This window comes from Catharus ustulatus, chromosome 3 (genome assembly GCF_009819885.2).
Source record: "Catharus ustulatus isolate bCatUst1 chromosome 3, bCatUst1.pri.v2, whole genome shotgun sequence".
Lineage (NCBI taxonomy): Eukaryota > Metazoa > Chordata > Aves > Passeriformes > Turdidae > Catharus > Catharus ustulatus.
Genome location: NC_046223.1, coordinates 44,358,121 through 44,474,877, shown reverse-complemented (window position 1 = coordinate 44,474,877; position 116,757 = coordinate 44,358,121). Strand labels below are relative to the sequence as shown.

The window sequence follows — 116,757 nt, the reverse complement described above, 5'->3', positions numbered from 1 at the left end:
TGCAGAATGTCCAGTTAGGCGTGAAAAACATGTTCAACTCCACAAGCTCTTCAATGCAGGATGCAGAAAGGGCAGATCTCAGTGGTTTTATAAGGAAGGAGACGGCAGCTGGGATCCTATTTCTAGCAGTTCCTCCCTATTATCTGGTGGGGTTTGTTTCTTATTTTAATTGTGCTTTTTCAGAGGTTGCTTAGTGATAAGAGAATAATAACGGCTCATGAGTAAAACCAAAGCAAAGGAATTCACAAAGAATCTATTGAATTACCAATTCTTAGATGATTTTGCCAAGACAGTGGCACTTGTTCACTGTTTCTTTCATCTACATTCCCTGCTTAACCAGCTCATCCTCCAGGAAATCATCAGATGGCTTATGGAAGACCTCAGCCTTAACAGCTGAGGTGACTCCTTGTGTCATTCTTCCTCCTCCCAGCACATAAGAAAAGGCATTTCCACAGACGTATCATGGGTAAGATCCTGCTCCCACCATTTGACAGGAGTCACTTTCTGCAGGAGAGAGCAGGCCTGTGAGATTAGTATCTGTGAAGGTGAGCACCACTGAGTGCTGTGTCTTTTTTTAAAACCACCTCCAGCTTAGCTGGTCATCTCTGTCTCACTGTGTGACAATGAACTCCATCCTGGAGCATGGTGACCTTTATTCATTCAGCCCTGAGCTCAGGCTGCAGCCTAGGCTTTCTCATGAGCTCTGTCAGAGGGCTACACAAAGATGTACAAGGCAAACACTAAGCCTGCCTTTGATGGGCTGTGGGCTAGTTTTGATCCCTGTTGGTGATGAATATGAAAAGGAGGGATTGATTTTGGAAGGAAGGGGAACCTGGTCATAAAAGCATAGCTTTGTGCCAAATGAAAGTCTACAAATGAGAAAGAGAGTGGGATGCATAAATCCTGTTGATTTCAGAGGAGACATATGTCTAGCTCTTTCCATTTTTAAACTGAATTTTCTCCTTTGGAGGATATGAATTGTATTTGGCATTCCCCTCTGAGCAGCAGAAAATTCAGGCTACATATGAAGTACACAGAGGATAAACTCCTTAACTTTTCCTTCTAGACAAGAGTTTTGTCTCACTATGGGCAGCAGTATCTTTACCCCATGTGGCCCTTTCTACCTGACCCATGGTCAGCAGCTCTGCTGTGGGAAGCTTTGCAAGCATCACTGCACAGGCTCATAGTAGCAGCCTCTCACTGTGCTTCAGACAGATGCTTCAGAAGGAAGTGTGACCACGAAATCCCAGCTCACATCCCACACAAGTCTATGTGCTGCCTAACAATAGCTTTGAGAGTCAAAACCAGTCTCTGTTCATACAGAGTCACTAAAAATGATAGTTTTGCAGCTATCAGCTCCATGGTGCTGTAGACAGCAGCAGACCCATACACAGTCTAAAAGTTCTGGAGAAAACCATTGGTCCTATTAGCTTAGATTCCTTCCCTGAGTTTCTAAGCACAGAAGATCAACATGGATCAACAGGGATGTTTGCTTCCTCCTGTTTATTCTCGACGCAGCACAGGATGCCAAATCCCAAAGTTTCTTAGGTTTTACCCCGAGTCACCAAAGCAAACAGCAGCAAAGGTGAACACAAGATGCATAGCATTTGCACTGGACAAGAGTGTGAGGTCATCCTGGGAGATGTCCTTGTGAGTATCACAGGATATGGAGCTTCACACAGCTGCCTTGGGGCTGAAACCGATAAACAGGGTGTGATCACTCAGCTCAAGTACTGATTTGCAATAGTCAGGATTCCCATGCTTCTCATCCTTCCATCCTCCTACTCTACAGCATAATAGACTCCATTACCACCACCCCACAGATGGACCCCAGATGAGCAAGCACAACAGTGTGATTGTGAGGGGGAGCGATGACATTTCAGCGTGCCTATTGCATCCATGCTGACGAGCATGGGTTGGAAGGGAAAAGTTAAATTAGCCATGTGGGGTGGGGGAGGAAAGTCACATCAGAGAAGCAAGGTCTTACCACAGAAAGAAATTATTTGCCCAAGAAAAGAGTGGAGGCTCCACTGCTTGAGCTTTCTGAGAGGAAATTGGACAGGACGTGTAGACAAATACATCTGAAGGGCTCCTGCCTGACGGCAAAGCAGCAAGAGTAGATGGGTCTTTTTGTTCAGAGGTTGTTTTTAAGACTTTTCACTGCTACTGTAGTTAAGCAGGTGAACATCTGTTGTCCACCTGACCCACTAGAAAACTGCAATTGTCAGGAGCAGGAGGCACTGTGCTGTGATCAAGGGACAAAGTTTGCTTGTTGTGAAGCCTGTAGACTTTCATTTGCATCTCTCCAGCTCGTTAACAAGTAGCTGAGCATCTGTGAAGAGCAGACTCACCCCAACCAAACAGCATGTGGGTGCCCGCCAGAAGAACTGGCGTTGATTCTTGCACATATATGGGATAAATTATACTTTTTGTTATTATTAAGTAGCTGCACTGAGTTCTCACTTAGGGGTGTGGTTATGACACAGCTTTTGGTAGGTTTGCATGGAGTCCCAATGACAAGGGAAGTATGAAGAATTGGACTCTTCTTTGCCGTCTAACTGGGCAAGGCACGTTTCTTCACTGCACTTAAACTTTTTCACCCCTTAAATGGCAAAAACAATGCTCCCCTTCCTTTGTAAAGAGCTCTGAGCACCGTGGGGGAAAAGCAACCCATTATTATAACTAAAGAACACTAATACAGAGTGGTGCTGCATATTTTGGCTCTCCTGTTCTTGAGTTAATGATTAGGCATCAGTTGGGAGCTTCTCTGCAGGATACAGGATTGCTCTTGAAGGTGTAAACAATTTAGAAACCAATACATGATGCTGGTTATGACAGCATGAGCCAGAGGAACCATTCAAGGCTGACTCCCCTTTAACAGGAAGTAAGAGGTGATAGTAAAAGGGGTACTGTGATCCTGTCTGCTGATACTCATGATGAAGCATGGCTCCAACACAGTGCAATTAGCATTCAGTATGCGTTGCAATTGTGCCAAAAAGTGTTGACCTAGGCAGGGCCTGCTGGACATTGCACAAATGTGCAGCAAATGGCTATTGTTTCCCCAAAGAGCATCCTGTAGCAATGAGGTGATGCACTGGTGAAAGGAAAAAAAATGAAAAAAAAAAAAAAAAAAAGCAAAAAAAAAAAAAAAGAATGGGGGAAGGGGATACAAGGAGAAGGGTGTTGCAGTTCCTAGTTTACCCTGAAAAGAAACATGGCATGGAAGACAGAGCATCCTGGACTGTTCAAAGGAAGGCCAGGGATGTCATGTCACCATTGGATAAAGGTTAGTGGCAACTTCTGAGCTGTAACAACTTAGTGCTGAGTGCTGGATCACTGAGGACTGAAGCACACAATGGAAAATAAAATTCCCTTACTGCTTCCAATTAACTAGCAGCTTCAGTCAATTTCCTGAAAACAGTCTTCCCTAGTTAAAAGCATAAATCCATGCACATGAAGCAATCTTGGCTCTGGTAGCATACAGCCTAGCAAGGGCTCTTTCTCCCACTCACCAGGGCTTGCTAGGAGTGCTGGTGGGCAGCATCTGCCCCATGTCCATGAGTGCTGGGTGAGGTTTGTTCACTGGCTCCTGAGACTGTACTCCCCAGGGAGGGTTTCCTGGCTGAGCCCCACGCAGAACCTTCCCTCTTTCCATGTGGTTTTCAGGCAGATGCCAAAAGCTGAGGCAAAAGCTCATAACATGCCAATTACCCTGGCCTCAAAACCACAAATGATTGTATACAGCTGTTGGCAGACGAAACCTTGTTCCAAACACTTAGTACCTAATTGAATAAACTTGCAGAGCCGTGCTCTAGGTTTGCCTGTTCTGCTGCCCTTGTGTCATCGTTCCAGCCCACTGCCAGACCCTGTGCTACAGCGAGAGGGGCGAGAGGCTTGCCTCGTGGCTTTCTGTCATTCATAAAAAAGGGAGAAGATTCCACCACAGCAGAAATTTCAGACCTATCAGTTTTCTGTCAGAGCACTAAGAGGGTTAATTAGAAAGCCCATTTGTCCTGTCTTCACTGCATCAGTTTTCAGTTAATGGAGAAATAAACCTTCACAGTGGCTTTTGGTTCTCCAGTAAAGATGCAACAAGCGCTTCATTTAGATGTGGTGAATGGTAATTATGCTTGATGGGAAAAGTGGGCAATTTTCCCTTTCTTTGTCAAATGCCTTGGATGAATTGTTTCTGTGACGTTATCTAGAACACAAAGGTCTAGTCAGCGCTTAAAATTATAAGGTAATTTATGAAATACACTCCTGGATCAGACAAAATGACCAAACATGACCTTGCCAACAAAAACTTACACTGCAGAGAAAGGTCGAAAAAGGTTAGCATTGTCTTTTTTAGAATAACAATGTCCTAAATTAAAGGTACCGTGTTTAATTTTTAAAAAATCAAGAAATGATATGGTTTACTTCTAAAGAAACAGTATCATTCTGAAACATATGTAATGTTTCAAAGATTATGAGAAACAGATGCCACTACCCCATCGTTTTTGAATGACATCTGAAGTTATATGCAATTTTCTCCAAATTGCCTTTTAGCATCTGATTGCCTCAAACCCAACTAACTGAGTTGCAGTGTGCAATATACAAATGAGAAGCCTATAGCCTCAATCAACACCTCACAGAGAGGGATATATTCCTGAACCAGCAAATAATTTTTGATTTTGACCCATCAGTAATGAACTGTGCTGCAAGGAGGGATTGTCCTCATCTTCAAAATCTCTGCAAAGTCTGCTCTAGGTTCCTAGTGTTACTAAAATAACTTTAAAGGATTTTTCTAGCTTTGGGGAGAAAAAGGAGTTGTGTTAAGTGTCCCAAAGGAAATTTATATTTTTAGTGCTGGTCTGATCTTTCTAGTCCACAAAGTCAGTACTCTCACAGAAAGTAATTCAGATTATAATCCAAATAACAGATCCCAGGAGACCCTTTCACTCTTTAGTGAAGACATCAAGAGAAAAAAGAAGTACTGCTTTTTATCACCATCCAGACTCGCTTTCTCCTTCTCCAGTGGAATTGTTGCTTAACAGACAACTCTGTTAACACTCTATATATAAACTCCATTGCAAAGGCATTAAAGACTTTGCACTCAATGTAAAAATCTACAATTCAAATAGTGATGTTGATTCTTGGACTAATTGAAAGGAATTCATTATCCACACCCAGGAAAAAAAAAAAAAAAAAAAAAAAAAAAAAAAAAAAAAGAAAAGTGTCTTCTTATTCCTTCAATACCTTCCCAGACAGAATGCTGCAATGTTCAGGCGGTTGCCTGGGAGTAGCAAGAAGCAGGATTTTGGTAGGCTTCTGCTCTAATTCTAAAGTAATGTGAGAAATTCATCCAAAGACCTGCTCAGTGAGGCTTGGTGTGCAGCACATCAACCTCCCAAACCCAAATCCCTCAGCAGACTGTAACTCGTTTGTTCCCTTTTCCCCCTGCGTGGGTGCCCCAGGACACAGCGGAGTGGGTTCACTTGGTCACACTGCCCGGTCGTGGCTCCTAACCTCGGGTGTGTGGCACCTTGAAGGGGGCTATTGTCAATGCACTCAGGCACTGGGCTGCACAAAATCCCTTTACTCAATCAGCTCGGGGTGGAGACCAGCCAGGAGCCCCAAATGCCCTCAGCCCACCAGCCCTGGGGCAGCCAGCACTGCCAACCCCATGTGCTGGGCAGGGGCATGAGACAAAGCCAGGCTGCCCCTCTGCAGCTCAGGGGAGTGTGAAGGAGGCAGGTCAGACTGGATATGAGGTGTGTCTGCCAGAGTAGGTGTGAGAGGAGCCTGGGTTTGTGTGCAGGTGAGGACACGGGCCTCAACACAACAGCAGCATTAGGGACAAAGTCAGTTTGGGAATGAAAAGGAATTAATGCTTGAGCTTCTGTTCTGGGCAGGCAAAACCCCCTGTGGTTCTTAACACCCCAGTTATTCCATTGATTTTAGCACATGTTAAAGAAATGCACATCTTTAAGTACTTAGTCTGAATTAAAAGTTTAACTTAGTGCTGTTGAGAAGGAAAGGAACAGTATGGAGCTCTACTGTTTAGGCAACTACATAGAGCAGGATGAGAAGAGGCTGTACCTTGGAAGGGAATCAAGAATGGTCTGGGAAGGGCTCTTCATCCTGAAAAGCCCTAAAGATCTCCTAGGGAGTAATATGGGGGATGTGGGCAAAATCAGAAGGTAGGATGCAAGGAAGGGAAGGAGAGGAAACAAAAAAAGAGCACAACTGTGGAAGTGGGGAGTGGAAAGATGATAGAAAGTTTGAAAGGGAAAGCTAAAGAAACACTTTGCAGTCCTCCCCTCTGGGGGTTATTCTCAGTGATGTGGGCTTTTTATAAGCCTATGTTAGGATAACTCTTTCTTCTTCTTGTTTATTCCCCCTTTTAAGATCTATACCATGTTTGCATTTCTCCCCCTCCTCTCCCTTGCCATGGCTGTTCAAATCTAATTACCAGAGGTTCACTATATTCATTAGCTTCATTCCCTCAAAACCCTGGGCTGCATGTCATCTGGATCTGATTATGTATGGTGCATTTCATTTTCCCAGCTATTCCCCTACCTGCTTTTAATCAGCATGAGATTTTTCATTTAAATGTCATTAGACTTTTGAATAAATACGTAAAGAACATTACAAATAAATATAAAAGCTTCATGCAAGTCAGGCCCAAGGAAAGCCATGCCCAAGACCACCCACTGCAGTGTTTTTCTCCAGGAGGGGTATACCAGATATGCCCAGAGGTGCTAACACAGCCTTCCCCACTCTGTTAGAAGAGCACTTTGTTCAGGTGCAGACTTTTACTAGTGTCTTGAACACTCCTGTGAGGTTGGATATGAGGTTTGTCTGAAGCACAGCACTTGGCCATGTGCTGGTACCTTTTATTTCTGAGGGGCTTCAGTGACATAGTCACAAGTGATTTGCACCAGGGCCTGCAAGGCAGCTACCCAGGCACACTCACCTGACGATGTCTGTCAGCTCCTGCCCTTCAGTGCCTCCAGTGCAAGCAAGGATTGATTATGCACGGAGGGGGGGTCTAATTAACAGAAATAATTGCTCTGTACTCATTGTAGGGAAGTTAAGCATTGTTACATGCCTAATTCTCCATCCTTGACTTGCTCAGCTCTGCTCATCTCAGTAAGGTTAAGTATTTGCCAAATCCTCCATGGAGTGAAGGTCTCACCAAGGAGTCTCATGGGCCAGAAGTACAAGTAAAAAGCACATAGTCTTTGGGATGGGTTAAAAAGAGGATTCAACATATTTGAAAGAGCATACTCAGGCACAGGTTTGACAAAGTCTCTGCACTTGTGCTTCCTGGCCCTTTAAAGAAGCAGCTTGGTGCTTCATTCACATTTTATTCTCCTGAAATTTCCTTCTTCACTGTTTCTTCTAGGTACCTTGGTTTTCACAGTATCTGTAAAGCCTGATCTTATTTTCCTTAACTCTTTTTTGTCTCTACAGGGTACCTGATATCTCCAGTTGCTTCTCTGAACAAATTTAGCACACAGTTACTTTGCCATTAAAGCCCAGTTTGAGGTTAGTATCTCTTAGCTCAATTTGCACTTCTGTTTCACCCCAAAGTGTCTCTCTTTTCCCCATGCAGGTTTTTTAACCTTTCATTCCTGAAGTCCTCACAGAGCAACCCCTGCTTGGATTTGGCTACTCCTTCTCTTTGTACTGTAGTAGAAGGCACATGTTTGAGTGAACAGTTAAGCAAGTTTGACTGCTGATTGTATTGACACACACTACACTACATGGCTTGGCAATCCCCTAGAAAGATGCTGCCTACCAGGCAGAGCTTGTAGCTTTCTCCTTCCCCATGAGGCACTGAGGCTGTGCCTGTGTTTAGAGGTCGATTTAACTTTGGAATTCATTTGTGTTGCTTGACTGTAAACATACTACAGTTAACCTAATTACTAGCAGGAGAAAAAAAAAGATCCAAAAAGTGCATTTTAGAAAATCCTTTAGGAAGCACATTTTTTAAAAAAAGGTTGCTTATCTGTTAAAATGGGTTCAGACACCACTTCTCTGGTATTACACATATTACACTCACTGGATCAGGGAACAGCAATGCACAGTCTGAGTTGCACATTTCTTTGAGTGTCATTTCATTTCAGTGGCTTATTTTGAATATGGGTTTGGTTTAGCTGCTCAAATTACTTAGCAAGCCATCTCAGGTAGCAAATTCATTTAAAAAAAATTGCAATCTATTTGAGGACAGCTTGTTATGTAAAACGAATGATCTTGAAGGTCTCTTCCAACCTAGTCATTCTGTGAATTCTGTGAATAGAGCATAAACACAAAAAATGCTTTTCTTGCTTGGCCTGTTGACTCTCATCCATATGCACTTTCATCCTCCAACCCCTTTGTTATATTGTACACTCACAAAACTGTCCTATGGACCCAGTTCAAGAAAGCTGTGGTCAACGTTACAGACCCACCTATCTTCCTAAAATATTTAGGGTTTTTTCCTCCCTCTGATCTGATCTAGAATAATTTCACTCTTTTATTATTATTATTATTATTTATTATGCAATAGAATAGTCCTATCTGGAATAAAAGAATGATTTTGGTTTAGGATTGAGGAACATCATACCCAGCAGATGTATGGGTAATTAAAGTCCCCAGGAGCTCCTGAGCTCCTGTATAAATGGTTCAGTAATGTTTTCCTCCTTTTTTTTCTGAGATAGGTAACAGATGCCCTAGCAGTGATCCTTTCGTCTTTCATGTCATGGCTCCTTACCCAAAGCATCTGTCTGCTGGCTTCCTGACAGTCCAATTCTGTTAGCAGCTGTTTTTCAGAGGTAGGCAGCTTCACTCAGAAATTCAGAGCCATTATCCACCAGCTTCTACATAAGAACTGATTCCTCAGGAAGAGGATGTGGGAAATCAGATCAATGGCACAACAGCATTAATTCTTGGCTTGCAAGTAGGTTAGGTAACCCTCAGGGTCTCTTTCTCTCTCTATTTTTTTTTCTTTTTTGGGGGGTGGGGATGAGGTGGGGATTGAAACATGAGCAAAATGGGGTTTTATTTGTGAAAAATCAATCTAGTTTATGCTTAAATGCTTGCTGAATCAGGAACAGGGGCAGACAGTTTGAAAGACCCATTGTAAGGCTTATAAGCAAAGAGAGCAGACTCCTCAAGTGTCTGTGTTTGCTGTTGCTTTGTAAAGGAGAAACAAATTTTGTAAGGATTAATCAATTGTGAGTGTTCAGTCAATGAAATATTTCCCAGCCAGGTGTTCAACAATCTTACACCAACCCAAAGTCTTTGTGTTAAATATAAAATCCCTTCGGATGAATGCCACCTTCTCTACTTCTTGATTTGTGCTCAGTTCCTCCATATTTCACAACTTCCTCCTTGCAATTGATTTGTTATGACAGAACCCCATCTAGGTCTGAATCCTGACTTTCTGAGAGAAAATTCAGACTCAGATCCAAACCCAGACCCAAACTGTGGTAAATCATGTGTATCCTCAGTGCTTCACATCAAAGCAGAAAGATAAGGACTGTCCTGACCTTCCCATGACACAGTGCAGGACCATCAGTGTCAATGATCACTGGCCATCCAGGACTGCTTTTAATCTCTATTACACTGACATAGATTGGGAACCAGCCCACAGAGTCAGTGTCCACGTGGTTTAGTGAAATATCTTTGATTTTACTACAAGAAGATGACTGACGAGAAAATCCAACCCACTATATCCGAAGGAAGGAAGCTACAAGAAAGAAAGCACTCATCTCCACAGAAAATCATGCAGTGATGGAGAAGCCAAAACATGTACCCCATGAAGTGGAAATGGAGAGGAAGGAGTTACTGATTTTGAGAATTATACCCTGGATAGAGGAGTGTAGTAGGGAATTTAACGTGTCAGACCCAGAGGTGAGGAGTTCAGACTCAGGTTCCTTGTGCTGTCTCCTCTGGTTGTAAAGATGCAGGATGAATTAGCAAGGGGCATCCTTTGTGGAGGAAAGGCAGCAAAACACTTTGCAAGGAAAGCTGAAACTGAAGCTGACACCTTTTCCTTGTAATGAGAAGCAATAATTCAAAGCAAGGTTTCCAAGGCACAGATATGTGTGTGCACTGAGGAAGACTCGCTGCAGTAAAGAGGAAAATGGGAGCACAAAAAATGATTTTCCTTGCCTTAAAGAGGCTAATGGCCCTTTACTCTCCATGGAGCGCTGAAGGATGCCACCATTAACTTTTTATTTGCAATTTGTATGCACCTTGCTGTATTTGTTTTTTTTTTTAAAATAGCAATCTCAGTGCAATATCTAGGATAAAAGGAAAAGCAGCATGGAGAGTTCCTGTGGTGGGTAGTGATGAACTGCCTGGCCTATCTGCCATGCCACAGAAGTCATGTGCCATGGTCAGGCAGCCAGGCACATGATGAGTGTCAGCAGTGCACACTCTGGATGGAAATACATGAGGTGAGCCCTCAGTTCCTGCTAGAAATGCCCTCAAAACCAAAGGGTGGGCAGTGTATTATGGCAGTAGTGCAAGGAGCACGCCTTTTGCTCGAGCTGCTTCTTTTAGAGAAGCTGTAGCAGATGACACTGGGAGGAAGAAAAAGAAAATGTAGGGAAAAAAGGAGGCAGCACATCCTGTTCCTGCAAGGAAGGGAAACTATAAAAGCAGCATAAATATATGACATTTCAGCATGTGCAAAAAACATATGGCTCTGGCTAATATAACTGAGACTTTGCAGTGAGTGGCAAGAATTAATTACTATAGAGCTACCCTGTATGCACGGAAATATATATATATATATATATATATATATATAAAGTGTGTGGGAAAGAGTGTCAAACAAAAGTCTGTCTCTTTGGGCACTGGTGGGTTTTCTTTGGTGGTAGATCTCAACACAACAACCATGCTTCTGACAGATCCACTTTTGGAAGTCAGTCACAGCTGCAGGATAGTTTAATTGGGGACTGAGGGTCATGCAGTGCTCCCTGTTGCTTTTGAAAGAAAGAAAAGCTCTTTGGTGTTGTGGTGTGAGAAGGATACATTCAGCCCAGACACAGCTGGGGAACTCCAGCCGATATTAAACTCTGCCATAAGGGGAATTGCTGTTTGCCTGGTTGTCTCTTGTTAACAGGGTTGTTGATGATGGTAATAGCTGGAAAACCAGTTACAGCCATTATAGAAGCAGGGAAGCACAGAGACTCTGCTCCAGATGCAGAGCAGCCCTCGTGCTCAAGACAGCTGGGCAGGAGGGATGAGACCACTAGTGACACTCAGAGGTGGGGTGTGGAAGACCTGAATCCTCATCCCAGATGTAACACAGTTTCCAGTGGGAGATTCTCTGCCAGCAGCCACAGATTTCCCTTTCTGTGACCCTGGGCAGATCACACTTGCCAGCTGCCAAGGGGAATCCACTAGGCTCTGAAGGACAGCCTGGGATGCTTAATTCAAATGCAATAACAAAGTCTGGATCCAGACAATGGCTGATTTTTTTCCAGCAGCTAAAGGGAAAATCAGAAAACAGAGAAGATCCTACTGATTCCAGAAAAACAATTTTTTTTCTTGGTAGATAAAAAAAAGGTGGGAAAAGAAATCATATTTTGCAAACAAAATATATAATGTTGTGTCTCTGGGCACAAAGAAACAAGAAAACAAATGGTACCCCATGCTCTCTGTTGAGCTGACCTTCTGACAGGGTGAGGACTCACTCTGCATGGCTTGGACACAGACATGTGGAAGTGTGATAGAGATGGGAACAGAATGAAATTTTCCTGGGTCTTCAGTCTGTCTGCCAAAAGGCTTGCCAGACATCATCTCCTGATTTTCCTCTGGTGTTTCCTTGAAGCGTCTTGCGTATCTCCTGTTTGAGCTTGAGCTATTTATAGCACAGCAGCAGGCAGGGAACAGAGTGTAGATAAGGCTACAGACCCACCGGCATTTGTCCCTAAACCAATGTCCCGTGGCTCTTGTAGGAACAGTGTGGTCATACACTCACAAAAAAAAGGATTTCATACAATATATCTTGACTCCTTCCTCCCTGAAACAGCCTCATCAATTTTAATGCTAAATGAATAAATAATAACAAGATACTTAAGGTGTTAATGGAGCATTAATTATTGCTGAGGTTTCCGTGGAAGGGCATGTCACATCCACATTAATACCGAATTACTTTCTTTATGACTAACGTAATTACAGAGAATATTAAATGAAGTAAAAAGTGATGGGGCTCTTAGCAGTAATTGTCACAATTGTTCATACAGAACCCGATTTCCGATACTGTATTTACCTAAATTGGCTAGGAAAGGCACAGGAGGCATGTAAAGCTCAATGAATCACTCCAGTTTACATCTCTAGCTTGAGAAACTGCTTCCTCATTGCCCACAGGAGAATAACAAGCATGGCCATCCGGGTCTGGTTTAAACCTGAGACTGTGGCAAAACATGTCAGAAAAACAGAGTGCTGCTTTCCCTTTATGTTTGGAAAGTTGATTTTTCTTTTCTTATCAGAAGTGATAGCAAACATGATTCTATGAATAAAAGCGAGGAGGGGAACTTAAGTTCACCTGACCATTCACACATGGCTGTGAAGTCAGAGTTTTACAGCCAGGGAGGGCTCTGGGGAAGTTTTGGATCTTTGCTTATATTTTTGTGGAAAGCGAGGGCTTGAGAATTTAAAAGGCCATGGTTCTTGAAGCACTTGGAATATATTTGGAATTAAGAGCTTTTGTCTGAGAAAAGTGTCTGGTCCTGAAGACAACTCCAGTATCCACCAGAGCTGGCAGAAAGAGTATCCTAGTGTTTACCTTTGAAGCTGGAAAGGGTTTTAATTCCTAGGAAAACACATAAAGCTCAGTCCTGAGTGAGAGAGCTGTAGAGCTGGAGCTCCCCTCTGCCACCTCCTTGACAAAGGATGGCTGAAAGCCTTGGAGGCAAAGGGGTCCCAGGTTAGTAAAACCCAGACTGCAGAAATGCCCAAAGTAGGGTTGCAGCTCTAGGGTTTTGAATTTAATGCAGATGGGAAGCTGGGAGAGACACAAGCTCTGGCAGCCATGCAGAGCTCCTGGGGTATTTTCCGGGGTGTCCCCTATTGTACAGTCCCTCAGCCTCACAATGGGTTTAATTATCCAAGGCAAAAAAATTGACCTAGGAGCATGAAGGCAGAGTAAAGAGGCTTACTGCTACCTGTGAGAAAATATCCCCACTCGTGAACTTTGAATTTACTTGAAACTGAAACTTGAGCCTGGATTTCAGCATCAGGATTGACTGCTGAGCGTTCTGAGTATCCTTTGATGAGCTGCTGTGCAGAGCTCACTGGCTTTTCTGCATGGCTGATCTCCTAAATCCCACGGCATTACTTCAAGTGCATGACTGACTGCTTCAGAAACTGCCCCCCTCTGCCCAAAGTGACTTGAGCTAACTTGCCAACATGGTTTGACTTTTGGATTAAACAAGTTCTAGATGTGCCTGAAATGTTCCCACGCATAGAAATCCCTTTGTGAAAGGGCATGTGAAAGGTGCGTGGGGTCTGGGAGAACTTAGTACTTAATTCATTCTTTCTTCTCTAATCAGAAATGTGAGTTGGTTGCTGTGTGCCTTTGCTCGACTTCTTCAGGCTCTTTGGAAGTCCTATTGTATTTGTGTGCCTGTTAATTCCCCAACAGACTAATTCAACTTGCTCTGCTGACATGTAGCTAATTATGTTTCAGTTAACTCACTTTCCTGGATGATGCTCAACTGCTGTCTGTAAATGAAATGGCTGCCTGGCTAATCAAAAGTTTCTGAAGTTTCTCTCCACCCTGAGTGTACGCCCATGCTGGGCTGGCACTCTGCTCCAGATCCTGGCTCCAGCTTGGGAAGAAGGACATTTGTGACAGAAATATAAGGAGGAAGAAAATAAATGGATCCTGAGCATTCTGAAACTCCAAACTGTCTCTGCAAATAAATTAAGTGTCTGTGCCTCAGAAGATTTGATCAGAAATGGTTACCCTGTGGCAGCTGGATGAGCTCTTAGAAGAGGCAGAGGCATTAGCAGGAGATGTTCTCAGGTCGTGATCTTCCTTCAGCTTCCTGTTTGGGTAAAAGGTAAGTGTCTGCATCTCGCAGAAATGTCCAATTTTTGAGCTTGTTCAGTGTGTTGGGCCTGTTTTCACACTGGTTATATACAAGGTAGGATTTTAGTGTCACAGCTGCCTCTTCTCCATCAGCCCACAGCACTGAGTTCTTCCCAAAGGAGACTGCAGCAGGACACATTACCACTTAATTAACTGTGAATTCACATGGAAAGAGAGCTTAGAATTAATCAAACTGTAAGAAATTATTTTTAACTGACCATGTTCATGGAAATACGGGAGCAGAATTTGATTGATAGTTATGGAGTTGTATCCAAGATAAATTTACTTTGGATGTTACAGTGGGCACGCAATTCCTTTTGGGATGACATGACTGGACTGCAGGCCACTGCTGGGCAGTGGCAGGATGCCTCAGGTGAAATTTCAGAACCCTTTGTCCCATCTCCAAAAACATGACAATTCCCCATGGAAAATAATTCTGCTGTCATGAAGTGGATTTCATGAATAAATCAGAAGCCAGCACTGTGAGCCATGCCTGCCAGGAATGTCTGAGGTGAGGTGCCTGAGAGGCGACAGCTTACATGAAGAATAGCTAATAAAAATAAACTCACTCTTATACAGAACACCAGAGTTATTTCACAATATCCCACATGCTTCTCTTTATTTGCTTGTCTGGGACACATATAAAGGAAATTTATTTTGGGAAGCTTGGGTCTTTATTTTAATGGGGGAACTTAATTAGATGCCTCACTTCTCATAGAACTCATTGGCACCTGGGCATTTAGCCCTGATTCCTTCAGGTTAATTTTTGGCAACCAATCTATACTTCAGCTTACAGAAGGCCATAGTTATGGACCCTTTTCTTTGTTCTTCCTGCTCTGAAATGCTTACTCTTCCTAGTAAAATCTAGCATGAAAATCAGTTCCATCTAAAGGCAATCATAAGAGACCAAGTATCTAGACTGAAATGGAAAAAGTACATTTTCTATGCATAAAAGAAAGTAATGTTTTTTTTCTATATCTTAAAGAAGGGAGGAAAGAATGTCATCAGAGCTGGATTTCTTCAGCACCACTTCACTCTAGACCCTATCTGAGTGAATGGTGGTTTGGGTTGTCAGAGATGTCTAGAAATCTCTGTCAGACATCTCACATCCTGACTGATTTGCAGTGCACAATATCCAGCAAAGTCTTGCTGTACTGGTCCTACACAAGAAACAGTTATTGACAGAAATAGTTGATAGAAAGTACATAAAGGCAGAGGATAATTTTTTTTGATTGTTTGTTTTTTTCTACTCTCCAATACTACCAAGAGTGATTTACAAGTTGCTCAGATATTTTCTAGCTGGAATCTTGTGTCAGGAGAACACTTTCCCCATGGACATTACTGAGAATGCAGACGTGGCCTCTGTCTACATCTGTCACATCATAATCTTGTCTTTATCAGAACTGGACCTTCCTCTAAAGTTATGTCAAGATCCAATCTATAAGCACTGATATTTCAGCAGTGCTGGTTTTGGCTTTCTAGTCAGTCTGTGGAGTTCACCACCACCCATGTAGTACTTGCTGGGCTTGCTGTACTTTTGCCCAAAGACCTCATAGTGTTTTAAAGCTTCTTTCTTTTGTCTCTGAAATTTGTGTAGTGGTTCTGTTACCTTTGTGTGAGTTTTTGCCATTGCTTTCAGCATTCTAGCTCAGAGTTCCTTCACTGATCCCCAGGAAGCTCTTCAGATCTCAGCACTTATCCTTGGAGCATGGTTGCAAGGGAAGGTATTTTACTACTCTTACTACTAGCAGGAGTAATGAGCAGATCTGGATGAAATACTGGCATCATTGAAATCTCTGTGAAATATTCCACTGGTTTCAGTGGCGATGAGTCAATTTTACTTTCAAGACTTCAATATGTCACCAACATTACCATTTCAAACACAGATTGTTGGGGAAAAAAATAGAGTAGTGAGGAAAAGAGATATAAATAAAACTAAAGTACAAGATAAACTATGCATAAAGCACTCTGTACTTAACAATGAAATATAGCAAGATGGATTTTTCAGTAAATGAATGTGTTAGCTCATGTTTGACAGCATCTGTGCAAGCAAAGTCCTGCTGTATGCAAATTGGATGCCTAACAACTTGTGTGGCTAGGCAAATAAGCCATATGTATGCTTACTATGTGAATTGATAATTAATTCATGCTCCTGGGTAAAACTGAGTCCTTCATGAAATCCCACACCTGTATGAGTCTCCTCTCCATCCTGAAAAGTCTTAAACATAGAATCAGAGGTCTGAAATTCTAAATGTAATTAATATTAAATGTAATCTAACATAGAATTTTATTCAAAATCAGGTAACAATTTGCACTCATTGATTGGCATTTAAAGATTGGAGGGAGACAAATGTAGCGGTAATAACTTGAAAAAGGGATGAAGAGTGTGGAGGAATCTAGGGAATGACAACTCTTATATTTGTGCCAGGCAGATTAGCCCAGACTGTGGTACAAGATAATTTTAGTGGACACATGGACAAAACCAGGCAAGTGATAAAGGTTCAACCTGGCTTCTTAGAGATAAGTTCTGCCTAACAAGCCTCTCAGGGCATTTTGGTGAGATCAGTTAGTATGTGATGCTAGTGACATTGCCTCTTTGGTTTTTCTACAGTCTTCTCATAAAGATTTTTTGAAAACTAAATAACCAGGATACTGGAGGTAGGACCCTCATTAACACAAATAGTTGGCTAAGTTATAGAAAATGACAAATGAAAGTAAATGGTCATTTTCCACTGTGGAGTGAAGTTATCAAAGGAGCTGTACAGGTCTTTTACCTGTGGTAATAATCTGTGCCAAGTTTGGGTTCTTTGATGTGTTCATAAATTACCTGGAGAGGGAAGGGAGCCTTGAGTTAGCATTTGTTGGCAGTACCAAGTTGTTCAGGGTATTAAAATGGAAGCAGACTGTTAGGAATTGCAAGAGGATCTAATGAAAGTGACTGGCAATAAAAAGGCAAATCAAATTCTTGCAGATAAATTGTCTAGATTGTGAGTCAAACTGCTGATGTCACTGTGCAAGGGGGGCATATGGAGGGGAGGACAAGCCCCAGTTTGCGGTGATGTGTCGTGTGGTGATGGGCTCTGAGCAGACAGGTCCATGGAAAGAACACCTCTATCCACAGAGACAACCAAAGGCCAAATAAATACCGAGACTTACTGGGAAATGAAGAGAGTATGAAACAAGAAGCCCAGTGCTGCTGCCAGAGATGGGGATCCCAGCTCTCCTCTGTGCAGCTCTGGGTCCCTGCCTGCAAACAGCACAGCCCAAGGTATTCTTACAAGGAATGACTGGGTAGGTGACAACTGCTAAGCCTCAAAAAGGTAGCATTTAAGAGGATGTAAGAAAGATTTAGAAAGTTGTCAATGTCATGGGTGAGATGGCTGGGAATCAACAGCTCTCTGTCTAGGCTGCAAGCCCTAGGCCATGCAACCACTGTTGAGTGGAGCCAGCATGACAAAGGCAAGAGTGATCACTTTGTCTACTGCTCACTCACATGCAAATATATTGACTGTCCAGACTCAGTTGGTCAAGAGGACTCTTGACAGTGTTGCCTATCCGAGTTAAAATATATCTGTATGGTCAAGCTTTGGGCTTGCCTGTAGCAGCAGGGCAGAGTTCCAGGGCTGCCCCAGTTCCATCCTGTCCAGAGAGGGAAAACAGGAGTGCCTTTTATTAACAGCCTGTTGAAATGTCTGCCCAGTGGCAAATAAAGGACCAGACTCAAAAGTGAGCTGCTCAGACACCATTAGCTCCTGTCAGAGTGGTGCCAAAAGAAAAAAACTGGGAAGAGGGAATGTGTTTTTCCCTGCCAATTGAGCAATCTCCAACAACCATTAAAGTGTTTTAATAATGTAATTATTGCAATCTTTTTACCACAGACCAGATTTAAGTGTGGTTTTCAAGGCAAAACTTCATTTTTTCTTTTCACAAGTATGAATCTCACAATAACTCCAGGTCTTCTTAGTGTGGAATGCTAAACAGCTGATTTTACTGTAGCCATTTTACTCTTACAGAAGAAGTATGCCATACACTTTGAGTTTTCCCATTTTTGAGGGAAGAGGGCCATAAAGATTTTGGCACCTTCCTGTTTAAACTAGTTAAGCAAAAATGAGGGAGTTATATCTCAGATGTCGGACCTGCAGGCTCATTTATTATGATGACTGTTGAGCTCGCACATGGTCCTACAATGACAACCTTCCTGTTTAGAGCAGGAATATTACCCGGAGAGCTACATCTTCAGGACCCTCGTGCATCATCCACGATGAGCAGAAACTGAGCTCTGCAAGGGGCAGAGGATCAGCTGAGCTGTGCACACAGCCTGGCTCACACGGCCGAGGGTGGATGGCAGCTTGGGCTGGCGGTGCAGCAGCTGAGCAGCCAGCAGCAGCATCCTCCCACCAAGGCTGCCGGCGCATTTCAGTGCTCATCCCTGTGAGCATCCCCTCCCTGCTGACTTTGGAGGTGGGGGAAGCAGCTCGGAGCCTCTCTCCTGGCTGCCATAGCCCTGCTGACTGCTCTCCTGCAAAGGATGCTCATGCCAGTGCTGCCACTCTCCTAGGGTGTTCGACAGATTTGCTTTTTGTTCTCTTCCCCACTCCATGCATAAATATTGTCGGCTTCAACCTAATTGCATCTTTTTCTGACAGACTGTCTCAGGAGCAATGCAAATGAGCTTTGAAATGTGGAGATCTGGTTTATATTTGTCAGTTAATTGCCTGAGTGGCACAGACATCTAGAGCTGGCACCTGCCTCCTTGTGTTAAGATCCATCTTTGATTTCAGACCCGATGCTGCATGTAGAAGCTGGGCTCCTGGCAGAGGAGGATGTACTCTTTGGACAGTGTCTTGCTGTAGGTGAGAGTGATCTGAAGTCTTAGGGCTGGGTCGGCTTTACTCTGATCACAGAGGCTGTGGGCCAATGCAAGGCAGCACAGATCTGTTCGCTCCTAGGTGAGCTGACCCAGGCTTTACCCAGTGAAGTCCCAGCCTTCTTGCCTGTCTGCCTGGCCCTGTTGTGTGACCATATGCACCTGTAGTGCATGTGCATGGACTCACTTCTCCCTGAGATTTGACTCTGGGGTGCTTATGGGCATAAACAGGGCAGTGGGAAAGGCAGCAACTTCTTTAGTATATTGTCTGACTGCACACAGATGCTGGGAAAAATAGGACATTTTGTTCTTTTTTGACATCTTTATTTAAAAAAAAAATCCCTCACACTTACATATTAGGTCTTGAAACTCAGCCTTTATGTCTTTTGCACTTCATTTCATCCCCTTGTCCAAATTTCTTTATTCAAATCCATGTCAGCTTTGCCCAAACTCCCAGCAGCACACAGATGAAGTTAGTCAAGTACAGAGCTAGCTCTCATACCAAATGTCTGATATCAACCCTGTTTTCTTTCCCACACACTTCTGTCCTTTTTTTGCACTCTCTCCAAGATGACAATCAGCTAAACAACAACACATTTTCTGAGAAACCCGCCTATTGGGCTGTGTAATATCTGACTTCCCTTCAGATAAGCCTTACTGCTCCTGCTGCCTCTCTACAGCAACACATCAAATTAACTGAGTGCAAAATGCCCCACTGCAAGCAACACATACTTGAAACTACACCATGGCCCTAGTCCTAGCTCTGACATTTGCTAGCTCATCCCAATGCAGAACACAACAGAGACACACTGGAAAGGTTTGATGTCTCCCACTGACTCAAATGTCATGGTATCTCCATGCTGACTGACAGGTGCATTAGAAATTCATAGACCAATTTATCTGCACTACAGCAGGAATTTGGGGTGGATGACTTCAAGGCTGGAAGCATCTGCCAGCCTAGGTCTGCAAAGCATAAGCTTCAATGGCCCTCTGGCTAAATTATCCAACCATTGGAGAAACCAATTCAAAGCAGCTCTGAGGCTTCATCCCTGGTGGTTCATCATCTTTCCCAAGGAAGCAACAGACATGGGTTGTTAGGACTGTGCAGAAACAGCAGGCAGTCAAATGCATGTACATGTGTGGGATCAGAGCTTAAATCTCCATGAAACCTGCAGGAGGGATAAAACTGGTATCTTGCATCTGTTGCTAGGGAGCTGGGACCATAAGGCAGGAACCATAGCAGTCTGTGTATGGAGAAAGCACTAGAAGAGATGAGCTTTCACATAGGATTTGCTTTCCTTTAAAATCTGTCAAAGACTATGAGGTGCAAAGACAAGTATTGTTTGGAGAAATTAAACCACAAATACACATAGAGGAGGGAAAAGTGTATTCAGGGGAATATCACCACACTTCTCAAAATCCTGGTTGGCCACTTAAGTCCCTATTCCTGTTTTGCACGTGGGGAAATGTGGTCAGATATTGTTAAGGCTGGAAACCACCCTACAGCTGAATATGAAGCTGTGTGGCTCAGCCAGCTGTTGGGAATGGTTTGCACTTTCACATGGAAGAAGCAGACCATTACCAACTCCTGTGCTGTGCGCTGGTATCTGCTCTTCTCCCAGGAGCAGTACGTTGATTTTGCTCTTGACAGGCAGCTCTGTCTATCCCTATTGAGACAAACTTATCCCAGCTATAGTCCACCAGAATGAGCTGAATAACACCAGGGACAAATGTGGGTCTTGCAGATTTTCACGCTGTTGCCTTTGGCAGCACTGCAATATGCAAACACAGCTGATGTTCAGTATTGGTAGTTCTTCATGCTTTATTTCTTGCAGAGGGTAAATGCATGTTGTGGGGGTCTTTATTTTGCCTTTATTCAAAACTCATCTTTTCCTGCGTCATGTAGTTAACAAAATGCTCCAATTAATTGGAATGTGGAATTTTTAAAATCAGCCTTCTGATTCTGCACTTCCACTGCTTACTAACAAACCAATACATGCTGCCCCAGGGTATTTACCACAGAATAACAACCAGATGGGTTATTTTGCTTCAAGCTGTTAACCTGAGCTGATTACTAAAACCCTGGAAAAGGCTTATATACTTTATCCCTTTATTGATGTCAGAAAGTTCTACAGAATATATTTCTCATACTCCCCCTGATAACTTTTCCAGAAGTACAAGGTTGATCAGCATCTCTTGATAAGGAAACAATTTCTAAACATTTATTCATATATATTTAAAGTGTTTGCTAATCTGTGCTTTCTATTTTCAGTGCCTAAATAGAGACTTTTGGGGGCTCATTTCCATTAAAGCTGATCATTTGCAGTGCTCAGTATTGAGTTGTGGCATCCCACTTTGCATCCTGTTTCTGTCCATGCTAAGAACCTAATTTGAGTCTGGAGATTATGCCCTGGGAAGAGGCAGTGAAACTTCAGCATTGTGGAGCTGGGGATGGTGACATCTAAGGTTCTTTTTGGATCAGTTCCCAGGAAACTACCCACATAAATTTGTGTTGGTCTGCCTTGTAACATGAAACAACTACTCCCTTTGCAGTTCCTGCTACATTGCTCTCTGTTGTGTAAGTTACCCCAAGCACATTAAAAAAAACCCAAGTCTGCCTTTGACTCTAATAATCCTCATGTCAATTTTATTTGTTCCAACAGAGGAGCGGCTACAATAAACATAAAACAAAGAAATGAGGAAATCTTCATCACAGAGTGCTTTTACTAGTATCTTGTACTAATAAACACAGTTGTCTATTTGGAAAGATGCCTCCAATCTGTTGATTTATTTTATATTAGCAGTGCTGTGAGTGCTGGCTTCGCTGCTTTTATAAGACAAGTAGCAGAAAGAGGGCTGCCTCACAGGGGAGTTATGGAAAATCAGCTTGGCCTTTTCTGTAAACACTGTTTTATGCCCATCAGCTGGAAGATAATTTCTGAGCAATTGAGAGGGCTCATTGTCTCAGCCTTTCTGTTTGCTTCTGTCAGGCCAAGTTCTGTTCCTGCTTGAATCGGTTGCATTATTCTTGCTGACTTCAGTAACACAAGAGCGTGGCCAAAAGCCTTCAGCTGAAGAGTTGTGATGGGTCACTGACAGCCTCATGGTCACCATGGTCAACCTGTGTCCATGAATGCAGGCTTCAGTGCCCAGAGAGCTCCGGGGAAGGTCCACAGCCTGCTGCTGTCCTGGTGGAAGGGGAAAAGCCAGCTGCAGTTGTACTCTCCATCCAGCAACACTCAAACCCAAGGGTTTGCTCGCCTGCACAGGGAAAATCTGAATGTTTTCAATTTTACTGATTGTTTTTTAAATCTAATCAGATTTCACTCTTGAAATGAGATAATGAGGCAGCTCTGGAAGCCACTGGGTGTGAGGCACAGGGCAGAGCTGCTTGCCAAGCGCTGCTATTCACCACTGAGTGCCAGTCCCCTTTATCAGGCAGTTCCAAGACTCCCTTCCTCTGAGAAGGTGGAGACCTTGCTTGAGCTACAGCACTGTTCAAAGCTTTCTCTTCCTCACAGTTCTTGGCCATCTTCCTTGGTCAGCTTTTGAAGTATTTTTGTACCTTGTTGCTTTAGAGCATGTGCATGCTGGTGCTGTGGGATGTAAGCAGCAGCATCCCAGCAAAGGCAATGCCCCATGAGGAGAGAGAGTGCTCGAGATGATGCTCTCAAGCTGCAGTAGCTCATATCAAGGACCATGCACTTTTGCTGTCTCCTACAGCAATGAGGAAAAGTGCTGGTTTTCCATAAGACCCAGCCCTAGATGTTAGGTCATCAGTTTATCATGTTTATCATGGTTCACAGCTGCAGAGAAAAACAAAGATACAGTGTCTCTTGAACTTCAGACACCAGTTGGTAAGGAAGAGATCCAACAAATATGGTCACAGAACAAATAAAAGGACAAGTGTTTGTTTGGGAGATCCTGTCTTCCCAGGCTGACGACTGTCTTGGTGTACACTTGAGCACAGAGGGCATGGGGAGGAAGGGCTTGTGCTGCAGCTGCAGCAGAGTTTATGCAGCCACTGTGTGGTGATGCCTCTAATTGGGCTGCTCAGAAGGTGCCATCACAGCTTCTCTCAGAGACTCTTAGTGAGCTCTGAGATGGTGTTAGTGAGAACTGAGACTGTTTTAGTGAGCCCTGAGACTGCCTTGGTGAGTTGGTGAGTGCTCACACTGTGGGCAGGGAGCCCAGCTGGATGCAGAGTGCCCCATCTCCTGTATTCCCCCATCAAGTCTCCCTTACAAAGCAGGAATAAGAAGCATTATTTCCAGTCCCTGTAAGTTCTTCTGTTACTTGGATCTGACAAATATTATTTTTACCTGGAACTAGAGATTTGGCTTAGAGGATTGGCCAGGTCTGTTTAAGCCATTAGCCACTGTGTGCTACATACATGGAACAGCAGACCATGGCATGGGACTCACGGTTATAGCCCCGCTAAAACCCTTATTCATTATCCTGAATTTTTGTTCAAAAAACCTCCAAAGATGTAGGGAGCACAGATTTCCCTGCACAGTACACCTGATCTGTTTTTCCAGCTGAAGCTTGTGTAAGGATTCCTCTGGTGCCACCAACACTGCAGATCCACTCTTGCACCCCAGCCCTCAGCCACAAGGTTCCACAATCCATAATGCCCAGTGGCAGATAAAAAATCACAACTTTTTTACACTTTGATATTACTCAATTTTTTATATAATCTATTTGTTCTACTGTGAGAAATTTGCAGAAGTTTACAAGGCCAGCCTTAAGTGTTTGCAACACTTTTTTCCAAATTTATTTTGCAAGCATGAATGCAGCACTTAGGCCCAGAGAGGGACTGAAAATCCTGAGGATCCAATGGAGCATCCATGCCACAGCAGTGCCAGACTGCAAAGATGCCTCTTGTTGTGTGCACAATGCAAAGACCTTGGGAAGGACACCAATCAGCCTGGAAGATCTCGTGGTTTAGGCTGGGTAGCTACAGTGTAGGGGGTAGAAATGGGAGCAAGGAGGGAAAGTAACACACTGTTCTCATGTGCTCACTGGGAACACCAGGGATAGACCTACATGGTCCTGCTGTCCTTGTAGTGTCACTGCCCAGGAGAGCTCAGCACCCCAAATTTGTCATGATATCTGCTTCCCTATCAAAGCTCCCCAGTTTTCTGCCTGGGCTTCCTGGGGAAACAAGATGCAATTAGAGCAAAAAGAGATCCCTTGCCCCTCTCCAAGGGGGGTTCAGTAGCAACAGCTGCACCCCACCCTCCCCAAATGGGTGATGCAGCAATATGGGGATATTGGGGCTTTAGAAACAGGATTTCCTCACTTTGCAGGAGCAAGGGAGACAGTGTGAAATTCAGGTGCCAGCATGCAGCCTGGTGGCTGCTCTGGAGCCGATTCCTTTGAACCCTGGCCTCTGCTGCCATTCCCCACAGCTGTGATGTTAGTTGTGTGCTGACTCCTGGTTTTGTGACACAAAAATTGCTCCACCTTAGGCCTTGCTTCTGCTAATCTCACAATTAATTTCAGCAAGTTAACCCCGGTTTTAACTTTATTGCAATCTGAAGGACTTCTGAGATAGGAAACACAGGGCAGTGGGTGGGGTTGTTAAAGTATGTTTAAATATAATTTTTCATACCTGGGCAATCCCAGAAAGACATCAGCAGGTGATAACCTCTGGTGCCAAACATTCTGCTCCACTGATGAAAGCACCCGGTACATCTGAGCGCCACACACACTCCTCTCCTCCCATGACAACTGAGAAATACAGAGAAAAAAGGGAAGGAATGAGCACAGTCATATCCTCAGCCATTTATTTAAGCTGTGGTTATTGACTACAATGCCCTTACATTTCTATGCATTACACAGCAGGTGATGTTTCTGTTTTGGATAGTATCACTGAGGGAAGGGCTAGGACATTTTATAGAGATCTAGCAACAAGACAAAGTGCTGTGTAAGAATTTAATACTATTATTTAATAAGGAATTCAGCATAGTGTATTTAAGCTCACACCCTTATACAGCTTTTTTTACTATCAGTTACAAGCAGGACTGTAAAGTACATTTCCCTTGGGATGGTTGTCTGTACATCACTAATGATTGCTGTTGTAAAGAGTGACCATATTAAATGTTGAAGTTAGAAAAAGATTTTACAAAGCTGGGCTATGAGGTATGAGGAGTTATTTCAGATAAACAGCCCAAGTACATCTGTTTCCCTCTAAATGTTATCTTAAACTTTAGTGTTGGGTTTTCTGGCAGAGAAATCAAACTTCAGGCAGACTTTGAACACCCAGATATTATTTTCTTTTTGTTTGCTGATCATGACCTTTTCTTATGGCGGCCTCAAGGAGTCGGAGGAGCTGGATTTTCCTCTGTTACACCGAAGTAACTCTTTTGAATTGCCGCAAGGTGAATGCTGACTTCTCTGTTACCTTACCTGCTCTCACAGAGGCAGTGAGCTGCCCAAGAGGTCTGTCTGCCACTTCCAGTAACATGGCCACGAACACAGTGTTCCTGGCCTTGCAATTCACCATCGTGCAAACAGCTGGAACAAATTGAAACCAAGCAGGAGACAGTATTGTTACCATATGTATTCCTTATCTTGATTTATTTTCATTGAGTAAGTTTTTAAAGAGTTTTTAAGAACTCAAGTGCTATCAAGGATTCTAGATACTTCCAGAAAAAACAAAGACTACAGGTAGGAAGTTATATTTTAAAACAACATGTTTCAAATGCTGTTTGTTTTCCCCACAGGCATTTGAACATGATATATTTTTTCCTGTATTTTTATCCCCACTTTGAAAGCCAGGATAAAGTGCTACAGGCAGAACTGAAAAGGGATAGAAAGTATTCAAAGTTATCTAAAGGCTTTTCTATTTTGCAGACTGCTTCTTTTAGGACTGAGAGATAATGAAGGCTTGTGGGGAAAAAAATGTTTAGTGATATACTGTCTGATATGCCCTGTGTCCAAAAATTAACATAACTGGAGTGAAAATGCCAATATATCGAGTGCAAATGCAAATTTACAGATACTCAGTGGAGGTGAGTTGAATACCATTAAGATCTCTTACATAGGCTTATATCTATGGGTTCTTTACCAAGAAAATGTCCTCGAAGAAGAAGAGTACGGGGTTACACGAATGACACTTCTACCTAAGAGGGAGGTAGCACTCAACTCCAGAGCCCATATCCAACTGGAAAAGTGGGAAAATCTGCATGTTCTTCTGCTGAACAAACAACATGACTGTACTGACCTGAAAGACAAGTACCAATTTTGAATTCATGGGGTTTGACTTTATTGACCCATTCGACAACTTCAGAGGCATCAAGCCTGACTCACCCTGGTTTTGGTGAGAGCAGGGCTAGTGAAAAACCTTCATGAGGTGGTAATTTGGGCACAAGCTTCCTCTGGTTGTGCCTTTCTGTGCCTTCAGGTGCTTGTTCATGAAGCCTCCTTTAACTCCCACTGCCAATGTGCATCAGCAGGGGCAACTCCTGGGGCTGGACATGGGGACAGTGACACATACAAACGTTGTCTGCAGTGCCTAGGGAAGAGTCTAGACACTTCAAGTCCTGTTTCCTTTGAGATAACCCTGAGTTTTGAAGCTCAGTCATCCTTGTGGGTCCCTTCCAACTCAGCTTATCCTGTGATTCTGTGATTCTGTGATTCTGTGATTCTGTGATTCTGTGAATATGAAAAGCCGCTTTTCTTCCTCAAACAGGATGCTTCAACTCTGTTTCCAGGTCTTACCGTAGCACTTTCCAGGGAAATACTTTTGGCCCAATGAGTAAGGCAATGGTTCAGATGGGAATATTCACTCTGCCAGGCTGCAGGCAGCACTGCTTGCTCAGACCCCTCCGCCCAGGTTTGATGGGGGAACTCAGCCCTGTGTCAGAGCCTCCAAGGGAAGGCAGCTGCGCTTCCAGAGGTTTCTGTCTGCAGCTCCCACAGTAAGGTGATTTATCATCCCAGGCTGTTCTGAATAGGTACACAGATCAAAGCAGGACACCACCCATTTTCATTGTCTTCCTGCAAATCTGATCTCAGTGGCAAACTATTACTGGCTTCAACATAAATATCATTGGGTCCACTATAAATAGAAGTGATGCCTGTTTTAGAAACAGTCAGAAATGCTTCCTTCCAACCCCTGCCAACCTTTGTCTCCTATTTTTAAGCTCTTTTTCCATTCCAGTCACTTTTTTATCTTTCCTTTAATGTCTTTGTACAAAAGCCATTAATCTACTGTATGGAAAACTGTCAAATGCTTCTGGAAAATCAAAATATTCTGCTACCCACTAAATTGCCCTTATCTGTCATGGCAGTGGTATCTTCAAAGGATTCCTGAAGAGTAGTTAAGCATGACACGATCCTCCTGTGCCTCAGTCTTTGCTGGCTTCCTCTAATCTAGCTGGGGTTTGGTAACCCTTCTCTTACTATACCCCTTGAAACGACTCCCAAGCACTTTCCCCAGAACAAATGTCCAACTCACTGGCCATATTGCTTCCCAGATTGTCTTATTAATCTATTTTATTTTATTTTCTCAAACAAGAGTCGTGTTTGCCAATTCCCAGCTCTCACATAACATTTCCTCTACTTGGACCTTTTACAAATGCGACTGCTTGCTTCCCTGATTGCTGTGCACACTCCCTCAGATACCAAGGGGTCTGCAGTGTGGATCATAGTGGATTTCTGCCACTTGGTAAGTCCTGCATGCACTTCTGGACAGAGCTTTCTCTTTTGCAGCTGGAAATCTGATCTCACACTAGAGCAGGCTCCTTTCTCCAGCAGAGTTTATAGTTTGCATTTTCCTGAATAGAAACATCCATTACCTATTCTGTTAATAATTTAGTGCAGCAGCTAATGATTGTGTAAAAAGAGAGTATGTCTTTGGAAACTAAAGCCAACTTAAACCAGCTGACTTGAACATAGTTTCAATACTTCTAACCAGGGGATGGTCTCAGGGACAGGGAGCGGGAATTGTTGCTCCATCCCCAGGTAATGGGCTGCAGCAGGGAGGTAGAGACATAAACAATTCTGCATCAGCCAGAGACACTTCTTTAGATGGCTTTGTCTTGCTGCAAGAGTCCTTGCAGGTGCCTGGGTGCCCCAGGTCAGACTTAACACAGTCAGAAAATCTGTCAGAAAGTCCATTTGGGCATACTGAGAGGGGATAGGCATCAGCACAGAACACTAACTCTGTCTGTCCTCCTTAAAAGTGTTTTTTTTCTAGATTATTAGCTCCAGGCTCCAAATACTGTTCAGTACTGACCAGACTCAGGTGCGATCTTCTCCTCCCACACACACATATTGCTAACATCTGTTAATATTCTTCTGGTTCAGTTTCTCAGCCCAGGAAGTGCTAACCTTGACACACATATTTAATTTCAAGTGCAGAAGACTGTTGATGGTAAAGCACTTACTGAGCCTGCTTGGATGAATACATAAGTTAATAGCTTTCTGTTGGACTCATGTATATGCATGATGCTAATGACAGCTTTTACATGAATTCCTGCAGGGAAACAGTGCACACTCTGTATTAATATCCCATCTCCATTTGACTCTGCAATTTCACATATTAATTGATTAACAGCAGCCAGAAGGAATGAACAAGAACGCCAGGCCAATTTTCTAAGGCCTGGCCAGCACATAAAGGGCTTAATGGATCTCTGTCTGCCATGGACCCAGGCTTGACCTTACTGAAAGTAATGGTAGTGTTGTGCTCATTTCAGCTGCAATTAATAGAGATTCAATAGTTATACCTTAGGAGAGGGGATCCAAAGAATGTGAATACCATGATGTCTGTGCTTCATAACTAAAAGTACCAATTTCTACACCCAGAATTGGTTGGCCAAAGGCAATTCAGGAACTACCAAATGATAGTCAGAAATGAAAAAAAAAAAAAAAAAAGGAAAAGAAAAAGAAAAGAGCTAAAAGCAAGATAGGAACTTCCTTATTTTTGAGACTAGCGTGTACTCTCTCCATCCTCTAAGCATACTGTTTTGAACTCAAAAATCATTTCTTGGCATTTAGACAGATCTGTAAGCAGTTTAAATCATTTTAGTTTATACACATGTAGATGTGTACAAGTATGCATTTCTGCAGAAGTTCCCATATAGGGTCATTTTTACAGTAATGAGAAATCTCCCCTCTTCAGTGCTCGTTTCTCTAAGAAGATTTGGGCAGTGAATTTTGCTGGTTAAAATGAGTCATCTAGACTTTGCAGGTATGTTCAGGGAGGCCCCAGGCTGGCCTGGACTAGGTATCTCAGGGAGCAAGAAAACCACAAAGATCACTCCCTCATTGCCTATTTTCCTAATGCTGCATCGTGCTGGAACTCCCAGGTCTCCTCAGTAGTCCTGAGGGTTGTCTTACATAGAAGGAGTCTCCTTCTGGCTTGTTAGGATAAATTATAAGCACTTTCTCCTCCAAAATGTAAGGACAAGGTCTTGGATGTCAGAGAATAAGGTGCAGAGCTTCCATGGGGCTGCAGGCCACTCACCCTGGCATTGGTGAGGGCACCTTCCTCCACTTGAGCAAGTCAGAGCATCTTTCCTCTCCACTGGCTCCTTGAGGGCCATCAACAGTAGGAACAGGAGTGTCTTCTCCTGCCTTTGTTCAGTGTGTCTTCAGTGAACTTTTGCCAGGGAACTAAAAGATGTTGAAAGGTTTTTAACTGAGTCAACCTCTCACTTCCCTGCAGATAACACTGCTTCACAACTGAGATGCTTCTACTAGCACTGCACAAACGATTGTTTTCTAGAAGAAAGGTTGTACATATAAGGATTGTGTTATAAATCATCTTTTTCATTAGAACTTTAAAGTGGTCTGTAGACTATTACCAAGGCTTGGGATACAGGTTTTAAATGAGATGCACTCTTTGTTTCATGTCTTCATTCCCAGACAAAAGTCATATCAGAAGACTGAAGTATTTTTTTTTCTGAGGTTGGTGTGTTGCTAACAAACACATAAGCCAGCTCTTAAATACATAAACCCATCTAAGTGATCTGGACATTTCTCCAGCTTTTTCAGTTATTTAATTTACTTTTTGCTCACAGAATTTGCATTTAGTGCCATGTAGGTTTCATTTGGTACAGCTCTTCTCACACATGGTTTTCAGTGAACTGCAAGCTGAGGTTAAACACTGCGCTATCAGTGGGCAGGGAGTAAGGTTGTTCTGCTACACCTTTCCTCTTTAACCTGGTCAAATCAGGGTGAAACAGCCTGTCTATGCTTGCAATGTCATGTGTACTGAGACAGGATGAGGATTTAACATGCAGTAATATTCCTGAAGAACCTCACAGTGACTGTCCTGGTGGCAGAGGAAGAGCCTGTGTCTGGCACAAGCTACAGACATGGCTGGAAGACTTCTGGTTGCTGAAAAACAAGGACCCACATGAAGTAAATCAGGAACACATCTAAGTTCCTCTGCTTCTTCAGTCCCCTTGGCCAATAAATACAATAATAATGAGCCCTTAGCCCTTTTTCTCCCATTCTTTTTTTGTCTTGTCCATATACTCTGCAAATTCTTCTGGGGCAGAGACTGGCCTTGGAACTCTAGAGGCATGTTGCTCCCTAGGGCCAGAGGAGCAGTGTGCAACTTCGAGCTACTGCTTTGTTTTGATACTTAAATGTTTTGAAGGAAATACTACATGGTATGTATTGCTAGCTGCTCTGTGATCCCAGTGACAAGGCAGAAGTGCTCATCACAGTGCATGGGACTTCCAGATCTGCCTGTACCCAACTCTGGTGCAGGTCACACTCTGCCAAACCATTCATGCACATATCCAGATTCTGAAAGGCCCAGCTAAAAGATTTCTTCCATCAGTCCATTTTCTGATACTAGTTCTCTTGATTCACCTTCTCTGCTGAGCCAGCACAGCTGGCCACAAAGCCTCTCTGCTTTTGCAGTGGCTGAGAGCTAATTAGCAGCTAGCCAGTCCACAAGCATTGGCTGAGTTAGCATCTCAGTAGCTGCCCAGATATTTTCAGGATTTTTAGGTTACACATGCAGTATACATGTGCAATTTCCCTGGCACCAAGGCAGGGGATGTGAGCACTGCCTGCACTGGGGTTTTACAGGGATAGGAAAGATTCTGCCTGGGACCCATCAGGGCTGGCTCATTTCACACCATCTCTGAATCCTCCAGTTTGTTTAAGCAGAGCAAAAGAGGAAATGGAAGCTCTTTTTGCCAAAGTCACTAAAGACAGAGGGAAACAAGGAAAGGAAACCCAAAATGCTGATTTAAAAGCCTGTTTCCAGGCTCTGGTGTAAGATGATATTAAGTGACGGGGAACACACACACACATCTCACCACTTCCTCTATCTTGGAAGATGACAGGAAGGACGAGGCCATTCTGCTTTGAGGATGAGCTAAGTTAAGCCCTTAAAATGAAACAAAGACAATTTGTAGACCCCTGATAAAAACCCTGCGTGTGGCATAGAAAGTTTCCACTGCCTTCCAACAGCTTTGTTATAATCTTATCGCCTGCTGCTGACTTATCCAAACAGCTGCCTCCTACCTACTTATCTCTGTAGAGGAGTGAGGGAAATCACAGTATATAACAAAGAGCTGTGGACCACACATGCACACATTCAGAAAGTCCCATGCACACAGGACTCTGAATTTTGAGAAGCAGAAACTCTTCCATTACTAAATACAAGATTTACCTTCATCTTGTTCTTGTTCCTGCTGCTATCAGTTATAGCACAAATGGGTGTTTACTCTCCACCACCATTTCACCCAGGTGAAAGAACAGCTCTTACAGCTTTTCATGGCACAGCTCTCAGTCTTACAGCTCCCTGGGAGCAATTTTCTGCATATTAAACTTTTCCCAGTGGAAGCATGTTTGAAATGGTGCTTTCTATCCTCTGATGAAGTGGAGCACATCTGAATGTCAAAGACACAGCTCTGGCTCCTTCATGCATAGAAGGAAATTAAATAATTGTCTCCACCTGGAAAACTTCAAGTCTAGGAAATGGTGAATTAGGGTAGCAGCTCCTAGCCATGCTGCTGCTCTGAAACACAGATACTTTGGGATGAAAGTTGTATCCAGTGAGTCATCTGCGTTGGCCTTGCTTGAAGTACATGCTGATCTCTTACATGCAGAACTTGTCCAAGAATAAGGTGTGCACAGTGAGCATGAAAGGTGGGAGGCCTATTTTACATCACTGATGTACATGTTGCCCAGGGAGATAGCGAAATCTCCATACTTGGAAATATTCCAAAGCCCTTTGGACACGGCCCTGGGCAACCTGCTGTAGAGCAGAGCCCTGCTTGAACAGAAGCATTAGACAATATGACTTGCTAAGGTCTCTTCTAGCTTTAACCCTTCTGTGATCAATTCTGTGACACCACTGGCATTATCAGCAGCCCTTGCAAAACTTCCTCGCTGACAGAACGGCTTCATCTGTACTCCAGCAAATCTCCAACGCTTCAAGGACTTGCAGATTTTTTGATACCGTGTATGGTCCCCTTGAGTTGGCATTGCAGCTGCAGGTCCTAGGGGAGCGCTGAATGCAGTTATGGTGAGCTGTGGCCCACAGTGAGCTGGGTCAGTGCCAACAGCAGTGATAATGTGCCAACAGCAGTGATAATGTGCCAGCAGAGCTCTCTGTTAGCTGCCATCCTGAGTCCCCTCCAACTCCAAGACACTCATAATTGTTTGGCTTGATAAGAGAAGTTCTCCTTATATCTAGCTGAAATATTCTCCATCTGATGATTTTTCTCCAGCTTTTCTTGGTCCCTCATCTCCTGACATTAAGAATTCACATTCCCTGTCCTTTTTGAGGAGCTACACTGTCTTTCTGCCATGTATTATCTACCAAGCCTGGTCCCCTTTCTCTGCCTTCTCTGACTTCTCTCCCGTTCTTACTCCTGGGGTCCCCTCTGTCATGGAAGGATTTGAATCCACTGCTCTGACAAACAGAATAAAGTATTTCTCATATATGAAACCTCATGTTTTAAAGCCACAAATAGTTTCCCAACTCAGCTGTAAGTCTGTAAGCCCAGTGTGATTTACCTTAGACCCTCAGGACTTACATGCACTAGGCAGAGGTCAGGGAGGGAGCCCATAGGACTCTCTCGTGGAAAGGAAGATTTTCAAGAATACAGATATGGTCAAGCAAGGTCCAGAGCACCTCAAGATGCTGTTCTTGATTCTGGGGGTCCAGCCCCCTAGAAGCCTTCACAAGGCTGTATCCATCTCCATGGAAGCAGAAGATAGCCCAGAGCATTGTTTTTGCTGGGACTGCTGTACATAGCTCCAAGGTTTTCACTTCATTTTTCCCTTTAACTTCCAAACTGAATTTTGCCCAGGCCAAATAAAAATCACTGCTCAGAATTGGAGAGTCACAATATTCCTTCCTGAGAAAGGCACTTCACTGTCCTCCCTTTTTTAGCCCTTTCCTCAGAATCATCACAATCAAGTTGTCAATAAGGAGAACACTGGACATTTTTGGTCCTTTTTCACATGGGCCAGTTGTTTGCACCAGCACAATTTGCTTCATGAGAGACAGATCTCCACAAAGTGCTGGTTAAGCTTCAGTATTTATTGTGTATCCTCTGGTGTTTAAACTGACTGAAATCCCATGCTTTTATTTTGTTTTTGTTAATTTGGGATCTCCTCCAGGGTAAATTTAATCCAAAAGCAAGAGTCATCTTAAACAGTGAAAACACTGGACTGTATAGCCATAGCAGTTTCTTAGTATGCAATATGTTTATTTGAGATACAGATTGTAAAGTATAACAAGGCTGCTACTAATTTGTACTGTGAAGGGGTGAAAAACAAAGCTCAGTGGAGTCACAGCCTCACTTGGTCATCTGAGGCACAGATGCCAATTTTTGATTTTTTTTCTGAAAGACTGACTCATGGTGTTTCTACTGTTCTCCTGAGAAATTGGCTGTATAGCCATGTGAGTACTTAAGGATCTCAGCTTTCTCACCCCTGCACATTGGGAAGGAAAAGGTTGTAAATATGAAACTTGAAGGTTCAAATAGAAGAGGGCAAATTAATTGGACCTGAAATCTTATTATCTCAATATCTCCTGATTATTGACCCTGGCCCACTTGCAATAAGCAACACTGCAAAGGCTTATTCAAAATCTGAACTCAAACTAATCCGCTGAAGATCTTGGGAGATGCAGCAGGAGAACCTGACCCTCCTCAGCCAGAAAAGCAATAGTGAACCTGACAAAGAAGCCCTTTCTGGCTTCATTTCTGCATTCAGATTTAAGGGAAGAATACAGATGTTTTTTAGCTGTCTAAAAATGATGATGGTCTTTGAAACCTTTTGCTAGCATTGCATCAAGATGTTTTTGAGAAAATTCCATGGCTATGAAATGAGATTTTTGTTTGTTTTTAAAGCAGGAGTTTCCAAACAGATTGCCACCATTTAATAGGTTTAAGAGTAAGAGATTTGAAACCTCTCAGAAAATCTGCAAAATATGCTGTAAGGGATCTTCCCAGCAGGTGGTTTAGCCATGCTGGACAATTCTGCGAAATAAAGATAAGCCCTGGCTGTACAAAGGCAGTTTTCAAAAAAAATCATTTTTCAATAACTATTAGTAGGACTATTTCTTAAAGTCAGTCTCACTCTATTTAAAGGCTCTCATGCTAACACCTTTTTTCTTAACCAAACCCAGCATTTTCCTGACCACCACCTTTCCAGTGAAGCTCTACAAAAGGGGTGCAATGAAACGCAAATCCTTCTGAAGCCTGCCCGGTTTCAGATTTCATTATAAGCCTGAAACTCGACCCACATTCGTCCAAAAGTTCAGTAAGGGTTCGTGAACTTTTCTAGCCCAACTGGATTGATTTATGATTTTGTGTCACAGTACACAAATCACGTGGCTGCAGAATAAGGCAAATCTCGGCGAGCCTGAGCACTAAGCCAAGCAAATCAGACCCATGGCCTCTCCCCTTCCACCCTCTCCTTTTCCCAAAAAGGGTGGATGCTGACTGAATCCCCAGTGAATTTCTGGGCCATCATCAAGTAAAAGAACCAATCTTTAGAAAGCTTTAAGGCATCTCGTTGTGCTGACCTGTTAGGAAAATGGTCCAATCTCAGAGGGACTCGGCCAAAATAAAAAAAAAAAAAAAGAACAAAGCAAGAAAACAGATGCTCAGAGTTAAGTATCTTAATTTTTATATTGTTGACCAAATAGCTGGGCTGATATCCACACATGGCTAAGTGTACAACAGCTCCTGGTTTTAATCAGAGCCATTGTTTAGATGACCAAGTACAAAGAGGAAGAAACCTCATACTAGTGCTCCATGGAAAAGTCTGTCCTTCCGCTGCAGGCAGTGCTGCTGGCTGCCTTCCCATGGAGGAGACTTCTTCAGGCTGTAAGCAGCCAAAACCCCTCAGTGACACATGGGGACACACAGTGACAGATGAAGAACTCGAAGGTATAAAGGTGCAAGGGTGGTACCTTCCCCACCTGCCACCTTCCTGCCTCCCAGCCCTGGTACCAGAGAATCTGTTCCAGCCAAGACATGCCAAAGACTGTGTCTGCATGTTCCCAGCTGATGTGGTTCTCCAGCCCTCATGACACCCCGCAACTTGCTCAGTGTCTCAAGAGTACCTCCTCTGAGTCTGATGGCACTGTGGTGACTGAATGCCATCACTCCCATGCTCTGATCTTGCACATGGATTTGGATTTCCTGATCTGGAAGTTGGGCCTGGAAACCTTGTTCCACTCCAGCTGCATGGGATTGGGTAAGCACACGCGCTGTTAGGATGTGGTGACAGTGCATCGTCCTGTCAGGGAGCACGGAGCTGCAGGAGGCAGTGGCACAAAGCCACAGCTCCAGCCGCGCCCAGGCTCAGCCACTCTGCTGCTGATTGCACAGCTTTGCAGCTAGAAGCAGCACTGGGTGATCCCTGCAGCAATGTAAACACAAACAGGCCTGCCTTTCTCTTCGTGGCTAGCCTGTGCCTCTCTCCCAGAGCATCTACTGCTGTCCTTGCAGTGGGGGCTCCAGGCCAGACACAGTTGCAAATGCCTGGTGGGTACACGGTGCCCCCCTGAGTGTCTGCTCTGTTCTTGTCAGGACAAAGTCACCCTGCCACCCTCACCCACTGGAGCAGAGGTGGGTGCTGGCCAATGGATGGTGGGGAGGCTGCACCAAAGTGCTGAGCTGGAGGAGTCAGTTTGCCATGTTGGGAGTTGAGAGAAGAAAGCTCAGTGAAGGCTGGTGCTGCAATAACAGATGTTTCATAGATAATAACCTGGGGAAAACCAGCAGTAAAAATGCTATCAGCTTCAGGGTCTCAGATTCAGCCTGGGCATAAACAAATTAGAAGGAACAGAACTTTTATGCTCCTCCAGAAATGTACAAACCTGCATGTAAAGAGTCTGCTGGTCTCTCTGCAGCACCTTGGCACTCCCAAAAAAACCACGGTGAACTTCTGCAGCATCTGCCAAGACACTGCTACCTGGTCACACATAAGGACACAGCAGCTCCTTGCTCACTGGTGCCTCTGAGCAGGAGAGGAGCTCTCTGTGAGGGCTTCAGCTCCCTAGACCTGGGCCAGGACTTTCCCTTCCACTGAGAGCTTTGAATCATCTCTCCCCAGTCAGATTAATGAGTAGAAAGGAATTTTTAAAGTATGTTCCTAGGTCACTTCTGGTTTATCCTCTGGGTTTCCTCTCCTCTGATGGTACCACAATGCGGCATCTGCCACGTTGCCAAATGTGGAGAAGAGTAGGCTCCAGCGTGCACAAACAGAGCATGGTGTCTTTGGCAGCTGGTGGAGCAACTATCTCAGGTTTCCTTTCATTTTAATGGTTCACATACCTCTCTCCACGTCTGTGTCTGATTTTCAGGCCACGACCTTGATTTTACATCAAACATTCCCTATGTCTCTCCTCATCCCACTGCTGTCTGTCTGGATTACCAACGTTAGAGCTGATCTTTCTATTAAAATGCTCGGATTTTATTATTTTTCTAACCTAAAGCCATCTAAAATGCAAAGCCTTGTTCATCCTTTCCTCAAGGGCTCCTGCACTTTGATTTCCCCTCCTGTCCTCTGCTGACAGAAAGCTATGAAGTGAGGTGCATCTGCAGGGGCTGAAGCTGGAGGCAGCCATCATCCTCTGTATCCTAACCCATAGCACAGACAGCTGCTCTGATCCTACTCTAGTTCATAAATCAGCTCATAAACACCCCACATCTGGAGTCGTTGCTGTGTCATTGTCAGCTGTCACAAAATTAATACTGCTGTTAAAGTAGTCCTGCCGGCAGCTCAGGTACATCCCTGTTCTTCAGCACCTGAGTGTGCTGCTTATGAACAGGACTGAGGAATTTCCTGGCCAGTGTGTTTTTTGTAATTGAACATTTGGTGCTTGGTAAAGATGAGGTTTGGATAATTAGACATAGATAGTAAATGTGGATAATTTTGTTTCTGATGTAGTTTTCAACCTGATCCCCACTTTAGAGGGCTAGGTCTTTTCATACTATGCCTAGCACCCCAGCATCCTTCAGGAGTCAGTAGGGATGTGTTACTTTTCCCCTTTTCAGCTTGGTAAATGACTGGGGATAGCCCATAGTAATGTTGGAAAGCAATGCTGCAAGAGTGCTCGGTCTCAGCCCCCAAACCAGGGTGACCTTATCTCTCTTTAGTTCTCACTTGGGGCATTACCAGGTAAGCCTATCTCTGCCCCTGTGTGGCTGTTACCAAGCTCTGTAACAGCAGGAGGAGTTGTGCCCAGCTGCCCACTGCCACCACACACCCTTCTCCTGTGCAGTGCCCTGGGCTGCCCTTTGCCTCTCCACAGCAGAGGTGTACAGGTGTGAGCTGTGAAAAGCCCCAAGACACTCTCAGGTGAAAGGCCCTGGGTGCTGTCCCTGTGGGAAACTTTCCCCTGGTTAGTTTACCCAGTGAGTAATGCAGCATGGAGGCTGTAAGTAATGAACAGAAGTCACGGTTCAAGCCCTTGCACACGAGCAACACTCAGAGTAAGTTTGGACTGTCCTTGCATTGTAATGACAGCTGATCCAAAGATCCCAGATTTGGAGAAAAATTGTACTTATAGTCAAGTATCAGGGCTATTGCCCAAATAATACTGGGCTGCAAGACAGAGTCCTGAACCCATAGCCTGCAGGGATTCTAAACCTGGTCTTGAGCTTTCCTGGAAGAGGTGAGATATACTACAAAGGATAAAACCTTCCCAGGTTATAGAAAGCATGGCTAAAGAGAAGTCTATCTGAAAAATCTCGTGAGAGGATATGTTTACAAAACAGCAGCCAGCAAAGACAGAAACATTAAAATGTTAGGAGTAGAAATGTCCCTCCATCTCCATTTCCCAGCTGCACATGAAGGCGCGCAGGTAGAGCAGAAGTGGGTGTGACAGCCTATGGCATGAGTGAGCCCTGCTCAAAGAAGGCTCTGCCACCAAAACCCCACCATGAACTCCCTGTGCTCTAGCCCACAGGGTGACCTGAGTGAAGTTCAGCCTGGTGCAGGCAAGATGTTCTGGGAAGATTCCCCACCCTGCCCCTCAGGGCTCTCGCCTGCTGTCACAGGCCCTTACTAATTGGATACATCTGACCTACCGGTGTCTTTGAAAGTCCTCCAAGGATCTGTTTCAAGAAACACATTTGGTTTCACACTGAATTTACAGAGTGAAAGTTTTACCAGCTGGAGCAGCCTGAACCAAAGCTGGTCTTTCCACAAAGAACAAATCACATATTGTATACAGATCCCTCCTGGTTTCAGCTTTCCTCTCCAGCTACTCTGCTCACTCTCAGGGAGAAGAGACTGGAAATTGTGAACGCGTAAACCCCACTCTCTGGGGGCAGAGTTTATTAAAAGATCAACAAGTATTGATTGTGTTTTCTTGCCCCAAAGTTCTAGCTTTCATTGGACAACTTTTCCAGAAATCTCAAGCTGAAAGTAAATCACTATTAAATTAAATGTTCCAAATGTGAATGGCCAGGTAAATGGCAACCAAAGAAGAACAAAACAAGTGCTAATCCTGTCCATTCAGTATTTTCTCAAGGCCCCTGATGGCAGAAGGCTTCTTTTAGGGAAGATATGCTTCTCTACAGACTCTGAGCACTTCCTAGAGGAGGTGAAGCAGCACCGAGTCACAGTTAATGGGCAGGAGAGCTGGGACATGGCTGGTGAATGACTTGCACGAGGACACTTCACAACAGAGCCAGAAACTTGTGTCTCCTGAACCTGAGGATAATCCCTTATCTCACTGATGAGGCTGCACCCCTTTCTGTAGCAGCATTGCTATGTGGGGATGGATATTTTATATTTCAATTAACTTGGACTTAATAAAAGCAAAAAGAGCAGCATCTCTTGTGCCTTAGCCCTCATCTAGGTAAGCTGAATGACCCAGGCAAGAAAACTCTTTCCTTTGTGTGGCTGAGCAACACCCTGAATAATTTATGTTTTGCAAATTATATATCTGAATGATGTCTCTAAAAGACAATGTTGATTACACATATTCAAAAGTCAGGAAGCATTCAGCCAATTGTCATGCAGATACATAAATTCAACAATTCCCATAAAGATATCCATTAAGAAATGAAAAATGAGTTGTTACAACAATATTAGCTCATTTCTAGATGGAGCTGGTGAAACAGCTAATGACAGTTCAGGATAGTTTGATTAATATTTTTGTTCTGCACTTGAAAAAAATTAGATGATATGTTGAGATGACATAAGGATGATAAAGCGCTCTCCAGTGCATCACTGAGAAGAATGACAGACAACAGCTGTTCGGGATAAACAATTTTAAATTGCAAAGCGCAGATTACTTATACCCCTAAGTCCTTAAAGAACTGTTTTGGAGATGTTTAGCTGGTTGGCATTAATTTTTAATAACTCCAGGAGTGCCAGCAAATTTCCAGTGGACTGGGAAAGGTCCAAGTGTATGCCACGGTTTTGAAAAAGACAAGGTGGAAATAACTGACATGAACCCCAGATCAAACAACAGAGAAGATGACACGGGATTCAAGTACAACAAAAATAAAGGAGATAGAGCATCAGTGCCAGTTAACAGTGTTTCATGGAAAAGAGGTCCAGTTTAATTTCTGTTGGCTTTATAGAAAGTGACTGACACTTTTAGCTGCCTGGAGGCAATCCCTGGGTGAGGCACCACTAGACCCCACACAGCACTTTTGGGGGAGAATGAACATACTGCAACAGCTCCAGACAAGGTATAAAGCAGTTTGAGGGGCTGGATGGCTGACAGGCACTAATGGAGGTTGCACACACAGGAGCACTTCTGGTGGGGCTCCCTGGGGACTTCTTCTAGATCTGACAATTTTCAGCATCTTCCTCCAGTGACCTGGAAAGAACAACTATTGCTACTGACAGAATTTGCAGGTGACTGTGGGACAGGCAGGGAGCTGAGGGGGGTTTGATAATCCCAGACAACGAAAACAATTAGGAAGTTAAAGTCATTCAGACAAAATGCTCTTCAATGAAATTAAAAAAAACATGTTGTGGAAGAAGCAAGGAAGACAGTTGTGCCTACTGTGTGTGGACCTGTAGCCTGAACTCTCATAGCCTGAATTTTTCCTTCCTCTTGGAAAAGCAGGACAGTGTGAACCCATGAGGTGATACCAGAAAAGGGCTAATGGGCTCTTGGTGAGAATGCTGAAGGGGCAGATGTGGTTGTGTCAGGACAACCAAAAAGCTGATAAATCCCTGCAGCAAACTGCTGGAGGAAAATGGCACTCTCCACACTGGAAAGTGACCCCCTGAAAGCTTCATCAGTGCTAAGGTGAAAAGGAAGGAGCCTTTCTTCTTCCGACAGCATTTTTCAAGGAGAAGTGGTAAATGGTAAAGTCACTCAATGCCACTGTAGCCTGCAAGGTGTGTACCACAGCCACAGACCCGGTCACTGCCTCACTTTGATATGATCGCTCCAAGAACCCATGTGTGAACTTTGCCTGGGTTCTCTACCCTCAGCTGCAAAAGAGCTGCTGTGGTCTGTCTTCATTTATAACATTCAGGACCATTCTTTTGTCTTGAAGGGAAGTGAACAAGGGGAGCCAGAAGGAGCAGTTGTTCTTCTTACCAGAAATTTGGGTTCAGGCTCAAATATTCTTATATTCTGCTGTATCCATCCTATGGCACAGCTGGAGGCTCCTCCTGGGCACAAGTTTGGACCAAATTGTAAGAAAGGGATGGAGAGGACACACCACTGGCAACGGTCACTACAATTAAACAAACCTCATACAAATTTTGTCCAGTTGTACGTAACTGGATTCTCCTTGTGTTTTTTTTCCCCATGAAGTCAGTCAAAACAAGAAATAAGTACATCACATTAATACCACACGAAGGTCCTCAAAGTGCAAGTCTTGCAGGTGGGGAAGTGGAGAACATAACAGCCCCTTTTCTGCAAAATGCACCAGGGAGATTCCACATGGCTCCTGGGATGCAGCAGGCAGTGCCTTTAGGGACAAACAGACTGTGCCTCACCTTGCACCCACTGACACAGAGCACTTTGTAGTGCTTTGTACTTGCACCACAAACTGCAGCCTGGTTGCCTGGTTGCTCCCTGAGGTGGGATGATTTTTCCTTCCTTGCAATCCCTTGCAAAGACCACATTGCTGACCCACTGGGGCTGTTTTTGCATAGTGTGTGGTGTGCAGTTAAGCTCCTCCATTCCAGTAATCCCTGCACAAAGAGATGTTGTTGTTAGCCATGGGCTGCATCATCCATGGGCTGAAGTTAACATTTGTTTTCATTTAAAAGGAAACGAAAAAGCCACTGGCTTGGGAAGCTGGAGTGGTGAGGACACCAGATCCAACCTGCCAGATGGCAGCTCTGCACGGCAGGGCCCCGAGCCAGGTTTTCACCAGGGTTTGCACTCCATGCGCTCACAGCCAAGCTGTTCATCATCCCGCTCTAATGGCACGCACAAAATCATGCAGTTCTGGCAAAGCTCGGAGCACTGGCATCTGGAGGAGCTTGGATGGAGGCATCCCTGCCTGGTCCAAGTCCTGCTTGCAGATGATGAAGTATCCTGGAGGAAACCAGACAGAATTCACAGCATCAGGCAGTAGGTGATTAATAGGCCATTACCAAAAAGTTGTGATGTCACAGACTCCAGCTGGAAGGGCAGGAGGGAGCTTGCCTGGTGCGGGTCAAACAGACTGATTTTGGGAAATAAACATTCATGTATGGTTACTTTTGAATATCCCCCTGTGCAGTGTTGGCAACACAGGTGTACCACCACACAGGGGGCCTAGAGGAACAAAAGAGCCACAGCCAAAAGGCTCCTGGTCCATAAGGGAGAAAAGGCTGAGATAAAATGAACTGCTCAGTTTTGCCTTAGTAAAGGCCCTGTAAATCACTAGCCCATTCCTCCTCACAAACAAGCAGTCCTTTCACTGACAGCACAGGCTAATGTCAGCTTCCTTGTCCCTTACACTGATCTAATTTTGCTACATCAGAGAGAAGCTAATGAACCCACCTGCAGCTAGAGTGTGCCAATGTGAATAACCTAGTGAACTGTTTTTCTATTTAGCTGAGATAATAGAAAGCCCTTTTTTTGAATTTCAGAATAGAACTCCCTTTCATTCCATCTATGAGCATATCATCTTAGTGTTCCTGGGAGCAATGGGAGGATTCTGTCTGGTGCATTACTGAAATGCTGTCATGTTTATTAATATTTTCCAAATTGGCCCAAGTCCCACGCACATCATTACACAGGAAAAACAATAAACAATCATGCATTTAGTAAATCTGACATCCACCACGAAGGACTGGTTTTTGTATTGTAGGATTAGCTACACATGCTGCCTCTCCCTGTGTCCACAGCTCAGCATTACCAACCCCCTACAGAAGCCTTGGAGACTCCCAGGGTGCTGCTCTATTACCCTGCTGTATTACCCTGCCTGGCAGATAAATGAGTGCAGGGGAGATCAGTATAAAGCATTTAAAGCATTGTGTGAACATTAAAGGAGAGGGGGGGAAATGAACTGCTTGTCATGCCGCAAAATAGGAAGGATCCAAGTAATCAGTGCATGGCATCTGCCCCTGACATCCCAAGGTGCTCATTGAGATTCAGAGGGAAGTGCAGCAGGGTGATGCTGGCCAAGGGCACCCTGGCTTGGAGATGGGCAGCTCTGAGCCAGCACCTGCTTCTCTCAGAATTGGATCCAGCCAGCACTCATCACTGCCACCATGAAGACAGAAAAGTCCCTTCATGACACCAGAGGATGTCATCTGTGGGATAAGAAGGGAACATTCAAGCACAGGGCTCTACGTCAGTAACAGACCTGATTTTTATTTAAAAATCTACCCAAAGCAAAGCCTGGTATTGTAGTGTGCCATTCCCACTTATTTTCATGCCTGAGCTGCAGACATGGATGAAGAGAAAGGGAGGAATTGCTGCCCACACTTTTCAGGATGAGATTCTTGAGAGCAGAACAAGTAAAGGCCAAAAACAAATGCCCCTTCTGCTCTGGGGTCTTGCCTCTCCTTGCATATTGCAATATAATGGAGTACTCCTGATCCCTGGCTGCACGAGTTGACAAGTGGATCAACGCCACTGCCACAATTTCCTGTGCCACAGCCCTAACACTGATCCTGAGGAGAGAAGCCATCTTGCTACCCCATTAATAACTTCTTGCCATCCCCACACTGCCCAGTAAGCCACAGTGTGGTGAGCCATTCTGGAGAGCAGTTTGTTCCTTACCACTCTGCTGGCACAGGCATGGAAGGGCTGTTAGATCCAGGACTGGTGCAATTCATCTTCACTGCTGTTCCTGTTCCTGTGACTGTTACATGTCAATTATGCACATTGTAAAAACTATACCAATGGGAAAATGTGTTTGAAATCAAGCAGGTGACATGGGCTCTTGGGAACACCTCTTTGGAGTGGCTTTCTGCTTATTATCATTTAACCTCTTTGGTAAACCCCAGCAATTTCATTCAGCTTTTTGCTGTCTGCACCACCCTTCATGTTTCCCAGTGAGGTGTGCAGAAACCAATTTGAGAGTCCTGAAAAGCATTTGTCAAGCAACTAAAGCAGGAGTTTGTTACAAATTTTCGCCAATATAACAGGTATGCACCCTGATTTGGGTGCTTTTGGAGGGAAGCCAATACTTTGCAGGCTATGGAGGAGAGAGAGTTAAGGCACACCTGGAGTCAGACACAGGGGGGATGAGTGGATTTGGCACAACTCAGATACCAAACCTCGCTTCCAAATGCTGGAGTTCTGGAGCCATGAAGATGTACCATCCTGACATCCCAAACTAAGCAAATAATCCCAGTGAATTTTTCAGGAAATTCCCTTAGACCAGCTTTGAGGGACATTTGAGAGGATGACATGACATTGGTGAACTGTTTCAAACCTTCCTGCTGCTTCCCTGGAAGATCTCTAGCAAGTATAGCAATTTCACTGGTATAAGCCACACCCTTTTGACTAAAATTTTGGTCCCAACCTGGAAATGTGGCTTACACTCAGGAGTGGCCAATACATGGATGAAGTTATTAATTTTGCCAACCTGGAAGTGCGAGCCTGCAGCAGCCCCGAGCCAATCCGAGCCCACCTGGCCCCGGCAGCAGGGCAGCGGCACTGAGCTGAGCCCGCGTGGCCCCGAGCTGAACCAGTAAACCCCACGATCCCGCGATTCTGTTACTAATTGGCAACTTTGTGAAAGTTGTGCGAGCATCCTCGCTGCGAACGAAAGTGCGTCTTATAATCCGGTGCGGCTTGTAATCGTGAAATTACTGTAATTTGCTACTCTCCTTGCTCCTCTCGTGCACTGTGTGGCTGAGAGCATTTGGTGCTCCTCTCTGGAGGCTGTGATTCTTCATTCGATAGAGGCTGTAATCTTCAGTTTCCCTTTCTTCGGGCAATTACCACTTACCAGCACGGGGAAAGTGTGGGAAGGACCAGTCCTGATTAGCAAAATGCTGTGCTAATGTTTCAGAGGTGCTCTGAGATAGCCTAGGGTATGCAAATGACCATTAGTCGGCAAAATTTTGCGTGACAATAAGACTGTTGTTCTTGCCTTGCTGGTTCATTTCATGTCTAGTTTTTAGGAGAAGGATGCTTAGCTGGTCCATCAGTGCACTTTGTTGAACAGGGAGGGCTCTTTACAATTTTTTTCCTCCTCTGCCTTTGTCTAAACAAGGGTATTGATGAGGAACAGTGCCAATTAACACAAAGATCTGAGTTAGCACGAGTAGTGCGATTTAGATGCTCTTTTCTGGTCCCCTCCCTAGCAAACCCTGGAGGCCAATTCCTGGAGACCAGGCAGTTGTTAAGGAAACCGAAGGTCAGGGGTGACAAAATCAGTCCATAACTCTATCCCTAGTGGTTGGCATTCACATCACTGGCTGGGGAGAGAGCCAAGCATGTAAAGTATTTCAAGGAACCTCAATATTAATATGTCTGGACCTGACAGTGCATTAATAGTGCATTAACTCACCTAAACACATCTAAGTTGCCAACTTTACTTTGGTTACTCATCACTCAGCTCTTTCTCCACACCCATCACTGTAGCGCTTGAGGACGGCCACAGCTGTGATCCAAAAGGTGTCATTCTCATACAGATACTTGATTTGCAGAATATCCAGACTCTTGGAAATTGTAAACACTGGACAGCCAAGCAAAAAGCCCTGTCCTGGGATGAAGAGCCTACAACAAAGCTGGAGAGGAAATTTTTTTGTAAGGGCACATAGGGATAGGACAAGGGGAAATGGTTTTAAGCTTAAAGAGGAAAGATTTAGATTAGATACTAGGAAGAAATTCTTTATTCAGAGGATGGTGAGGTACTGGAACAGGTTGCCCAGAGAAGTGATGCTTGACCCATCCCTGGAAGCATTCAAGAACAGGTTGGATGGGACCCTGAGCAACCTGGTCTAGTGGGAAGAGTCCCTGCCCATGGGAGTAGGGGGTGGTTCTAGATGATCTGTGAGGTCCCTTCCAAACCAAATCGTACTATTCTGTGATTCTGTGATTTCTTGACCAAGAGTTTTGAACAGCTTTGAATAAAGACCCAAGCTAATATCTTGGCCCCACTGCATCAGCCTTGGTGTACAGAGAAATTTACCCCCAAACTCTTTGCACAGCCTCCTGGAAGTCACCTATCCCTGATGCAAAATCTTGAACCCTTTGCTGAATATATGCTTTGACAAATCCACTAGTGCAGCTGAGAATGTGCTAGCACCTGATGCATTCCAGAAGCTCAGCTCTTAGCTAAATGGAAGGTTAGACACTTCCTCAGTTTGTCTAGTTTTAGCACAGAGAATGAGCAGCACAGCCCCTGAGCTTAAACAGGATGGGGTTTGTTCAAACTAGCCATTGTGTGTATGAAAATAAATGAGTAGCGTGACAACTTAATCCATTTGTGGTATTTTGTCTTGCCAGTGCTGGACACAAAATTTCCTTGAGGATCCACAGACACGTTGCTGCAGCAGAGAGTCTTTTGCGCAGTGAGAAAGCCTCTGGCACCCCTGCCTCCTATCATGTTAGCATTCTCCCTTGGCCCCACACCTCTGTGCTGAGTCCTACAGCACGTGCACCATCAGCTCCACAGCATGGCCAGGAGGCTCAGCCTGTCCTGGGCATCTCCCAGGTATCAGGTGAGACTGGGTTTCAGGGCTTTGTTAACACCATCTTGTTACAATGTTAGTGTGTTACCTGCCTTCAGATTCATAGCTGCTCATTCCTTGTCCCTTTTTGCTTCAAGCTCCTCTTCTTTCCCATTTCTACTGCAGTAAACCCAAATCTTGGGTGCTTGTGGCTGCTAAAATCCAGTCCCACACATGAATGACCCTTGCACTTCATTTTTGAGGGGGAAAGGCACCCATATTTTAAGACACATGCCATGCAAAGTCTTCCAAATGCATTTTGGAGAACATGAGCAGCTTTCTGCTGGTTATGTGTCACAGCACAAGCCCTGTGCACCCTCCCTCAACCACAGTAGCTTTCTCCAGGGCAAGGTTTCCCCCATGCAAACACACATAGGACTGTTTCTGACATCAGACCCTAAAGAACTTCAAAATTTTTTTTCATCTTTGCAGATGAGGGCCACAGTCCCATACAAGATCAGCAACTGTGCCAGGAGCTGATCTGACATCTTTGAAAGCTTTAGTCTGGTCATTTTTTTCCTCTACAGCTGCCTTCTTCACCTGCTTCCCATCCATCCTCGCCCTGCCTTTGGACTTTGAAGAGCAACAATCTCATCCAGATTTTGTTGAGGAGCTAGATACTAAATACTAGAGGACTTTGTTTCCTTTGCTTTACTAGGTTCTGTTGTTATTACAACAACAGAAAGCAAGACCAGTCTCTTTTTTATTTTTTTTTCCAATTTTGTTTGTTTTTTTAAAAGCGTGCCAGATTTTGTATACCAAGTTCCAGTGACAAGCAAACATTTACAGGAGTTGTAAAGACAGCTTGTTTCCAAAACAGCTTTTGCCATGGGTGCATTCCTACAGCTGCACTGAAAGCAGTTTGGATGCCACTGCCTTCCCCACTTGTCCAGCAATGTGCCAATTCTCTTCCTGGCTGAGCAACCCATTTCACCTCGCTGCTGGGTTTTACATCAACTTAAAATCACTGCAATAGAATCACTCTTGAGTGGCCACCCTTTTTTTGGTTTTTTTTTCCTTAAGAAAGTAAATTGAATTGAAAACTGCCCATGAGAAATTCAGTTCCAAGGGTAAGGAAGGTGAGGTAATAAAGATTTCTGTAAAAGCTCAAATCCATCATACTCCAAAAGTTGTGGTGTGTATGGTAGCTGTGCCCTTTGCTCTGGCAGAGTTAAGGCAGAGCACTCATTCATCACTCTCTGAGAGCAATTTCATGCTGGGAAATAGCCAGGGGAGTGGTGAATCAGCCAGAACACAAGAGTGTCACTCAGGCAACAAAGAGATAGAAAAAAAATAAAAAGGCAGGTTTGAAAAATGAGGTAGGTTTTGCGTGTCACAAATTTATGGTCATGAAAGTCTTCCAGGAAAGACCAGGAATAAAATTTATTCATGCACATTTTCAAATTGGCAATGTCAATTTTTGTCTAAGTTATGTCTGAACTTGAGCTTGAGAGTCCCTTCAGAGCCAAGAGAAGAAGAGGACTCCAGTGAAGGGCAATTCACTTGCCTAACATTAAAGGTGTGCTCCAGTTTGGGTTAATCCATGCACAGAAATGCCTGTTTCTCTCCCTTGACGCTAGCTCATCTGTTGAATACCTGCATCATATGTATCTAAAGAGCAGTGATTAAATTGCACCAGGTGTTTCTAAAGAAGAACGCCAGCAACCAAGGCAGGTGAGCTCGGTGCAGGTGTTACTTGGTGGCATCCTGTTGCCCTTGGTAAAAGTACGGTTATCATCCCCTTCCTTTGAAACATGGGATAACAGTGTATGTTTATTTGAATGCGTAACAACTAATTTTGGTGATTGCATCACATGCCCCTCATGAACCAATAAACCACTGCTTTCTATTGATTCAAGCCTGCACACAGGAAGAGGTGCTGGTATGTTTGTCTCAGCTGCGTACAAACATTCACTGATTCAAGCTTCTTGTGTAACGAGGAGGCAGAAATACATCCCCCTGGCTTGTGCCAGCAGTCACAAGCAAATAACGCAACTTACCACTTAATAAGGAGACAACAGACACCTTGCCTGCATGTTTGCCTTTGTGTCCTCCCCAGCAGCACCCCTGCACCATGGTCCCCACCCACCTCCCACCAAAGGCAGATTTTCTCCCTGTGCAGAGTGGGATTGAGCTCAGGCCCTGAGCAACCTGTGTTACTGCAAATGCTCGATGGATTTATTTATGCCTGTGGCATAAATAGCTCCTTCTCTCTGCAGGACACGTAACACCTCTGGAATTCAGCAAGAGGAGACGCAGGCACAGGCGCAGGCAGTCTCCAGCACAGCCAGGCACCCGTGTGCAGGTACACACCTGCATGGCAGGGTGCACCCCTGCACAGCTCTGCCTCCCTCTGGAGAGGGTGGCACCCCTCCAGCAGCAGGGTCTGCCACTGCCCACACCTGCCAGCTGCCAGCCCTGCCCACGGCAAACCACCCAGGGGCTGTGCTGCTACATTTGATTAGGAAAAAAAGAATGGTATAGGCTGCCAGATTGTGAATCTGCACGCTGTCAACATTAGTAGGGAGCAAGTTTGCCATTCCACGTGGGGAAAAGAGACTCCTGCAAGAAGGATGTCATGAGAGAAGTGGGAAGTCACCTTGCCCAAACTGTGTTACACTTCATATTTTTGTCTGTGTCTTCACTGTTTTGTTTCACACACCTGGCCCCTATGGCCACTGAATCCATGGGAAACAGAGCATCCAAAAGAAAGTAGCATCAGGAAAAATAGATGCCAAAAGCATGAGTGGCCCCAGAGGAAAATTGAGGATAGGGATACTCCATTGCCCTGGAAAGAAAGAAATACCCTTTAAAGAGATGAATGACATGAAGGCTCATGTTGTCTGAGTGTAAACAAGCTGACTTGGAGGGTACCTGTCCTGGTGTAGAGAAAGTGTAAATCCTGCCCCTCAACTTCTGCACAGCTGAGGGCTCTCAAAGCTCCTACACCAGGAACATACACTGGACACAGAGATAAAAGGGTTCTATGAATTCCATGTTGGCAAAGTAAACCTCCTTGGGAGCTCACATGCCAGGTGGTTGCCCTCAAAGTGGTCCCAGGGTTTACTTTGTGCTCTCCCTGCTCTGTGTTCCTGATCCTGCTGGGATCCTACTCTGGATCAATTCAGGAGGAGCAGCAAAGTCGTGGAGGCCCTGCCAGGAGTGCCAGTGCTGGGCTGTATAGATCTGGCCCCTGGTCCTGCTGCCCAGGCAGGCAGTGGGAGCCCTGCCTCCAGCCCACCTTGGGTCTGTTGGGAAAGCTGAGCCTCTTGGCAAGCCACCTTGCACGCCTAGCTGAAAATAGCGCTGTTTTTGCCAAAACATACACTCAGGGCTTGGATTCAACAATGCTGCATCAGCAGCTCGTAATCAAGTTGACACGGGCTGATTGTTTATTGAAAGAGAAGGGGGAAATCGTGATTTGACCGGATTCAGTAAAAACCAAATAAGCCAGAGGAGAGGAGCTAGGTTTATTTGCACATGACAGGAAATCTTTTCAGTGGACTTGTGGCAACTGAGACCTTGACCTGCTGTCTCTTCTGCGTGCAGTCAGAATGGTGGGGTGGTCTGTGAACTTGGGAAGGACTGGCATGAAGTCTAAGCAGGATGCGAGGGAGGAGCAGAGCACTTATTTGTGCAGCACAAGGCATGTGTTGGAGCTGTCAGCAAAGAAATGGGGAGAAAGAAAATATGGAGGGAGGAGAAGAGGAATGCCATAAAATATAATATGCAAACTGCCAATCATGGCTGTGGCAGTTTGTGCTTGCAGTATATGGCTTTCATCTTTGCTCTTTATTTTATATTCATTTCTTCCCTCTTTGGCGCAAGCAAAGTTGATTCCCCCAGGGTAGAATATATTGGCTTTCCATTCTCCTCTGTTTACTGTCCTGAGTTCCTGACTGAAGCTGCGGCAACATTTTCTTATTTGCTTGTTTTCTTTTAGTTTGGTTCTTGAGATCTGAACTTCTGCCTCCCAGACTGCCTGAGACATTTCTGCACTTTCATTCTCTTGCCGACGGCAGGATCCTCCGCATGGGTCCCTCCTCTCCTGAAGGGCAGATGCCAGCCTGGTGATGTGGGGACTTCCTTTCCAGAGCAGCTGAGCTATCAACCCTTCTTGGTCCTTAGCTCCTGAGCACCATGACTGAAAATCTCATGGCCTGCAACACCTGAAGGTGACACAGGGGAAGGGCTGCTGCCCTGAGCTTTCCACCCACAAGAATACCCTGTAGTAGATGGGACCTCCTGGAGAAGAGCAACACCTATTCTGATAAGCAGTGGAAAGGGCATGTGGTAATCATCACGGAGGAAGGGTGGAAGAGGGGAATTATTGGGCTTCAGGGCAGGACTGGGAGGCATTCACACCCTTTCCCAGAGCAAGGGTGCCTCAGTTTGTGGCAATGGTTTCCTCAGCAGTCCCCTGCATGCTCCCGGGTTTTTCTGTGTTTTCTACAGTTGTCTGCTCCTAACATAAACACCACGTTGCTCCAGCGCAGGGAGACAGCAGAGCCCAGACCCTGGGTGTAGCTGTACTTGATCTCATTGTTGTGCCATTTTCAGCATGCAGCTCTGTGACACCAATCCAAAGGTGGCTGAAGGCTTTTCATTTACCGCAGTGGAATGTGCTCTTCACCTTATCGACTCAGCCTCGGGGCTCCTCCTCTACCATGATTAGCTTAATAACACGTGCTAGCAGGCTGCATCTTGAAGTTCCTCCTGCATGATGTCACCCTTCACAGGTTTAGCTTTGGGCCAGGATGGACCCTGTCCACTGCCAGCACGATTGAGGCTGCCTATCCCAGAATGACAGCATCATCTGCAAACAATCTCTCAGCTCCCACTGGAGAACGGGCACAGGGGCTGTCATTGCTTCTCACTCCACAAGTGCATTGACAAGTGACTAGTGGTGATTCAGACTGGAGCGCTTCTGCAGTGGTGGCTGTCAGCTCTTCTCCTCTCACAGCAAAGAGGATTTTCTGCACCTGGCTTCAGCCAGGAAAGCTTGGTCACACCCACAAGGAAGGAATGTTGCATGGGGAGCTCCTAAGCCATCTTTCAGCCTCTGGCTGTCCTCATGAGGGCAGGAGGGAGCAGGAGCCTGCACAGGACTTGCCTTCAGCAAGCAAGGCTGCCTTGAAGGTCACTTCAAGCACCCCTGCACTCTGCCACCATGTTGATATAAATCAAGCCAGTGGGTGTTTCTAGAGCCAAGATCAGTGTGAATCAAAGATTATTCCTCTCACTGCCATGGCAATAGAAATTAAGTCATGTAGCACAGGGCTAAGACAACTTTCATGCTAAGCTACCTGACAGACACCATCGAGCTGCATCAGCAAGGTCACAGCCAGCCATGCCACAAGCTCTCAGTGGCAGTGGAGTGGCAATGGCCCACCCCATGAGCTGTGGCTCAACACCTGCAGTCTGAGGCACCAGCAGATTTTGCTCAGATATGGATATCCAGGAGCCTGAGCAGCCACCCTAAGGAGATGAAAAACTGCTCACAAAATGGTAACATCCCATGTAGATTTCAAACTTGCTCCTCTTAAGTTCATCCTTGTTTTTCTTGGCTTAGTTAAAAAAATAGAAAAGCTCAAAACTGTTTGCAAATTCTGGGAGTAGCACAGTGTTGGTGCTGAGCTCTGGAAAGTGCTTTTTGGTTTTCTATTAATAGAACCTCTCCTCATTAAATTCATGGAAAATATCACTGAAAATGAAATAGCTTCATTTTTATCATGCAATCTTGGGAGGTAAAGCAACTTCTTAGTTGCTGATGACATTCGACACTACTTGTTCTATACAGCTACCAAAACACTGCAAAACAGCCTTTCCCAAGGATATCACCTGACACAAGCCTTCAAGGCCTTGGCATCTGGATCTCAGTTGTGAAATCAGACTCACTTCTGGTTTTTTTTGGTAAACTTCTGCCACTGTCTTCCAGATGCCAGCTAAAGCCTGCATGCTGCAAAGAAGGAGACCAACCTTTGTGGAAGTTTTGTCCAAGTCTGTCAGCTTAATCATTTCTGCATCTACCATTTTGTGCCAGTGAGAAAAGTGCCTGTCTCTGGTAGGACCAACACAAACCCAATGATGCAGGCAGTCAGCACAGAGAAATCAAATAAAAGAGTACTTTGCACATATAAAAGAGGATCAGATGTTTTAAGGTGTGATACCTACCCAAAAAGCCAGCTTTTAGAAGAGTTAGTCATCCAAAGGCCAAGTAAAACAGGACACAATCAAAGCTGAGTGGCTGTCCAGGGACAGGCTGGGTTTATGAATGACACTGGAGGTGGAGTTGCCCTGAGTCACAGCTTGTCTTGTTTAACTTGGCCACATCTATGGATAGCCCCTTATATCTTGGCTTTCTTCAGCAGTTTCACACCTTTACACAACTGCCTCTCTTTCATTAACTCGTTCTCTTAACTTTGCTCCAGATTAAATGGTTTTGGTCTGCTAAATTTTCTTTTCTTTCAATTTCAGGCAAATCCATAAAGTGACAAGACTTTACTCACTGGCTTTCTTCCTTGTGATGATTAAAGCCAGTAAAGCATCCTGGCACAACGCAAGTAGGAAAAATGTTTGCACTGAGAGCAGACACCTCATCCACTATTGTACCTTTGCTTTACAGCTCACATACCAGAACTTGCAGACATCTGGAAACCTGCGTTTTCCCAAATCGATTGCCAATAGGCTTCAACACACCACAGGCATGTCCATACCCTCCATTTTCATCTGCAGCACTTGTGAGTAAGTGAAGTCTCACACATGCCTTGGAATGGCAAAGCACACCACTCAGAGACAGCACGTGCAGCAGGGATCACCAGCACAGCCCTGGATATGAACCCATAAATGATCCGCAGCAGTAAAGCCCAAGCTTTCAAGCAAGACTTAGGGACTTCCTTCTGATCTCAGGGTATATTTTTAAGCAGTTTCTCAAGGATGGCTTTGCCCTGCATTGCTGTTACCTCACCACACTACATCTCCGCAGGCTGTGACAACTCTGGTTTCCCAGCCCCAGGACCAAGTATAAAAGGACCATGCCAGATTTTTAACACAGTGTTAGCTCCTGGTTCCACTCCCTCACCATGCCTCTAAGAGCCTGAATGTCTTGAGTTTGACTCCCAGTTCCTGTTTGTCCATATCCTTTTCCGGTGTGATGGCCCTGACAGCAAGGTGCAGCTGCCAAGACAGTGAGAGCATTGGGTATCCACATCCATATCCCTCTTCTTCTTTGCAGACTCAGGGAGGAGGAGAAAATGGTAGTGGTGTTGTCACAAGGCTGTGCCGTCATGGTTATGTTCTCCTGCCTGCTTGGATAGAGCTTGACGTCTGTTGGGAAGCTGGCAGTGCTGGCTCCTGAGGCAGAATGGCCAGGTAGCTGCCATGCATGGTAGGACACAAAAGGCCCTGGCACTTCAGATGGGTAGCCTTCAGATTTCACTGTGCAACTGCTTCATGTGCTTTGGACCTCCTAGAGATCTATTCCTTTCATTAGAATGTGATCACAATGTGTTGTTAGCAAGCTGCCCCTTTAACCTCACAGCAGGTAGTATGCCGGATATGGAGGTGTTTAGGGGTGTCTGTGTATGCTTATGCTATACTGCACTGAAGTTATAATCTGAGGAATTCTGTCCCTCAAAAGTCAGCCATTTAAAAATTGCTCTAATGAAGAAAAAAATTAAGTCAGAAGTATAGGATGAGTAATCATTTCTGGTCAAGAAGATCTGCAGCAGCACACAGAAGGAAGCATGCTCCTTACAGCTACTGTTCCTGCCTACACAGCCACAACAGCAGCAGCCAGCTTGGCTAAGCCACCTCTCACCACAGGTACCAAGCTGGAACTCATCAGTTACACAGCTGCTCCACATCTTGTCCACCTCCCAGTCAGATGTTCAGGGCACTGGAAATTTGGAGCACCCTCCCTACAGGGCATTTCTGCTACATGGTCAGGATGCAGCTCTCAAAAGCCTTTGGATGGAAGATGTTTCAGGAAAATTAATAGAAATGACAAAGAATATTTATTTGCTTGGTTGCCTTTGAGAATTTCTGAGAGGAACAAGAGCCTGCTGTGCTAGGTGATGCACTTGAATAACAAACCAGCAATTTCCATTTTGCCCTTTCCCAGGAACGACAATTAGAGCAGGTCTTCCACAGTAATTTCCCTGCCTCGTTTGAAATGCAGATATGCTTTTCATTGCACTTAGCTTGGAAAATACTGTTTGTGTCTCTATTTCAATGATGATCTTGTCCATTTATGCCTCTACTTAGTATTCAATATAAAAAGAGAAGAAAATCAATCATTCTTTCTACCTATCTGACTGACTGCACGAAGATAAAATGTTGCACAAGTAAAGATATTAAAAATGATTGAACTTACTACAGGAAAATAATTGCAGAATTCAGCTGAAATTAATAGAACAAAATAAGCTTATCTGGGGTTTCTTTTACATTTTGTAGGAAAAGTAACTTATTATTTATGATGTATATGCTGTGATCTCAATGAATCTTTTTTCTGTGTTTGGACTCCCATTTTTTTCAGCTATGCAGTATGTGTCTTGTCATACTCAGCCAAAAATACCTCTTCAGACAGGATTTGGAGAGAGAAGGGATGGAATGGCTTTTTTTTTGTACAGCTTGATGCATTTCAATCTGAACAGTAAATACCATAAATCATGTCAGCAACACAGCCAGGATCCAAATCCCAAATGCATTGAAGCTCTAGGCCCAAATATTAGCTACCCATTGAGAGTACTTCTGTGAGCTTATTTTGCTCTAAAGGAAAATGAATGTGAAGATGTAGTGGATGGTGAGCACGGCCTAAGCATCAGAAGACTCGAAACACTCTTAACACTTCTTTTACTGACAAAGAAATAAGAGAAATAAGGCTGTTGCACACAATATTTCATGCAACTGATGGCAAAGCTTGCTCTTTTCTGTCCATCTGTCTTTCAGCCTGAATCACCAAACCCATGGACACACTTCAGCTCAACTAGTCCCAGGTCACAGAGTTCTTAATTTCCTATGGTTTTTGTGGAAACAAGTGACTGGATGGAAAGGACTCAACGTGCTGGTACTGGCTAGAGGGTAAAGGCTGCAGCCTGAGGTGGATACTGGTTTGCTCTTTGCTATTTGCAGCTGAAAGATTCAAAGGGTCACTATTCACCCTTGAGAAGAAGAATTTAGAAGGAAACAGTAGAACCTGTTAAACCACTGTATTTTTAAAGTGTCTGCCATATGGAAATTGCAGAGAAACAACATGCATTCTTGCAGCACAAGCACTGGAGACAGCAGTATTAAGATAGTCTTGCTATTATACACTGCTTCTGTCAGATGCATTAACCCATTATTTATGTGTAAGCATTGATTTGCACAGCAGAGTCACTGCAGCACCTTTGCTGAAGCTGCTGCTCTGCTGCACCAAGCTATGCACTCTCCAGGGCATACCAAAAGGTTTCTCAAATACCTTCCAGTCCCACCCCAGACACATGTACAGTCACACTTCAGAGCACATGAGCCATATCTGCAGAATTTTCAATCCACAATTTATGTTTCCTTTTACTAAGTGCTAGAAGCAATATTTAAAAAGCACTGAATGGCCCAATGAAATGGAGGTCTGAGTTTTCAAGAAGACAGTAGAGCTATCACAACCCTAACTATAATTGCATTAATAGCAATTGAATGCTTAAACCTACTGTCATTCACTAATTGCAGACCTTGTTTCCCCTTTAAAGAAAGTTGGGGGATTTTAAGGCTTCCTGAAGGGCTGTCAGTTCAACTCAACATCTGCATTTCTTTCCTTAATTCCAAAAAAGCAAGTTGACTTTATTAATATCTCAGCTGAGGGAACAGGGCATTTGCTCAGTGGTGGGGGAACATGGGCTGTCTCAAATCTCTCTGAATCTCAGCAAGAGGCAGAAGGGGCAGAATCAGATGCAATGTTGTCTCCTCCTTTGTCTTCTTCTTCTTCCTTCTTTTTTCTCGTTTGCTTGGTCCCTCCTGAAGCTGACTGACTCTCACAGGGCTGCTGGGACTCCCTCTGTATTTACATAGAAACATTCACACATACATATTTGTGTGTGTGTGCATGCATATGCACATACCTCTCCTTGCCAGGGTCTTGCTGCTGCATTAGAACCAGAGTGTCAAACTCCCCCTTATTCTGAGGAGAGAAAAGTTTACTGAGAACAATGGACATTGCACCAGAATTTTTTTCTGCATGTTAAAAAATAGATTTGTGCCCAAAGTTGTATCCTCCTACCATTGTGACCTATGACACGTCAATATCTACAATTCACTTATTCCTCCCCATCCTGCAACAAACAATATGGAATGACACTTCAGAGTATGGAGTTCTCCCTCTCAGTTTGGGCTATCCCAAATAACTTCCTTCAAGAACCTCTCCCCAGAACTGTGGTTTTTTAGAGTGCCCAGGCATACATTTCTGAGGTTTTCTGAAGAATTGCTCTCTAATGCAGCGACGCAGATAAAAGGGAATAGTGGTGTGATACAGATCTTCCTTCTTGAAGACAGATCCAGTCTTTAGATTCTTTAATGCATTTCAGCATTATTTACTCTGACATGACACAACCTGCCAAGGTAGGATATTTTCAGTGAGCTGAGATATGCATTACCTCCAGAGGACTTTGCACCTCCCTGGAATTTGCCTTTTCTGACATTTTAAAGCATCCAGGTAACATTATTTTTCACATACCTTCACTTTTTGAGCTGTGGTTGGGGTGAGAACTACAATTCTGAAATGCATTAAAAAAAATCAGTCACTTTGTTTATATGAGATTCACAGTCCATATTTTCAGACCAAAGGATGGCATGTATTTTTGCTACATTATTTTCCTGAAGAAAATTAAATATCCATAGGGAGTCAGTTTTCAGAGCAAAAATAAAAACAGCAAAATATTAAGAAGTAGACAATAAGCCTCAGCAGGAGCTCAGGATCCACTTCTTTTCTGAAGCCTTCTGTACAAACTTCATAAAATGGCAGCTGTCCTGCAGCCAAGTCAGTCACCTTGACAATTTCTAGGTTCAGCGCATAAGGATTGAACTGTTGTATTTGCTGTCAGTTCTCATAAACAACTGATGGTTTTCAGAAGGTCTCCTAACAACAGGCCTGATCCTCATCTGATTACAATTAAATTCTGGGCAGTGAAACCTACTCAGTGTATAACATCTGAGCATCTAGTTCACTGCCCTCATGCCAGTTACTGTATAAATGTGCCTTCAGTTAAATAGAAAGTTTTGTTAAAACGTATCTGAAGAGATAGAAATAAATGGGCAATATTTTAAAACTAATTTACTATTTTCTTTCAGTAAATACTATTGGAGGAAATGAGGCTACATTTGCTGAATTGGCTCTTTGTATAAGACTTGGTTGTATTGCATCGGTAACACTGAGCATTTCTTTATAATCATGGAATCAAACAGTTTGATTAATAGTGAACCAATTGCTTCACTCGAAACCTATGATCTGGACTGAGGCTTACCAGTTCTTGCAAGAGTTCTACTGCTCAGTAGGCAGCCTCCACTCAGCCTGTACTTTAAAACCAATCCTACTGGCTAAATTATCTCCTCCTTTTTGTCCAGATACAGAAGTTAAAAATGACCCCTCTGATTTCCTAAGGCTTCTTCTGATTTTTCTGCAAGGCTTTTTTTCTTTGTTTGGGAGGAAAGGAGGAAGAAAAAGGGACTAGAGAATAAAAATCTGGAGGAATGCAGACATGTATTAATGCAACCATTTCCTTGCTAGGAGGCTTTTTTAAATCTCTATGACTCCTCCAAACGAGCAATTCATCTCTACTCCTGTTGGGAAGAGCAGCTGAATTTCGGTTTCAGAAAAGCCAGGCATTATTTGTGCAAGGTGTTTCTTCCCTGGCTCAGTGTAAGAGGCACCAGCACCCTCGTGCCCACAGAGGCAGGCAGGCTGTCCCTGCCACCAGGTGCCACCTGCCAGGCAACAGCTCTCTGTCCCCCTGCAGCCAGCTCACTGTGGGGCTCAGGGCACACATGCAAGGTTTCAGCGTATGGATTTCTGGGCTAGAGACAGAAAGTGCTGCCTCGTGAGCCACTCTAAGCACCAGAGAGAGATTGAATTAAAAAAAAAAAAAAAAGAAGAAAGATTACATTTCTGCTTACTTGCAATCTCACCCCACACTGTGCCGCTTTTGAATTAAGCACTTCTCTGAGAGGCAACTGTCCTATTAGCATAACATATAGCATTAAACCATGGGGCTCTTCCCAGGGAATGCTTTATTGTGTGCATGCTTCATTTTTAATATTCATGGCCAGCTCTGTTTAGAACATCCTTTTGACAGAGGAGAGGCGCCGAGATAAGCCGTTGGGATAGTGGTTGTCCTGGAAACAGCAAGATCCACTTATTTTTAGCACTGAAGTCATCCAGTTAAACAAACTACATTACAGGGACATTGTGATTATGACACAAGAATAAAAAGATGTGTGGTGTATTTACAGTCCCTGCGACGATGTGACGCCTTGCCTTCGGCTGCTGGTGCTGGCTGCCAGCAGCCTGGCCCCTGTGCTGGCAGAGCACATCGTGCCCTTTCCTTCTGGGTGATGGCAGAAGCCCAGGAATGGTGCAAGGAGGGTGGAGGGGAAAGCACAGCATGTCTCCCCTCTGCCACGCTGCAGACTCTGTTGTCAATAAGCAGGGAGGATCCTCCTCAAAAGTATAGCACAAAACAAAGGTACACCTTTTCAGGGAGGTATGCTACCAGGAATGCACAGATATTAGATGGAGATAGGCCATGAAATATGGGCAAAGCAGGGCAGAAGCAGGGAGTTGAAGATTCTCTCTTCATCCTTGCTTACTAGTGCTGATGGTCTCAATTGCTGGTGTGCACCCTAGTGACCCCAGAAAGTCTAGGAGCTCCAACCAGAAGACCACACCCAAGCCCAAAGGCTAAATCACAGGCTCAAGAACTATACAAAAAATGTGTTTCTATCAAAAAGTTCCCTTCCCACCTTTGTAGGGGCAAGCCCAAGTTGTAACAAGCAGCACCCTGCTGCTGATAGTTTGATCCTTATCCTTCAGGATGCACAGCAAAGCCGCAGGTGTATGAAACCAGAAAAAGCAATGAAAGTTAACACCAGCTTTTCCAAAGCTAATTAGGAAAAAAATTTGGGCCACAACAAAGCTTCAGTTTAAAAGTAGTTCTTGATTTATCTAAACCAGTTTGATGGTTTCCATTTCTTAGAGCATATAATAAGAAGGCCTGACATGAAATCAGACCTCCTAGTTTCAGCAAAAGCCATGGGATTTTTGCTACCATAAAGGTCTACTTGTCAGAGTATGCCCAGTGTAGCGGTTTTGGTTCACCAATTTGAGATTTCCTGGTCAAAGCACCAATTTCTGTGGTGGGTTTAATGCTGGCCAAACCACCACTCAGTTAGGCAGTACTGCTTGGGTATTAAAGCACAGCTTTGACCCATTTTGACACACTGCTTCCAAAGATTCAGGGGCTGTTCTACTCCCCGCTCCCTGCATAGGTTTTGGTGACATTTAGCAAAGCCCCGAGCATGTAACAGAAGCATAAGAGCAAACGGGGATAGCCACCACTAAAGTTATCGGGTGGTGGTGGTCCACACCTCCCAGACAATACCCAACAAATCAAGTGTTGCCTGAAACTTTGTGTCCCTGAAAGAGTAAGAAAAAAGGAGGGATAGAACAGGAATAAAAAGTAAGGTTCAAAAAGCAAAGGGAAACAAAGGAAATTGGGGTGCACCTTGAGAAGTTTCTACTTGACAAAAGCGTAACTCTGAGCTGAAGGAAGCACAAGGGGAAAGGCATAAAGACAGAAGATCTGGAGCCCCAGAGTACACGTGTATGGGGGAATTCCTAGGTAGAAAAAAGGATTGCAAGAAGGCTTTGATACATGCAGCAAACCTGGCCACCAGGCTCCGTGGCATCTAGAGTTCTGCAGGTTCCAACTCCTTGAAGCTGTCCAGTGTCCCTAACCCTGGTTAATGACAAGGCTTTTTCTTAAACCAGAGTGGAATTTGGGTGTGAATGTGTTGAGAGACAGAAAACCCAAACCCAATGCTCTTCCAGATAACATCTCTTAGTCTTTCCTGTGCAGAATACAGAAAGTTTCAAGTAGAACCACCCAAGATAGATGGGCACAGCCACTCCCTGTGGGTAAAACTGGAGGGATTCAAAGCTTTGTTGTATCATAAAAAACAAAGTACATACCTGAAGCTCATCCTAACCTATTCAAAGCTGTGGAAAAATGACTCACTGGAAGTTCAGTGTCTTCCTGGCACCAGTTAAAGTGACTATTATAAATTCATCCAGGCAGAGTTACTGTTCTTGGAGCAGCTATTCTAACACGAGCCTCTCTCTCTGCTTCCAAGTAACAGCTCACTCTCAAAATAATTTTGAAGAAAAATCTTTGCTTCCATCTTCAGCATGTGCCTGCCTTTGTACTGCTGGTCCTTCACTGGTGGGAAATGAGATGGTCTCCTGCAAGCAGAGACAGCTGGTGAGGAGGGGGAAAAGAGACACAAGGTTTTCTGATCACTGCATACAATTCCTGAGGGACTCTGACAACACCTCTTGACACACAGCACTGCCGTCTTTGGTATTGATGATGCCAGCAGGGATTAGATTTCACATTCATCATAGTGTTAATGCTGTAGAAAATGAGATCCTAATGCTTTAATTTATTTGGCTGGAGCTTTTGTAAGTCGTTTTTGCTGCAGTAATGAACTGGCCATTGTGTAGCTCTGCTATCAGCAGGATGGGCTGCCAATGGCTCGGTGGCATGCTGTGACAGCGAGACTTAGCAGTGGCTCTCCTTGGGCTGAAGGAGGTTATCCGTCATTCTGCCCGGAGGAGGTCACCAAATCCTCCCCGTCTCCTCCAAGTGGATGCAGGCATTTAGCACTGCTTGGTAACCTCCCAGGAGAGGGGTCACAGACCTACCCCATCACTCACGTGCCCGAAAATGAGTGCTTATATTATGGCACTGCATAAGGAACAGCATCCCACGAGTTCCTGCCGTCTTGCTGAGTGCATGTCTGAAGCCCTTGGTGCAGGTATGAAAGACTCAGTGTTCTCAACTTGATGTGAATCCAGCAGCTATCCTCCCACCAGCTCTGACCTCCTCAGGTACCTTCAAATGCCTCCGGGCCAAGAATTCCTCCTTGTCACCCCCAGGAATGTGCTTCTGGGCATAAAAGGCGTTAAGCAAAGCCAAACCACAGCTCTGCTATCTCATTTTGCGGCTATAACTATTTGTTATGAGTGGGACTTTTTCTTCCCCATTAAAAATTATGCTTATTTTAAAACAACGATTTCTGGGTAAATCCTCTCTCCCCAGCTTTTAGGTGCTTTTTCCCCCACTAAAAAATTCTTATTTTGCATCCTTTTTGCATTCTTTTTCTCCTTGTGTCACTTGCCTATTTTTTCACTCTGCCAGACAAAAGAAAACACTTTTTTGGGGGGAACAAAAAAGAGGGAAATAAACACAAAAGTGAGGGGGAAAGGAAAACACCCTTTCCAGTATTTTTAATTATTTGAACCCACCCAACATATTTTATTTTACTTAATCAAACCTGTGGTAAGATGTATTTAAAGCTATTCCTCACATGCTAGTCCCTTCCTATTTTCACTGCTTTAGCTCAAACAACTGGCTGCCCTGGCAGAGATCTTTGCTGGGCAAAGTCAGGGGCAGCAGCACTGAAGCCAGCAGACTGCCCTGTGTTCAACACCCAGGTGCTGCAGGGCTTTTTAATCTCCCAAAAGTTGTGTCACAGGGAGGTGACTCTCAGCCATGAGTAGCCACAGCTGGAAGTTCAGTGCCTGACCTATAAGTCGCTGATCAAGCCATTAAACTGTGCTTTCTTCCTACAATCAAAATTTTAAATATCTCAGCTTTTGAGTCAAGATGACTGTGTTAGCGCTAGCACACAAATAGAAGAATGAGCAAAGAGCTAAATTTACCTTTTTTGTGCACTTGGGCAAGGGGAGGGGACACTGGAGCACAGTGGCCTCTGTTACCAGGCCAGCCCTAACCCTAACCTAACCCCATTTACATAGAAACAAACAAGCAAACAGCACATGGCAAGAAGGAAGGATTCTTTCCGATGGTATCTCGCATTTTCATGTGGTGAGTCAGAGATAAAATCATCTGGAGGGGAGCACACAAGTTCTTTCAAATCTCCCTTTTGAGGAGCTGTCTCCAGAAGCCTCGGTTTTCTTCTGGTATTTCCAGCAGGAGTGCACAGTACAGTCGTGTCCTGCTTTGATAACTGGCGGTGAGGCGGGAAAGGTAAACCACGTGCCCATATGGACCCTTTGATGGCTGGGATATTGCCACATTACCTTGGGAGGGCAGCCTCCCTGCTGATGAAAATCTGCCCTGCTTCAAAGGACCTTTGCTGTTTTGCACTACCTGTGAGCAGAGGCCAGCCAGATTAGGGTGAGGAGGAAAGCCTGATATCCACAACACTGAGAGCACCCCACCCAGGCATGCACACATTGCCAGCCCCAGGCACAGGAGGCTGGAGGGAAGTGAGGATGCTGCCTTGCACCCTGCAAGCAGCCATTGGATGCCCTTTCAGTCCATAGTTTAGGTGGCAGCAGGAAGGTTACAGGCACCAGGCACACGCCCAAGCGCCAGTGCTGCGGTGAGCTGCCTTCAGGTGCAGGGCAATTTGCCATCCCACAAGAAAACAAACATAAAGAATGTGAGCCACCACTTCAGCAGCCCTCGCACAATGGAGTTAGCCCAACCATATGGAAGAAATTATTTTTTTCCTGCCAAGAACGGTCCAAAAGACATGGATCTTTCAGTGGGTCGCAATGCAAACTTTAGTCTGATTTTCGTTATATTTTAATAATAGACTTCAAAAAATGCAAGGCACTTCCCTCCTTGCTAATGTTTCCTTTACATTTAAGTGGAACTAAAGACTGCTGATGTTAAGGGTATGAAGGAAGTAAAATGCATCCTCCCTTCCCCAAAAACGGCTCCTATTCATTTTGTAGGCCAAAAACTCTACTCTGAGAAACTCAGGTTAACTTCCCTTAATCCTCACATTCCAGAATGAGTTTATAATTAGAGTAAGATGGGGGTAAAACAAATAAAAAAGCCAGCTAAAAGCTATCAAATACATAAGTATGTATATGTGAGGGTGTGTCTATAGCTATATAAACCTCTGTAAAAGATACCATTTTTCAGATTACCCAGAAACTGGTCAAATGCCTGGAAAATATTCTTTCCAAGTTTTCAGACTGGCCTCTGAAACTGCACAAACAAATTTTGTCCCATTGGAGTTAGTGGAATAATTTGTGTTTGGCTTGGAATTGGTCTGCTGTGTACACATGAACTCGTACGTGCAGATACTTGTCTGAGTCTGCGAGCCAGGTAGATATCTGTGTACATTTCTGCGTGCAGCCTTGTCCAGCTGGCCCATAGCATTTGTGTAGGCTGTACAGGCAGACATAATTGCTGTATGTGCTCTTGCCTTTCCTGCCCCATTTAGCCAAAAATTCGCTCTTTCAGGCATGCTGGACTCTACTCCTGTCACAAGATTAAAGCATGCAGTCACATCATCTAAATGCATCACAGGAGGGAGACAGTAGCCAAGTGTTTGCCCCTAAGGGCTCAGTCCTACCCCAAATTGTTCTTAGAGCTGGTTTTAGGGGTAAGCTCTCAGAGCAATTGCATGGGGCTTAGGACTTGCAGGGTCTCACTAGAATAAGGCAGGGAGCAGCCACACCAGGCAAAATGAGGGCTAAAACAGGACTGGCCAATGGCCTGGACACTGCCCAGGAGCACCCATGACACTCTTTTCACCTTGTTGCTCCCTATTAATTGCCCTGAGGTCAAATAGCTTGCAATATCAGGCAGAGATTTAGGGAAGAACTTGCTCTGTAAATTGGTTTGGGGCTTTGTTGGCCATCTAAAGCTCAGTCGTGCACCAATACATCTCAGGAGGCTCACTGTGTGACCCAGAGCATCTCCAAGGGCACTGACCTGCCAGAGCTTCTTCAGCAGTGCTGCTGTTCCAATTGCATGTTAGACAGCATGGAAATAGGAAGATTTGCAGGGAAGAAAGAGATAATAAAATGTACAGGCATAAACAAAGTCCTTTCAGGGAAAACTGTGAGGGCCAAGCTGCTGATGGGATAAAAGAGGGAACAGCAGGCAAAGATTATCACATACTAAGCAGGGGAGGGCATAAAGGAAGCAAACCCTGTAAAATTATAACACACTCAAAAGAGACGTTTGGTTGACTTCCATTTGAAGTGGCTAAATTTTACCCACTGTCTCTCTCAGGCTTCTTGTTAACTCCTGTGACACCGATTGATGGAGACACAGAGGATTAACTTGGAGACAACTCATTGCAAACTTCAGCCTCTCTGTAACCATTTAAGCAGATAACTGTTTTTATGTGGGACAACTGGTGGGGAAAATGTGTCAACATTTTCTTTCCTGCTTCCTTTGAGTGGTAAGATGAGGAGCAAGAACACTTCAGACCCTGAGAGCTCGGCTTCCCTTCCCCCTGCATCAGCGTTTCCTGGGTCACCCCCACAAATGCCAAAAGCTCTTGCCAGGGATCAGCAGGAAACCAGGGAGAGGCATCTCCCAGAGTCACAAAAGCTGATTCTTACCTGCCTCAGGGCAAAGAGGGAAGAGAATTAAAGAAATTCGATCCCCTCTACTGTCCAAAACAGGCAGCTGAGTGCTTTATGTGGCAGCTAGTTCTTTGGATTTATATAGTATGCATAGTGAGAAAATCTGTTAGTCCCATTTGCTTTACTGGGCTTTGCCACACTGTGAGTGTGGCTACCTGGCAACAAGTAAATCTCCCCAGATCCCATGCAAAATGAAACATAAGCTCTGGTTTACAGTTTGGAGCATGTTTGGAGAGCAGGGCAAAGATCAATGTTCTTAAACGATCTAAGATGCCACTCAGCAACCTAGAAAGCTTTTCCCTGTGTCATCAGGAGCAAACTCACTCCCTTCAGACTCCTGCAGAAAGCAGCAGATTGTCTTAACACAGATTTTGTCAGGAGCCTGGCTGTGCCACCAAGGCATGGCAGCCAGGAGAGCCTGGTGCCCTGCACATGCAGGAGGACAGCAAGGGATGGGACATGGTCCCGTGGTCCCATGGTTTAGCCAGACCAGAGCTCTGCAGCACAGATCCCAGGCATGCCAGCACTGAGGAGGGTCAGGGCAGGTAGGGAACACACCAGAGCTGCCCCTGGAGAAAAGCTGGGGATGCAGAAACCGACAGTAGCCCTTGGGCTACTCCAGCCTGGCAGCTCCCAACATCTCCAGTGCCACAGCAACCAAAGCAGTCAGAAGAGCCCCCTGAGAGTGGTTTTGTCAGGAAGAAGGAAGGGGTGGTTGTGGTTTCCCACACCCCATCTAGTGGCCAGAGCAGTTGTCACTAACCCTGCTTGTGAACAAGGGAACAGGGTGAGAAGGTGAAAAGGTCCAGTGGAACTGATGTGAGAAGCCAAAGTGGAAAGGCAGCAAGAACTGCAAAAGGGGATCAAAAAACAGATTTGAACCATCTCCACAGTCCTTTTTTACGTTAAAGGAAAAGAATGGAGCAACTTCACCCTCCATGTGTCCAGCCTGCTGCCCTGTTGGCTCATGGTTTGGCAAGTCTAGTGACTCGGTAATCTGTTTGCCGTGCATTTTTTTAACCAGGAACATAATTTAATTCCCTTTAAGGAGATCAAAACCAGGAAACATTTAAGTAGGACTTCCTGCTCAGTGTGAAATACAAATTCTTTTCATCATGGAAAGCAAACTGAGCTTAAACAATAGTAAATGAAGCTGGTTATGCAATGAAGTTGTAGGGAGATCAAAGCTGATTTTGGTTTTTAATTAAGATAACAAGGTACCTGGATTAAGGAAGCCAGTGGTAACCCTAGCTACTCTAGCTACTTAAAGAAACACAAACACTTCCCCATTAACTTGGTGCATACACACCAAAAAAAATGAGGCAGCAGAAGAATTTGCCTGTGCTTACAGTCAGGAATTTAAACTGGGAAAATCCTATTTGAACTTAGTTACATCAGATACCATTTCTTCAAGAAAAAAGAGGATCTCATGAATTCTACTAAATATTACCCCCCTGCCATCTGTGTCTTCTGTTCACTTCTGCCACATATCCTTTAAATACATGTCTTTAATATATTGTTGGGTCATCTGTCTACACAAAACCCTGCTGTTCCTTTTCCACTCATGGGGCTGCCTAAAATCCCCAATCCTGTAGGTAGCTCCAGTCCAGAAGAAAAGTCAGTGCAGGGCTTAGGTAGCTTCTTGCAAGCAGCTTTGTTTATTTACAAAGGAGAAACAAAGTCCTGTGTTACACAGCAGGAGTCAAGTCACAGGAGAGGGTTTCTCTGTTCCCACCTTCCCCTGCTGTTTTGGCCAAGCCCCCCACCCAAAAGCCCCCTCTCTCTGGGCTCCTCCCAGGGCCACACACTGTGCTTGCTCAGGCGCCTGCCTTGGTCTGGTCCTGCGCCCGCTCCACGATTCTCCTCCTGAGCTGCCTGGATGCACAGCCACATCCACCTCTTCCCAAAACAGTTCCTTGCCAAAGCTCCCCTTCCCAGAGCCTTCAGGTTCCTGAGGAAAACAAACGAGCCCATGGTTTGGGCAGAGACATCTGCACAGTGTGGAGGTTTTGAGATAGCCATTCTTTTGCTGCCTGCTTTCCCAAGTTGATTGCAGGGGCTTTTTAAAGGAAAAATCTGAGAATGAGGGTTAATCTGGGGTCTACCTTATTAGTAAAGCCATAAAGCCTTTCAGGAAAACCCTACAGAGCAGGCTGGGGCTGAAGCCAGTAGGTTTCTGTAGAGGCTCAGAATATTTATAGGAACATGTCAGGAGTGAGCATTACTGTGTGGTTGTCGGAGATGGAACATAGTTTAGCTTGGCTAACACCACAGGACTGCTGGAGGGTTTTATCTTTCCTGCAAGGTTGCATGCACCATCCATATATTTCAGTGGTAGGTCTCCTGCTCCTAAGAGCCTTGAAGTGATGGCTCATTAAGCTGGCAGGAATGTTATCATTTTCCATAAAATTTGATAGGATTTTCCAGAACCTGTGATCCTTCAGTGTAATGCATTCTTGGCTATCAACAGCCATCTTGGGCCCCATGAGAATGCTCTGCAGAAACTATGGAAAGGTTTTTAACATGCACTTTTATTTATGGCAGTGTCAAGTTCCTCCCACAGTGTGATTGGGGTGGGGATTCAGAACATATTTCTGGGCTTCATTCAATTTCCATGCTCCTTTTCCCAATTGCTTTTGAAATTATATTGTTTACTCAGTCTTAAGTGTAGTTTAGCCCATACTTATGTTACCACATGACACAGACTCGCAGGGAGGGGACTGTTGTCAGAAAAACTGCTTCAGAGCTTGAATGCATATGTCTTTTCTTTGATTAATTAAGCTACATTATTTGTTGAAAAATAAGGCTTGTCCCTCTTAAACCAGCTTGCAACTGTTTAACAAAAAGACAGGATTGTCACACACCTACAGCTTGGTCTGCAATGATACTCTAACCTCTGTCATGGCATAAAGGTACTCCTGTGTGTTTGCCTTGCCCATCCTTGGTGCAAATACTGAACCTTTTTTAGTGCAGGACTTTGCTGTGAAGGAAATCAGGCCATCTGTTTCTGCCCTGTCCTGGGAAGAGCTCTTATCTCCCATCTTTCAAATTCCGTTCAGTCTGTTTGAAAGAACTTGGTGCTTATTCACAGCCTGATTTGTAGCCTGCCTAAGTTAGTGGGAGCCTTGCAGTGAGATTTGGGTCTGGTACTTACAGATCCAGCAGCAGCAACTGGTGACTGAAGTCTCCTGTTTGATCCCAGACAGCTGGCAGAGGCAGGCCAACCTTCCCTATGCTCCTTTCACCTTGAGGGGACACATCACTCTAAATCTTTCTGGGATTTCAGCCCTTGTGCTGAGTCTCAGTACAAAGTGAGCGCAGTGCTGGTTTATCATCTCAGGTTTTGTAAGGAGTCCTCCTGTAATACAGTTCTCAACCCTGTCTATCTTAAGATGCAGAGCCTTTCCTCACATCCTGAAGGGAGTCTCTGGGAAGTTAATCAGTGCCATAGCTTAGAAACAGAAAGCAGCTTGATGCCCTTTCACTGTAAAGAATGTTTTTCCATCTCTGTTTTTTGAGCCTGGCAATGTACCCATTTCCAGCACTACCAACAGGCAGGTCCACTCCAGCCTCTGCATTGGTCATATGATATAATCACCTACACCCAAACAGGGAGGGGATGTGTCCCTTACCTCATAGCCAGCAGGCACTGACTTTGAACCACTGGCCCAAGGGTTTCTATCTCACTCTCATTTCTTTGAATCATCTAAGCATGCTTCTTCTGTCCCTTACTAATGAAGTTTTGCATTTTATTACTACAAAGCATTCATACTGGAAGAAAATTTCTCAAAATAAAAAGATCCAAGCTGAAAACATCACAGTCAAACAAGAGAGATGTTTTTAAACATCCCCAAAGCAACATCTTTGTGTTGGAGAATAACAAGACTTCCAGTCCAGCAACGCGGGTGTCCTTGAGCAGAGCCTCGTGAATAACCAAATCACAGATCAATACAGGCCACAGTGTGCATTAGTCATTAGCATGCTGGGAGCTGGGAGCTCAGAGATGATATCAAACAGCAGCCCCCTCATCCCCTGAACAGAGCCTACTGATAGGGCAGTGTGTGCTGCCAACAGTGAGTCATTCATCACTCGGTCCTGGTTTCACAACAGCATGATTCAGTGTTTGTAAAGGAAAGTCCTGACTGCAAACATTGCCCTCATTCATCCACTGTTAGCTTCCTTGCAACATACAGCAGAGTTTGTGCTCTGCTTGATATTTGCCAAGACAGTAAATCAGTGGAGGCTGAGCATCCTCTGGTAATCCTGAGATATGTGGAAAACAAGAGTAATCCAGAGGGGGATTGTGCAGTAAAACCATTGCCCTTGGTCTGTTGGACCCTCATCCCTCCCACACTGCCTCCAAGTCAGCTGCAGTGGAGAACTACAGTGGAATGCCGTGCTTGCTAAAGCCTGGCATGAAACTGAAGTAAATGTTTTAAGCCATAATATGAATTTTCTAATTGCAATTCCCTGAGGTTTAGCCTATGGATAGGGAAGAAATTAGGCAATGCCATGCCCTTCCTGTCTTCACTTTCCATCAGCTGCCACGCTGTGACTGCAGACTGACAGCTTTGCTGATAAGGCAGAAAACAGAGTGAACTCACCTTCCTTTTCCCTAACCACATTAGCTTCCTCTTGCCAGCAAGACCGAAAAACTAGTTTTTGTCAGTCAATGCAATGCACTCAGAGTCTCTCAGAATACAGATATGCTGATCAAAGAGAAACCTCTATAAGAGGGGAAGGTCAGCTCTACAGGATCAGCACAACTGGTGTGGTTAGGCTGTGCTTAAACTGACATGAGATGTAGGAAACCAAAAAGCGACAGGGAGATGCAAGTAGTCTTTCCCCTGTGCATGGTTGATTAGGTTGAGGAAAAATCCAGCTCCTAATCAATTTTCTGATCCTCCTTAAGAACATCTACTGCTCTGCTTGCTGTTTCTGTAATTTTCACATTGTGTTTCCTACAGACACCAGTGTCAGGCAGCAAAGCAATTAAAGTAAGCTTGGCATCATCTCATCCAGTCTTCTCATCCAGGCTATGTCCAAATCTAAGATTTTATTTGAATGGTTATTTGAAAATCCAAGTAACGTGTTTTCTAATAAGTAAGTAATTAATGAAGGTACTTTCTATTTTTCCTATTTTCCCTTTTTTTCCCCCTTTCAAGCAAAAAAAAAAAGTAATGAATGGCCTTCTGGTTTAGAGATATGTCCAAAGCACATATAAATCAGCAGAGTCCCACTGACATCTACGGTACTTTGTCAATCCACACAAGCTACAGACAAAGCCTTTAATGTTTCCACAAAGAAGAGTTATCAGGCTTCTTGTGGGCTTGTATGAGTTAACAGAGTGAGCTTTCTAGTGAAGTCATCCATCACTTGGCTATCTACAATCACCAGAGTGCAGGTAAATCACCAGGGTTCTGCTACCAGATGTTAAAAAGGCAGTTGACCTTCTTGTATATTCCGCACATGAAAAGAGCTCAGTAAATTATATGACTTTTAAACAACAATATTCAACAATTTACTACACAGCCCACTAACTGAATGAGGTGTTAACCTGGATATCCTGACCAAATTCCAGCTGGGTTAATTATACGTTGCTTGAATGTTCCCCTCTGTTTCAATTGTGACACTATTTGATGTTATTTTTGCTTTTTCCCTAAAGATTCCACTGGAATCCTGCTGTTGCTGTGTTGCACACCAAAAGTGCCTGTGCAACAATTTTGGATGAAGCACTCATAAAACCACTCATAAATACATTCTTTATGAGCATAGGAGCTCTAATGTGTGGATACGATTGGTTTTATTGCTTTTATTGATGTTGTTATTGTTCCTGCTTTTTTCAGATTCTATTTACTACTACTGATATTTTTGTTGCCAAGTCTGGAAATACAGATTTGGATTAGCATTAAAATCAAAACCTGCACTTAATGCAGTAATGTGGCATTCAAATTTCGGGTTGCAGTTCAGATTCATTTCAAGGCAAGATCATCAGTGGCAAATCTATGTTGAGATTTCAGTGTGAACTTCCCAAAACTTGTGGGCAGGAATTGCTGCCAGAGCTGTGAATAAGGCTTACTTCCAGTCACGATTAGATCAGAAACAAATCAAAACAAAAAAGAGGAAAGAAAAACTTAGCAGTCCAACAACTACTGTACTGGAAAATCTTAGTAACACTACTTGGGGACTTGTCATATAAGATGCAATCAATAAGGTATTGACTATTAATTCTACATATGGTTGTCTTGGCTGCCAACTTTCATGTGCAGTTTCCTCAGAGTACCTCCCCCATTTCTGTGTGTACCAAAAAGTTCATATTCTTGGCTCAAAGTAAGAAACATCAAAAGGCAGAAGCCAAATGAGGAGCAAAGTTCCCTCTGCTAACAGCACATATTGTAGCTCCAAGGTTGGGCTGTGGGTGAGACCCATGAGGAAGGAAATTCCAGCTCTGGTGAATTATCAAGTAAGCAAACTGCCTTGCCAAGGAGAAGTGCCTGTGATCTGTCAATCATACTGCTAGGCTGATCCAAGGGACCAAAACTGCTGAAGACTTTTCACCCATTTTAAAGCACGTTCTGTATGTTTCAATGCAAAGACAATGCATTTGAAAGAATAAGAAGAGCTAAAGTTTTTTACCAAAATCAGTAGTCTGTGGTAAGTTTGCAAGGAGGAATAATAAGGAGCACAGGGCAAACTTCTGCCTTGCAGAGTGAAGTATAGACATATTGAGAATACTCTGCTGGTATTTACCAGTACTATCCTACTAATCAATGCAAACTGTTCAGGGTTGGTTTTAACCTCAGAGCATCTACCCTTCAAATTAAATGCATATCACTTGGCTGATTATACACAGATTCCCAAACACTACTTGTCAACATGGACAGTGAGCCAAAAATTGGCATTATTTTATTAGCTAATCCCCACTTCAGACCTAGTCTGATCCACAGAGGGACCAAGTGGTGCTAGATGACTACTGAAGCCTGTTAGGTCTTTGCCAAACCTATGACCCACTGCAATCCCAGTAAGTAAGGGGGGCAGCAGGACAGCTCACCCAGACTTCTCCCCTGAGAGGAGACACAGGGCTTTGGCTCCTTATGATACACTTGATTTGCCACAGGACTAAACTCTGTATTAGGACTTTTTGTAAATCAGTTTTCAGTCAGGGGCAGGAGAGCTGAATGCCAGATACCTGTCCCACTCCAAGGGGATGAAAGTCATCATTTTTTCTACATAGGCCACATCAGCTATCACCTTGAACATCCTACAAAGTGTGTGGGACTAAACAAGAATATTTGTTGGCACAGAACCCATGGATTTTTGTGTTTGCACTGCACTAGAAAGCCCTGTTCCCATAGCCCTAACAATGATTCAGACCACTAGAGTCATATTAGTGATGTGGCTAGTACCAACCATACAACCATTAATCACCATTCTTTCTCCTGTCTCCAGTTTATTTCCTAAACTTTAATAAAAGGCCAGCTGTTTCAAAGTGTGTGTGGCACATACCTAGCAGAAAAGGTTCTACATTCTTCTGCTTGTGCACCACAAAAAAGTGTTCTAGCACTTTAAACAAGCTTGTAGCCATGAAGATAAAATTTTGGCTGCTGTTCATCTGTGAAGTGGTTTACTTGGCCATGACATTGAATGTGTCCTCTGCTATAGTAAAAGTGAGTTTGTATTCAGCTGGTAGTGCTGTTGTACCTTCACTTTTATTTAATTATATCCCATAAAGTGAGTTATTTGCCATGTATTTGCATAATCTCCCCACTTCCCTCTCTTCCTCTATGTACAGCAGCCTCAGCTGCCCTGTCATTTGGACACAGAGGCCCCAGTTTGCTAATCTGGTTTCATGGTCTGACAGACCTGGACAGTGATCAGTTTGCTTCCAAGGCATTTGTGTAAGAGGAAAGAGAGCTTTGATCCCTATCGGCAATTCAAGCTAATAGGATTGCTCTTCTTAAACCTCAACTAGATTGTCACAGTATCCTCATGTGATAGTCTGCAGTAAATCTCATTTCCAGAAATTTAAGCCTGTGGCCTGTAGATCCAAGCCATTAACTTTGTGACAATTAATGGGTTGACAACACAGTCCCTGTCCATGCAAAATTCAAAACGAAAGCAGGATGGGAAGAAATAACCTCTCTCCATGGCTAGCAGACCCTTTATGAAAGTGCCCTGAACTGGCTGAGCTGTGAGGAGATGGAACATTTGAAAGACCTGCTGCAAAGAGACAAATTTAGGGCATTTTATCTATATGCTGTATCCTTAATCCACAGTGTATGAGATGAAGGGGCACTGAGAGAGGAGGGAAGCAGGGAGTGGGGCAAGAATATGATTTTAAAGCCCTACATTTCAAAACTTTCTTTCTTGCCTGAAGGGAACAGATGTGTCCTGAAGAGGCCAGCTCCACCATTCCCTTGGTGGTCTGGGAGAGGTATCCTCTGACAAATCCCTGTTCTGTCCTGACAGCAAAAGTCCCCTTCTCCAGTCCCATGTGCTTCTTTCATCCTCTGCTCTACTAACAGTGAGGGTGGCTGCACAATGAATTGCAATGCCCTTTGGAGATCATGTGAAGGAAAGGACACAGAACATCTCATTGCTCAGCCACACAAAGCCACTCAGACTATTGGGTGGGACATAATGGAGGCAGGCTGGGAGGGAACATTATGCAAAGGGACATCAGTATTTAGAAAGACTTTAAATGCCACGTGTCCTGACCCCTGGACATCTTTGCCAGGTAGCTCTAGGGGGACATTACAGCCTCTTGGGAAGTTGTGGTGCCCAAAATCCAAATGAGAACTTTGTCTACACCACATTCTTTGTCCAGCTCCTGACAGTCCTCCATCCTGTGTCTTAAGCTATTGACAAAGATTGGTTTTCCTGAGCTACACAAAAGAAAGTGTATTTTCATGTCAGCCTGTTCATCTAAACATTCAATTACCCTGTCAAATACCAAACACCTCTTCTTTATGGGAAATTCCTTCTGCTCTTTGCTTTGTCCTTTTAAAGTGGAGCTAAAGGCAACTGTTGCTGCCCTTACTTGTTAGTGAAGGCAATTATGACCACCTTCTGTGAATAATAACCTATCTGGTTTCTACAAAAAAATAAATTTTATACAATTGCAGGCTACCTGGCAAATCTCATGCTGCTGGGATGCACAGCAGAGCACTCAACATGAGCAATGTTTAAGGCAGTTAAGTGCTGTGTGTATTACTTTTGTTGTCTCTTAGGCAAGTGGTGTGATCCACAGCGTACACCAATAGCTCAAGGGCTGCCTTTGTCCTCCCCTCCCTCCCTCACATGCTTTCAAGAAGGTGACACCACGTCCCCCAACTCCCAGGAAGGTGACACCATGTACCCCAGCAGGCGGTATGGCCATGCAGACCTGCACCTGGACTGAAACACTCCTGTTGCAAAGCAAGGTGTAATAAACTGGAGACCCCTGAGGCACACTGCTCACAGGACCCTGACTGCTGTACTGCACTATGCTTGCACATGGACTGACTAACCTTTCTTTAAGTCCTACTGTGTTACAAGACAGTGGCACATCCAAAATCCAGCTCAGTTCTCCCTTTTCAGGCAAGAAATAACTAAACTATTCATATATAGATTTTGCAGTGAGAGCAACTGAAATATCCTTTCTTTAAGCTTGCAAGTTCAACCTCTGCAATTTCCAACAAGCAGCAGAGTTCTAGTGAGGTGTGGCTTCTCAAGTACCTGCCTATCACGACCTTCAAGCTGGTCGTGCACTTAACTCAGTTATTCACATATCCCAGTGAGACTAATTATCCCAGAACACTTCTGGGAATACTCACTGTGCCCTTACCTAAGACAGCAGCATATAATTTGGTGACTGAGTTCCAACAAATGGCTGATCTAAGGTTTTGAACACTCTTGTTCTTTGTGTAGTGCTGTGTGATGTCTCCTGTAAAATAGCAATTATGAATTTAGTAAAGGTATCAGATCCAATTCTGATTTCTGCCTGCCATGACCTGTTATTTGCATCTGCCTATGGTGAATACAAAATGCTCCCTGCTCAGAAAGATAAGTCGCTTGTTTAACACAGGGATAATTTTACTGAAATCAATGCATTACATAGATGGGAAGTGTCTTCAAAATCAGAATTAAACTGTATGAAAAAAGGGCACTCGAACAGGTGAAGTCATAGCAACTCAAATTACCAGTGAGCTGAAATGGTGTTCCATGCGTGCCACATATCTGCCGTCTATATCAGGTCTTAGTGATTATATATAACACTGCAAAGAACAAAGATTATGGCACTCCCACAAATTCCTCCTTGGTATCAAAAGTTATATACATGTTAGGAAACAAAGCTCCCTGCACAGGAAACATTTTTGAGAGTTGTGTTATCCAGAAAACAAAGCAAGTCACTCTGGGCAGTGACATAATCCAGTTTCCCACAAGTTAATGCCTTGTGGCCATACTTTTACTTTTGTTGCAGCAACCCCTCTGTCAATTTTTCTTTGACCCCTCCCACCTCCAAAATGCTTCAATGCTTCAAGTATGCCACAGGACACTCACTGCCTTCTGAATAAACATCATTTTCCAAGAAAATAATGGGAATGTAATTTATCTCTATCCCGTGTAAACTTTGATCACTTTAGTCAGTGGGCTCGAAGTTTCTTGTGGGGACAAGTTTGAGAGACAAATGCATGGAAAGAAATGCAACCACTATGCCCAGTTTTGCTATTTAGATATTTAGTTGCATATTTAGATGATACAACCTATAATATGAGGACATTCTTTGTCAGAGAGTTTAAACCAGTAGGATTAGTTGCACATGTGATGGAAATCTCTATCACAGCATTAAAAGGATCAGAAATTGTCCCATGTTCTCTTTTTGGCTCTGGAAACTAAAACTCCCCAGATTTTGACCAGATGCATTATACAAAACTATAAAATGACAATTTTGCAGTGCCTCCCATTCCCAGAGATTTGCTGAATACTTAGGGAAAGACAACCTCCCAAATTACCCATCTGGTCACTCAATGCCATGCTTGAAAGGCAATTCCTCCCTGTCCCCTGCTGGGTCTTGCTTTCCTCTCTGAGCTTTTGTTACTGACTGTCGCATTTGTTGTGCTGCTGTCCTTGAAAAAACATCTCTCTGCAAGAGCCTCCCGCAGCCCTGAATTCCAAGGGTTACAATGACAGTGCAGCCTGAAGCAGTATTTCCTTTTCCACTTTCTGCATTTGCCAGCTGTTAACTTCATCAAGATCCTGTATTGTGAGAGTCTTAAAAAAGGGGGCAGCTCAGTTTTCTCCATAGCCTTTGTGTGAAGGCTGCCAGGCCAGGTTCGACCCTGGAAACCAGTGAATTCAATGGGGTGCCATGACATGGCAGGCAGGGCAGAGAAGAATTCAGCTGTAGTTTTGAAAAAACTGCTCCCAGTTCAGGAAAAATTCCCAGTTGCCTCTGGTTTTTTAATTTCAGCTTTCCTGATAAACAGAGGGGGTAGTTATCACCTCCTCTTTTCTGAAATAATGATCATTTGTCTTAAATATCAACAGCACTGGAAAAGCTGCATCAGGTGAAGTTGCTGGTCTGGATTTCACTGCTCTCCCGAGACAATAGTGGATCTATAGGACACCCTGTGCCTGTGGGATGACTCAACTCACAGCTATCCCTCCTACCCAGCCACAGAAGTGATAGCTTTGACCTTTTGCTCATGGAAGAAATGACAGGGAAGGAAGGTACTCCACATCTTTAATACAAACTGCAGTGTCACTTTACCAGGGGGTAGCAAGGCTCTGGGAACAATTTGGGATAGGAAGTGAGGAGGGCCTGTGCATTGACTGAGATGGCAGGTGACATTTCAAAAAGGCAGGACAGGATTAAGCAAACTGGAAGAGGGACAGGATGCAGGCATGAAGAGATCTTAATGTCATACACACCCTTTGAACATTTCGTATGCAGCACATCATAAAACTGGAGCATCCCTCTCATGTCCCCTTCCTGGAGCAGCAGCTCTCTGCAGAGCACCCCAAGCCCTCTGCTATTTCCTAGGGTTCTCCTGTCTAGGTGTGCCCCGAGGCTGACTTTGCTTCATGTAGGGAAGCAGATAGAGCCTGTGCAGCTGCAGATACTTCATGAGTTGCATTGGAATCCAAGATCCACTGCATTTTCCCATCACATCTTCTAAAGGGTTTCAGAATGAAAGTAAGTTCTATGAAGGTTTTTGCTCTGCTTGAAAGTGCCAGTATGACACCTGACTACCCTTGGTGAAAGCACAGTTAGGGCAAGGCTGAGCACTTGAAAATCCTGCCCCAAAACTATGAAAGGATCTTAATTTAATTAATAAGTCTAGTGTCATTTTGTTGTAGCTAATCCTTTTACTGGGAACACAGCCAAGCACACAGCAATTCCTCAGAGCTGTCAGGGTACCCAGACTACTGCTATTATGCAGACTCCCAAAGTAAGGGATCCACAAGTACTGATTCCAGACCTGTGCATTCCCAGCTCTCCTGTGTTTGGTGTGGATCACATGTGAGTCCATCCAGGACAGTTTCTACTGAATTAAGCAGAGGACACATTGAGTGTTTATGTCTAGGCGCACTGTGTGCAGGTTTATTGCCTACTGTTCTGCCTTCCACTCCACTTCCCAGTGGTTGCTTTGTGGGAATCCTGTAGGTGACTCCCCTAAGAGAGTATCTCTTTGTTTATCATCATCTGCAACCACTCCAGAAAAAAAAAAATTCAGCAAAATTATGGTGTGGAACTAGGATGTCATTTTGGCAGCACAAGGGGTACACGCCTCCATGCATCTCCAATTTCTGGAGCCCTTTTGCACATGCCTACAAAAGGAACAAGGAACACCATTTCCTCATTACCAGAGGTCACACACATGGAGATAGAGCCCAGGTAGAATCAGAGGCTGCAGGTACATTGGCCACATGGGTAGCTGTCCTTTCTGCTGGTGTGAGGGTATAAGGGCCATGGAGAACCCACATCCCTGTAAAAGCAATGCAATGCTGGCAGGGATCCATCTCCAGAGTGTCTTCTCTAACACTTTTTTTAATATCTGGTCTAGCAAGTTCCAAGAGCCATTGGTCTCCACAAATCTTGCCTGACCAAAGCTGTGTAGATAAGCCAGAGTGGCCTAGGTTCTCAGCCTGTGTCAGATCACCTACCTTCAGCACCTTTCCTGAAAGGATCAACAGTGAGATTATCTGTTCTCAAAAAAGCAGATCTGTGGAGTAACACACTAATTCCCAAAAACACTTGGGTTTATTCTAACTTGATTCTGCAGAATAAGGCCTCATCTTAAAGTCTATATAAGTACAGATCTCTTTTCAACCATCTGGGCTTTTTATTGTTTAACTGGACAATGGCAAGCTTCTACCAGCCTTTATTTAGGCTATTTCAGACAATGTTCAATGATGCAAGTTTTTCTCATAGAAACACACCTAACAATCACACAAGACAATTGGAGTCACACAAAGAGATCTGAAGGGCCAAATGTCTTAAAAAAAAAAAAAAGAAAAGAAAAAAAAAAAAAAAATAATGCAGCTTTTCTCTTCCATGTCTATCATGTCTATTCTTTCTCTCAATTCTTACCCATCCTCTCTTCACACAACAGTGGGCAAATCTTCCTATCCTCTCATTCAGGCAGCAGGTTCCAGCCAATGTAACCACACCTTCTAGGGAGAGTTAAAATGAGAGCTGCAGACACCTAATTCTGAATCCCCTGCATTTTGTTGTTGCCAGTTCCTGTGTGAACACCACAAAGTGCTGCTTTTCCCTTTACACCTCTGCTGCCCACGGGGAAAGCCCTCAGCAGGCAGATGTCAGACCCTGTCAGGACATGAGAGAGGGCTGCAGGGATGAACTGTGTGGGATGGCAGCCTGCATTACCTCCTCGTCTTCACAGCGAGCAGGAACTGAAGAGCAGAGGAGGAAGGAAGGCTAGGGTGGCTATAGTGAGGTATTAAATAGCACTTGCTGGATCTCTGCTTGGCAGGGATTCACATGCCCCTCTTTTTAAGTCTTCTGTCCCTGGGGAAGGCTAGAAATGAGGAAGCAGGAGCAAGCACAGAAGAACTGGCGGGTGCAAAGTATGCAACACCTACCACAGGTTCCTGTGCCTCATGCAGATGAGGGAATCTACAGAGTTCCCAGCAGGAAGGAAAACTGGGCACCAGCACCTGGCCCAGATTCCTAGAAGACATACATGCAGTGATGGCATAAATATCCTGTCCAGGATCCCATCTAAAACATTTGGGATCAGCTGTACCGAACAGCCCCCCAGTCCCTTGCAATCCTTGGCACAGGGCAGCGCTCTCCCCTTGCCCAAGAGGGCTTTGCTTCTATCTTGCTTTCCTCTAGGCAGTGGGAGAAAGGCTGAGCTCCAACACCCTGCATTTCTCACCTTAATGAATCTTTATTCATTAAGAAGAAGCAAAAATATGTGGTGCAAGAGAGCACTCACTTGAAGTCCATGTGCCAGTCCTTATGCTTTCTAGGATTGTTGCTAGAGCAAAGAGTAATTCCTTCTGCTGGGAATTACTGGCTGAAATGCTGTGGTCTGCATTATACCAGGAGCTATGCCAGGCAGCAAAGCTGGAATTAGAAAGGTCCCAGGAAAGCTCAGTCTACCACAACCACAGGAAGATGGTTAGCCCTGACTGGTCTCCAGAGCACCCACCCCACAGCCTGTGGCCACAAAACTCTCCCCAGGGCTCTGTAACAAGCTTGAGACCAACAGCAGAGAACAAAAGCCGCAGCTTTTGTGTGCCACAGGAAGAGAGCAGTAGCAATCACAGGCAGCCCCAGTGTCCTCAGTGCCTGCTGTAAAACTCCCAGATGAGCTTTGAAAATTGGCCAGGCCTCACATTACAAAGAGTAAAGGGGGAAACCCAGTGTCCACTGGTACCTCCCCATTTGACCTAAAGGGGCAACTGCAAAGGTCAGCTTGATCCCAGGAGCATGAACAAGATGCACAAGACAGGACAATGTAAAGACCATCCTGCCACAGGATGGTTTAGTCACTATTCTGAGCTTCTAATGATGAGGAAAGGAGACCTGGGGGACTGTCCTGTAAGTTGGGGAAAAAACCTCTTTAACAGCTTCTTCTTTGCCTTTCTTTCTGGCCTTAGAGAGAGTACATGTCTGACGGAGGCCTGTTTATTTGCCAAGGAATTGGGGAGCTTTGTGCCTCCCTTTATTCTTACAAAAAGATAATGACCTTCTGCTGGGAAGATCCAAGCATTGCCAAGAAATATATTTTGGAAGCTTTACAGAGTCAATGAGTTAGAGGCAAACAGATTCCCTGGAGAATAAAAGGGCAGATGGAGCTATACAACCCTGGACTTCAGTTTAGGCTTGACAAATTCTTTGGATCTATGAATCTGTGTCATAATCGAGGCTGTTTGCCTCCTATTTCACCCTGGAGGAGAAATTAGCAGCATGGGCACCACAGCACTCAATCATGTAGTGGGGTGTGTCTGAAAGGCATCACTGTATTTTGTCCATGCATCCTCAGCTGGAGTTGTTGCCATTTTCCCTGGAAATTAGATTTGAGCTAATTTTAGTAAAGAGCTAATATAAAAGGGGATCTTTATCTGAAGGCCTTTAGAGGTAATTATGGAAAGATGCCCACAAAAGCCCACCTCCCCACCCCTGCAGGGGCAACTACATTTTTATAGGTCTTAGGAAATTAGCATAATTGATGAAAAGCACTAATTGGGAGGACAAATGGTGATGCAATTCCCCCCAGGTCAAGCCCCTTCTCTGGAGCGCCCCTTCAGCATTAGTTGAACTTTGTCCATGAGAATGTATCTTGAAGAATTTTTCTCGGCCTTGGTTCCCAGGTAGAACCAAGATAGCATGGAACCTTGTACCTTCTGGGGCTTGGAACTCTGGAATTTGTTTTGTCTTTCTGCTTTAAAGAAAGGCCATGGAAAAGTACTGGGAAAATTAGTCACTAATACAATAGACTACAGAGATATAAATATATGTGTGAAGAATACCAGAGAATATAAAAAAGGGGAAAAAAGGCAAAACCTAAATGGCATCAGAGTGAAATTAGCTCAGGCACTCCCATACCTGGAAATATGGCAACAAGCCGGCTGCAAAACTCATGCAGAAGCTCATTGGTGCTTGGCTATCACTGAGCTCTGCCTTGCTGTGACTCCCTGGTAGTTCATAGACAGCCTCCAGGTGTCTGCAGGAGCTGTGGGCACACCTTTTCACTGTGGCACATGTACAGCTTGCCAACACCATAGTCAGTCACCCTGGCCTGGGGGAGTTCACAGAGCACCCAACCCGGGGACTGGATGGTCTTTCTGCTGCTCCTTGCCATCCTCAGGAGGTCCTGCTCAGATCCTAGTTCAAGGTCCATCTCTGGATGCAGGGGTTGCTGAGAGATTCATGTATTGTTCTCCCATAGGGACCATGAACTTATGTTCAAATGGTAAGAGGCATCTGTTTCCCCATCAGCACTCATGGCTGACATTTGCACTCCTGCCAGTTTCCCAAGTGCAGCTGAGAGCCTAGGTAATCACAATGGACAATGGTTCTCTCTTTAACAGACCATGACCTGGGCCGCTTCCTGGAGAAGCATATGGCTCAGCTTTTGCTTCCAGGGATCCCCAGAGATCTCAGAGAGCTGCTGGAAATGTCAGTCATTCCCTGAAATTCAGCCTGCAGGCTTCACCACAGGAAGTGAAGTTATTTTGCTCAGCCCTGCAGCTCCTCATGCATCTTTATCCAGCAATTTCACATGGAAGTACAGGACAGTTGGTGATGGACTTACCCCCTGCCTTTGGTCAAAGAACAAAGGCCAAGCAAATACCAGGTTACTGCAGTGAGTGACACATAATCAACTGTAAAGAGGTGCAAGGATTATATCCTGAGAGACCTGGGCTGCCTCAGCTCCTCACCAATTGCTTTCACTCATAGCCCATTTTAAAAGCTTTACAAGCTCTCAGCAGTCACAGATCAGTCAGCTAAACTCTGTTTTCTGAACTTTTCCTGTTATCTTTGGACACCTGGGTCTGTGAAATTGCCTATTAACAGAGCGATTGTGATTTAGCTAATCTCAGAAGAGTACATGTGAACGGCCAGATATAATGCCTTGACAGATCAATAAGGCACATTCCAACTCCACAGAGTCTAGACTTCCTGGGGCTGGGTGGAGGGATTTTTATAGTTGCCAAAAAGTTATTCCTGTGTTTGTGCAAGAGGGAAAGGAGAGAAGCAGAGAAAGGGTGATGTATTCAGCCACAAAATATTTTGAAGAGCTTTTGGGTTGGATTGAGAGATCCTAGAGGGCCTACTGTAATTGCTTCTCATCTCTAATTTCAGAGGAACTATACTTCTGTGGAGCTGAAAGGCTTTCTAGATCCAGGCTGAGTGGGCACAGGAATCTGGACTTACCTGTGCATAAGCCTGAGTTGCAAGCACCTAGGTGTGCATGCCACACTGTGGGGGGCTTGCTGCATGCACAGGTAACCACATTTGGGCTCACTGATGTCCCTGGGACAAAGGGGGTTTGCAGCTGTGTGATTCTGACCACAGCATGCAGAGGCACCTGACAATTCGGAGATGGATACCTGCACTACCTGTGTGTGCTTCAGCAGAGAAGAGAGGCCATAATACACTAACTGGCACCTCTTTTGTCACTCTGCTGCCTATCCCAGCAATGTGACTGCTCTCAAAGATCATGCCCACTTCTGTAAATAAACTCTGACAAGGGCCTAGCCCACAGCTGGTGTAACAGAAGACCATGCAGCGGTGCTAATTTGCAGCAGCTGAGAATTCGACTCAGTGTCTCCCAGCCCAAAACAAAACTCTATTAAAAGATGGTTTCTCAAGTTCAAGTGTAGTGCAAAAAGCCCTATTCCTAAAAGAGGTGACTAATTGGGTGACTTGCAGCAGCAATGCTCCTGCTAATGTGCTCAAGGGATGGTATCAAGCCCACAGTCCAGCTTTCTCCCCCCTCTCCTCTCCTCTCCCACAGTCCAGGTGCAGCTGACCATGACATGCTGATGGTAATTCTGGCAGCATTTTGACCCAATGGATTTGCTCTGGCCAACCCTAAAAAAAAGAGTCTGCGAAATTCTCCACATACACAGAAAGCTCTCCTTGCAGACATCTGAAAGCTGTGTCTTCCTTGTAATATCTTCTGTTTTCCTTGCCTTCCTCTCTTGTTACCACCATATTTGCCCAGAGGTTTGCCACAATGTACAGCAGAAGATGATATGCCATTTTGCGGTAGAAAACCCTGGCAGCTCCACTGCCTATAGGAAGCTTGGTTTGATCTATCACTGCCTTGGCACAAATCACTTATTTGCTCTGCTTCTGCAGACCCTGCAAAGCTTCATGCTTTACCCTCCAAGTCACTCAGTGTACACTTAGCAGCAGGGATGAAAGAGGCTTCAGGAAATAGCATGCTGAGAAGTGAGGCCTCCCAGAACTCCAATCAACCCCCCTGAAGGGGAAAAGCCTAGGGCTAGAGAGCAAATTCTAATTATAACAACAGACCTGCAGTCATTCCCAATTACGTCAAACTCTTCAATGAGGAATTAAACAAGTTATAAAATGGGTACACTGTCTTATTCTTCCCTCTAGCATTAGCAGTGGTATGTTGTAAAAAAATGGCCATATCTAAACAACATGATGTGAAGGGACCATTACCGTGGCATATGACTGACAGAAGAAAACAATATCAGTGTGATAGACACATCCTTTCTTGCTCCACAGGCATGATTTACTACTGAATTACAGTAGGTTTAGGCTACCATAACACCTCAGACTGAAGTGGGGATAATTCTTACGTGACACCAACAAAAGCCTAACAAAATCTGATTGCCTGAATCTGGAAAACTGCAAAAATCCCAATGTGAAATAAAAGAAGAATTTGTGCTAAAGAGCAAGAATCGGTGATTATGTTACCAGCAAGAAAGTAGGTCAATTTGCATCTTCGCATCAAGGCTGAGGAACTTTCCAGGATGCAGAATGTGAAAGTTCCTCAAACATAATTTTCATGCTCAGAATCAAAACTGCTGGGAAAAAAACTATGACTGTTAAATTATAATAAAATCATAGTTGTCCATTGCAGGCTGTGAATTCATTAAACCAGTAAAGAATTAGCACCACAGAGGTGAAATGGGACAGGTCATAATTGCATGAGCACAGATTGAGTCCTGCAGTCTCAACAACTGCTTCTCCAGAAGCCTTTGCTAGCACTTTCACATCTGCACATCTCGGTGTGAAGGTCTTTAGGTTAACTATACACGGGTGATATCTCCCTCCCTGTAGCCTGCCTGATTCCTTCACTGCCTTCCCCATTATATGCAGTAATTTCCACCCATGCAAAGTGGGTGGCATTTTACACTTACTTCAATTTCTCTTCAGTCAGGTGTAAATGGCTCCAAGAGGTGCAAACCAGAGTAGAGCTGAGGGATGATTGAGAAAAATAGGCTGTGAGAAGATTACTTCTCTCCATAAAATCTGCATCTTGCCTCTAGCATTGTAGTTGGAGTATGACTGAGAAAGTGAATATTCATTGAACTCTATAGGAATATTTCTAGTAGTTCAATATGTTTTCATACAGTATCTAGCACAGTAGAATGGTAATAAACAGTATTTGTAACACTGTACCCGGAAGAACCTCTGAATGTGGTTTGTAAAATGATACTAATTCAAAAAGGTGAAGAATTCAGGCTGAGGAAAATGTCTCACATGTGAGCAAAAAACAGAGCATGGGATTACAATGGGAACAAATCGTAGCAACAGCAAACTGCAAAGGATGGAGCACTTAGCTTAACATACATCAAATCTTTTTGCAGTTAACCTCTTCTACTGACTGTCAATTGGAGGGATTTGCCACCTCTGCTCACATATCCATTTCGCATAATCTTCCCTCTCAGGCACTTTTTACCATGCAAAGTATTTCACAGAGCTGTGCAACTGACAACATACAAGTTTGCATGATTTTTTTTTTCTTTTTTGACAGCACATATCATGTCTCAAAAAGCCAGTAAAGCATTTCTTTTTAGTCTTTCAAGTGGGAGCAGACAAGCCCTGACATCACACTATGTGTTGTAAGAGCAGGACACTGAGCTTTACTCTACCTGCACGCCTGAGTGACTGTGATATTCAGGGGGCTGCACTGACATACTGTGCCTTCTTCAGCTTCCTCCAGACCACAAAATCAGAATGTGGCCCACTGGGTCTGCACTGTCCTTCACCATCACCTGCTCTCCCCCTGCCTGCTACTGCACACAGGCGTGGGAGTCTTTGTTCCTTCTACTTCCCCTTTTCTACTGTCAAAAGAAATGTCTCATGGATGTCCAAAGGAATCAAGGTGTCTGAGATACCTTGGGCTTGATATTGGGGCAGATTCTTATGCTGCAGTGTAACTTGCAGGGTGTCTTTAAAACATTTCACATCCAGACAAAAGGTTGCAATGAATAAGGAGTTACTTGGGGGAGAAAGGGTCTGCTATGACAGCTTAATCAAACTGAGACCTGTCCCTAGCTGCCCTTCCTTCCCAGGAGACTCACAGGGATTATGGGGTGGATTCAGTATTTTATCCATGAATTACTCCCTGGAGACAGCTTAGGACAGCTTATATGCAGAGTCAGGCCTCCTGTGCCCGCAAGAGCTCGACCCCCCTGCACTTGGGCTGTGTGTGATGGGTCACACTGAGTGGGGGGCCTCAGCACACACCTGCCTGCCCCCAGGGGCTCACCCAGCCAGCTGGGAGCACTGTCTTTATTTTCACAGGAAATAAAAATATTAATATATTTATCTATAAAACCTATACAAGACCAGATTTATCTCTCAGGTTTGCATAGCCCACAGATTAAGGCCAGAAGGGGCTATCAGACTGAGTGGTCTGGCACCTGGTGATATATCACAGGTCATTTACTTTTAGCCGCTTTTCTCTGTGCTGAACCCAAGAGCTTGAGTATTTAAAAGACAGTTCAGCCTTGATCTGGGACCATCAAAACACAGAGAATCCATTCACATTTGTCAGTCACCCTCTCTGTTAAAAATGTGAGCCTTCTGTCAGGTGCATTGCTCTGGCTTTGATTCCCACCCATTGTTTCTCATTTTGTCTTGCACTGCCAGGATAAGTAAGCCTTTAGGGTCTGCCATTTTAACCCTGTAAATTTACTTATAAATTTTAATTCAGGCACTATTCCATCTCTTTTCTGACAAGCTAACCTCTGAATTTCTTCCTGCGAGGCATTTCCTCCAGCCTGTGAAACATTTTCTAGCTGCTTTCTCCACACTCCAATTTTAAAACATTAATTTTAAAACATTAATTTTAAAACTTGGACACTAAAAGTATACACTTTTCTGTTTGGGTTTCCCATATGTTAAGAGGTATGAATTATACTCTCTGCTTCCTCTGCTCTTATCACCTGAATCACATACCAGCTTTTCTGTTGTTTCACTCCAGCCAAATGTCAAGCTAAGCAGCACTGAGAAACACAACTCATCCATTCCTCTTTTTGGGGCTACTGCCATGAAAGTAGCCTTTGCCCTGTTTCACAGGGGACTTCCAGGTAATGGAAATTGCTCAGCACTGTGACCCCTGCAGCTAGGTCCTTTACAGTCCTGACCTGTACCTTCCCTGAAGCTATGAATATATACATTTTTTTTAAAGTTTTTCAACAGTTGCTCTGCTTACTAACGGAAACTGTTTTCTCATTTAAAATAAGGATTTAAATGATTTGTTTCCAACTGCAAAACAGAAATGTTTATCCAACACATTCATCTTTTCCCATCACTGATGATTTCCTCATCCCAACTAATAAGATGTCTCATCACCAGAGGCCCTCTTCTTTCCCTAGGAACAAACTGTTCTGGTTTTAATGTTCTTTTTTTTCCTGATATCTTTCATTACCATAAGCAATTTCCTGCATTTCATGCCTCTCAGTTACTGTTTCTTGAAGTCTCTCTCCTTGTTTTTCCACTTTTTATACACCAGAAAGAAGAGAATACTTCTACATATGGCTTTCACCTCACCTCTGATCCAGCATTTGAGGTCTTTTCACATCTTCTGGAGTTTGAAATGTTCAGAGAATCATGAGTAAAAAGAATAATATTCTGTTCAGAGGACTACAAAGGATATAAATCATAATCAGACTGATTACTAACATTCAATTACTTCTGTTATTTAGTTACTACATTTCTTGCTGATTTTTAATCATCTGATGTTGAATAATTTTCCACTGCAGCTCAGTACTTTCATTTTTCTCAGCTGAACCTTGACTTTCTGAAATAGTTAATTCTAGCTCAAAGTGCTAGTCTGTCAATTTTGGTCACACCCCCTGCTAACGCCCAATTACCCATGGGCTAGAACAAACTTGTCACCCTGGTTGAAGGGAAGAAAACCTCTTCAATCTGTGAAAGAAGGCTGTCAGTGGCACACCCATGTACCCAGAAGATGCTCAGATGAGGGGTGTTTTCCTCTTTAGGGCTCTGAGGATGCTGTGAAGCCAGGGGAGCTCTCGTGGGTGCCCATTAGGAGAGAGCTTGGCACACAGGGCATGGACAGGAGCAGGTCAGCCAGATACACCAGGCAGCCCCAGCCATGGCCATGGGCCACCTCCCAGGGCCCCTGGCCAGGCAGAGAAGGGCTGTGGGCAACTGGAGTCCAGCACAGGGGCTGAAAGGCCTGGGGGATAACATGGGCTCCTGGGATGTGGGCAAGGTGGGGCACAAAGCCTGCCCAGAAGCCAATTTTATTTTTTTATGACAACAGTTGATTACAGCAATTAGCAGAGCATTGCTTCCCCACAGGCTGGATCATGGAGTGGCAAATCACACAGCAACAGCAGCAATGCCAGTGGTGCCATGGCAAGCCTGGGCTGGGAGGGCTTCACAGAGCCTCCTTGGAAACATCCAAACATCTAGTTCCTTAATTTTCACGGGAGTGAGTTAAAAATGGTTCAGTAGATTCCTGGTAGATGAGAGTGTTTATTTTTAGCTTGGATGACCAAGCCCCAATGGTCAAGATGCCTTAGCCAATCTTTCTGAAACAGCGGGGAATTTCAGGCTTGAGGGTTTTGCTTGGAGTCATCTCTGGTGCTCTCTGTTTTTGGAAATTTCTGCTCAGTCACTCCTATGAGGAAAGGCTGGGGCAGCTAAGTGCTTTTTCAGGAATAAACCAGCCATTAACACAACACATGACAGGCAAGCCCTGAGGCCACAGGGCTTTGTTATGAAATCAGAAATGAAATAGGCGCGTTTTAGATTAAATTAAAAACCTAAACAAAACACATGTACGAACCCCAAATTTCCACATCAGTAAATTATTCATTCCATATTCATAAAAGATGCATTTCTGAAGACTCATAGGGATGATTCTGTTTCAGCATAATTTTGTTTAATCAGGCTTTGAATTAATTAACATAATTAGTCACTATGGGGGGATAACTCAGACTGATTTTATAGAGCCTTTTGTTGTGCTGGTTCAGGTCTTACAGCTTGATTTAAACACGACTGGAGGGGCTTATTAACATGAATGATTAACGCTGCATAAAATTGATTACAAACTAATTTTAGCCGCAAAACCACATTTCTACAAACTTTCATCATGAGTAACTACGAGGACTTCGGACTAAAACCAGCTTGGCTGAGGTTGAACAGCAGCAGTGGCACTGTTGGCCTGCAGGTCTCACCACCAGGAATGGCAGAATCCATCCTGGCTCCCACTTCTAAAAAGCCTTGAGCCAAACTGGCATCACTGTGAGGAAGCAGCATCTTCCCTTGCAGATGGGAACAGAAAAATTCAGCAAAGCCTCTTTAGAGACTGAGAAACCAGTGTATAGCTTTTATCATGGAATCACAGAATGGCTAAGGGTTGAAATGGACATTAAAGGTCATGTGGTTCCCACCCCTGCTGCCATGGGGACATGGACACTTCCCACTAGACCAGGTTGCTCACAGCTCCATCCAACCTGGCCTTGAACACTTCCACATATGAAGGATCCACAGCTTGTTTTATTTAGTTGAATTGTCTATTCAAGCATCTGTTCACTGCTACAGCATTAAACACAGAAAAGGCCTAGCCTTGAAAATTCCCACTCTTAACGTTCCTTATAAATAAAGTCAGAATGATTTCAAACACTGTCTGGCTGTTGAGCAGTCATGGGAATGTAAGTGTGTGCAGAATGCATTTATATGTGTGTGCAATGGTTGGAAAGTATGTGACAGATCCTACCACAATAAGTAGTACCTGAGCCTACAAAAGGTTCCTGCCAATGGGCCTATTTCAGACACAATCAACTATGTAAAGTGTCTGGCACTCTGCATTGATCTTTTAGATTATTTCTATTTTTCTATTAATAATAATATAATCAAAATACAATAAAAATCTAATTTGGATAGTGTGGCCCTGGGTAGTGTTAAACAAAGCAGATGTGACGTTTCTAAACAAGATATCCTTGAGGTTTGGCTTTGAGAAGAAGGAAGATGTTTCACACAGCCAATGACATCTGATTTTTTCAAAGGCTTAGCTCGACATTTCCAAGAAAAACGGTTCTTTCAGATGAAAGGCTGCACAAAAAGAAATGTCATGTGGAAAGGAAGAGTTTGGATTTGTTTGAGGTTTATTTTCATTAAAAGGAAAAAGCAAGGATGGTGGAAGGAAACAAAGAAATTAAACTTCAAAACTAGGAAATATATGGCATGCCTTCATAATACATAAATTACTACAAAAATGTATTAATTCATGTCCCTGAAATCAGCTCCTCTGGCAAATGCGATACTCCTTCTTTTCCAATAAATTATTTGTAAACCTTCCTGTCTAGTAAAAGAGGGTGGGTTGTTGGTTGGTTTTTGTTATTATTTTTCTTTCCATTTATGCTAGTTCAAGACAATGGGCCTTGCTGCCACACAATTCAAGTGCAAAGTAATGGGAAAAGGGCTGGCATTCTGCACTGGTAGAGCTTCTGCCCCGACACCCAGAAGTATCTACACACAAGAAAGTAAGAGAGGAGTTGGCAAGAAGCTTGTGATGCAGCAGGCTCCCTGGGTGGAGCAGCCCACCACAGTGTGCTGGATATCTGCCTCTGGCTGTGGGAATGTGTGTGCTCACGTGGGGAGCCCAGCTGGGTCACTCGCGTCGGTACCAACAGGAAAGAAACTCTGTACGTTTACTTGTACTGGGAGAGAAGGAGGCAGAGCTGAAAGGATCAGCTCCCTAAGCACTTGCCAAGCCATCTATGAGTGCCATGTGCTGTCTGCCTTTCTCATTAGGTCGATTAAAACCAGGGCTGGATGAATATTATTTGCCAAATACATTATTTAGTAAATGTTGATCTTCCTTACTGAGTACACTATCTGACTGATCATTTCTGCAGTAGCCAACAAGGCTCTTGCACCAGTCAAATACTATTAGTTTAATAATTTATGAGATGAACAAAGACAAAATGCATTGAATAATTTATTCAAAGAAAAACTGCTTCCAGTATTTGCCTAGCTCTAATTAGATCCTCTTTTCAGCTACATTACACACATACATGCACTTGCTTAGGCAGACATACACACAGGCACATGCTCACAGACTCAAGAGAGACAGATTTGGGAGGCACAGCAAATTAGCACCACTTTACTCCACTGATTTTATTGCTTGAGGCCCACTGGCACAGTCCAGATCAGAACAAAGCCTCATAAATAGACTGAAACAGTAAGTCCAAGTCAGAAATTCTGAATGTGAAATGGAATTCTCCCTGCAGTATTCAGGGTGATATGCAACGGGTCAGGAAAAAAGGAGCTGGTGATTCATCTAGCAGTGGATTTTAGGATAATTTGAGAAGAAAGAACAAAAAAATTCTTCCTCAAGTCTCCCATCTTTGACAGAATGCATGTAAAGAAAGAGACTGTTGGATGTGTTGCTTTGCAAACATGAACCTTCCCATTACACATTTGAGCATGGACAGAGAGGGAGATCAGAAAGGAAAGATGGCAGGTATTTTATGGCAACAGGAAAAAAGACCCCTGCACCATGATTTCAGGACCTCTGGAGCAGCAGGCAGTCCCCAACCATCAAGAGGTCCAGACCATGTTCATATGCTGCAGAATGGCTTTGTCCCCCCACCTTCCTGAAATATTTCCAGATATTCCCTTGCAAGTGCAGTTTTTCCTTTAGGACACGTTACGCATGAGTTCCCAGGGCAAGGAGAAGCTTCACTGACCACAGTGAGCTGCTGGACAAAGACATACTGGCATCTTCTGCTGGTTACCTGATTTTTCACAGCTAATTTGGGGGCAGGTATTTCAGGTAAAGTGTCAGCTTTAATTCACAGCCCCTTCAAAGCAACTTTCATATGAAGCCATGTAACCTCTCAGTGTCTGGTACCTCCAGGTCAGGGTTGAGGGCAGCAGAAAGATTTTACTGACAGTGCAGCTGTTTGCACCATAACTAACCACATGGATAAACAAAGGACCATAATTTAGCTAAGATAACCTTTGTGATAACCTTACAAATGCTGACATAAACCATATGCGCTGCCCAAACCCAGACAGGCAAAGCCAAACCTTACATAAACTCACAAACTTTATAAAATTTACATGGTGGCATATCCAGGAGCATGTATAACAGAGAAGGAGCCCATATCCAGGCCTAGGTTTTAAACCCCCTTGTAGCACAGGGAATAGAAGGGCATCTCCAATAACATCAGGTGTATTAAATGAGAAAAGTAACCAAAGCAGACTTGAAGGTATTGTGTACCTCAATGAAAAAAAAGCTTTCCTGTTATTGTCTGCATCTGCTATTTAGATAGTTGGACAAGATAAATGCAAGCAAATCAAAATGCAAAGATAAAACTGAAATCTTTAGTTGGTTGTCTTGAAGGACAAAGCTGCATCGTCCACTGTTAATTTACTCCCAATTATTTTTTCTTCCTAGTACTATTTTTGTAGAGCTCCCAGAGCTGTTCTAATGGTAGAGAAAGACTAACAGAGATAATTGGGAACATCCTGAATAAACTAATTCCAGAGTGCTTATAGACACCTAAGGGATGTGTCCAGGACAATGTCAGCCAGCATGAAAGGCTGTGGCAAAGGCATTAGAGTGAGGTGACTCTGTTTAAAAGCTTGTTGGCACTTTCAGTTAATAAAAGTCACTTGGGAAGTATTTTCTTTTATGTCTGACAGGTTTCTCTTTTTGCCCTTTATGTATGATGTGTTACCACGAGTGCAGTTCATCCACTGATTAATCATCCTGTCTGTTCTGCTCATGGTGCATGGATAGCATCGTTCTGTACATAGGACTTAAAGACCAGGCTTTCAGAGAAGAAGCAAAGCTCAGGAGTGGAAAGATGACACCATAGTTAGGCATCTTGCTTAGGAGTTGCATGTGAAGCTTCTGCTCCTCCTGCCGCACAGGTAATGCACAGGTATGTGGACACAGCAGGAGCATACAACTGAGTGCAGCCATAGCCCAGGGATGCCAGCTGGAGCATCTCACACCAAAGTGCATGGGGAGTGGGCTGGTCAGCCACAGGGGGTGGGCTGTGGGCATCCTATTGTGGTTATCTCTTGTGTATCCAGTACCACTTCATCCCAGCGCCTCCCTTGGAGAGGAACAAGGGAGGAACAAGGGATTTCTTTGTGCTGAGTGCTTTCTGAAAGTACACACTGACACAGCTGTGAAGTGCCTGGATCCACTTCAGTGGGGGAACATACCAGTTTATAACAGCAATCTGAGATGACAAATGGTCAGCCCAGGCTGTCCTCAAAACATGGTCCAAACTGTCTCATCAGGGTGCTCAGTTCTGAAAACCAATAAATTAAAGGAAATAGCATTAATTTTAAATTACTGACCTGAAAAGCAAATACTAAAGCCACAGGCTGCTATTACCATCAATACCTGCAGGAATTGACCATAAGAATTATGAGAATGTAGGGGCATGAAAGACTGTTTCTTCCAGTACTTACTACACCTTCTGACACCTACAGTGTCCTCTTGCAGCACACAGTGCTGTGTCAGCTCCAGGGCAAGATGCTCCCTTTTGTCACGGTTCCCTGACCTTGCTGGAGTACAGCATGTTTTCTGGACCCCTTCTTTAATAAATGTTTTCAGTTCAGATGAGCACATGTACTTCAGTTCATCACTGTGCAGATTGCCAAGTCAGGTCAGAGCTTGACATTTGAATATTTTGTCATAAAGCAAAAGCACTGAAAACTTTAGGCTTGGATAACTAATCACTGCCCTTTTTTAAAGGATTTTTTCTTAAACGAGCATCAAAATGGAAGTGACAGCAGTAGCAGCAAGTGAATTACTGCTGCCTAATTGGACCCAAAAAGAGAGTTGGGGGACTGAAATGTCCCTTCACATAGACTGGCAGAGAAACAAAAAGTATACTAGACACATGCACATTGACTTTATGAGTCTTTAAATTTCCTGGTTTTCAGCTAGTCCCTGAAGTACAAAAAGTATTATGTTTTTCCCTGCTTCTGTTCCCATGTTCACGAGTTCATAAGATTTGCAGTGGGAGACCTTTATTCACCATTAAACTGGAAAACAAATTTGACAGGAGCTCCTTCTTGAGCTTGTTGAGTTCCTTTTCTCTCCCCCACCCAGGAACATGGAGCCAGCCCAGAAATTCTGCTACTCTGTGTCTCCTAGGCAATCCTGTTCAATGCTGACCAACTCCTTGTAAAAAGAGCTGCAAAAGTGCCAAGTATCAGCTGCTGCACTTACAAGTATACCTTGTTCCTTCACACAGAGAGCCAAAAATTTTACAGGGGATCTTGTATATCCTTGCAGAACTGGCCTTCAACTGTCCAGTAAAGCCATTTGATAACATGCTTTTGGCATCAAAATCAACAAGAGAAAATGCCTTTAATTATTTCATTAAGAAAGCAAAACTGTCTTCAACTGGGAGGCATGGAGAGGATCACCAGAAAATTGTTTTATCTGGGCTATTAAAAATCTAAATTTCCATGGCTTTGAGAATGTCATCCATAACATTTTAGATCACTGTAATCAAATAATGGCTTGAGAATGAACTTCCTTAAGTTAATGATTGAGGGTTCCGTATGTCTTAAAAGATTTGTTTCTAATTTCAGTTCCTTTGTGATTTTTAAGAGATGAATGAAGATAATTTCCCAAAAGCCCTGAATTCTGCACATGATTTATCCTTTTTTGTGAATGAATTTGTTAAGTCTGAGGAGGTGGAGTCCCATATGGTCCCATAGTCAGATAGCATGAGATAGGCATCTGTGAGATGTGTTAATATGCAGTAGAGATACAGCACAATTACATTGAGTCTTCTCAAAAGGGTTGTACATCCAGTAAGAATGGTAAACTTCAGTTTTTTGTTAACTTAGCTGTGGTTACTGATTTCTCTGGCATTTTAAATGGAAGGGGAGAACCAGAAGCAGTGTGTAGTTAACCCCAGAATCCTATTGATGTTGGTGAGTTTGGAGTACAGATCAAATGGAGGAAATTCCCAGCACCCACAAAATCAGGCTTTAGGGTAAAGACTGTAGAGCTGAAAAAAGCAAGACAATACTTGTACCTACTCCCTGGAACCTATGAGCTGGCATAACAGCTCCAATATTTGGGTTGTTTTTTGCCACAAGTTTTGCAGGGTACAGGGACTCCTGTGTCTGTTTTAACAGAGATCTGTGACCTGTACCTGACCTACTCTCACATTACCCCCAGCATGCACAGAGAGCAAGTGACCTTCTCTGCTGCTCCAGTGCAAATTGTTAAAGATTACTGTTGTCTCTGGGGAAGTCTTCAGGCATGCTTTGCTATTCCTAGTGAAATATGCTGTGGCTTTACCATTGATCACCAGAGGGCAAAAAGGAAAATTTCATTCCTCTGGAAAGAACTGCTTTCCTGCAATTTTCTTTTTTTATTTATAGGTGTGTGTTCTTTCATCTAATTTACTGAAATAATTCCGGTTTTCTTTGTGAAATGCTTTTCTTCAATAAAATTTAGTCATCTTTCAGCCCCTTTTGTGTTTGCTTGGCCTTGATTTTATTGCTGTGCTGGCTGGTAGCAGGGTCTGAACTCCCTGAGCAGTGCAGTGAAACACTCCAACATACACTTTGAGGTATAATGCTGCTTGAGGCTGACAAGGACATCCTGTGCTGAGCTGAGAGGCTGGATCAGGTATCTGCTGGATTTAGCAAGGCTGCTTCACCAAAAGCATTACAGGCAAAGGAGGCCTCTCCTACCTGAGCTAAGCATAGAGAGTAAATATGCTCTGAAGATGATGAAAGTGGTTTTGCACACCAGCTCACACCCTGCAGAGCAGAGAAGTCCTGGGCCAAGGCAGAGGCACAACCAGCCCCATATCCTGACCATGAGCTGTCCAGGTGTGCAAGCACCTTGGGGAGATGTGACGGATGCACTCAATCCATGCATGTAACATCTCCAGGTTACAGCCACTGTGACTGCAGGATTTACTGAGCTGGTTGCATCCAGGTCATTGTGCATGCAGGCCAGCATTCTTCTGGAGAAACTGGATGCTCATGGCTTGAAAGGGTCCACACGTTGCTGGGTAGAAAATTGGCTGACTGGCTGCACCCAGAGGGTGGTGGTGAATTTAAATCCAGCTGGTGGCTGGTCACCAGTGGTGTCCCCAGGGCTCAGTACTGGAGCCAGGCCTGGTTTTTTAATCTTATAGGACTCAAAACAGAGAAAGTCCATGTCAGGCTCCTATGTTTAAAAAAGCCTCGTGACTGAATTACATGAAAAAAATGTTCGATCACAGTAGAAGGTCGAGTTAGTTTAACAGAGAAGCTGTCACTTCTGAAGATGTAGAGAGTTGCAAGACCAGATTTGGCATCAGAAGCCAAACTATGAGGAGTGGCTGAGGGAGCTGCAGGTGTTTAGACTGGAGAAAAGGAGAATGATACTAGCTATAGCTCCTGAAAAGAGTGTGTAGCCAGGTGGGGTTTGTTCTCTTCTCCAAAGTCACAAAAGGCAGGACAAGAGGAAATAACCTCAAGTTGCATCAGGGAGGTTTAGCCTGGGTATTAGGAAAAATTTCTTCTGAAAGCATTGTCAATAATTGGAGCAAACTGCCCAGGGGAGCACTGGAATCACTATTCCTGAAACTGAAAGGCATGTGGATGCGGTTTAATGGCGAACATGCTTAAGGCTGGGCTAGATAATCTTGAATATTTATTCCAACCTAAGTGATTCCACGATTCTCTGCTTAATAAGCACAGCCTGAACATTAATCATGTTGCCCTATTTCAGTCAGGGTGCTACATGTGGCTCTCTCACAGTTAATCTTCTTGTGCTGCTCTAGGAAAGGGAACACGTGCTTGACACCAACAGTGCAGCCCTTGGGTGCAATTAAACATCAGGAACTACTCAAATGTTTGTAAGGTTTCCTTTTTATGCACATCTGTTTGTTGACCTATGGGAGAGAGACCCTTTCATGGCCAGTTTTCAGTGATAAGAAGCTGCTATCACCAAAAGCCACTGTCACAGCTGGCACAGCACCAAAGACAGAGCAGTGACACTGAATTGTTGCTGGAAGGGGTTTGTCCCAGCCTGCATGGGGCAATGTGGGGAAGTTTGCTCTCCCATCACCCTTGTTTTATCTGTTCAGTGGATAAATAAAGGGCTTCAGTCTTTGCAGCTGCAAGCTCAGCAGCTTTCTCCACCACACATCATTCACTCAAAGATAAAAACAATTGTGGAGAGTCCCAGATCTCTGGTGCAAGCTGTTGTTTGATTTATTTATTGGCACTAGGTTCTAAAACACGGTAGGTGCTTTTCTGCAGAAAGGAGGAGACACAATTCCCAGGCTCTGAAGGGCTGATTGGAAAGATGCAGCAACCATAAATACACTAATACAGAAACAGAGAGAGAGAAAGAAAACTTGCAACATTAAATTAAGTGGCTGTTTATGATTGTTACACAAGTTTTGGTTGTTTAAACATAGAGTTGCATAGGCACATGTATTCCTTATGCATGTACCCGTTTACTGAATATCTCATACATATAAACAATGAAATCAAGACTCACAGATTTATCCAAGGGAAATTAGGAAAAAATCCAGCATTTCCTGGCCAAGGTACCAGATGCAATCATGTCTCTAAACAATTATATTGCTCAAAATACTATAAAGGGCTTCAATACAATCTCAGTAGAAAGTAATTGGGGTGCAAGGGACTGAACAGGCACTGCTTTAAATAACAAAAATGTCTTCCATTCTCCCATGAACAGTGTCTGAATGTGAAAGAGCAGATCGCTACTCAGGGAGCAGATTCATGCAGGGAAGGTGTGCAAAGTACCAGCTGACTGCAGTCACTGCTTGCTGAGTTGCTTCTGATGAAGCTTCTTCTCTGTAGACAGTCCCTTTTTGCAGCAGTGACTTTACCACGGCTGGCTCACCTGCATGATCTCAACCAGCTCCTCTACTAAGTCTGGTTATGACTCGGTGCATTGGCTGCTTGATTTTGATCCCTGCCCTGCACCACAACAGCAAAAGGTGCCCTTCTCCTCTCTCCCTGGAAGGACTTGCCATGGTGGATATGAACGTTTCCTGATGCTAGAGTATTTTGGCAAGGATTTTTTCTGGCCTGTACTTTGTTTAGTTGCATTTTCAAGAGTCCAGAACAGAGTATGTGCTCTTTCATTAAAAAAAAAAAAAAAAAATTAATACTATCATAGAAAGAGATGTAAAATATTAAATGGGTACCCTATTTCTCATCTAAGTGGACCAGTGGTGTCAAAGAGGTGTTTGAGGTTATTTCTCAAGGGTCATGACACTAGCTGCAATCACTGAGAAGATAGTCTGAGTTACAGGCTATTACTTAAGACTTTGGACCATGTAATTGTTTCCTTTCTTCCTGAGATTAAAGATAGAAAAGCAATACTGTCTTTTTAGACAGGACTAATTGACATTCAAAGACTTTTCTTACACTTGGGCAGAAAAACCAGGATTTTAATGACTGGATCCTGTAAGTGGGTGAGAAGAGATGCGGTTCTGCCCTGTCAAAATGCCACAGTCATGGCACTGCTGATCATTTGCAGCATATGGACTAAGTGACTGAACATGAGCTATCAATGTCAAATCCTAAGGTAAGAGTGCAGCCATGCAAAGTTTTCTGCACCATTTTTGTGGTTTTCTCAAGTGAAAGCCTCAGAGATGGCTCTGGGGTTTGGGTGTCTTGCCTGAGAACAAATGCACATTCTTCAGTTTGACTTAATATTCAGACTGGGTTTGCTCTTTCTCCCCCACCTCTGCTTCCTTCCCTGGGGCCAAGGTCACACAGCAAGCAGTGACTCCCAATGCCTGACACCAGGGAGCACCTTGCACTGACTCAGCCAGGAGCAGCTCCAACTGGAACTCCAGGGCAGAGGGGAAAACAACAGGGAGGGTGAGAGACACTCCTCCAGCACTATTCAGCCAAGTACTCCTCTTCCTCCCCCTTGAAGTGAACTCTTGGGTGCCAGTGAAGTCAGAGAGAGTTGTACCTGTAGCCTCAGTAGGGAACAGGATTTGGCCTGAAGCTGCAAAACTGCCACCTGAAATTTTAACTAAAGGTAAATATACCTAACCCTTCAGTAGCTTATTTTCACACTAACTTTCTGACATCAACTGGCCACCACTGGACCCCTGAACCTCCTCCTCACCACCTTCCCTCCTGGTCCTTTCACATCCCTCCTGCAAAGAACAGAGCTTGCACTCCCTGCCAGACCCACAGCTCAGCACCAGCTGTGGGGCTCAGCCCTTGTGATAGCACACACACCCATTTTCCAGACCATTTCAAGGATTTAACCTTTTCTTTCTTCTCTCATTCCCAAATTTTCCTCCACGACTTTGTCATTTGGAGTCTGGATTACCTCTGCACCCCTGTTTCCCAGCAGCTGTAGCCTTTCCTGCTGCAAGTTCTCATGGAAGGTCTTTGTCCTGCCTCACCCCGCTTTGGATGTCAGCCCACTGTGTCACCAAAGGCTGGTAATGACGTGGCTGTGTGTTGGTGCTTTGGTATGACTGACCTCCATTTTCATTGCACAAATGGCCATGTTTTCTTCTAAGTAGCTTCCCCTACATTCATAATTTAATTTCCTTTCTGGCCTCTTTTTCAGAGAAGGAGAAATTAAGACAGAGGAGTGTCCATAACAAGGTGTCCTTGCACTTCTGCACTGCTCCCTGTACTGGAGGGAAGGCACGAGGTGAGCAGTGGAACACTGCTCAGTGCAAAGCTCAGTGCTGCCCCACTCCTTCATCTTTACACACACAAGCATCTGTACGACCTCTCTTTACAGCACATCCCAGTGTGGTTTTGCAGGGACTGTATTTTCTTTCCCACCCTACATTCATCACACTCTGTAGAATGCACACTCTGGACCTCATGTTGCTGGGGCAGCTGTAGAGCAGCTTTCCCTTTCCCTTAACTACACTGGCTGCTGTACCCACCTCTGCACCTGGCACAGTATTCACAGGGACTCTCAATCACTTCTGACTCTTTTCTGCACCATTTCTTACATGGCATAGTCACTAGATCTGCAAGAAAATCACTCCAATGGTTTCCCAATGTGCACTCAGGTGCCCAAGGAGCATGGTACTCCTGGACTAATTTCCCTCTTGCATTTTACCTTGCTGCCACATGTTCTTTTTGTCCATCATCCATTTCTGCACTTTGCCCTTATTACCTCAGCTCCTTCAGCCCTCTCCATCTATGCTGATCATGTCATGGGTGTATAACATTACTGAAGGGTTAGTTTCCTTTTGCAGATAACCTGTCCATAGTCCAACTGAGTCAAATTTAGGCCTGACAGTGAGGACTTTGTGAAAGCCTGGAGAAACAGACGTGGAGGAAGAACAGCTCATGATCAACAGTCTACTGTTGCAGCTAGTATATATATTTTATTTCTGTTGTGAAACACTTCTCATGAAAGATAGGAAGCCCAGAGAGTATTTCAGACCATCTTTTATAGTTCCTGTAGCTTTAAGTAAATGTGTTTTCAACATAAATCAGAGTGATGCAACTATTTACACATCTTATACAGTGCCTCTTTGTTCTCCCTATGCAAAATTCTTACAGGATCCAAAAGGAAATTACTCTTTTACATTCAGCTTCAAAGGCTATGTTCTCATTTATAGCAAACATTCTCATTTCTTAAAAAAAATAATTTTAAAAAAGAGCAGATGATGGTGAAGGAAGCTGGGAGACTGGGAGACTTGGGGGTATTTGGGAGTTTTCTCTCTGCAAAACGCCCATTGTGGTGAGGCTGTGAAACCATTTCACAACAGGGTGCCAACAGAAGTCCATGTTCCAGACTTACCCATCTGGGTCACTGGAATTTGGGGTGCAAATCCCCAGGTTGTGCTGCAGAGATTTTGACTGTGGCTGGTGAAGCCTGCTCCCATCGCTGATGGGAGAAAGGGCTGGCGACTCACAGGTTGCAGGGAAGAAGAAGCAGATGTCATTGAAGGGTCTCTCAGACCAGCTTTGCTGCTCCACTCAGGGACCCTGTTCTCTCCAGCTGAGTGATAAGGGCATGTTTGGGAAAAAGTGGCTGTGATGGTACAAACATCCTCTGGCTGCTCCGTTCACTGCAGGCCAAAGCCTCACTGCAGGCAGAGACAGCCACGATGAGAAAGGGGAGTGTAGGGGCCAGAGAAGCTGGGCTTGGGGTAGAGGAGCTGACTGCTCTAACAGGCACTGAGAGTGAGACTGTCCCACAAAGCTGAAGCACAGCACTGCCTGGAAATGCACGACCACAAGGTGAACTGGGAAGAGCTGTCAGCAGCAAGAATGGCAAGAGGAGGTGGGGCTGTTTGACTTGGCTCTGGGATACTACAAACAGAAGGAAATGTCAGCAAATGTAAAAATGTCACTCTTGTAACAGTAAAGGACATTGTTGCTCCCTCTTTCATCAGAAATCCCAAACATTTGGAGGAGTGATAGGAAGAACATTGTTTAACCCACCAGGAGCAGGTGGACAATTGTGAAACAACAGTGTGGGAACTCTGGACACAGAAACACTTTGGAGATCAGTGCAGACCCCACAAGAAAACACTGGAAACACCAGTCTCACCTTCATTTTCAACAACCAGCAGCAGGAGAGTTTGAGACATGCAAAAAGGCAGAGTATAATTTTGGGTCTAGCCCAAAAGAGTCTCTTCAGAGAAAAAGGATCAGGAATTTTATAATTGGTTTCTGTGGGGCAATAAGAACATAATCTTCTCCAATCCATCCACATTTAGTGTGGAACAGTATTTTTCTGTCACTAGTTGATGAAATTGCACATCAGCAGAATGACAATCAGCTGTCGTAAAGGTTTTGTTTTCTTGCTTTTTAGGCCATATTGGTCCTTTTCCCAAAATCATAGTCTCACGTTTGACTGCTGCACATGGTGAAAGCTGCAGCAAGGAAATATCAGAAGTGTGTCTGTGCAAGACCTGTTCTGAAATGATGCCCAGGCACCACTATAGCAGCAAGTGGCACTCATGCCCACCGAGCTGCCAGGACCCCTGGGGGTGCTGAGAACCTGCTGCTCCAGCTTGGGGCTCAAAGGGGCTCTGGGGCCGTGACAGTGGCACTGGCAGGGCAGTATGCCATGGCACAGCTGCTCCTGTCCCATGGCCTGCAGCACATTCTGCATTTGGCTGCCCTCTGTGTGGAGGCAAAAACCTTCTGAGCACCCTCAGTTTGCTGTAGCCAGAAGGGAAGACTCCCTGCATTGTGGACACTCAGCACTTCTGGAAAACAAATGCACAGCCAGGAAAGTAGCTCCATTGTTTTCCATGTGTTTTTTCTGCTCAGACAGGGCCTGTGGCTGTTTCAGGTCCAGTAGACAGGACCAGAACTGAGAGGTACAGCTAGCATGTACTTGTTAGAGATAGCCATACTTCTGGCCATGTCTAAGTGCTAATATTCAGAGCTATTATTCTGGCAGTGAGCACAGAGGCAGCTTGCACCTCTGAGAGATACTCTTAGACAGCAAGGAGTTTATAGGTTGTTTACACTTGAAAGGATTTTCTTTGCAACCTCCACAAATACAAGCCTGCATATGTATCAAGGGTTGAGAAGTAGCTGTATGAATCTTCAATGATGAAAGACTCTAGGCCAGCATGCTCTGAAGTTTGCCAGCCAAACTCAGTCAAGCCTTTTTCTTCCTTTGCTCCTGCTCCCCACATATCTTGCACTGCATGATTTATTTATTAAGAATATTATGTTTCATTCAGTATATACACAGAGAGCACTGAAAAAGGGGAAGGCTGCTCCCCCCTGTTGTGTCTGCAGCTTGCTGTTAGGACAAATGCATGTAAGCAGAAAAGCTGTGTGAGCAAAGTGTCAAACAATAAAGTTCTGGTAGAGCAAAAGCAATGCCACTGTGCACATTGAAATCAATGTTAATAGCTTCTTGGAAGGAGCTTACAAGGTAAATGTTCCTGAGAAGTGCCTAGCAGACATCCTGACTCACAGGAGCAGGCTCTATTCTTTATGACTCCCAGGTACTTATTGGATGAGACAAGCAGAGGTCTCTTGTTTACTGAGCAAGAGAAAAATATTTGTTCCAAAGTTTTCAGGGCTCATAATTTAATTCTGAATCTTTCTTTTTTCCTTCCCTTAAAACCCATTCACTTGAAGTCCTATGAATGTATCAGACTCAGGGCTTTCCCTTCTTGCAAGGAGGAAGTTTGCAGTTCTCATGTTTTATGGGGGAAATCTTTAAGAGATAACCCATAAGCTAAAAACCCCCAACCAAACAAAACCCAAACAAGTGCACCAAACAAATCAAGTAAAATCCTATAATCACCTTCATCTGTCAAGACTGAAGCTATATACACACACCTTTTTGTCTATACGAAGCAACTGATGGAGCTCTAATCTACACATCACAATAGTTCTGGTTCAGAATAGCAAAAACTATCTGAATTTGTTGAAGAGATGACTCCAAACTTTTGTTTTGTTCCAGCCCATTTTCCCATTGAACCTCTAGGTGCATTTGAGGTTTTGTCTCCCTCACCTCCCCACCAACCTGTTAAGGTTTCCCTGGTGCTAACCTGCAGCCTCGTTCTCCCCTTGCTGTTCTGGTACTGCTCCTGCTGCTGTCTCCCAGCTGGATGTACTGGCAGCTGTGCCCAGGGATGGTCCTCTCCAAGACAGGGAAAGCTGAAAGAGGAATGCCAAGCCTGGCAGAGCAACTAAGGGTCCCAAATTCATTCCTCACAGGCAAAGAACACCTAGCACTCTGATTGGCATCTTTAAAAATGTCCTGCATGATTGAACTGGTAACAAGCATCTGATGGAGGGACATGAAGGATGCCACCACCCTGTGCCTTTTAACTTCTTCAAGGTTCCCTGAAACATGACAGAAACATCCCTCTAAGTGCAGCAGCAAAGTTTTCTTTGGTCCTACTGTAGGACCAAAGGGACTTCAGACTTCATAAATTTATTATCTTGCTTTCATACACTATTAATGTTTTGTTGAATAGAGGTGCTGGAAAAAAAAGCGCAAAAGCACTACTACGTATTCTGAAGAGATGGTTTTGTATGCTGGGAGTGGGCTTAGTGCAGCAACAGTCTCTGGTGCCCTGTAAGCACGGCTCCTGGTGCTCTGGAAGTTTGGATATACTGAAAAATTAGGATTTTGACACACTGCACAGTCTCATCAAAAAAACTTATCCTCTGTCTAGGACTTTCATGTCAAGGGAGGCTGTCTTCTCCTGAGGGACCATGAGAATAGGCCCGGCTCTGTCTCCTAGTGCTTTGGGCAGGGTTCATGGCAGCTTCCCTGGGTATTCATCAAGAAAATGTGATTATTCTTTCCTGGTGGCATTATATCCCACTGCTTGGAAAATTATTGTTTCTGATGGATTAAGGCAGTTAGACATATAAGAGCAGAGAACTGCGCTCTGTCACTTTGCATCACCAGCAGAAATTTGCACTGTGAGTTAGAACTATGTCTGCACTCAAGGGCTAAGGAATTGTCTGAAGGACAATACAGGAATACCTGAAAAATTCTGGAATCTGCACATAATGCAGATCCCAGAGGCCTTAGTCTCCTCAGCAGAGTGGGGTTTGCAAAATATATCACCTGCTGCTGGTAGACAGACAGCAAAAAGCAGTGGAGTCCAGCTGTTGAACTTGAAAGTTTGGGAGCAGGAGTTGTAGTAACATCATTTAGCCTTTAGCCACTACCTGCTGAGCTGCTGGCTGATGCCTATGACTGTCATCCAGAAAAAAACAAAACAACATAACAGTGTATTACTCAGCTGGTGTTAATGAGCCTTGAATAATCAAATTTTTAGAGTTAATTAGGCTGTCTCTATCTCTGGGCTTGTAGCACAGCATCCTGCCTCCTCAGAACTGAAATACAGTCTTGTCCTGTGTTATCCATGGGCTTCTCAGCTTATTTTGTAAAGACAACAACAGTGGGGCAGGAGAGAAAACTCTGTGACTCCTGTTTAGATAGTGCTGTGTTCGTAAGTTGTGGTCATCAGGTCCATATCCAGATTAGTAAACAAGGAGATCAAGGACTCCTCTCTGGCAGAGGACAAGAGCCCAGTGCAGCCCATGCTTGCCTGGCCAAACTCCCTTTTCTAGGACAGCAGAAGAGGTGCCTCCAAATTTCCTGTGGGGAATGACCTGGGATACACAGTATTTAATTATGCCTCCTTTTTTTCTAACAAACTTCTTGAATCTAAATCCCCTTTCATAATGGTGTAAACTGATACTATAGAGCATGAACAGAGGAAACAATGAATAAAGCCTTGTTCTCCTGTGGAAAAATCAAGTTTGTCTTCTTCAGGAAAAAGATTTTTATTTCATTTTGATTTCTTCTCAATTCTTTTTCTAATTTTGCAATTAGCAAAAATCATTAGCATTATTTAAAATGCAATGCACAGAATGCTTTCAAATGAGTGATGACTAGTTGTATGTATCCACCCTAACATCCTGCCCTTGCTTTCTGTTATGTGACAGCATAAATCAGCGAAATCACTATTTAAAACCAGTGTGAGATCAGAATCGAGTCTGTGCATGGGGAACATTATTAAAGGGATAAGAATTTAAAAAAAAATCTTCCGTTCATCATATCACACAGCATCATTTGCCAAACAGCATGCCATGCTGCCTTCAGGCACATGATTAATGCCAATGCAGTTCCAATAAAGCTTACAAAGCGCACAGCCCGGGTCTCCCTGGAGAGTTAACAACAACAACGAGCAAAGCCTAAATGATGCTGTTCTTCATTTCTCAGTCACCAGAGACTTCCAGCCTTTTCCTCATTTCTGAACATTAATCTTTATTTCTGTTCCAGGGTAATGATATTTCTCAGCAGTGCATAATTTTATCAGCTGGTTACATCCACAAGACTCGGAGTGTTGGTATCAGCTGTCCTATTGAAAGGATTTTGCCTTGAAGTGCCACTTCCATTTCCCTTTTTTCAATTTGCTTATGCTCTTGTTTGCATATTGTTTTACAATTTGCTGTGGCCTGGGTTTTCTCTGCTCTTTTGCTGGAGCTAAGGGCTTTGTTTTAAAGTTATCTAAGGTGTTCTGTGTGTCTTTTATGTACAGCACTAGGTGTAAGTTCCCTTTGTGACTGGGATAGTAACTAGTCAGGGTTAGAAACCTGGAACATTCATTTTCAGTACAGAAAGGAGCAACAGTGAGCCTAAATGTATATTGAAACACGGGTAAGATTCAAATACTTTAACAGTGGCAGAACTCCCAGGGCCCAAATTCTCAGTGTAATGGATGTCACTGTAACATCTCTGAAGTCTGAAGGACAACAAGTAAAAACACGGTTTTTTCCCTCTGAATCTTTGGGAGGCGTGTTAGGGCATTAATAGCATGCTTTCTTTGAGTCAATGAAATATGTTTCATTAACCATTGACTAAATCGTGTGTGGCTATTCTTGTTTTTTACCCATTCTTCAACATGCTTATGAGAAAACTCTCATGACCTTACAAGAAGTGGTTCTTACAAAGGCTTCTAATAAAAATCTTCTAGCTGCTGTTTCCTGGGGAGCCCTGCATATGCACTGGAGACAAGTAGGGAACCAGGCACTTAAATCTTTGGTGGTACAGCTCCATGGAAATTAATACAAATTCAGCGTGTTTTGTGCTGACAGCAAGATCTGGCTTGATGCAAGACACTGGAAGTGCAGTGAAGCTTAATGCGTTAGGGCATTAATTGAGCATGTGCAGGTGGTGAGACAAATATCCTTGTTTCAAAGGATACATTAATTTTAAAGGAGCAAGTGAACTGCTGTTTTTTACAGTACTATGCACTGTCCATCCCTAGAGGCAGAAAACAAGATGTGATGAGCCAAAAGTCTGATGTGGGGTGACAGATCCATCTTTACCATGGGAAAAACAGACACTTCGCTATGAAATGACATCATCTTTAATAGCGTGGGATCTGTCACCAGCAGTTGTAAACAGAAACTGATTTACAAGTCAAACAGCCTTCTTAGCCAGCAAGACTTGATTCAAATTTGCAATCCTAGACCATTTTAGAAGACATCTTATAGTACCCTGACTTTTTTCTCCTCCTTTACTTTAGGTTACCCTGTAAAGAACTTTTGCAGACTCAGCATATATGTCCTTCTCACCAGGAGATTTCTACTTTAAAATAAGTTACTCGAGAAATTTTCCCTGATTCGGAGGTCTTTAAAATGAAGGATCACAAGGTGGGGGCCAGTCCTTCAGCACCTAAGGCTCCTGCTCATTGCAAGGTATGCCAAATGTAGGACTCTAGCATGACCCTGTAGCACATGGTGATGAATTTTGAACCCTGAGCACAGGTTTGAGTTCCAGCAGTCGAAGTCTCTGCTGTGGACTCACACCAACCTGGGGCTGGGAACACAGCCTGAGCATTCAGTGCCCCATGACACAGCCTGTCTCCAGCTGCAGGGCTCTGCTGCCAGGCTGTGTTGACGTGGTCTGCCAGCCCCTGATGTCCCTCCTGGATAGTCACAGAGGGAGAGACCGACACTTGCACTTGCCTTGCACTTACATGACTGCCCCATAAATTATCCTACGAGTCATCCTGAAAATCACCCTACAAGCCAGCTTGCCCTCAAGGGGCCACCAAGAGCTATTGGCCCTTTGAACCAGAGCTGTCTGATGTATCTCCCGCTGTGATGCCCCATACACTGTTATCTCACAGAGCACCGAGGGTGATGCTCAAGACAAATGTGTTACAGCATCTCTCTGAGAATGTGGCAGTGTGCAGATATGAAAAATTGTCGTCATAAGACAAGCTGCCGATTATATCAATGTTTTATTGTACTGGAGCCTTCTAACTGTGAAATTGTAGTGCTGTAGGAGTGGCTTTATTTATCCTCTAAATTTGACATAAGAAAAAACAGGATAGGCCTTCTCATATTAATATAACCTACATTACTAGACTGCCATAAACTTTCACCTGAAATTATAGCAAATATACTTACATTAAAGGAAGATTCCAAAATCAGACGTTTTTAGAGACTATTCCCACAAAGAGGCTTATTAAATAAACTCCAAGGAAAACCAGAAGACAGATGACCCTTTACAGAAGATTGTTACTGATGATCTCTACCCGGTAGGAGGATACGAGTGGAGAGCTTGAGTAGTGCTGGTGCTGCAGTTGAATTTTGAAATACTGCCACCTCATGTCCATTTAGCAAGAAGGAACAACATAGGCCAGCTTCCCAGTGTTTTTCCCTGTGCTGTTTGCCTGGCAGCATAAAGCAGAGCAGCCTCACTCCCAAAGGCATTGTTGTCCACATTATTGCTGTTATTTTTTAATTGAACTTTATGGCCTTAACACTAGGGGCAAAGTCAGTTTACCTTCACTTAAGGAGGTAAAGTTCTCTCTTCACCTCGTGTAGTCACCTGCTCGGCCCGCTCTTCAGGCTCTCTGAGACAGCCTGGCACCTGCAGAGCCTGCAAAGGTGACGTGCAAGGAGTACAGTGAGCCTTGAAGTGCTCCTCTGGCTCCTGTGAGCAGTCGGTGGGGACAGCTCCTTTTGCTGGCTGGCTCATTCCCTGCCCTGGGGACTGCAGCCATGCCCAAGTGCCAGACAGTTGTAGGTAAACAGTTAGTGGCTTGTGGGATACAGGAACAAAGGAATCCATATGAAGAGGGATGGGTAAATTTATGGTAAATAGAACCTGCAGGAGCCATGAGACAGCTCTGGGGAGCAGCACAGCACACAGAAAAGTCAGGAGATTAGGATGTCATTAAAAAAAAAACCCTCAGGCAACAAACCCAAAGTAAAAGTGTACGTAAGCAGCCCTGAAAGTTTTGCCAACAACCTGAAGGTGGGCATTAAGGAGAAAGCAGCATCTTAATGCTGAATAGAGAGGTGGTTAAAATCTGCCTTAAATGAGGAAGATGGTTATACAATTCTCAGATCAGGTGTTGGACAGCCTCATCTCCCACAGGGCTGCATTTTCCAGTCACCATACACTTTTCAGAGAGTCCCCATGGATGGAACTTTCTCACTCTCAGACTGATGGAGGCTCCTGCATGGAATGGTAAGTGAGGATGAAAGTGATTCTCTGCTGTCTTTTTGACAGTAGATTGTCAGGAAAAGCAGAACAAGAACCAAAACCTATCTCAAGAAGGGTGGCTTGCAGATACTCATGTTTGAAATCCTATGCCTGCATATATTTTTAGGTGTAGTTAATACCTTGCCTGGACAAAGAGGTTTCCCTGCTGCAAGGACACAGGCCTCCCATGCAGGTGTGTAGAAGTTCCTTTTGCACAGTGGAAACATCTGGTAGTAGGTGTATTAATTAAGCCAGAAACTGAGCTGGGTGAAGAGGAAGGAGACAAGGATAGGAAAGAAGCAAAGCCAGCAATTAACCCCAGAGAGCTGTTACTGTGCAAGCTGAAGTGGAAGGAGAGGGAATGAAACTGTTTGTTTGGATTGTCACAAAGAAGAGAAAACAGAAGCCATGGCAGAGAGGGAAGGACAATACATGTAGATGAATTCAAGTAGTCTGTGTACCAGCTCTGAGATTGAAAAAGCTCACATCAGACCATAACTTCTCTATCACCTCATCATGGTGCCATTCTATTTTCAAAGACAGGAGAAGAGTGATAATCCCTGGTTCAAGGCGAGTCCTGGTGCTCTGTAGGCTGTGCATACACATGTATGTGCACCGTGCACACACAAGGACACAACAAGCACACACAGGTACACCCTGTGATGGGAAAATGTTCAGAATTGCATCCAGCACCTTGGGGAACCAAGGAATTATGTGAAAATAAACCTGTGCAGCCTGAACTGGTACTGAAAATCTAAACCCACCAGTCACTTGGTAGCCACCAGTCCTTGCCACTGCATACCAAGCAGAGGTGCTGTATATTTATTTACCTGCTCAATTGCAATTCTGCTCACCTTAAGTTTGGGACAAGCAGCAAACGCCATCAGAATGAGAAGCTGACAGCAACAATGCTACAATAATATGCTGAGGGAGGACGAAAAGGGAAAGATAAGGCATTTCCAAGAGATCAAGACATGATGTTTGTGTTATCACACCACAGGGTGAAGACTGAAATCATACAACTTATTTCATCTAAAACCCTTAGGTTTATTCACATTTCCATACCAAAGGTAAGCAGGAAATTTCCTTTCTCCACAAATAATTCAGCTTTGCTGTGTATTTACTATTGTGTATATCCTCTCCACCTTAGTGTGTAACAGTTAATTTTGGGCAATATTTCCTAAACATTCTGTAAAATATCTTTCTCTTTCCTATTACAAAACATTTGCAAATTTCATAAGTTTCTAGATCAAAGCTATTGGAGTGAGTCCAGGAAAAGCGTGGCCTTTTTTTTTAGCCAATGGCTGTATATCAATCAGCAGGTTACCAGAGGTTTCTGAATGAAATGTTATCACTGCTTGGGAGGACATCCACAAGTAATCAAACATTTCAGCACAGGAAGAAGGAAGCAAAGAGTGACTCAAATCAAATCCAGGATTTCTTGGTTTTTAGTAAGAGAGAACCAAATTTCTTCACAACTTTGCCAAAAGCCCTGATTGAAGGCATATGGAAACACATGTCATAGCTTAATGTAAGTTGTCCCTGAAGTCCATGAAGACATCCTTGTAAGGTGTTTGTGGTCTTTGGCTTGGACACAAAACCCATACAAACCCATACTGATCGGAAAAAAAAGACTGAATTCAGCAGAGAAATTAAACCCTACCAGGGCAGGATAATGGATCAATCAAGCTAAACTGGGTGCAAAATTCTCCAAAATGTAGGTTGAAGGGAAGTTTTTTTTTCTTAGAGCAAAAGGCTCTGAAAACTTTGGGGCCAGTCCAACTTACCTCAACATTTGTGAGACATTTGCTTTTAGGATTCTGTCTCACATCATCCTAAGTAGAAGTAAGGGGACTACCAAGAGAAAGAGTCCTTTCAGTAGTCTAGTCAGTGGTACTCAGCACAAGTAAAAGCAAACTGGAAATATGAACCAAATACCACATTCTGTGTTCAAGTTTGAAATTAAATTTCTCCCATGCTAAGTTTTAGCATCCAGTTCTTCTGAGTGTGAAATAAACTACATGAACTGAGCCAAGAAATTAAAAAGAAGATGCCCTTCTGCCAGGCTGGTACTGATGATATGAGAAATATCTGCAACTGATAGAATAAAGGCCTAGCTATATCAGCATTTGAGGTAAAATTCCCAAAGCTGTAGTTGAAGAATGTCTTTCTGTTTTATGGTAGGACTAAGCTAGCCTTATAGAAACCAAGCTGGAACTTGTAGGAAGCTCCAGACGAAAATGCTTTTCCCCCACCCAGTTCATAGGAGTTAAGATAAGGATCTGTTTTTTCTGACTTTAAGCCTAGAGCTGACTGCTGTCAGTCTCATTAAATGTGCAGCATGCTTGGGAACTTGTTCAGGGCAGAGTTTTGCCATAGGGTAAAATCTGGACAAGGGTATAAAAGTTCCAAACATCCAGGGCAGAGGAGAAATTCAGGCCTTGTGGTGAGGGAGTCCTGAAAGCAGTAATGAAAAGGTAATCCTTCCTTCCTTCCTTCCTTCCTTCCTTCCTTCCTTCCTTCCTTCCTTCCTTCCTTCCTTCCTTCCTTCCTTCCTTCCTTCCTTCCTTCCTTCCTTCCTTCCTTCCTTCCTTCCTTCCTTCCTTCCTTCCTTCCTTCCTTCCTTCCTTCCTTCCTTCCTTCCTTCCTTCCTTCCTTCCTTCCTTCCTTCCTTCCTTCCTTCCTTCCTTCCTTCCTTCCTTCCTTCCTTCCTTCCTTCCTTCCTTCCTTCCTTCCCATAAAATAAACCAACAAATGGTATCTGCAGTGCTGACAGAACTTGCTGTTTGCTGGGGCTGAGATGTAGCCTCTGGCTGTTTGCCTAACGCAGATAAATAAGCAGATATCAGAGTAAAGGTCAATGAAGTATTTGTCTTCTCCCTAAATTACACAAGAGTATGTCTTCATGCAGATCAATGTAGTTTGTGTCTTAGCTCATTCCTTTCATCCCAGAAGTGAACATTCCTGCTTTTGACACGTAGGGTAGTGAACAAAGTTCAAGTGGAGCTGCGCAGAGGGAGAGCTCCCTAATGTTGTCATGGGAAAAGGGCTGCTGGCCAAAACAATGGTGTCAGCAGCATGTGTACGTATTCAAAAAGTACATTTTACAAATCCATGGGTTTGTATTCAGAGAATGTCATAAAGCAAACACAGAAAACCATCCACAGAGTTCACTCAGATATGTGGCCTGGCATATTCTAGGAGCAGGGACAGAACTGGGAAGGAGAAGATTTACATGACTGAAAGAGCTTTTTTTTTTTCAGTGTGTGGCCATACTAAATACAAAAATCATGAGTAAGAGGCATGGGAAAATATGAAGAAATCCCTTTGGAGCAGTTAGAGGTCAAACCCTGTTTCCCTGGACGCGAATCCAAACGCAGGGTGCACACGAGTGATGCACACATGTGGATGTGGTCCCCTGGCTCTGCATTGGCCAGGACAAATGTGGCTGCACACAAATACCAGTGTGTCACTCACACCTCTTTGAGAGAGTCCTCCTGGGCTACCACAATGCATTGGTGTTTCTTCCTCACATCACAGGGAAGTCTTCTGGGGAATCCCTACATTGAACAGTACACGGAAAAATTTATTCTTAGTTTTTATTTGACAAGTGCCATTGTGCCCTGAGGCCTGACTTGCAGCTGGAGGTCTGCCGTGCAAAGCATCTTGCCACGTGGAACAAACACCCATTCTGGCTCTTGGCACCACTCTTTACCTCTGAGGAAGAGTCCCTCCCAGGCTCCCATGCTCCCCCTGCTCAAGATGAGAGTTCTCAGGAAGGCTTAGGACTCCAGCACGAGCCCTGCTCCAGAACATGTGCTTGTGACCCCATATTCTGGCTTTGCCTCTTCTCTGTGCAGCATCTATGACTTCCCAGGCCCTCACCAAAAAAAGAAAAGTAGCTGTTTCTTGCCTTACTGGCTTTACACGGTGCATTTCCTCCTGCAGCTGCCTCCATTCCTTGTATTACATCTCTAGAAGGTGGGATAATACAAGGACAGTCTATCTTCATATGTTGTAAAGATATTTGGAACAGTAATGTTTTCCAAACCTCCTCCACTCATCTTTAAGAGCTCCGAGCCTTGGAAAACCAGATGCTCAGGTGTGTAATTCAGGCACAAGGCTGGTGCGTGAATTAAAATCAATGCAGGAAAGAATCCTGACTCTTATTACAATGAATGAGAGAAAGCTGAAAATTGTGGCTCAAATCTTCAAGCACTTGTGCTCTGATATAGCGGAAACCTCATTGGAGATTCTGGGTCAAAATATAAGAAGTAGATAATTTATGGCATTCCTGACATGTCCACACCCTCTCACAGCACATACTTGTCATTTATATTTGTTGTGGACTTCACTTAGACAAATTATTTTTTCTTGCAAGATACTATGATGTTTTCTATTTCTTTGTGTGAGAAATAAGAATACACACAACAACAGAAATGTCAGATAGGAATGAATAGAAACAAAAATAGAATTCATTAAAATGATTATGTACTCACATCAAGAAGTTATCACAGAGCAATAACTTCAGCTAGGGTGAAAAATGGTAGAGCAGTTAAACGGTGCCAGCTGAACAGATGCAGTTGTTCTAAGAACCAAAATCTGCAAGACACACCAGAACTGTCAAAATAACACCTTCTGGCAACCAACAGTGTTCTTCCCTAAGAAAGAAGATGAGAAATCACTTGCCACTTTCTCTGTAAAAGGTTCTGCTACAGAAGCACCCCCATTTCAGAGGCATGCTGGTGGCCTCACGCCAGCAGGAGCTGCAGGTGTCAGGGGATGTCTGTGTGGTGGATGCACTAAGGCGCTGGGTTCTTCCAGCAGGTGGGATGCTCAGCAATTGCCATGGTCAAGAAAACGTGACTTCACTAGAAAACAACTTTGTAAAGTGAGAAGCTTGCCCTTTCTGCCTGTCTGACCCACACCCAGATTTTGAAAGTTATCTGTCAAAAGTCACAGCACTTCTTCCTCTGCTTTGCTGTAAATGACCCACCCTCCACCCCAAGTATCTGCTTGGATTATGAAGATCCCTTACAGCGCCCAAGAGTGCCCAATATCCCAAAGATGGACTTGTTGTCCCCCTGCAATACCTCTTGTAGGCTCTTGTGAGAGTAAGTCATCACTCAGTCCCCAAAGAGGAAGACTGTGCTCCTGGGCTGTCAGGAACACACCTCTCATACAGCAGAGTAGAAAATAACCCACTAGAAAATCACAGCCTTTTGTTCTACCAATTAACACTTCCCACAATAGCTGGCAAAAGACAATTGCTGAGTTATTTCTGGAAGGTTTTTTTTAATTTCCTGCACTGTGGTAGCTGCTGCTTCTTTTCTTTTTCTGATTTCTGGTCACCATTCATCAGCTGGCCAGCCAAGGAGGGGGAGACCCTGGAGGAGCAGGCTTCATGTGCTTTCCCACAGCCTCACTTCTGAGGAATTACTAACATGGGCTAAATACAAACACTTAGTGGATTTCACAGATACATGTGCCGTATATGCTTTCACAAAGGCTAGAAAAATTCACTCCAAGGAATTTCACAACTTTCTCTTCATTAATAAAACTGCATGAAAGAAGAGGTAGATTGTAGTTCAATGTTTTTCTCCATTTGCACACGAAGAAGTTATTTATTAGGTACAATCAAAAAATATCTTTATATTTCTTAAATTTCTATAAACCTTTCAGAAAGCAAGACCATCAGATTTGTGAAGGACATTCTGTTTAAGACACTTCTATTTAACAAGAGATTGAGGTAGCAAAATTTTTGTAATGCTGCTTAAGATGCATTTTTGTAATTAATCTTAATAAATGTGATGTCATCAGATATTTTTCAGTTCATTAGGATGCTAATGAAGTATTACTAAGTTGATTATATACTTATGATTTTTCTACTTGAAAATGAAGTGTTGTTAGAAGAGATGCATAATTACATGCATCCACACAGGGAGTTCTGTATGTTTTATACAGACAAGGCAAGGCTGGTCTTTAAAAGCAGCTTCTGGCCATAGCTGAGGCATCATTGGAACAAAAGTTTGGGAGCATTTTTAGGGGTATTTGAGGAACTTTATTTTAGGGGTGACAATAATGATTCCTGCTTCCAGCCATGGTGTGATGTCTGGAACTGTCATAGGCCAGATGTCTGAAACTACTGGAAGCCCAGTGTAAATTTCTTGTTTTCTATGAACCTTATTTTTCACAAGGATGGATCAAATTAATCATATTATTCAAACAACAGTGAGGAAATCAATGACTGCAAGCACAGGGTATTGGTCCAGGGACAGTGAGATAATTAACTGCAGTTGCTCTAATCCAACTTGAGCACACCTGCTAAACCTGAGAAGCCAAAGCAATATCTATTTTGACATATTTTGTGGGGGAATGCTTGGAAAGCTAAGGATTTGTAACACGACCAGCTTATGTAGTTTGAAGTATGAAATATCCACAAATGATTGAATTTCACTGAGTTGTTAATACATGACACATACATGTATCCAATTAGGGCTATTAAAATTAAGCATTATAGATACAGTTTCCAGTGTTAATTAATTGAAATAGTATCAGCTGGAGAATTCCCCTCTCAGAAGCTACTTCAGCCAGCCCAGCCCCTATGCACTGATTTATAACCACTTGGCCTGGAGGTGTGGAAATTTTGAAGAGTGAATTACTGCTGCAAACTTATTCTTTAGCAGCAAAATTAGACTATAATTCTATACAATTTGTTAGGAATGGAATAAAGAAATATTTTTCTTTTAATAATGATGTTGGTTTAGAATGTTGTAAGGAGTTGCAAGTTGAAGCCCAAAGGATTTCTGTGATGATTTCTTGAAGCAATCAGTGGGTAGCCTAAGCTTATTTAATTTCATTGAATCATAGAATAGCTTGGGTTGGAAGGGACTTTTGAATATCATCTAGTCCAGCTCCCTTGTTCAAAGGTTGCTGTGAAGATCAAAGTTTTCACAGTCCCAAGGGGGAAAAAAGAATCTAGAGTTTGGAATGTACATGTTAGGCATGAGCTGGGGCAAGGGATGGGCTTCCTACATTTTGCCAAATACAAAGAATGTGTATTAAGAGCCTACATATTGTGAAATACTTGAAAGAGCCTGAAACCGGAAAAAGATGCTCATTACTGGAAAACCTGAGGGGCAGGTTTTCTTTTAACCTTACAAAAGTTTTGAGGCAAAGCCACCAAGACATCCAGTAGGTGCTCTTTGAACAAAATTCTCCTTTTAGATTGGTTTTGAGTCATACAATCCACTTATTTTAAAAGATTTTTAGTAGGAGAACCTGTTGTATATATTTCTGTTTAATAAGAACTTATTCAGCAAAGTTTTACATCTAAAATACATCAGTCACTAAAGACTGTAACGGATTCAGTTTATAATACACCATCTGAATAATGAAAGGGGATTAGAATAATTACTCAGCCAAATATAAATGGACAGGGAAATAAATCATTTACTTAGTTGATAATAGCTAAGATAACTTACTAAAGTTTTACAACTTAAGAATGAAAGATTGCTTTCTAATTTTATTACTTATTTGAATAATTTAAAATATAATTACACTCACACAGTTTTATTATCTGCCATGTTGTTGCAGCCCATAATTTAAGAATTATTTGCATTTTGGCAACTCTTCTACTTTATACCAACATAATTCTTGCTGTTGGGACAAGAAGACCTTGTCTGTGACATTCTGGAATTTCTAACTCTTCATGAGATGCTGACATTTATCCATAATCATCCATTTATGGTCATTTTGAAATCAGCATATTTGAGACCAAAGACTAACTCAATGCCTCTCTTTTAAGTGAATAGCAGGAAGATAGAAGCATTACTCTCCAGCTTGAATTTTACATAAATGTACTGGGGTTTTGAGGGGCAACTAAAAGACAAGCTGTGCAAGCTAAGAGAAAACCAATAATAAGAAAATTTAATTTCTTATTTAAAAATAAGAAAAGTTCTGATCAACAGTGTGTGATATACTGTTGGAACCCTAAAAAAAGCTGGCAAAGAAAAAGACTCAAATAAAAATACCATTGGCATACTTGTTTAAAATACAGCAAAGCCCAACAGAAAGGTCCAGCAACTACTACAAATTTTCACTGAAATTTTTAGTAACCCCTGAGTGAATTGTGGCTGCA

At 43.9% G+C, this 116,757-nt stretch overlaps 1 long non-coding RNA gene across 1 annotated transcript; it reads right to left on the bottom strand.

The window, feature by feature from the left end:
• Positions 1-24,590: 24,590 nt before the first annotated feature.
• Positions 24,591-107,634, bottom strand: LOC116993446. Its single transcript, XR_004417295.1, has 3 exons — positions 107,534-107,634; positions 25,356-25,463; positions 24,591-24,677 (listed from the first exon to the last, which is right to left on the bottom strand). It is a non-coding gene; the product is annotated as an uncharacterized LOC116993446 (long non-coding RNA).
• Positions 107,635-116,757: the final 9,123 nt, after the last annotated feature.